Raw genomic sequence first — 144,179 nt, 5'->3', positions numbered from 1 at the left:
AGTCGATTTCCCTGATCTAAATCCAAACTGATGACGTGGAATCTTATCTTCAACATACAATAGCAGTAGTTTTTTAATAAGATTTTCAAACATTTTCCCGATAACAGGAAGCAACGTTATAGGACGATAACCAGAAGGCGTTTGTAGGTTCGAGTCTTTTTTTGGGATACATACTGTCCCAGTTTACCATTCATTAGGAAAGTATTAATTTTGGAAACAAAAATTGAATATGTCTTTTACATGTGCATGAATGTTAGGATGTAATTGTCTAAAAATTGTTCGTGTCAGCTTATCATAGCCGACCGAAGTATTTTTTTTCTCGTTTAACAATTCCCAGTATTCATCTTCGTCGACATTCAATCTGTAACTAGAAATTTGCGCAGTGTTGTCAAACGCTGTAAACCAGTCTTCAATCTGATCGTGATGGTCGTTATCGAATAAGTGATTTGCAGATTTTTTAAAACATTCTTCTTGCCTTTTCGAAATCAGTGTTACAGTTGTAACCATCAGATGGATCTATAAGATAAACAGGCTGGATGTATTTTGATAGTTTTTTGACTTCATTCCAGAAAGATTTTTCCTTACTTTGGTTGATATTATTACAAGCTTCAATAAATCTGGAAGATCTGAATTGCCATACTAACTTGTGAATACTTTTACTAAGCTCATTAATTCTCTTCTTGGTGTCAACATCTTCTTTTCTTCTGAAATCTCGATAGAGAGGTAGGGAGTGGAAAGGAGTAATAGGACATTTCCTTTTTGGGGAGTGATATACTAGTGATTTCGTTAGGTGTTTGATAAACGATGATATGTTCTCTGGGTTAAAGGCAGGATTGTTATGGATGTAATTTGTCATCTCATTGTTTAGGTTTAGGTAGTGAAATGTCAACTATTGGGGAGCATGATGGGGTGTTTAGTTGAAAATCTATGCTGAGGTGGTCTGAACCAAGATATGTTATTAATTCTAGAGCATGGATGAGAGGATATATGCTTGGTGAGCCTATTACTAAGTCAGACGTGGTGTTGGTATTGGTCTGCATGATAAATGTAGATGGTGTAGCTATTTTCTTGTATCCAGTCTGATTGAGGAAGTTTGTTAGATCTTTGTTTTTCGACTTATTTATATTAAAATCTCCGATTATTATGGCATTATCGTATAGTGGAGCTTTTATAAATATAGTATCATCTATTCCATTCTGTGGGTGAATATATACCAGGAAAATGTGTAGTTTTTCTGTGTAATGAAAAGTGTGTGCATTCGTTTAATCTGTTATTTATTCTTGGGCTATTTTCATGTTTGACTGCTAGAGATGGGTGAATTAGCGCTACAGAGCTTCCTCTTATATTAACGTTGCCGATTTCAGATATTTTTTCCACTACAGACCAGTTTTAAAATTTGATATGTTCTTTGGATTTTGTTTCTACAAATAAAGCACACTGTATAGGATGAGTATTCAAATAGTTACCTATTAAATAAGCTTTTCAATGGTAGCTATTGATGTTGGAGTATAGGAATCTGATATTATCCATCGGCGGTTGTGGTATTGTTGCTTGTTTTCCATTGATTGGTTCCGTGGGTGAAAATGCGTTAGGGTTCTCCAAATCAAGCATAATAATGTACAAGTAGCTTCCCAAGAATGAAAGAATTGTATCGACATTGTATGCTTCTATAAATCTTCGTCTTAATTGGTTGATCAGCTATATAGGTTTCCACTATATGATCATCAATAGTAAGTGGTTAGTGTATTCTGGATTTATTTCTTACCGCGGGATCGATGTCTGAGCTTTTTTATTTGAGCTTTTGATTTTTATGTTTGGAATTCCAGCCATTGGGGCTTTTGGCCTATTTTTACATTTAAGAGACCACGCACTGTGACCCTCCTGACCGCAGGAGTTACATTTCTCTGGCAATGTCGGTGTGCATAATGTGGTGTTATGCATGCCTTCTCATTTGCTGCATTTTATTGGTTGTTTACAATTGCCTGTAGTATGTAGAAAAGAGTTACATTTAGAGCATGCAACTGGGATTGGAGCAGGACCCAAACTTTCAACAACTGGAAAGTGCTTGTTTTTATAGAACAATCCTTTTTTCAATATTCTTTGATATGACGATTCACATCCGGTAATTATTCTCATTTTATAGGTTAGACTCCGAGTTATTTTGAGTATAATTCTCTTGCAGAATCTATGATTAATTTGTAATGAAAATTAGCAGTTTGCTTATTTCACTGTCTGTAATTTCGCGGTCAACAGTAGTAATTACTGCTGAATAGGATGCCGCTGGTAGTTTTTTTCGATGTTATTTGAATTTGATTCTTTAAAGCTTGAAATAATTGTTTGTTCTTGTAGTTTTGATAAATTTAATTTTAGTTGATTTTTAACGCATTCTGACTTTATCAGAAATCCAGTTTTTGCTTTTATTATTTCATCTCTGGGGTTAAAGTTGTTTATCTCCCAATACTCATATAACTTAATTCTCGACAGTTCGTTATCTGTGGTGACGTAAAAGACAGCATTGTGGTTCGCGATCCGTTTATTAAACGCAGTTATTCGAGTTATTTTGGTTGACTTCGTTTGTTGATTTTGATGTAAATCATTTGTTGTTGTTGGTATTTTAAATTGTGAGAGATTTACAACATATTTGATTAGATCATACAGATTTGTGAGAAATTGAGTGACTTTTTAGGTCTTCCTCTTGGTCTTTTATATATACAGAATAAAATATACAAGTTACTATCATTGCCAAAAAAATGTAATCGTTAATAAAATAATTTCGATAACGTGATTTAACCATCAAATTCAGGAAAGAGAGATTTTGTTACAGATTAACAGTTCGAAAAAAAAGACATGAAATAAAAAGCTAACGGAAAGCTCTCGAGATAATATCAAAAGTATAAACCACGAAAACACAATCGATACCGATTTCCCGGCTATTCGAACTACACTCGACGGATATTGGCATTACTCCAAATCAGTTTTCAGATCAAATCCGACATTTCCCTTCGAGGTCTCGCTAATGAGAACTGTCAGGTAGCTGTTTGAACGACATCTGGAAACGAGCTTTTCAATGACATAGTCCGAAAAGAAAATCTTCACCGCATCATACTTTTTACGAAAATAAATAACATCACCAAAAAAAAAATAAATGGAATTTTCTAATAATCACGTTTTGTGCTAACGAGAAAAAAAGGAAAAAGTTTTTGTTTATGTCTTCGTTTAAAAAAGACATCCCTCTTGCCACTAATTAAATACGAAAGCTCCTCGGGCTTCATTACTTCTACTACAGAAAGCGGGCTTCCTCTTCGTATTGTTCACAGTGTTCTCTTTCTATTCGTGGAATTTTTCGCGCTCATTTGGAGGTTTTTGTGCCGGTAATGCGGACCTGGGTTGAAAGAAGAAGTCGAAATTCGTTTTGTTTAAATGCGCGGTGGTGTGTGTGAAAAATGACCATAGATTACTTTAAAAACTAAGACTTAAGAATCATTTATCTTTCTTCAATTTAATTATCCTAAATGTTTTACCTACCTTTCCTTCGCGTATATTGAAGATGTACTTGGAAGAGAATTAGTTAATAATTTCAACACCGTCAGCATCTTAATCGGGGTCAAATTGACTCTAGTAGGGAGTCCGTTAATTGATAGCGACTCCCTAACGGAGTCAGGTTGACTCCCTTTGAGGGATATCACCGTTGGACGTCGTCGTCTTTGTCGTCAATTCCGGACACTTAACCCACTTCTCTCCAACCTACAACGACCGACCGATATCGTAGTAGAAGAAACGACGTTTCCCTTCTTAGTATATACGACAGGATTCGCTTACCGCAGCAATAAAAGGATATATCGAACCGAACCGTTACGCTATACGACCGAGAAGGTAACACCAACTCCATTGGGAGAGAAGAGATACCCATAGACATTAAGCCAAAGATAAATTGTCCGTGTTACAGAATATCGGCCTTTGAAATGAGAATATATTCAGTTAAAAATCGACTTTAAAGGTAACTTTATCCATAGCTTTAAAACTTTATAGAAACATAAATACTGTTTTGCTAAAATTATATAGTAAAAAATCGATGTATCGGACTAAAGGGCTCGTTGGACCGTTCGTGACGTCACGTATAAGTAAGCAAGTGTTATTTCATACTTTGAATTAGCAAATGCTTAATTTATTCTATTCGTGTTTTGTAATGTTGTTAGTTTAAGACGTAAAGTTTATAAAATAAGGTTTTGATCGAGTTTCGCCCAACCCGAATTTTTCTAGTTCTAAGTCTAGTGTTAGTTCTAGTTTTAGTTCAATAAAAATATACAACAATCTAGTACTGAATCACAATTAAAACTAGAACTAACACTAGACCTAGAACTAGAAACATTCGGATTTAGCCGCACGTCTTTCAAGACGGCTAATCCCGAATGATTCTAGTTCTCGGTCTACTGTTAGTTCTAGTGATAGTGCCAGTGTAAAACTAGAACTAACACTAGACCTAGAACTAGAAACATTCGGATTTAGCCGCACGTCTTTCAAGACGGCTAAACCCGAATGATTCTAGTTCTCGGTCTACTGTTAGTTCTAGTGATAGTGCCAGTGTAAAACTAGAACTAACACTAGACCTAGAACTAGAAACATTCGGATTTAGCCGCACGTCTCTCAAGACGGCTAAACCCGAATGCTTCTAGTTGTCGGTCTAGTGTTAGTTCTAGTGATAGTGCTAGTGTAAAACCAGAACTAACACTAGTATTAGAACTAACATTAAACTTAGAACTAGAAACATTCGGATTTAGCTGTCTCAAAAGACGTACAGTTAAACCCCAATGCTTCTTAGTTCTAAGTCTAGTGTTAGTTCTAGTTTTTATTCAATAAAAATATACAACAATCTAGCGCTGAATAACAATTATATCCCAAGTTCGTTAAATCGAGGTTTTACAGTACTTATTATTATTTTTACTTTTAGTACTTTTAAAAAATTAAATTTGTTTGATGTAATAATTTGTTTTATATCTACAAAAGAATTTTAATAAAGCATTCTCTCTTTATAAATTTTTTCTTCTTGTCTGAATAAAAATGCTTAGGGTGAGTTTTTAATAAGGTTTATGTTTGTCATACACACGTTTATAATGGAGGCCAAAAAAAATGTAAAAATGTTAACGTAAACGATATTCTGTCGAGTAAACGAGGAGCTTTCGTCCATTATCGTTTGCCTTAATTTCGGTTTTATTACTCTGTGCAATCGGAACGAAAAGAACAAAGAGTGTAAGAGAAGAACAACGAAAATCCGTCCGAAGGGAGTATTTTGTTTATTATTATTTCGTCCCGGACATAATGAAAACGGTGACCGTTTCAGTTTTAACGAAGGATTTCTCGTGTTTCCCGCAGATTTTAATTACTTAAAATAACAACCTGGTTGATAACGTCAGAGTCACCGTAAAAGTGCGGAAAGTATTTCAATTATGAAATACTCGGTGAAAACGCAGTGTTTTTTTAATTATTTATTCTTTTCAATTTTATGTTGAGAATGACTTAAGAAAGTTTTTATTTGTATTTTTTGTTTCCTCCCGTAAAGATTTTATAGGGACATCTTTTCTTTTAAAAGGCTATTCTAAACTTAGAACGTTTACATCTTACACAGTAAAATTTCCTTGAATTTAATACAACCGTATGGGAAATTTCGATACCCGTATGGGAAACACATACGAAAATGTCGTAAAAATCCAACATTTCAGAAGAGGCGTAAAAGAATATCGACACAACACCGATGCATAATATAAAAATAAGGAACGTATCTATAAAAATGCTTTGTCTTGTAACGCTCTGTACGACTTTTATGTTAGAGTTAAATCGTAAAATATATATCACTTTTAATAAATGTAATGAAAAGATAGCATAAAAATAAGTTTGATGTTTAAAAAAATTATAGATTTCTTTTTAATAATAATTGTTTATAATAAGGGTTTTCACCAATATTTAAAATTATCTAATCGATGGATTAGATCCGAATACTAATTATGAGTCTAAAGACATTCTATTATCAAAGAAAAAGTTATTCAACTGCAACATCTCACACAAAACTACAATTTATATAGAGTGAATCTTTTAGGAATTACAGACACTCAAACTATGTCTTGCACAGATAACATCATTACTAAGTGGAACAGTGAACTATACTATGGAAAAACAATTATCCTACATTTATCGGATCATTACGCTCAATTATTAGAGCTACAATAAAATAAATAACTTTTATCTACGACTGCTTGGATAAGTCATCATTACCACACTCATTTGAGTTACGTAATGAAGTTCATTACCGCACTGGTTTTATTACGTAACGCATTTTTAGCCCAATCAAAACAGACTGAAGAAAAAAGAAAAAGTGTTACCTATTTAAAGAGAATCAATACTAATAAACATTAATTGTTATGTTTTTACATTTCGAAACACTTATTCCAGATGAGTAAACATGTTATTGAAACTGACATTAATTCAAAATTGGCAACAATCATTTCAAAATATTTTAAAGAAATTGTATTTTAAGTAATTTTTAGCAGTCGTAGATAAAATGTTGTATATCACACGTGGGCTAGAGCATAATTACAGTACTCGTGTGATTACACGACTCGGTCTACTACCTCGTCGTGCAATTCTCCAAACTTGTAATATAAATAACTATTAAATAATTGCATTATGAAAATTAAATTTTACATGTCTTTATGTAACGTCACTTTTTTATAACTAGTGATGTAATGAATTCCATTACCTAACCACAAATTGACATCTGTCACTAATAGAATAAGTCAAGTTTTGAACAAATATTAGAACCAGATAAAATTTTTTACTTAATATGTTATGAAACGGCTAATTTTGCTTAATTCACGTAATTTGCAAAACTTATCTACGTAAATAACTATTACATTTTTACCTCTTTCTTCTTCTTAACCCACCGTCTCCCTTTCAAAACCGGCGATCTAACTGGCTATAATGATGCATGATATCCTCTGAATATTTCAATAGATGTCCGTCTGAACCACTGGCGTAGATCTTTGAGTCCCAAGTTGTGTCGGCTTCCACCTGACCTTTTTCCTTCGATTTTTCCTTCAATAAGAAGATTGAAACTTCCCTTCTTTAACGGTTATCCGTAGCACCATGTGTTTCCCCATCTGTTTGTACCTCGTTATTTGTTCTATCCATGATATTCGTAGAATACGAGTATATAGGTCAATGAATCGCCTTTCTAGCGATTGATTGAATTTTCATAGATCACAAATTGCAAAGAGTGTCTTTATAGAGATAAACATCTTTCTGGCGTACTCAATTCGTGACAGGATTTCTTAATTCGCAAGTTTGTCTTTTTTGGTGACTTGGAAAACACGACCATCTTAGTCTTGGCAGTATTCATATGTAAGCTGTATTGTGTACTGTGCATGGTGATGAGATTTGCCATGTTTTGGAGATGTGAAATACTGGTAACCAACACGGCAGTGTCAGCGGCAAAACGTAGATTGTTTTTGGGGCCCCATTGATCTTAATTCCTCCCTCAGCATTCACTAGTACTTCCTGGAATATCACTTCCGAGTAGATATTAAAAAAGAGAAGAGACAGAACGGTCTACGCCTCTCCGGGTATCTATTTCATCAAATGTTGGGCTTCTGCAGTTTGAGTTTAATACAACTTTAAGATGACATGCAGGTCGCCCTCATCAATGCTGAAGGTTGTGAGAATTTCTGCAATCTTCCCATGTGAGATGCAGTCGAGGTTACAACACGCAATGAAGATTTGCTCTTCCCAGCCCATGATTATATAAGATAACTAACCATTCACAACAATGAATTCTATTTTTTGTAAGTCAATTAGGTTATATCCATCATTTTCTAAAATGGTGTTTATAATGAAAGGTCCTTTGTATGATCATCTTCCTAAATTATCCCGTAGTTGCCACTTCTCGTCTAATCAAAACCAATTCTACTTCTTGGTACTTTCTGCATTTTTGATCCTTCATGTTTTTTATAGCTTGTTCTTAAAATTCATTTTATTTTTCCATGTCTGATATGTAATGATCTTCTTCAAGAGCTACAATTACACGATTTTTGTAAAATATCCCTACGCTGAAAACCAAATAGTGATTCATCAGGTGTCTTCTGAGTATTTGAGTTCTTTATGGTGTTTAATCCGAATTCAATTCCTTGTAGCTTTTTGTCCCATGTTCGTTCATTTAATGATTTCATCATTGCAGTTTTTGTTGCTGTCATTATTTGGTTAAATTTTTCAACAATTTTTGATTTTTGAAATTCTCAAAATCACGTGCCATATAAGTCTTGTCGGGCTACAGAAGGTTCCAAGTAATTTCTTTCATAATTTTTATAATCGGTTTACTTTTTGTATTTTTCACTGTTCAGATAATAACGTATTTTATAAAATAGTTTACACAAAAAGCACGTAAGCATTTCTTCTTTTTACTTATTAGGAATGGTCCTAAGTAATCTACTTTACCGGTAGCAAAAAATAACGAGTCACTATTTGATGTTATCCAAGTCAATCTCTTTTTTTCTCTCCAACTTTGTAGTATATGTCCACTTAACGTAGGATTTTACGCAGCTTGTTACGCGTTTTTTCATCCTCAATAACCAAAAATATCGTTTAAAGCTCCAAAGTCCTTTTTAAAGGGTAATGTCCCAGCGTTGTGTTTTTATTTTGTTTACCCTCGTGGGTTCGTTAAAATCTCTGACGATGTATCCCACTATGTTATCATTGAATTTTCCTTTCCTTTATGATTTTAGACATTTCACTAAAATATGCCGCATTTCATTATAAAATTTTTTTGTAGTATCGTAAATTATTCGCATTTCTGCCAAAGACTTATCTATTATCTTCAACATCTTAGTGTTAATCTCAATAAAGTACTGTATCATTAGAAACACATCCTCAAACTCGGAGTATTACTAATTTCCAACTGTATTGATCGATGTAACATGATAACACGTAATCCATCGTTAAAGGATCACATACAGTTACTAGATAAATATGTCGTCATAATAAACCACGATTTGCAAGGGTCGTACTTCGTGACCCAAGTAATTGCGATATGGTGCAATAATTTCTAAGTCACGTTTCTACATGTCTGTGATTATCTAACGTACGTGCAAACTAATACTAATAAATCGGTGGTTATATACAATATCATGAAGCTGTAAAATAAAATTATGAATTGATTATAAAATTTATATTTTTAATTTAATTTCAGTATAATATCAAGAAAAAAGAAGAAGTTGTAGACCCATTACAAGAAGAACCTAATCCTCTAATGCGTAAGAAGAAAACGCCGGAAGAGTTGGCGCGAGAAGCTGAAGCTGAGGAAGAAGACGAATTTACAAGTGAGTGCTTAGGGCGTATAACAAAAGTTAAAAAGCGTTGCAATATCCTGTAGTTTGTGAGTTCCATGTTCTTAAAAGTTATTAAAATCACATGAACGCCGAACCAATAACAGCCCAAAAACATCTTTTAATAAAGTATACTCTCAAAACAATCTTAAAAAAAAGAAACACAAAAAGTAAAGGATTTGAATGAACCTTAAAAGACTCAAAAAAAAAATTAATAATATCTCGTTCATGAATGTTTGTTGTTAATAGATTTTTTATAACGTGTGGAATCTTTGAATTTTCTCTGTTTACACTGTTTTTACACTTTGTTATTGTTAAAAAGCTTAAAAGAAAACAGTAATCATTACAACGATGGTTAAAAATTAAAATATAACGGGACCAAAATTGAAATGAAAAGATATTTGACTTTCTCCCTATAAAAAAAAAAACAAAAATACGGGGTGTTCTTTAAATAAATTGATACTTAACGAATAATTATTCTAAACAACAAACAATAAAAAGATAATTGTTTATAAGCAATAAACTGTATGTTACATATCTTAAAATATTGAAATAAAAGACTTAAAAATACTAATGGTTGTGTAAATGCATAATAAATTCAAATTAAAAATAATGTTGACTTTTTTTCAAAGGAAACACACGTTATAAAAATAGAATAAAAAGTTTGAAAACCCCGAAAATTTCAAATCAATAAACTCTAAATGTATCTTTAAATGTTTCCCCTTTTCAAATAGAAATGAAATAAATGTTACGATTCAATCATTTTGATGTAGTTGTTGTAAAAAAATAATAAGTAATAATTAAATAATTAAGTCGTTTTTACCCCAATTTACAACGATGTATAATGTAATACCCTATTTTATTAAACGTTTTTTGACTGTTATCTATTGTATAGCACTAATTATTATAAAACAATTACGATTTTAAGAAAATACGTAGCTGATGTTATTATATTGCTTAAGTAGAATTAGTTTATTAGATTTCCCGTAGTTTTTATGACGAAAAAAACGCTTTTAAAAAGAGAGAGATAAAACACGGTTTACATAAAAATTTTACATTTTTTTATTCATATTTTTTTGTTGTACGTGTCTTGTTTTTCACGTTATGGCACAATTTAATGAATATATCACATCACTCGTACAAAGCTAAACATAAAAAAAATAATATTCTGGAAAATATTGCGTATTCATTTGGAAATTCTAAAACTGTTATTAGAAAGGTCAATAATATATATATTTTTTTTGTTTTATAATTGTCGGTTTAGGAATTAACAACAATAGCGATAATAATTTATTAATAAGAAGAAATAGGAAACGTGTTGCCAAAAATTCCTGTCGCATGTCGGTTTTAAATGTAACTCTATAAATTCTATTATACTTTCTACTATATTCTAACTGTTATATATTTTACTTTTTGCTATATACATATTTAATGGATGTTTTTTCTCTCAATGTGTCTCCTATTATTGTTATTTTAGTTTCTTTGGTGAACGTGTTGTACTTGTACATGTCTTTAATTGTGTCAAACAGAAAAACTACACGACAACATTATCTTCCTTATTTTTAATTAATTTTTTTTTTTAATGGTATTTTATGAGATTTTTATTTTCTTATTTTTTTTATTTTAATTAATTTAAATACATTTATTATTTTCTTCTAATTTGTTTTATTTATTAAAAAATATATATTTAAACAAATATAATAAAAAGAAATTCTAAACTGTGACAATACTAAATAATTTCTTTTAAATAAGATTAAATACAGGATATTTTATATTTACAGTCTTGTGATTTTAATTATTAATGTTTTTTTTTATTTTTTTCATGTAATCCATTTTACACCACTTGTTCAAAGTTATCGGCGTGTTGTTGAACGTAATGATTAATAATTTACTACGCCTTGAACTTTCCATCGCCGCAACTACCTTAACACGGTTATCATCTAAATCAATGATTTCGTTAGTATAGTCTTCAAGACGCCCCAAAAATAGTAATCAAAGGTTACTATATATAGGTTATATCTATACTATCTATAGGTTAAGGTCTGGTATCCGAGGATGTCATAGAACAAGACCACGTCGATACATCAAAGGAACTTCTCCAATAGTTCTATAAACTGTTTTTGCAAAAAACAAGATAAACATTTCCAGTTAATCGATTTGGCAACACAAAGAGACCAATAACCTGAAATTGATCATGCAGCAAGAAGTTTTAGGTTGATATGATATTTCGATCGCAAGAAACATTGGCTTTATCGGATAAAATCATACATTTCTCACTGTGATTAATGCCAACATCTGAGGCGAAACAATGTGATGATCAGTTTCGGGTTGATATGATATTGAATGTAGAGCCTCGACTGCAAGCGAACTTAACTTTATCTGATTAAATCATACATATTCTAGTTGTCTATATTTTCTAGTTGATATGATATTAACTAGAGCGTCACACAAGCAACCTCGGCTTAATCGGTCAAAATCATACATTTCCCTGTTTGATTACAGCCGAGGCGCAGCAATGTGAGAATCAGTTTCAGATTGATTGAATTATCAGTTTTGGGTTGATATGATATGAACTATAGAGTCTCGCCCATCAGCAATCTTAGCATAATCAGATAGAATCACATATTTCCTAGCAGCAATGTGATGATCATTTTCAGGTTGATATGATAGTAACTGTAATGCCTCGCCCGCAAGCAACTTCGTCTTAAACGGACAGAATCATACATTTTGCAGTTTGATTACAGCCGAGGCGCAACAATGTGAAGATCACAGTTTTAGATTGATTGAATTATCAATTTCGGATTTGTTGAATCATTACTTTCGGGTTAATATGATACTGAGTGTAGAGCCTCGAACGCAAGCGACCTTAGCTTTATCTGATAAAATCATACATATTTCATTGTAATTAAAGCTGAAGTGCAGCAATTGATGGCCACTTTCTGATTGATCTGATATTAACTGTAGAGCATCGCCCGCAAGCAACTTCGGCTTAATCAGTCAACATCATACATTTTCCAGTTTGATTACAGCCGAGGCGCAGCAATGTGAGGATCATGGTTTCAGATTGATTTAATAATCAGTTTTGGATTGATTGAATGATCAGCTTCGGGTTGATATGATATGAACTGTAGAGCCTCGCCCGCAAGCAACCTCGACTTAATCGGAGAGACTCACATATTTCCTAGCAGCAATATGATGATCATCTTCAGGTTGATATGATATTAACTGTAAGAACTCGACTGCAAGAAACTTCGTCTTAATTTTACAGAATCATTAAAGCCAAGGCCGCTTGCGCTCGAGTTACAGCAGATTGATGATCATTTCCGGGTTGATATGATATTAACTGTAGAGTCTCTCCTGCAAGCGATATCGGCTTAATTGGAAAAAATCATACATTTCTCAATTTGATTAAAGCCAAGGCCAGATCATCACAACAAAGTGATGATCATTTTCAGGTTGATATGATATTAATTCGTTCCTTAAATACAAAAAGGCCACATTAAAAAAAATCTCAAAATCGTTTAATTGCAAAAATGTGATCCAAATGTCATGTTTCAAATTTTGTTATGCCTTTTTGTATAAAATGTAAATTTTGATTTATGGCCTTTTTGTATTTAATGAGCGAATTGTAGAGCCTCGCTCGCAAGCGACCTCGGTTTAATTGGATAAAATTATACATCTATAAAATTAAATATATGTATAAATTTAAATATAAATTAAAATCTATAATTATACATCTATCCCAGTTTGATTAAACCCAAGGCCAGACTATCATAGCAATATGATGATCATTTTCGGGTTGATATGATATTAACTGTAGAGCATACAAATTCTTAATTGGATGAAATCATGCATTCCCCAATTTGATTAAAGCCAAGGCGCAGCAATGTGACATTCAAATGGTCACCATTATTCAATGGTCAGTTTCGGGTTGATATTTTATTAAGTTAGAACCTCGATTGCAAGTGACCTCGGACAAAATCACATATTTCCTATTGTAATTAAAGTCGAGGTCAATTGCGGCCGAGGCGCAGCAATGTGTTGATCAGTTTCTGATTGATACTTTGTTAACTGTAGAGCCTCGGCCTCAAGCGATCTCGTCTTAATCGGATAAAATCATACATTTCCCGCTTTAATTAAAGCCATCAATACAATGATTCATCACTCGCCAATACAATGAAAGAAAAGTTTGAAATTTCAGTTTTTGTTGGAAGTATTGTCATAATTGTAAACGAAAGAGATGATTTTTGTAAAGCCTGTACTTTTGTGCCAAACAATTCGATTTTAGACATCTACTTGGTGAGATATTTGTCAAGTACTACTAGAAAAATCTTTTCAGGGGGCTGAGAAGGGAGATGAGAGGGGGTGATTTTACAACAGTTGTGGGGTAAATACATGGAGCAAAGGGTTGGGATAACCTCAGAAAGTAAGTCAAAATATTATTCAAGACTGGCAGAAGGGAAAAGGGGGTAGTAAATTATGCCGTGGATGTGTTAGGGAGGGTGAGAAGGGAGATTACAAGGTTTGGAAGGCTGTACATTAGGTTGGCGTCATTGAAAACACTAGAAAAATCTTGTTTGGCAAAAATTAAGATTTCTTCTTCTGCATTCAAAATTCGTTGGTGTCTGGCAGGTCCGCCATACTGATCTTGAAGTGTTTGCAGTACACCAGTTTTTTTCAATTTTGTGGAATAGTTGTTGGCGTGTTAGGAAACGGCTCAGCGTTCAATCGAGTTGAAGCAGCTATATGGGGAAGTACTCTAGCTTCTCCATAAATTGTTGGGGGCGATGAATTATTTTTCCTTACCTTCTTCCTCCTATGGCGTTGCAATCTGCTGTCGAACCCTCCTTCATCTTCAGCCTCCATATCTCCTTATCTCTCGCCTCTCTCTTCCTATTTCTGCAACTCAGCACTTCTCGTACGTCCACATCGACTGTCTTATCCCATCTTCTCCATGGTATTCCCTTCGGTCTTACTCCTTGCATTTTCTTATCTATTAACATTTAGACAGAGAATAACTATTATCTTTGATAATGGCATTGTTCTGTGTTATAGGTAGCTTTCTTTCCCATTTTGGCAACATGCCCAGCCCATTGCAGCCTCTGAATTCTTATGACACTGAATAGCTCTGCTTCATTGATAACTTATACTTACCTTACTTTTACTTATAAGGATTTATTACAGAAATTTATGTCAAACCAATAGTGCAGTGAAAAGCAATGTGATGACCTACCTGGTGAGACATATGCTTTTGCTTTCGTTAGATTAACATGGACACTGGATGGTATTGGTTTTATCTTTTTTTTTTACAAAAAGTAATTTAGTAGTAACTTTTTTTGCGTTCAACAACACGATGATAATTTTCAACAATTAGTGTAAAGTGAATTCCATTAAAAAAATAGAGAACGTTTTCACGTTAAGCACCCCTAAAAAATAGAATCACCAGACTGTAATCACCCTGTATAAGAAATTTTTTTCTTGTGTATTTCGCTTTTCAGAATTGAAGAACACGATAGAGACACAAGTAAACGAACTGAAGACGCAAATAGAAAGTAAATGTGTGATGCAATGAACGAAAAAACCGCGGATTTAAAGACACACCAAGACACGCCAACACCACCACCTTAATTTAAACACAAAAAAAATACCAACCCTTTAAGAAAAAATAACTCATAATAAACACACGCGAAAAAAAAAATAATAAAAATTATATATCGCTCAGAGAGAACAAAAAAAAGAATTATAGGGAAATAATTAATTAATAAAAAATCGCTTCGTAAAAAAAACGAAAATAATAAAATAATTAAAAATACTAAATAGCGAAAAATGTGTTTGTTAGCGATTAAAACCTGTGATCGGACTTAGCTGTACGTATGTGTGTTTTCGTATTAAGTAAAAACCCTTTTATCATAATCAACCCTCATCCCCATCCAAAAAGATCCAAATGTCTGTAATAAAAATAAGTTATTTGTTCGTTATTATGGTTAAATTGTGAATTTAGTCGTGGTGCAGAGAAAACTGCCAAATTAAAGAAATGGTTAACGTTTAATGAAATAAAAGGATTTTCAACCTCCGGAAAGAAAAGAATTAAAATTAAAAATAATTGTACATTTTACAAAAGAGACTGCGATGAAACAACCATTAAAAAAAATTAATAAAAAAAAATATTATGATGACATGTCTCACCGTTATCATAATAATTTTGAGAGAGAAATAGCAATTTTCGAAATGAAAAAAAAATCTTAGAATAAATAAAATACAAAAACGACGAAAATTTGTGTACTTAGATAGATTTAAAACAAAAAGTGTGTAGAGTAGTTTTAAAACGAAAAAAAAATTAATTAAAACGATTAATTTCTTATTAATTTATTTATTTTGAATTATTTAGAATTTTTGTTGTCCTTTTTAAATGAAAATCAAACACTAATTGCCCGTTTTGTTTTAAAAATAGGGAAGTTTGTGTTCGGTTTTTCATCCAAATTCCCGTAAATAACATAAATAGTGTTAAACGTCTTTAATTTTTATTTTTGTGTTTCTGTGTTGGGCCAACATTTAATGTTAAAAACATTAAATTATTGGTTATGTGCAAAAAGTTGTGTTGATTCTAATATTTTAAATAATCCAAATTAAATGTTTCTTTAAAAAAAAAGAAATCAGTTTAAAATTCTTCAAAAATTTTTTAAAACGTGCCTTAATGAGCCTTTTATAGTTTAAACGCTAAAAAGATACAAAAGTGATCATCGAAACAAAAACGTAATATTTAATAAACGTTTATTTTGGTTTTAATTTTCTTTTAATTTAAGGCTTTAATAAAAACAATTTAAGAAAAAATTAACGAAATATTAGAATCAACAGCTTTGTTGATGTGCTAAAAATAAACGAAAACAACAAATTTATAATACTCTAAATAAAACTAAAAGAAATTTTTATGGATCTAGTATAACATAGCATAAATTTTAAAATTTTCGTTTTTCTTTTTGAACGAAAATTTTAAAAAACTTAATCCACCCATCTTAAAATCAAAAAAACAAACTTAAAAAATTCGCTTTTGTTTTTCGGTGTTGCATGTCACATGTATATTCTTGTTATTCTTAAAAAACGTAATAGTTGTTATCTCTCTGTCTCTTATTGTCTATTTAACTGTGTCATGTAATTGTATTTAGATGACATAATCGACTACAACAACAAATTCAAATTTAAACGACAAAATATTAAAAAAAAAATTAATAATACACGCATGTCTTTTAAATTTTCTATTTCACACACTTATCTAAAAAAAATTAAACCAATTTTTAATTGGTTTTTCTTAAAAAAAAGCTTTATCTATGCACCGCATTTATTATTAATTTAATTGCACCAATTTTTTTTTTTTTTAATATTATTTTATCTTAAAATTTTCACGAGAATTCACTTTAATGATTATTAAAAAAGCAACATAATGTAACCAAGATTATAAATACAATGTTGCGTAAAAATGTTATTAGGTGATTAGGTGGGATTTTTGTGAATTATCACATATTTAATCTTTAAAATCGTTTTAATCAATAATTAACATCAATAACTAGTAATTATTTTACATAAAGAATGATAAGAAAAGGTGATCTATAATGAAAGTTACAACCCCTCTAACTAAGCCATTATCAAGCAATTATTCAACTGTAATACACGAAATAACTAAAAATTAAAAATGATATTAAATATCAATTCTTTCTCACATTTCTCTTTGGCTTCATTAAGTATCTTTTTATTTTCTGAAGTTATTTGTACCAAAAAGAAAGTGTAAAGAAGTCGGAAGAAAGCCAAAAAGAAGCCAAATTAATAAGATCTTGACTTTCAGCATCTTTAAAATGTAATGCTATAAAGAATGTAAAAGAACGCTAAAGAAGGCAAAATAAATTCCAAATTTTGTGCTATCTTATTGACTTCTTGGTTATTTAGTTATAAAAATATTTGTCAGAAATAAAGGAATAAGCCATGCTTTACTTCCTTCTGACTTCTTTTTGACATGCCACTCATTATTGTCAACTTTATTTGGCAGAATTTGTTTCTCAGATGGAGAGGTAATGTGCTTTTGGATGAATAACAAATATACAAAGAAATCAAAGTAGCTTCGTCGTTTTGTGCTATCTCCTTGGCTACTTTATTATTTAACTTTGGTTTCTTGTTATTACTTAAAGTATCTATACCATAAAGAAGTCAGAATTGTTATGAAAGGCCACTTATATTATATAAGCCAATCACATTCCAGTGTGGCTGTTTCTGCCATTTCATTTAGCTTCTCCTTGGTATCTTTGTCGTGTTTTAAACCAAATAGAAACGTTTTGGTTTATATCAAAAAGAAGAAAGAACGAAGCCAGAATGAAACCAAATTGACAAGTGTCTTTTTGAAACCTCTTTGGTATCTTTTTCCTTTTTTGTGGCATCAAGAACGTAACCCCAAAGGAAACAAAGTGGAGTCGGAGTTTTATGCTACCTTATTGGCTTTTTTGCAATTTCGCTTGGGTTTCTTGTTCTACTTCAATCCGGCTGTTTCTGCCACTTCATTGACATCCTTCTGGCTCCCTCTTTGGTATGCCAAACATTGTTGCCAATTTTCTGTGGCTTATTTATCTTCTTGTTAATATGCTTTAAGAGTTTGAATTCAAATAGGAATAAGGATTGAGCAACAAATTTAGACAAAAAAAGACAACAAAATGAATTCCATTCCTTTGGTTTTTGGTTGATTATATAATCTGTTTATTCCAGAAAGAAGCCCGATATAATGCATTAACCTAAGCTCTGACTCTTTCTGCTATCTCATTGACTTCCTATAAGCTTCTTTTTAAGGACGCCAACGATATTTTTGTCGATATAATTGTGCCACCTTCTTAAAAAATTAAACTAAGAAAGAGATCTTTCTGACAAACAACAAATTTACAAAAAAAACGTACATAAGTGAGGCAACAATGAATTTGAAGTTATGTACGTGCTTCTTATTTCAATGTGATTTTCACTTTGGTCACATCAAATATTTATGCTAAAAAGAAGCTACAAATAATGCAATACATTATTCAAAAAATTGCTTCCTCTTGTTTTTTTCTGGAATATTAAACATCGTTATCAATTTTCTTTGACTTATTTTATTTTATTGATATTCTTTTAAGAATTTGAATTCAGATAGAAAGGTAAAAAATATTCAAATGAACAATAAATATTCAAAAAACTCAGACAAAAAAGGGAAAATGAATTCAAAGTTTTATACTATCTTCTTGGATTCTTTGTATTTTCGCTTTGGGTTTGTTGTTTATTGATTAAAATATTTATGCCAAAAGGATGCCTGAAATAATACAATATATCAACTTCATTCTGACTTTTTCTGTCATCCTATTGGCTTCATTTAGGAATGGTTTTGCCTTCTTTCTGCTTTCTTTAAAATATTAATCCAAAAATGACGCTAAAAATTGTTTATCTTATTTTATTAATTGTTAGCTCAGTAAGAGTTGATAAAAAAGCCAAAAAATTTTGCAAAAATGTATTCGAAATTTTGTGTTTTCGCCTTGGCTTCTTTGTAAATCTGTTTTAGTTACTTAATTACTTAAAATATGTGTGCTATAAAAAGGCCAGAATTATTTCTACTTTATTGCATAAGTTCATTCTCCAATCTGACTTTTACTGCTTATTTAATTGACTTCATCCTAACTTCTCTTCTGCATGCCTAACATTGTTGTCGATTTTTTGAAACTGGTTTTATCGCGTTACAAAATCTTAGGCGAAGATCACAAAATGAATTAACTGTTTTATACTTCTACTCTTATACTCTTCTTGATCTTTTTATAACTCAAACTTCATTTGGCATACTCTTATCTTTCTTCTGTTTACTATTTTAGCATTCTTCCTTCGTCTTTTTGACTTGTTTAAAAGTTTTATCCACAAAATGGGCAAATGTTGTTGTGCTTCTGATTGAAGGAAGAATTTAAAGAACGATTCTAAATAAGATTAATCATTATCATTCATCATTAACAAAAGTGTATGAGAAGTTAATATAAAGATAGCAAAAGAAATCAGAAACTATTTTATTGTTTATTCTTACTGTAACAAAATGGTATCAAAATTCATCATTTTTAATTCATTATGGATTTAATATACAGGGTGAGTCAGAAAGATGAAAAATCTATACCTATATCTATACCTAATGCCAATATTGCTGTTTTGGATGTTTCATTTCTTGATTAATTTTTCTTATGAAAAATTGTAATTTGATACTTATGGTGTGATAGGTCATAGAGGGTACTAGTTACGCCTTACTATTTTATAAGAACTATCAATATTGTTTTTATAAGTCGAAATATAATCAACAAAAGTTATAAATCTGAAAAAATCTGTAAAATAATAAGACGTAATAAGGACCACTATGACCATTCGCAAACAAAATTTTGAATTTCTTGTTTTAGTATCAAATTTGAAACATAACAGACAGTGACTGACTAGTATCAAACAGTGATAGGTTGTTCTGAATGTTAATTACTATTTTCCTTTCCTGGAAGATTTTTCGCGATAGATGTTTTGATTGATAACATTTCAACATCGGCGATGATTTTGCTGTCAAAAATGATTGTTGTTGTGGAGAAAGAAAATGAGATGTGGTTAAAGCTCTTCAATCCGAATCTAGTAAATTAAGTTGGAAACCATAACTGATGCGATTAAGAAATGTTTAATGTTGATAACAATTTCTGATTGTGCTTCAGAAGTTGAAACAGAGATATCAACAAAGAGAGACAGAGTTCAAGAGGAGCGAGTAAATCAATTTTGAACATGAAAGTGGTATAATACGATAGAAGAAAAAATGTCAACTGATGATGTCACTACTCATAAACTAACGATCTGGCAACATCGTGGTGTTGAAATTTATCATGAACTAAATGAATCTTCTTAAATTTGAAAAGATTGAAGCAACATTTCTAATATACAGTGTGTTAATTAATTATCGTACCCGTCATCATTGCAAGTATGCAACTAACTTTGCAATTTGCGTGTAACAATACCAATACTGTGATATTGGTTGCATACTTGCAATGATGACGGGTACGATAATTAATTAACACACTGTATATTATCAACAATAATAAAGCATGTTAATTAACAATAAAAGATATTTTTAACTTTTATCAATATTATTGATTCTAAGTTAATTTTTGTTGTTTTACTATTTAATTTATCTCAATATTAACTCAATTTATTAAACTTTTAGGCGATTCTACATTAATTTAGTTTTGATTTAGCTTGATTTAACATATTTTTTGGTTTATAACCTAATTTTATCATTCATACACTTGAGATACTCATCTCAAACTTACTAAATAAATGTTTAGGGGTTGTAACCTTATGAGGAATTGTTTTAGAAAACTTTTCTTATCTTGATTATACAAACGATTTTAATGAATGATTAAAATTAATTTGTTTTAATCGAAGCTTCGTTTAAATCTTTTTTTCTGCACCCATTTCCTATCTAACTTCTAAACTACTTATTAAAAATACAATACCATCACGATTCTCTCTGTAGCTTAAATAGATACATCCTAAATAAAAAATTAAGAAGAAAAAAGCACACACACTCACTTAAAAATATTATCTATGTCTATTAATGTTTGCATCTGTGGATTTAGCAGGTTGTATTAGTCTGTACTAAATAGGTATGTATGTAAAGCAAAAAAAACAACCAAAAAACATATAAGTGTCGTTGCTCTATGTATTCTATTTAAAACTCTTTCTACTTCTATTTCTATCTTATCTATTCGCAGTTTATGTGGTGTTCTATGTATTTTTATCTTTTTTTCTGTTATTATTAATACTATAATAGGGTTGCGCAATTAAATCGCATGATTTTATCATCGTTTGACTAACTACAAGGTTCTTAAAATCATGCAATTTAATTATAACCCATCTTTAATTACTTAAATCTGTGATGATTAACAAAATTAATGCAGTTTTGTAAATTTTCACAGAAAATTTTTGGCAAAACGCTAAATTAATTTTTTTGGTGGAATTTGGGTGAATTTATTCGGATTCTTTATACGATCTAAAAAAACTTACAAAGTAAACGCAAAATAATGCAAATCAATGCAATTCTCTCGTAAAATTCTTAAAGTAACTCGTAGGGTAAAAAGTAAACGAAAGTTTCTTTGAAGGTACTGTGCTTTGTACTCGTTAAAAAAGCAATGTTTCCTTCTCACTATTTAAATCGAAAAAGAATCGTAGGAGTTTACAATAATAAAACTTAAACAACTGTGTATTAGACTATTATTAAACATTTAAAGAAAACATAGAGTGTGATAAAAAAGTTATACGTAAATAATTTCTTTCGAGATTGATATAAAATGAAAAAAGAAATAATTTACGTATAACGAGTAGTAAGTAAAAAAATTATAAACAAATTCAATGTTCGTAAATATATTCGTGTATTGTTATTATATACGTTTACGTTTTACGTTTGTTATTCTCTTTTTAATTAAAAAGAAATATCGTTTCGTGGAGTTTTCATTTTAGAAAGAAAACTAATTTAATTTAAAAAAAATTAATTTTCTTTCTAAAACGTTAAATTGATCCCAACACCAGATCATTTACGCCGAATAAAATATAAATAAAATAAAATTCCTTGAGACAACGACACATATAGTAAATTTTAAGGATTTAAAATGTGAAAATTAAAAAAAAAATAAAATCTATTTAGTCTGCAGCAAAAATACACGGGAATATCGAAAAAAAAACTTCTCCATTTCGATTTTCTCTACTTTAAGCTTCCGCTTCTTAAACGAGATATAACAAATATCTTAAATAAATAAACTGCTTTCACCACCCGGGAAGAAAAAAAAGTAATTGATGCAGTTTAAAAATAACACTAAATAAAAGAAAATTAAACCAAAAAAAAAAGTACATTGTATTGTAGATATTGTTGTTGATTCAAAAAAAACCGTACTATATACATAAGTATAATTAGTTTTTAGTTCTGTAGTTGCCATATTATTATTTGTATTTACATACTTAAAAAAATAATAATCATAATATTGATTGAATTGATATTTTAATATTATTATTATTATCATAAAAAAAGGAAAAAAATAAAACGTTTTCATGGTGCAGTGATGAAAACACGTTGTAGTTGCCATGAAATACCTCTAGTTAGATAAGGCTGTTCACGTTGTTATATATAAATTAAAAATAATGATGAAGAAGAAGAAGAAAAAATGCAAAAAAAAAAGATCTTAATATTAAGCGGTAATCGAAAAAAAAAAAATAAAAAAATCCCTCACCATTTTCCCCCTCGAAACGCGATCGTGTAAGTTAGGCCTGAGATTGTTATTTAGTGGTGTGACGCCCGTTATTATGATATTATAAAATCACCGTCGATGATGGACATTAATAAAAATTACAGTTTCAATACAAATTGTTTTAGTCTTTGAATTTCCTTCTTTTAATAAAAAATATAGAATTAAAAGGTAAGTTTTTTTGATTTAAAAGTATTCTTTTTAAATATTTAAGTGAAACAAAAAAATGATATGAAGATGAAAAATGCAAGATGAAAAGAGGTGGAAAATCCTTTGCAAATCCTTGCAAACTTTATCGAGGCGAACGTTAGTCCAACACAGTGTTTAAATATTCACGAGTGTGCCGCGGGTTTTCTCCGGACCAATTTATTTTGCCTCGCAAATTGAGGGGTTCTCAGATCCCCCTTTCGTCTATATAAAGGATTTGTACGCCGGAAATGGCATAATCCCATTGTTTGCCCAAACTTTTGGTTCATTCATCCAGCCGCAGCCCAATGTTTGTTGTATAAACAAGAACTAATTATTTTACCAAAAAATAACAACAAAATTAATATAAATGTATTTTATAGAATTAGAACTTATACTACTTATACTTAGTAAGTAGTATTTTAAATGAAATCATATACAGTGTGTTTGATTTTAGCTATCACAGGAGATATCTTGATTATTGTTGGAGATACGACAAAATTTTAAAGAAAGTTGCTCCACACTTAATATTCTATCATCCGTCATATTCAAAAAAACAATTGATCATCATATGTGTTAGATACAGATAATACGTTCAAAATTTTAAATGGATCAGAACTTTATTAAATGATGTTATATGTGAGCTCTCAAAAGGGAAGTATCAGAACTGTCCCTCACCAATTTTGTTGAAATTTGGTACAGCGATAGTATGGCCAAAAATAAGGTTTACGTACTTTTTTATACGTGCTAATAAAGCCCCTGGGGCGAGTTATGAGGGTTGGAAATCGGGGCGAAATATATATATTCGCTTATAGGCTGAAAACGAAAATAGCTATCGAAATGTGGTAAAGGTAAACTGATATTTATTTTCAAAGAGCTTTCCATTGATATATCACACATATATCTGAGGGCTTCAGGGGGTAAACTACCCCTAGTTTTTTGGAATATTTTAAAAACCACCCTGTCGATTTTGGCGATAATATGTGTCCTTATAGTACGTTTAAAAATATTAATGACGTGTTTTTTCTTATTTGCCTCTGACCATCCCTTGCAAAATTACGGGGTATGATAGATAACCCCTTTCCTTAAAAATAATGTGATAAACTGTAACACTTTTGAACAATATTTTGAAGAAAACCATAAATTAGTTGTAAATTAAGATTTACGCAGTAAAATAAACCCTATACGACATTAAGGGGTTGGGTTTTTGCGAAAATTGTTTGTCGATTTTGGTGCAATTTCCCACGATGATTTGTTTATACGTTAGGTAGTACTATTGTAAGAACTTACAAGGGTTAGAAGTTTGGGGTAGAAAATATATTTTCGCTAATAACTTCCATACTCCTACGGAAAAAGCTTTTTTATCCTTATTCCATTTAAATAACACAATTATTAATAATGATTTAAAAAGTAACTGATAAAAGAATGGTTGATTATCACAAATTGTATTCTACATTATTAATTTAATTTCTTTATTTTTACTTTTTTTATTCAATATATTGCTGGCAATAATGAAAATCATGGAAAAAATGTTTTAAACACAACGATTGTTTACACCATGCACAAGTTATAACAGCTATATCTCCACAGATATCGCACGTAGGTTTTTCATTGGAAAAGCAAACCTCCACGGGATTTTCAAACTGTTCTGGTCTCTCTTCTATATATCCAGATGCAAACCTGGCGTATTTAAAAACATTAATAAATCGTCGGGAAGACAACTGATTATGCGTTAAGGATTGCAATTTTAAAATATTATCTCGCTGATACAAATTGACATCGTACTGGTAGAGAATAACGTGATCAGAAAATCTTCTAATGAAATTTTTCCATATTTTAAAACCAAATACATCCAGGGGTTGAATTTGACCTATTGTCCCTGCAGGTATAAACATATATTTAAACTTAACATCCGATGGAGTTACTTCACTAATAATTTCAGGGCAGTGGCCACTCCAAGAATACAGTAATAGTAATGATTTGGGTCCGGTGTTTAGGAAATAGACATTTTGTAGCCAATTCTTCATATGAGCTGAAGTCAGTTTACCAGACTTTGATGCCAAAACGAATATGTTATCTGCTTTGAACATTGTATTTATTACCCTCGGTCCAAACGTACCAGAGGATCCTTTTAAAACAATGAAAAGAGGAGAAAGTAGCTTTCCATTTGCAGATACTACATTCAGATTTAACACAACTGATAGAAACAATGATTATCAACAATACATTAAATAAAAATAAATTTAAAAAAAACTAAACTAACAATGTAGAATACAATTTGTGATACTTAACCATTTTTTTTTCAGTTGCTTTTTAACTATTATTAATAAATATTTATATAATTATCCTAACTTTTGTGTTATTTAAATAGAATAAGGATTAAAAAGCTTTTTCCGTGGGAGGATGAATGTTATTAGCGAAAATATATTTTCTACCCCAAACTTGTAACCCTTGTAAGTTCTTACAAACCTAACGTATAAAAAAATCATCGTGGTAAATTGCACCAAAATCGACAAACAATTTTCGCAAAGAAAAATAATTTTTGGGGTGGTTAGGGTAGTTAACCCCAGCCACCCCTTAATGTCGTATAGGGTTTATTTTACTGCGTAAATCTTAATTTACATCTAATTAATGGTTTTCTTCAAAATATTGTTCAAAAGTGTAACAGTTTATCATATTATTCTTAAGGAAAGGGGTTATCTATCATACCCCGTAACTTTGCAGGGGATGGTCAGAGGTAAACGAGAAAAAACACGTCATTAATATTTTTAAACGTACTATAAGGATACATAATATCGCCAAAATCGACAGGGTAGTTTTTAAAATATTCCAAAAAACTAGGGGTAGTTTACCCCCTGACACCCTCAGATATATGTGTGATATATCAATGGAAAGCTCTTTGAAAATGAATATCAGTTTACATTTACCACATTTCGATAGTTATTTTCGTTTTCAGCCTATAAGCGAATATATATATATATTTCGCCCCGATTTCCAACCCTTATAACTCGCCCCAGGGGCTTTATTAGCACGTATACAAAAATACGTAAACCTTATTTTTGGCCATACTTTCGCTGTACCAAATTCCAACAAAATCGGTGAGGGACAGTTCTGATACTTTCCTTGTCAGTTGAACAGTATCCAATGAGTAACTTGCTACGTATTTTCATATATTAAATAACACGAAATGAATGATGAAAAGTGGATATGCTAAGACTGTGCATCAGATGTAACGACATTATTAATCAAGCAACGTATCCGTAAGGACACATCCATATCCTTGTACTTTTACAAGGTTTGAAAGTAATTTACAAAAGAATAGCTCTTTTAATAATCATAATATGAACTGGAAATGGAGGTGCTGGAAAGGATGAAAATATTTTAGTATTGCCGTACTTTTGAGCACACGCACGAAATTCAATACGTCAAACACTAGTTGATTTAGAAATAGTTAATTGGCTGAATAAGAATCCAAAATTTATTAAATTTAATCAACATTTCAAATGAAAAGTTTAATGCAAAGTGGATGACCCCATTAACTGGCCAGGAAGATCGCCAAATTTATCCATTTTAGTTTTCTTGTGTGGGGTTTTCTCAAACAACAAGTTTATGTTACGTGTACACAACTAAAATCAAACGCACTGTATAGCTACTAAAGCTTCGTATTTTTTTTTGTTTACTAAAAGATCAATTAGGTACTTAATAACTAAATCAAATCTTAAAAAGAATTTCTTTGTTTAATTGAACTCTTTTATTGTTTATGATAAGTGCAATCTGTCAAAAGTATTTGAGGACGAAAATTGTCTGGTTTTTATAAGTGAAAAACAAATATAAGAAGGTGAGTAAGAACTTCAAATATAATCAAAATGCATTCTTTAAATCATGCATTGCTTTGAAATAAAACATATTTCAAGCATACATGTTCTATTTTCATATTAATGTGTTTTTAATTTGTTTTTGACCTCCGCTTTTTCAGAAATGAATATATTTCACATTTATGGTCCTTCCAAGTATGTAAATTGTATACATGGTGATAGGTTCTGGAGTGATGATGATCTTGTTTCTGATACCAACTCTGAATATGAACCTTACAATAGAGCAGGAGGTTAAAAGAAAACATATTATCAAACTCGACTCTTATAGCACTGACTATGAGAGTGCAAAAAACTTGCACTGTATTCGCTTCAGCTGTATTAAAAAGCAAAGGATAAAACATTTCTTATTATAAAATTTTAACAATAAAGGGTATAATCATTGTCATTGACAAGCAACCTTAATGACGTTAGGATCAGCGTATTGTGAGGAACTGTACGTTCGATTGAAATGGTTATTGAGATATTTAGCATAATCGAAATAAGTAATGGCGTTGAATACAGGAATGGGCAACCCATATAGCAATGCCTTGGCTGCAAAAAACCTCGGCTTAATTATGATGAAAAAGTAAGATTTAACGCCACAATAGATATTAAGACCTAACCATCAATCACTGAGCCTCGGCCGTAAGCATACTCGCCTTAATTAGTCAAAGAATCTACAAGTTTCCATGATATGTATTTGTATGCCAACATATGTGGGCTTATAAAAAATGTAAATCGACATGTTTAGAGTCATGGCGATATCTCGAACTGTTTTCAAATTAGACAAGATGGGGTTACTTTTGACGCAGACTACATATTATTACTTTAACTACTCAAAAAAATAAAGACGCGACATCCAGTCTATATAGAACAAACACCAGCACCCAGCGTTAAATCCACACAGGCGTTTTCGACCTAATGGCATCCTACTAAACCACAATTTTCAGCGATTCTTTACGGAATGCTGTAAAAGTAAAATATGTCCCTCATTAAGAACACATAAAACTACTATCTGTTCAAAATTGAATTTTTAAAACTAAATGTTTTTGAAATAAATTAGACAAAGATCCTAAAATATCGGGTACTTTTATCACTTAACTCGCGATAAAAGGAACACCGTGGAGACAAAAATTTTCAAATTTGCATAAAACATAAATGAAAACCGTAGTTTTGATTCGGAACAGGATGATACATATGCGAGAAATAGGACACGAGTAAAGAAATAACACCAAAAGGAGAAATATACAGCTACGACTAGCTTGTTGTAAGGTTATTTAGCGAAAAGAATCAAAAAATTATCGCAGAACTTCAAGAACATAAAGTAAATAAAACATTCGCATCAACTCAATATTACGGAAACTATTTGAGACTGTATTCCGGTTAAGTATGCACGAGCATCATACAACATGGGCATGTTGGTCAGTCAAAGATCGCACATAGCGTAGCTGACATATAATTATAGGAGCGACTAAATAATTTCAACTAAAATTAAAATGGAGAAGGATACGCTTCATATAATATCAGTATATGTACCAGACATAGGAAGCACACAAATTTTATAAGCAGCTGCAAAATGTTGTAAAATTGATGAAACTGTAAAGTATATTAAGTGAACTATGATTACACTATGAGTCTTCCTGGTGAATACTGAGGTTGGTAAAAAAATCATAAATTATCCCATAATTTACTTTTGCATTTTTTTTTCAATTTTAACCCTTGTCATAATGTCATGCCACTGTAAGTTCCACTTATTTACAAAATAATTAGCAAACTTTTCCCTAACTGATACAGCTGACAAGGCAGCTAGAGGCATATTTTATTAAGGACGCGTTGTATTTGCCATTATCCCGAAAGCTTCATCATCAACAAATACATGTGACAGCAAAGTTTCATCTCTGTTGGACATAGGTTTCCGTTTTGGAATTTGCCGTGATTTTTCTACCAATTTTTTGTAAAGAATTGAATTCTGAAAAATTGAAGAATAACTGGTTGAAGTTGTCATACTTTTCAAAGACTTTTGTCACATCTTTCTTGTCATCTCTGGTGTATATGTACCCTTTCATTTATGCTAGATTACTACACAAACTAGCTCGACAAGGTTTAACCTTAACTAATAACGAACTTCAAAATAATTTCCAGCTACTTTTCTTGCTCACTTTGCCTATAAGGATTTTTTTCTTTTAAGGCTTTACTATTATCGAGATACAGCCGCTCCGTACCCTTATAGGGACACACAGTATACTATACAAACTAAGGAAAGTTGTGCTACCACCTGTATAATTAAAGTACCAGAAAGGTCAAAATAAAAAGCATCGTCAATTTTTTTCTATTAATTAGTCAGTTCATAACAGGAACGTGTAGCATTATATATAGTACATACGTTTGATAAAATTATTCACAGGTATTCAAATCCAGGACACAGTTTAACATCTTAAGATAAGACTTGCGATGTTATTGAAAAGGAAATGCGAAACTACCCGCTGGTCGTCAGCACTTGAGTTAATTGGAAAATTACTTTTGGTACTTCGTTAACGTCACAGACCGAAAAGGATGTAATCTACATAAGTCACGTTAAATAAACCACACGCCGAACAACCGAACTGAACCGTTGAATTCGAGAATACCTATTCGAATGCAATCTGGCGTAACGAACTGCCAAGTACGGAGAATGTGAAAGACCGTGTGTGACCGTGGTTAAATCAAACCTTTGAATTGTTTGTGTTTAGTTATTATACCATACGCTAAAACGATTAATAGTCTTCGTCAAAACGAATTTGTGATTGAAATTGGACGTTCTAACCATTTTACTGTATGTACTAACTTTATTGTTTGAATTAGAATTTGTTATTTTTTGAACCAACATGTTTTAAAAAATAACATCATATCATATATTGATAGATGTAACAATTACACCACTAAGTACAATATTAACAAAAACGATAGATATACAATGTTAGCCATAACCAAATTATACATCAACTTGGATGTTGACATGCATTTGTAATCTTCGCTTTCAAATGTTTTAATAATATCTTGTTAAAACATGCTATAGTCAATTATATTACGGATTCCAATTCACGAATTCTCAAAAATTTCATCCAGATATCCTTTAGCTATTCAAACATTAAGGGCGAGTATGTATTCCAGCTGTAGCAACATAACTAGTTGGCAAATCGAGATATCTCTTTGCAGTGAGAGTTCTTATGCCCTTTGCGAGGATCATGAGTGTTCGAGATGTACACACTCAAGTAAGAAAATTCCAAGACTTGTTCGATGGGGATATTGTTGACCACCAACTTACGTCGTGCAACCACAATGCAATTAGTTTTTAAAGAGACATACCCATATTCACAGCGTTGTTTGCTTGACAGAACTTGTATAGTTGTCTTTGCAAGTCATCCTCTAAGTTAGCGCTTATTGCAGTGTATAGATACTAAGGTAAATGTTTATACAGCAATAATACAAGGAGATTACCAGATTTCAATACTTTGGTAGGCGAGAAGCTACAGCAAATGAGCTTCCGATTTACTGAGTACATCGACAAGTTACAAAGGATTAAACCTTGGAAACACAAATTGAACGAAATGAACAAATATCAGTGAAATTAAAAGTGATTGTGATAAGGACGTTGCTATAAACAGTGAACATGATAGTCATTCGAAGATAGAAGGTGATAATTGTTGCATTTATTAGATGGAGAAAATATTCCAACACCACAAGAGATTAGCTTTCACTATTTTTATGGAAAATAATAGTGTCAGATAGTCCAGTAAATCGTCTAATGTTGGTATAGAGCGACCGCGTCAATGCAACAGTGGGTTGGGTTCAAATTATGTTGCTATTCAAATTCTGATATAGAAGTTATCTCGGATGTTTTCATTTTTAATCAGGATAAAAACAGGATAAAGAAAAGGTTCTGTCAATCCGTTTATAATACATTCCAATAGGTGCTGACGCAGACATAAACAAAATGCCACTTGGTTTAAAATGCGTTTTTTATGAAGTACGGAATAATAATAATGTGTTACACAAACGCCAGAAATAGTTACACAATCAGTATCCTTGGCCTCCCTACTCCAGTTTCTGTACCAAAGCATATCCCTGGCGCTCCTGTCCATCTTCTCCTGCCAGTTTTGTCTCGCCGTTCCCCTAGGTCTCGTTCCTTGCATTTTTCTTGTATCTTTCCCTCCTTTATCTTGACCACTTATATGTCCTGCCCATTGCTATCTCCGCATCTTGATGTACTCTGAGAACAGTTATTCTCATATATTGGAGCTACAATCCTTCTCTGGATCTTCCTCTCGAAGACTTCTATGCTGATTGTCAGTTTTTAAGTTAGTGACCAGATCTCACACTCATATATCATTATAGACCTTATAATTGTTTTGGAGATCCGGAACTTTATGTTACTATGTGCAACCTTAGATTTGTTTGTATTACAAAGTAAGGTTTGTTGGCCAGCAGTATTCTTCTTCGTGTTTCCCCAGCCTGGTAGCTGCATTCCAAAATATTCAAGTTGCGAAACCACCTCTATGTCATCCTGCCTGACTTATCTGCATCATTATTAACGTTTTCTCTACATTTGTTGTCAGCCATGCTTTACCACGTCCTTCATTTGTCTATAGGTTTCTTTTGCAATCCTTCTTGTTCGGCTTAATTCTTAATATCGTCGATATTGGGTACCAGCTGTTTATCAATAGATTCGATCTTCCTATTTTCGTTTGTTATATTGAATGTTCCAGTGCCATATTAAACAGCATATCCCCTTGCTTTAGTCCGTGGGTAAAATGGTAACTTTTTGTTAGCTGTATTTAATTCTATTCCATTTTCCCTGCAGCGATCGTGTCCCACTGCCTTCGTCTCGTAATCTTCCCTCAGATTCCCCAGTACAATTGGTTCCTTCAATTTCTCTAGATTGAGTTCTCCCGCTTCATGTGGCTTTGTGTATATTCTGATGTTTTTCCGGCGGCCAGTATATGTTAATAATTGTTATGCAACTATGAACACCACTCCTAATCTCTTCGGGCCTGTCTGCTTGCCATTGTATAACATAGTATAAATATTAGTATCTCTTATTTTTTTACCCAGCCATCCAGTTTCCTGTACGTGGTTTCTGTCTCCCACTGAAATTGTTTGTAGCGGTCCTTCAGAAGGTTGCTCAGAGTAACGGCGTTCCCCAGCACAAAGATAAGTGTCAGAATTGAGTAACATACAACTTATATTCGCAACTTCACTACTTCATTTGTGAAGTAGTTCATCAGTGAAGTTAAAGACATTTAATATTGGAAACGTGGTAGAAACTGGACACGTCTCCTCTGAGACATTGAAGAACTGCTTGTAAATCATACACTGCAACGACAACCCAGTCTAAATTGTTTCCTTTATCTTTTTCTTTACGTGAGAAATCTTTTTCTATTAGATGTGTGTCATATTCTTATAGCTCATACGATCCGCACGTTTCATACTGATCTTTCCTTGAACAAAAAAAAGATATTTTAAACTCGTTGTTGAAAATTCTGCTATACATTAAATAATTTGCATATGATTTATTATTTTCTTTGCAGATCGCTACATAGTCTCTATGGAGTTGGGCCACTGTTTTTCCTCTTTCGATGTATTCTAGGCTGGAATCCTTCCTACAATAATGGCGCGGTATGGAATTTATATGGCTTCGAATACTATTTTTCACATCGTCGTCAATTTAGTAATGATTATTATGTTTTCCTCGCTGATCTGAGGTTATCATTTCCTTAATAGTAAATGTCTGCTTCTTAAATACAGTTGTGATTGGCCTGTCTGTTATCGGTAATGTGGATTTGAAAAGAAATTTGCAGGGTTATTTAAAAATGCATGGTTATTTCTGTTCGATTACTCTGTACTCGTTTATATTGATATTTGGGATTAATCTCTTCAACACTTTTCAAAATAAAATCATGTTGCCTTTGTAAATCACCCAAGTTCCAAAAGTCTGAAAAACGGTCTTCCTCTGTGATTTTGGTACTCACTGCAGTCTGCATGTTGAACTGCACGGCGGTCCTAAACTTTTAGCTTTAAAAATTGTTTTACGTTTGGAACTGGATGTATACTCCAAGCCAGAATTCCTACCATCGTTTCGCAACGTTTTTTTCCATTTCTCGAGATTTGCCTTTCTGTTTATTTTCTAAATTGACTTCTGCTGTTTCATTTGGTAAAACAAGCTGTTCTGCCAAGGATTAATCTGCAGACAGGCCCTCCTTAAACTACTTGAAGATGACCTAGAACTGTAATTTGGGTCTGCGTCCGAATCATCAAATTGTGAATAGTTGTCAGCAACAGATGAAGTACCAGTTTCAGAACTGGTAACTATTGGGGCGTCTGGAATCGCTAAACAAATCTCAACGTTACTTATAGCTAGATTTGTATTCTCATCGTTGCCCACATTGCTGTTCATTACATAATTTTCATTACTTATTGTCAATAGTTGAGTATTCGTTTCATTTTGAATAACATTATTTTTATCGTTTATTTGCTTTGAGAGTCTCAGCAATAGTTTAGTCCGTTCGTTAAACGGTGCTACTTGCCAATTTTCCATTGTTCCTATTTTGAAAAGTTGATTTTTTAACATTTTTCTCAAGAAACGTGAAAGAATTAAAAATTTTACGACTTAAAATGAAACTCTATTTCTTAAGTATCAACAAAAGTGATACAATTCCAGAAAAATACACTTTAGATCTGCTTTATTATGTATATTGAGTATAAATATTCAAGAATAAAGAAAGAACATCATATTCGTTAAAAATGAGAATTTATACTTTTTCAATTAATATTTTATTTCATAACAAAAATTTTAATTTCAATTACATTCAATTTTAATGTAATTTTCTATTTTTATAAATAAAGTTCTATTTTTTAGCGGATGTAAAACAAATATTTCATATTATATTCAAGAAAGTAAACACGACAATATTGACAAAAATTATTTTATTAATAAAAATTTATTTTAAATCAATAATTATAACATTACAAGTAATTAATCATCCATATACTTTAAAAATAACCTCATTTTTTCTTTAACGTTCCCTAAAAACTCAAAAATCTTATCAAACATCTTATCAAATCCTTTCAAATTTGTTGAAAACATCTTTTTCACCCCATTTTCCGTATTGTTAACATTAAAACTAACCAATTTCGAGGGATAATTCTCGGTGGTCGTGACATTTCGATTATTATCAGTATCATTATTCATATTAACATGTTTTAATGAAATTTCAGATGAACCTTCAGTATTTTTTAAAGAAATCTCGTCTTTCGTGGGTAAAACTAAAGTAAAATCAGATTCTTTAGAAATTTTTGGTATTAAATATTCAGTGTCTTTAACAATAGCATTCATTGGATTGATGGAGTCGATAGAATTTATCTCATTAGATTTTCCATTAAAATTATCATCATATTTTGAATACATATATTTTTTATATTTATCTTTTGAAATGAATCGTTTATTTCTGTGCACTTTTAAGTATTCAATCGCATCTCGAAATGTTGGGACATAATTTTTTCTTAAATTATCTTCCAATTTTATGTTTGGAACATATTCATTTTCAAAATATTGTGTACCCCTTGGTTTTCTATTTCTTAACTCATTTTTAATTTTTGATATTAATTCTTTCGTTTCATCATCAATCTCATCTTTTTTCTTCAAGTCATTTTCGTTCTGATTTAATTTATGTTGAGCTAATCTACTTTTTAAAAATTTTACGTTGTTTAATTTATCACTATTTAATTTTATATTGTTTAATTTATCATTATTCAACTTTATATTATTTAATTTGTCATTATTTAGCTTTATATTATTGAATCGAACAGGATTTAAATTTAATTTTTTAATTTTTTTAATTCCTTTTGTTGTTTCTAAAGAATTATCATCATCTTTATTATTAGATCGTTGAACCATGTCAACAGCTTCTTTTAAACGATTAATTCTTTGAGATAAATCGGTTTGTTCCTTCTTCGACGTTTTCAATTTTAATTTATTTTTCATTATGTTTTCCCTCATATGACGAATGTTTGAGTTCATTAATTGTCTATAATGTGCGATATCACTTTCGGTGAATTGTTTTTGTTGTCGTTTTTTGCGAATTTTTGAATTATCTTCATCGTATTGTGTGTAATCTTCGTTGTTATCCAAGAAATCTAAATTTTCTTCGTTGGCGATTCGGTCATCTAAAACTTTATTAAAATAATTTTCAAGGTTTTTTATTGTGTTTTTAATCGATCCTTCTTCGTTATTATTTATGACGAATTCTTTACCAACTAAAGAATTTAAAATGTTTTTATTTGGATCGGTTAAATCCGTATTTTGATGTTTATCGATTACTTTAACTTCTTCGCCGAATTCATCGTAAAAATCTGGGTAATCATTTTGAAATGAATCATCCAAATTTAAATCATTTTCTTCAAAAACACTTTTCAGTGAATCTTGATTTGTTTCATTATTTTCCTCGGTTTCCGGACTAGAAATATTTCTAGTACTTTTTAAATTAAAAAGTTTACTGAAATCGATAACCCTTGGTTTTAAAAGATCATTTAAAGTTTGTTGAAATTTATTTAAACTTTTATTATTATCTTGTGCATCATCTTCATCATTTTCATTACTTTGAACACTTTCATTTTCGTTTTCTTCATAATCAGTTTCGATTTTTTTAGGTTTCAAAAACGATTTTAACCGTAATTTTTCTAATTTTGTTCGCAAATTTTCTCCTTTCGGAGTTTTTTGTTCTAAAAGCTTCATATTAATGTCTCTTCCAATCCTATTTCGATATTTATTTAAAATCGGTTTATTCTTTTTAAAATTAATAAATTTTCTATTTTTTCTAAATCTACTAATATCCCTTTTATGAAAATTTCTCTCGCGATTTTCCTTCATTTTCTTCGTAATTTTTAAAATAACCTCTTCAATTTCTCGACTTGAAACATCCTGAAAATTATCCTTAATAAACAATTTTTTATTTATATTATTTCCATAAAATTTTTCGTCAATTTCTAATTCATTTTTCAACTGGTTATACAAATCGATTAATTTGGTTGATTTTAAATCATTATTTCTAGAATTAATTTGAGTTTTTGGAACAAATTGGTTTACAGAATTTTCTTCTTCTTCGATTTCTTCCATTATTAAATTGGTTTCATCCTCATCGTCGATACAAATTGGAATTCTCGCATCCGGAAGTACGAAAAACCCTATCGATTTTGGTGGAGTTGTCAATGTTAAAGACTTTGTTAAACGAGCTCGTCGAATTTTTGGGATTAAAACTTGATTTTGACGAAGAAGATCCATCGATAAAGGTTTATTATTTAAATAAGCGAATCTAAAATAATTAATTAATGATTTAAATTAATTTATAGTTAAATACTTACGTTGAATTTTCATTATCCGATGTTAAAATGTAACTTTGCACCTCGATGTGTTTTAAATTAACCACGTTTAACGGTAATTTTAGTGATATTAAGTGTTCTTCGGTTTTATTGTTAATAATAGAAATTGTTATTGCACCTCTTCTTGAAAAACTATTTTGATTTTTTGTACAATGTGCTGAAATAAAAATTTGATCCCATTTTTCTAATCGTTCGAAACCGGTTGATGGTTTTATTTCTAATACATTTCGGCCCATTAATTTTTTATGGAGATAAATATACCAATAATTCTGAAAATATGCTATAATTAATTACATTATTTATGCTATATTTATAATAACATAGCAGTGTTTGTAGATTCACGTTGGAGATAGATGTTTTTTATTAATTCTTAAAAATGAATCACAAGTTATTGCATAAATTGCTGCTTTTCAATGTGGTGTTTAACCCTTTGTGTCCCAAGAAGTTAAAAATGTTGAAACTTTGTGACAGAATTAAAACGCTATCAAAATACTCACTAAAGGAATCTTTGAAATCAATTTTAGCAAAATATGTAATCCCCTCATTTTAGAAGAGACCGTCAAGCATTAAAATATATTTTAGTGATATTGCAGTATACAAAAACTTTTATTGCTAATATAAAAATAATACATTTTTTATTACGTTAGAAAATAAGTAACACTAGTGTCAAAAAAGATGCTAATTTAAAAATTCCTGAAAGCCGTATTTACTGAAATTAAGGAATGAGACCTATTCTAAATTAAAGCTCAAAGCTTTCTCTTTAAAATGATGTATAATAATTGTTGGGTTGGATTGGAAAAATATTAAGAAAAAAAAAAGTTGAAATAAAACTTATATTTTCGTATAATCTAAAAGTGTTAAAAAATATGCTAATTTAAAAATTCCTGGAAGCCGTATTTATTGAAATTAAGGAATGAGACTTATTTTAAATTAAAGCTCAAAGCTTTATCTTTAAAATGATGTATAATAATTGTTGGGTTGGATTGGAAAAATATTGAGAAAAAAAATGTTGAAACAAAACTTACATTTTGGTATAACCTAAAAGTGTCAAAAAAGATGCTAATTTAAAAATTCCTGGAAGCCGTATTTATTGAAATTAAGGAATGGAACTTATTTTAAATTAAAGCTCAAAGCTTTATCTTTAAAATGATGTATAATAATTGTTGGGTTGGATTGGAAAAATATTAAGAAAAAAAAAGTTGAAATAAAACTTACATTTCCGTATAACCTAAAAGTGTTAAAAAATATGCTAATTTAAAAATTCCTGGAAGCCGTGTTTATTGAAATTAAGGAATGAAACTTATTCTAAATTAAAGCTCAAAGCTTTCTCTTTAAAATGATGTATAATAATTACTGGCTTGGATTGGAAAAATATTGATAAAAAAAATGTTGAAATAAAACTTACATTTCTGTATAACCTAAAAGTGTTAAAAAATATGCTAATTTAAAAATTCCTGGAAGCCATGTTTATTGAAATTAAGGAATGAAACTTATTCTAAATTAAATCTCAAAGCTTTCTCTTTAAGATGATGTATAATAATTGTTGGGTTAGATTGGAAAAATATTGAGAAAAAAAAAGTTGAAATAAAACTTACATTTTCGTATAACCTAAAAGTGTCAAAAAAGATGCTAATTTAAAAATTCCTGAAAGCCGTATTTATTGAAATTAAGGAATGGGACTTATTTTAAATTAAAGCTCAAAGCTTTATCTTTAAAATGATGTATAATAATTATTGGGTTGGATTGGAAAAATATTGAGAAAAAAAAAGTTGAAATAAAACTTATGTTTTCGTATAATCTAAAAGTGTTTATAAATATGCTAATTTAAAAATTCCTGGAAGCCGTATTTATTGAAATTAAGGAATGAAACTTATTCTAAATTAAAGCTCAAAGCTTTCTCTTTAAGATGATGTATAATAATTGTTGAGTTAGATTGGAAAAATATTGAGAAAAAAAATGTTGAAACAAAACTTACATTTTGGTATAACCTAAAAGTGTCAAAAAAGATGCTAATTTAAAAATTCCTGAAAGCCGTATTTATTGAAATTAAGGAATGGAACTTATTTTAAATTAAAGCTCAAAGCTTTATCTTTAAAATGATGTATAATAATTGTTGGGTTGGATTGGAAAAATATTATGAAAAAAAAAGTTGAAATAAAACTTACATTTCCGTATAACCTAAAAGTGTTAAAAAATATGCTAATTTAAAAATTCCTGGAAGCCGTGTTTATTGAAATTAAGGAATGAAACTTATTCTAAATTAAAGCTCAAAGCTTTCTCTTTAAAATTATGTATAATAATTACTGGGTTGGATTGGAAAAATATTGAGAAAAAAAAAGTTGAAATAAAACTTACATTTCCGTATAACCTAAAAGTGTTAAAAAATATGCTAATTTAAAAATTCCTGGAAGCCGTGTTTATTGAAATTAAGGAATGAAACTTATTCTAAATTAAAGCTCAAAGCTTTCTCTTTAAAATGATGTATAATAATTACTGGCTTGGATTGGAAAAATATTGATAAAAAAAATGTTGAAATAAAACTTACATTTCTGTATAACCTAAAAGTGTTAAAAAATATGCTAATTTAAAAATTCCTGGAAGCCATGTTTATTGAAATTAAGGAATGAAACTTATTCTAAATTAAAGCTCAAAGCTTTCTCTTTAAGATGATGTATAATAATTGTTGGGTTAGATTGGAAAAATATTGAGAAAAAAAAAGTTGAAATAAAACTTACATTTTCGTATAACCTAAAAGTGTCAAAAAAGATGCTAATTTAAAAATTCCTGAAAGCCGTATTTATTGAAATTAAGGAATGGGACTTATTTTAAATTAAAGCTCAAAGCTTTATCTTTAAAATGATGTATAATAATTATTGGGTTGGATTGGAAAAATATTGAGAAAAAAAAGTTGAAATAAAACTTATGTTTTCGTATAATCTAAAAGTGTTTATAAATATGCTAATTTAAAAATTCCTGGAAGCCGTATTTATTGAAATTAAGGAATGAAACTTATTCTAAATTAAAGCTCAAAGCTTTCTCTTTAAGATGATGTATAATAATTGTTGAGTTAGATTGGAAAAATATTGAGAAAAAAAATGTTGAAACAAAACTTACATTTTCGTATAACCTAAAAGTGTCAAAAAAGATGCTAATTTAAAAATTCCTGAAAGCCGTATTTATTGAAATTAAGGAATGAGACTTATTTTAAATTAAAGCTCAAAGCTTTCTCTTTAAGATGATATATAATAATTGTTGGGTAAAATTGGAAAAATATTGAGAAAAAAAATGTTGAAACTTAACTTACATTTTCGTATAAAATAAGAGTGTCAAAAAAGATGCAAATTTAAAAATTCCTGAAAGCCGTATTTATTGAAATTAAGGAATGAGACTTATTTTAAATTAAAGCTCAAAGCTTTCTCTTTAAGATACTATATAATAATTGTTGAGTTAGATTGGAAAAATATTGAGAAAAAAAATGTTGAAACAAAACTTACATTTTCGTATAACCTAAAATTGTCAAAAAAGATGCTAATTTAAAAATTCTTGAAAGCCGTGTTTATTGAAATTAAGGAATGAAACTTATTCTAAATTAAAGCTCAAAGCTTAAAATGATCTAATAATAATCGTTGAGTTGGATTAGAAAAATATTAAGAAAAAAAAAGTTGAAATAAAACTTACATTTTCGTATAACCTAAAAGTGTCAAAAAAGATGCTAATTTAAAAATTCTTGGAAGCCGTATTTATTGAAATTAAGGGATGAGACTTATTTTAAATTAAAGCTCAAAGCTTTATCTTTAAAATGATGTATAATAATTGTTGGGTTCGATTGGAAAAATATTGAGAAAAAAAATGATGAAACAAAACTTACATTATCGTATAACCTAAAAGTGTCAAAAAAGATGCTAATTCAAAAATTCCTGGAAGCCGTGTTTGTTGAAATTAAGGAATAAGACTTATTTTAAATTAAAGCTCAAAGCTTTATCTTTAAAATGATGTATAACATTTATTGGGTTAGATGGGAAAAATATTGAGAAAAAAAATGTTGAAATAAAACTCATATTTTCGTATAATCTAAGCGTCAAAAAATATGCTAATTTAAAAATTCCTGAAAGCCGTATTTATTGAAATTAAGGAATCAGACTTATTTTAAATTAAAGCTCAAAGCTTTCTCTTTAAAATGATGTATAATAATTTTTGGGTTCGATTGGAAAAATATTGAGAAAAAAAATGTTGAAACAAAACTTATATTTTCGTATAATCTAAAAGTGTCAAAGAAGATGCTAATTTAAAAATTTCTGGAAGCCGTGTTTATTGAAATTAAGGAATGAAACTTATTTTAAATTAAAGCTCAAAGCTTTCTGTTTAAAATGATCTATAGTAATCGTTGGGTTGAATTGGAAAAATAGTAAGAAAAAAAAAGTTGAAATAAAACTTACATTTTCGTATAATCTAAAAGTATCAAAAAGATGCTAATTTAAAAATTCCTGAAAGCCGTATTTATTGAAATTAAGGAATGAGACTTATTTTAAATTAAAGCTCAAAGCTTTCTCTTTAAAATGATGTATAATAATTACTGGCTTGGATTGGAAAAATATTGATAAAAAAAATGTTGAAATAAAACTTACATTTCTGTATAACCTAAAAGTGTTAAAAAATATGCTAATTTAAAAATTCCTGGAAGCCATGTTTATTGAAATTAAGGAATGAAACTTATTCTAAACTAAAGCTCAAAGCTTTCTCTTTAAGATGATGTATAATAATTGTTGGGTTAGATTGGAGAAATATTGAGAAAAAAAAAGTTGAAATAAAACTTACATTTTCGTATAACCTAAAAGTGTCAAAAAAGATGCTAATTTAAAAATTCCTGAAAGCCGTATTTATTGAAATTAAGGAATGGGACTTATTTTAAATTAAAGCTCAAAGCTTTATCTTTAAAATGATGTATAATAATTGTTGGGTTCGATTGGAAAAATATTGAGAAAAAAAATGTTGAAACAAAACTTACATTATCGTATAACCTAAAAGTGTCAAAAAAGATGCTAATTCAAAAATTCCTGGAAGCCGTGTTTATTGAAATTAAGGAATAAGACTTATTTTAAATTAAAGCTCAAAGCTTTATCTTTAAAATGATGTATAACAATTATTGGGTTAGATGGGAAAAATATTGAGAAAAAAAATGTTGAAATAAAACTCATATTTTCGTATAATCTAAGCGTCAAAAAATATGCTAATTTAAAAATTCCTGAAAGCTGTATTTATTGAAATTAAGGAATCAGACTTATTTTAAATTAAAGCTCAAAGCTTTATCTTTAAAATGATGTATAATAATTGTTGGGTTAGATTGGAAAAATATTGAGAAAACAAATGTTGAAACAAAACTTACATTTTCTTATAACTTAAAAGTGTCAAAAAAGATACTAATTTAAAAATTCCTGAAAGCCGTATTCATTGAAATTAAGGAATCAAACTTATTCTAAATTAAAGCTCAAAGCTTTATCTTTAAAATGATGTATAATAATTGTTGGGTTGGATTGGAAAAATATTGAGAAAAAAAATGTGGAAATAAAACTTACATTTCCGTATAACCAAAAAGTATTAAAAAATATGCTAATTTAAAAATTCCTGAAAGCCGTATTTATTGAAATTAAGGAATGAGACTTATTTTAAATTAAAGCTCAAAGCTTTCTCTTTAAAATGATGTATAATAATTGTTGGGTTAGATTGGAAAAGTGTTGAAAAAAAAATGTTGAAACATAAATTACATTTTCGTATAACCTAAAGGTGTAAAAAAAATAGTAAAAAATAGTAATTTTGTAACTTTTCATTCACTAAAACATTCAGAAATTCGAGAAAAACCTGACAGATGTTTAATATTTCAATTTATGCTTTTGAGAGTTTAAAGAAACTGATTCAACCCAATTTAGCCATACATATAATTTTTTCAAGGTCTTTCACACAACTGACAGTAAAACTCATTTCATTTAATTGGTTAATGTTCTTCACTAACTTCTTGTTAATGTTTTTAGTCGTGCCTGAAAAAGACAGCCAAGCTGTCGAAACATATGTAGCACTGATTGCAAAAATAAATTCGGGTTTAGCCTTGCGCCACAAAACGTGACGTCACATCGAAACTTTAATGTAATTTTTCGGTATGTTCTACACTTTCCCGCACTTTTTTTTTATTTTTAACGTGTTTTTTGGAAAGATCGTCGATTTTTAAGCCACATAATGATTCTTGAAGTAGCCTTTTCTTATACATTTTCGCAAGGTGCTACCCACTTTCACCTTTCTCGAGTCTATTCAAAATCTCCACTTTACCTTCAATCTTCCTTGAAGACGAATGCAACCTCAGTTATGAAAAAAACTGAAAAATACCAACAAAGTACCGGGGCTATTATTCTCCCACTATTGTTTATCGTTAGAGGGTTTTCAGGTTTACGTCAGGCGTTTTTTGACGGTTAAAATTCATTGAAAATCTCAAATATCTTAATAAGAAAAAAAACAACTTTCGTTTTAGCCGTTATCTCTTAAGTGCTATAAGGTAGGGAAATTCTTAAAGAAGAAGATGAACAGATTCCATGAAAACGTAGAAAATAAGAATAAAATATAAAAAAAACAGTGAATCTTTGCCTTCAAGAAGAGTTAATTCAAAAAAAAATTAAAACTAAAGAAATACGATTTTTCTAATCTGACATTTTGACGTAAAAAGTAAACTTTGAATGTTTTTAAAGTAAAATTAGCTGTGGTATTAATCGTCTCTAATTTATTAATGAATCAGCGTTATGTTACTATACAAGTAAACATAATTATACGAGTAAACAATTAAAGACTAATGCTGGAAAACATAACACACAACTCTTCATATATTATAATAAATTTAACTCACCGTTGTATCTCTGATTAATTCATAAAGTCTTGGTGGTCTAAAAACAACTTCATACCCCAAAATAGCTGCAGTTGATATTTGTTTAGCCAAATTTAATGTGGACGAAAAAGTTATTGGGTTTTCCGATTTCGGTAAACTCGTCCAAATTGGAATTGAAGCCTTCGATGGAGACGTCAAAAGTTTATCTACTTCAGATTTAACCGGAAGGATTTGTCCATTTTCCCAAAAAACTGCGCTTACAATTTGATTCAATTCGTCGATTTTATTACGAATATCAAAACTTGATTCGGAATATAAATTGAGGTCATTCGAAATGATTTTCCAATCGTTTTTGTTTAACGAGAATTCGTCTAAAGTTGATTTTAATTTTTTTAAGTTTTCTTTGTAAACTTCGAAAGTTATATTTGATGACTCTAAAAAAATAGTAACAAAGAATGAATTAATAATGAGTTAATAACAATTACCATATCCTAATTGAAAAGAACAGTTTGCATTAATCTCCGAGAGAACGTCCAAAAAGGGATGGAGATTTTTAAAATTAAATTGTTCATCGATTAAATTATTATCGTTTAAAGCAAAAATGATAGATAAATTTGTTTTAATAAACCATTCGTTTAAGTAATCGATAAAACTTGGGGTGTAAACCAAATTTGATTCGTTTGATAAATTCGGTTGGTAATCTTCTTCGTTTTCGGAAAATTCTAAGTATTTAGTTGAAAATCCTGCTATTCTTACATAAGAAGGACTCAAAAACTTTCCTAATTCATGGGCTGTTTCACTAAAAATCGAGAAAAATCAAAAAATTAATCAATATCTATTATAATTAATTTGTACCTTATATTTAAATCTGTAAATAAAACTGTTGGGTCAACAACGAAGCTTATAAATTTATCACTAACATAATTTACAGATTTTTTCCCATTTAAAACACAAAAACTTTCTTCCCCACTTGTTAATTTAACAAAATTAACAAAAACCCAAAAATATAAAACTTCAAACTTCATTTTGTTCATATAAAAAGACGAAGAATGAAATTGTAATAAAGTAGCAAAAAGTTTTTAAAGTGAAAATGAAACGTTCGGAAATTTATTCGCTGATTCTGTAACAAAATATTAATTGTTGCAGTCGTGTAAAACAACGTTGGACGTTCTCGATTATAACGGGCGGGGTCAAATATTTGTACATTACAGTAATTAGTGCTAAATAAGCACCTAGTTGTTTCATATACACGGTCAGTTTCTGTATTTGCATACAGAATTATTCATAATTTTAAAATTGTAATTAGCAATCATATTCGGTACTTGTTTGAACAGTCGATTACAAATGTCACGATTAATTTCTAAAATTATTTGTTTTGCAAAATGAGTGACGTATTTATTTAAATCATATATATTTAATAATAAGCATTGTTATTATTATTGTTATAATGATGTTATAAATATTTAAAATTTTGTAATATATATTTATGTCAGCGCCATCTCGTAATTACTAGTTAAATGAAAGTTTAATCACAAAAAGTATACAGTTGTTCACAAAATTGAGTATACAGAGGAATAATATGTACAATTTTTCGCTAAAAAAATCGTTTACCGAATATAAGTTTTTATTTAATAAAGATCTCTGAAGGATTTTTTTGAAACAGATAGTCGGTTTTATTTTTAATTCATTTGGAATGCGGTTATACACCTTAATACAAAAGTGAATAGCGTTTTTTTGTATTTTACTATATTGTGTTTTCGGTGCCACTAGGTAAGACCGCTCAACGCCCCGCGTTAAATGCCAATGTTTTTGCTCTTATTTGGAGAAGAAATTAATAGCAATTTTTTACAAATATAGCAGTTTCTAAATTTAATAAAGATGTTAATGTTAAGATGTAATGTTCACAAACTAGTTTACACGAATCTCTGGGTTTCAGTCCAAATATTGACCCGAGACACTTCTTTTGAGCTATGAACACGCGATCAACGTCCGCCGAGTAGGCCCAGAAAATTATAACGTATGTTTTTTTTGTAAGTTTAGTTGTAAGTGCTTATTTGAAAACCATTTCTGACATTTGTTTTTCAGTTTTTGTAGTTAATACTGCAGTGGAGTCATCAGCAAAAAGGATTAGTAGATCTTTTATCACTTCTGGAAGATCTTTAGGATAAAGAGGAAAGGTCCAACATGGATCCTTGTGGGACATCTCGCAGAATCTTTGTCATGTCTGAAGTAACTTCAGCACCAGTTTGATCATACCAGACTACCCGCTATTTTCTTTCTGATAAGTAAGATCGTAACCACTCCAGCGGAAGTCCTCGTATCCCCATAGCTTCCAACTTCTTCAATAAGATGTCATGATGGACACTGTCATATGTTCTAGCCAAGTCCATCATTATACAACTGATAAGATCGTTGTTATCAATTCCAGTTTGAATTCGTTCCATCCATTGGTATCAATTATTGCCTGCATTCGCCATGACATGGAGTCTACTAACTTTTTGGTATAGTTTGGTTAGATTCTATCCCTAGTCTTACAAATTTCATTTTTCAATTCGCTTTTGTTTCGGCACTTGCTATTCTTTAACTGAAACTTAACTTCTCCCCATAAATGTTGAATAGGATACATATCCGGAAACTGTGATGGTGTTTTAGTTGTTCATTCCTTCACAAGGTATGAAGTATGTTTAGGATCATTATCTTGATAGAACCAGAACACAGTCGGAAGATTGAGTTTTTGAGAACTTCTTTGACATAAATTACGTTTTAAAACATACGAATAACAAAATTTTATCCTATTTCCCTCAATAAACTCCACGCTGGCTGCCATTGATCTCTACAGCATTATTGAACCCATAGTTCAATAATAGAGATCTCCATAGTGAATTTTGGAACACTTATTTTTGGATTTATATTAACTTTATGTATAATATTACGTCCATTTTATTCTGTCAGCACTTTCTTTCTGCCTTTGCCAGTGGAGTTTTTCAATGTTCCTTCAAATCTCCGTGAAATGAGATCTTCCAATAATTTTACCAATATTTCTAAAGGATTTACCTACAGAATATTAGCTTCACCACAGGTTTTCTTATTTCTAACGTTGTTTCACATCGTAATGTGGCCATTGTCAAGCAATAATTTTCGAAATTATGAAAATTAACTGACTCAGATATGCCGCAGAAACATCAAAATACATTTCAAAGCTTACTTTAACGGAACAGTTAGACATAGGGGTGGTTCAGTAATGCTTTGGGGGTCAATGGCAGCCAGCGGGGCTGCCATTCTTATAAATCGGCCTTACTATAGTATTGCTGTATTGCAAGAGCAGTTTATGACGCTGCTCAAAGGTTCTGCAATTTCATCAACAAATGATACGAAATTCATGCCATAAAATTGAGTATACAGTTAAGCAATAGTGATTCAGTTTAGGTTGGTATTATGTTTTAATACATTGGCGTCAATTATCGTCTGCATTTGTCGTGGCTTGGAATCCACTAACTTTTTGCTTTAGTTTGGCGAAATTTTTTTGATTTTTTGATTTTAAACTATCCAAATAACCAAATTTTGTCATATTTCCCTCAATAAACTCCAGGTTGGCTGCCATTGATCCCCACAGCAATACTGAACCTCCCCATGTTTAACTGTTCTCACCAAATTCTTGTTTTTGAGCTCACAATTTTCTTTCCTCCAAACTATTTGAATTCTGTCTGAACCCCAAAGATTAATTTTAGTCTCATCAGTAAACATTACACTTTCCCAAAAGCTTTAAGACTTATTTAAATGAGCTTTCGCAAACTCCGCTTTCTTCTATTTATTGTATTCATTCTTTCGGAATTTTTGAAATCAGATTGTTATTAAAACTCTCAAATTGGTTGAATATTCACTCGAAGAATAAACCAACGTCCATTTTATGTATGGTAAGGTCGATGGAAATGCTTGGGAAGCTCGGAGGTAGTATGCAGAAAAAAATCTATTGGGTTCAAGTCCGGCGAACGAGGAGGCCAACCTACGAATTCGGATCGAGTCCTCCTCGATCTATCCACTTTTCTGGAAAAGTTTCATCCAAATATTGAAAAACTTGAATGCTGAAATGAGGAGGGGCTCCATCATGCGGTATATACATTCTTCTCCGTGTTTGGTATGACACATCCTCTAGTAACTCAAACAGGGTTTTTATTTATGACACCATTCCGAGTAAACCCAGTTTCATCCTTAAATAAAATCCTATCCGGAAAGTTTCGGTCTTCCCCCATTGTTCCACAATCCACAAACATTGACTCATCTTTTGATGGTGATATGATTGCAGTAGCTGTTCCCGCAGCTAATGGTACTTTTCGGTACGTTTTGGCTAGCACCAGACAACCTTCTGGTGCTAGCCAAAGGATTTTCGTCTACTGCATCTAATATCCTATCTTCAATATCTGCGGTTCTGGTGGAGCGTAATCTTCCACAATTCACCCGATTAGGTTTAAAAGTTATTATCTCAGTCTTTTATAAACTGACGAGAAAGTTTGTTCACAAGGAAGTTGTATGTTTGGATACGCTTCTACATACAACCTCCGAGCTTCCCGAGCAATTCCATACATAAAATGGATATTGGTATACTCTTCGAATGAATATTCAACCATTTTGAGAGTTTTAATAGCAATTTGAATTCAGAAATAGGTTACAAGTGTAAAAATTGTAACGTGAAAGAATATTACTGATATTTAGAAAAAAGATTTAGTATTTTTACTTTGCAGTAAATCGGTTAATGTAAGTTTTCTTAGAAACGACTAGTTTTAGACAATTTTTTAAATAGTACCTTTTTTATGTATTTTTTTCCGCAGAATTAATTGATGCAATTAAAATGGCAGTAAAATAAAGATAAAAACATATGGTAGATTAAATGCGCCCTCTACATATTATGTTGGATCCCATAAATTATTTTTTTTTCTCTTGATTATCATATTTATCACGTAAAAATATTCCTGTACACCAAATTTCGGCACTTTTTGAGTGCCATCTTTAAAGGGCTAGAGCATTAGCCCTTTAGGAGAGGAAGCATTTTCGGACCGGACTCTATAAATGTATAGACGCAATTTCCGGACACCTGTATATCTTCCATTCCACTGCATACTCAATTTTATGAGCATGTAGCTTAATTGTATTTAATTAATACAATTTAAACTGAAACATTTAAACAAACTATAATATTGATTCTTAAATAAACTAAAGAAAATCTAGAATAAATATAGATTGGATTCATATCTTATCAGAAAAGACGTCAAAAATATTATCCGTATTTCATTTCTTGTCTTATGTCACACCAGAATTTAGCGTAACGATATTAAATAAATATTAAAACAGAAAAAAAATATTAATAATAAATGTAGTTATTGTTATTTATTATGTTATTGCAAATTTTAAAATGATCAGCGACATCTCTTATTGATTAATTAAAATTGAAATATTTAAAAATTATTGTTATAAAAAACTATAACATTTTTAAATAAACTAAATACCATCTTAAACAAAGATTATTTTAATCTTTATTTGTAACAATTCGACCAATTTCAATAAATAATTTCTAATCTTATCATTAAACACGTCAAAAATTTTATCGTAGTTCTATTTCTCGGCTAACTTCACGTCGTAAGGTAATAAGATAAATAAAGACACTAAAATAGAGAATGTCAAAAATCTAAGAAAGAAAAAAGATACTATAACAACACGTTAAAAACCCCCCAGAAGAAACTTCATCATAATTACACTACAAAGTGAATCATAATACATAAACAACTTAAAATTACCCAACAACGAAATTGTCAAATTATGTTGCTAATAAAAAACGATTATTTGATTAATTCAACAACGAGAATATTAATCATCTGAATAGATCAAGTCTTGAAGAGTGAATAAAATTTTTGTGATGATCATGGAAGTTAAAGTGGATTCTAAGATATGTGGTGTATGCGGTGATAAAGCTTTAGGTTATAATTTTAATGCGATTACTTGTGAAAGTTGTAAAGCGTTTTTTAGAAGGAATGCTTTGGCTAATAAAGATTTGAGGTGCCCATTTAATCAACAATGTGAAATTAATACAGTAACCAGAAGATTTTGTCAACGATGTCGATTAGAAAAATGTTTTACAATTGGAATGAGAAAAGATTATATAATGTCCGAGCAAGAAAAAGTGTTAAAGCGTCAAAAAATCCAAGAAAACAAAGCAAAAAAGCGATCAAATCCTTCAAATGGGTTTAAACAGGGGTTTAAAAAGATTAAACGGGAAGGATCTACTGATGATGATTCACAAGAATATGATACAACATCCGATTATGGTGATATTTATAGCCCCAATGATACAAATAATTTAATTTCAATCGATAAAATTGATTCAAATACGGATAATATTTCTAATAATACATCGATTATTGATGAATCTATGATAAGGCACATGTTAAACCCAACCCCAAATAGTAGTTTAAGTCCTGATGAGTCTTTAAGCCCTGTTAATAACAATGAAACTAATTGTAACAATAACTCAAAAAATGTACAAAAAGATGATGGTCGAACACCTAAAGATATTTTAGAAGATGTACAAAATATTCCTATAGAAGCTAATTCTATTGAATCAATACTTTGTGAAGCTATTAAACTAGAATATGAAGCTTATTCTTCTATAGCACAGTATCAAGGAAATTCTAGGGAGCTTAATGATGCTGAAAGAGCCAAGCTAAACGAACTTATTGTTGCTAATAAAGCTTTATTAACGCCTGTTGATGATGATATCTCTACTTTAATTGCTGAAGAATGTAGATTTAAAGTAAGTTTATAAATAAAATTGATGTTTTATGGAGTGTATTGAAGGATGTGTGATGATTGGTCTTCATTGTCATGTTATTTGTAACAACTAAATTAGAGAGAGAAATTTGAATGCACAATTATGTCATTGTAAAGTCATACAGTGTGTTAATTAATTATTATACCCGACAAAGTATGCAACCCATATCACAGATTGGTATTGCAACGCGACGAAAGTTCCTAAAAACGATTCATTAACTTTAAAAGCCGTTTAAAATATATTTAGATATATTTTAATAATTAAAAAAATATTTTAAATATAAAAAAGGTCCTTTTATTTAAAATAATTTTTAGTGCACCCATAGATTGAAATTAATGTTGAAAGTAGTGGTTGTTTTGATTTGTTTATTGACTTACCGCTTAAAGCAACCGCTAGAAACAACGATAGTTCTAAAAAGTTTCGAAAAATATAAAGACGGCAAAAAACGATTAAAGAACAAAGAAAATACAGAAACTAACAAAGCGCACGACAATCACAACAATAACATTCAATCAGCTGTCAACATCTGGTTACTAATTTAAAATTATCCAAACTACCACTACATATTGAGATATGCAGCCAATATTACACAGATCACGTGGGTTACGATAATTAATTAACACAGTGTATATCCATGTATAGGTGTTTTTAAATTGATGCAAAAAATTTCAAGGGATGATTTTTCAGCAAAAATTAAGGGGGTCTTTCATATAATTTTTTGTTCAAAATGCCTTCCCCACCGAATTACAGCCCTCTAAAGTGTATGGGGGAATTTAGAAGAATGAAATTTGGCAGATAACTATTAGTATAATAAAATGACACTTTTTGACGATTTTTGTAATACTAAAATGTTTTTACAAGGTAAAAAAATCCACCCCTATAATACTTTGCATCAAAACTTTTTAATGCGTCTACATTTTTCTATTTAAAATATAGATTTTAGGGATTCAATACGCAACTTTATGTCTGTTCACATTTTCCCCTAAAATCGTTAGTTTGTCCATAACAAAATAATACTCAGATCTATTTGGCATAAATTTAGATTGATTATTTAATTTAAAATATCAAGTAAGCTGGGGTCATAATGACAAATATCATTGTTGTGATTTTGTCCGTGTTATTTTTCTATCTCTTGCGAACTAAAAACAATTATTAAGGCAACTCTACAGTAAGCAATTTTTCTTGCACGAAGTTATTGCGGCAATATCTAGCGCGATTGGCAACTTTTAACTACAATATTTCAGTTGGAATCAACGGTGCCAACACATATTTTTTGAAAGATTGAGGCACATGTACACAAACAAACCAACAAAACACGTTATGTCGTTATATTTTACAGTTGGAAACATAAAAGGTAACTAAAAAACGCACCATACTTTCAGCGCAAGTGCAAGAAATATATGTCCAAACCTATCATCTGCTAGTGCAAGAATACCAAAAAGAATGCGTCATTTGCGCATGCGTGAAAGATGAATTACTGCAATATTTCTTGTCGGCAATGACACTTGCTAACTGTAAAGTTAAGTAAATTCAATGGCAAACTATACAAATTTCGAAATGGCAGACATGCATTTTGTATATAGTCGTGCTAATGGAAATGGGTTAGAAGCTCGAAGGCTTTACGCTGAGTTATATCTAGAACGTATCACCATCACAGTCTATTTGCGCGTATACATCAACGTCTTCGAGAAGATGGACATTTTTCAAGAAGAACTGCCGATTGCGGACGTTCACGAGAAGTACAAACTGTAGCACTAGAGGAAGAAGTTCTTGATTTAATTGAGAACTCTACCGGAAGTAGTACAAGAAAAATAGCTCAAGAATTAAACGTAAGCTATTCCAGCGTACTTAGGATTTTAAAAAAACAACTGTTGTATCCTCATGCGCTCTTATCGCGGGGTTTTTTACCTCGTTTAATTTTTTGCCAATGGATTCTTCAAACACTGCAGTTTTTATGTCGTATATTGTTTACTGATGAGGCGTATTTCTCAAAAGAATCCATAACAATCACATATGGAATGGCGAAAATCCACATATAATTATTGAATCCAAGTTGAAACCCCAATTTTCATTAAATGTGTGGCTTGGTGTCATTAACAGTGATTGAATTGGACCATATTTTCTTCTAATGAGATTACATGGATACGCATACTGTCATTTCCTCGAAGAGGAGTTGCCCCAGCTTTTCGATGATGTTTCGATACAAATCAGGCGAGAATTATGACTCATGCATGATGGCATGCCAGCACATTTTAGTATTAAGGCTTGTCGCTACTCAGACGAAGCTTATACAAATCGTTGGATAGGCTGCGGTGGTCCTCAAAATTGGCCAGCCAGATCTCCAGAATTAAATTGTTTAGGGGCGGCATTTTCAACATTTATTATGACTTATTATTGATATTTTGTTATCGTTATTTGTTTTTGTAGTTTTGTTAATTGTTATTAGTGCAACAATTATTATTGTGATACTTCTTAATTTACATATTTTTTCAATTAAATAGTAAATACCATTCTTTCAATAAGACCTCATTCAGTTATCCAAAATGTTTTCAGTCTATTCGTATAAAACTCTAGAAATTTTAATAATTAGTCTGAATTTATGCCATATTATTTTTTTTTGTGATCAAACTAACAATTTTATGAGGAAATGTCAAAAGACAATAAAGTTGGAAATTGAAATCAATTTAGAAACAGCCTGTATAAATCCACATATTCTATCTGACTGTATTCTATCCATACAGTCTGTATAATAATACTGCTTCCGAAGAATTTCAGCGACATTCACCGTAAATTAATCGTATTTAGATATTATTTAGAAAATTTTAGCTGTTAATTTTTAACATACACAAAGTTACTCCATAAAGTAATAAAAAAAAGACACAACCTCTCCCTCACCTCCAACTATGCCTCATTCTGGACCCCATTTTCTCCAGGTACCTTTCCCTTCTTCAATCCCCCCAGTACTGCATCCACCTCCTCCTCTGTTATCTCATCTCCCCGTTGTTCTCGATATATAATATAATAGTGTTAAACGTCGCCAGATCTATTTTATGATATCTTTTGTTATCTAACTTTTCTGTTTTTCTTTTTTCCAACTTCTTTCATGTTGCTTTACTTGGACGAAGACTATTTAGTGAAATTTTTCGAATCTTTTTGGTACTTTTTACAATTTTCAAACACGAACACAGCGAAGCAACTGGTTGCTAAAATCGAATTAGTTTTTTTGATGAAATTCTTAGACATCTACTAAGAGTGTCTAACATCAATGCATTATATTCTTATAGGTCTTTCAAAACAGTCGGGCTTCTTTGAATCGCACAGTTAATGCACAAATTGAGTGCAGAAGTGTATTCAACCTTCAAAGTCCACTATGAGAAAATTATTGTCAACTAACCTCGACTTTAATCTGATGGAATTGATTTGGCAGAAAATTGACCAATTCAAACTTATTTGAATAACTGGTGTTTCAAAAAATACATGTGCTATTACAACTTATGCTATTGCTAACTTTTCTTATGCGGTATTTTTTATTATCATAAAACATTTTAAGTGAGAGAGACAATTTTCATAATCTGCAAGATTCTGTGAACTGATGAGTAATGTGACATGATTAAAGTTTGACTGAAGAAATATATCTCTGTGGAACGAATATAAATAATTTATATAAACCTCTCAGTATCCCTCCGAGTGATAATTAACTTTACATTGAGAGATAAGGGTACAAGGTAGGACTTGACTTTTCGTATTTTTAATTCATGTGGAGCCATTTCGTTTAAAGAAGTCATTGTTTATACCCTGATCGATCCCACCCCGTAACCTTTGTATCTAAATTTAGAAATGTATTTATACACTGGGATAGTGGCAAATACAAATAAATTTCGCATACAATTTTGTGATGACCTTCGATTGTAATTATGCGAAACTAAGTTTTTTTTGCGACTTCAATATTAGCCATCTTAAAGTGATTCTAATATAACCCCGCACAACTATCACCGTCACTACAATGTGTTAGATAATAGTCAAGAAAAATGATTGTTGTGGGCTGTTTCGGTGTAAACCAATAGCTTCAAATGTGTTTTCACATCTATTGAGATTATTACGTTCCACAAATCACCGAAATTGCTTTTTAACCATGTGGTGATAACGCTGGAAATGTAAAAAGTTCTCCAGAATTAAATATACTATACAACTTGTTATTTAAAAATGGAGATAATCTCCAGTATTTACCATATTTTCAAAGAAAATCATATTTGATGGTTATTAATATACAACCTTTGAAGACGACCTCTTCTACCTTGTTCAATATACACTTGCAAAACTGCAACTGGCTTTGAAAAATAGGCACATTTAATTGAGCGTCTAGGAGTAATCCAGGTTATCCAATAACTTGTTAGACTTGTTGATCTTGACTTGTGGTGTCGGATATACCTTCAATAATGATGTCTCTGCCAAAAAATTCTGAAAAAAAGAATGCCAATGATATTTGGGTTGTGCAGCATGAACTTTATCAATGCAAAAACCTAAATAAAAGTTATTTAACATATTCAATTCAAATTCATTATAATATACTATATATATATTTTATCATTAAAATTAATTCACCCAAATCTAAAATAATACATTAATGTTTAATATAACCTTAATTTTGTGATTTAGGGTCGTCCAGATGCAATATTGGCGAATCCCGCATTAGTAGATATAATAAATTTAACAGCAGTAGCAATTCGTCGATTAATAAAAATGGCAAAGAAAATAAATGCCTTTAAAAATATGTGCCAAGAAGATCAAGTGGCTTTATTAAAAGCCGGATGTACTGAAATGTTAATGTTGAGGAGTTTGATGATTTACGACGATACAAAACAAACTTGGAGGGTAAAAAAACTAAAAATAAGAAACTTAATCATGAAGTTTTAATTGGGATGTTTCATATTGCTAGATACCTCACCGAAAGGAATATTTAAGTAGTTTGAAAGCGGATGTTTTAAAAGAGGTTAAGGGGAATTTTTTTAAAGAACACGAAAGGTTCATACAAACTTTCGATCCGAAGTGGAGATCGGACGAGAATATCGTTCTTATTTTGTGCGCTATTGCGTTGTTTACTCCAGATAGGCCAGGTGTAATTCATCAGGATGTGATAAAATTGGAACAGGTAAGAATAAAAATGTAATTGTAAAAACAAGTGGTAATTTAATAAATAAAAATTTGTAGATATAAAAAATTATCTTTTATCGTTAATATGAACAGGTGTATTTCAAGGATGTTCAATGTATTTTAGATTGAACCGAATATGTTACTGATAAATACATTTTCTAATTTATACACTAATATGATTTTTATTTGATTACAGAATTCCTATTATTACCTTTTAAGAAGATATCTAGAAAGTACATTTCCGGGTTGTGAAGCAAAATCGACGTTTTTGAAACTAATACAAAAAATATCTGAACTTCATAAATTAAATGAAGAGGTTGTTAGTTGTTATTTAAATGTAAATCCTTCTGAAGTTGAACCGTTGCTCATTGAAATATTTGATTTAAAACATTAAAAATGAAGGCAAAAATTAAATTCGATTAAAACCTATGCCAATTTCTTGTTGTTAATTTTAATTACGGTGCAATTTTATTAATTCTTGGCCAATTTTAAGATAATTTTTTATGTAAATACATTTTAGTTCTTCCTATTTACTATTATGAATATTAAAAAAGTATTTTTCGTAAATAAATATGTATATTTTATGTTTCAAATTGCGAAGTTTGACTTTTACCACTTTTTCCCGAGATCGATCCTAATCGCTTTTTCCCGCCATGAACATCTTTTCTCCCCAAAATGGGACTCGATCCGCTACTTATATTCCGTATCAAATTCTTTAAACTTTTCGCTTGATTTTCAACCGCATTGTTTTCTTGTGCTATTGTATAAAAATCATCGTAAATATCGTGGGATGGTGGAGCAACTTGACACGGAGCGACAGCTTCGGGGCCTTTATCAATTAAAAGAGCTAAAGTTTTTTTTAATGAATCGTTTTTAGCTTCTAATTTATTTATTTTATTTGCGTCTTCTTCGAAACTCATTAAAGTCGGTGTTGGCATATACTGAAAAATAAGTATTAATATTTTAATTTATAAAAAATTAAGGTATAATTCAAGAATCACTATGTCGATTAAAAATCGACGGCACAAATCTCATGTAAGCCGTTACAAATAAAAAAAAAATGTAAAACTTTCGTGACGTCATCGACCGTGCTAACCATATACAGTAGATTCCGCTTAATCGGACCACATCTGTTCGAACGCAGTTTGGTCCGAATAAACGGGTGGCCCCTTTATACATACTATACGTAAAATGTTGGATTTACATGAAATTATAAATAGCTAAATAAAAACAAATTGATAAGTAATTAGTATTACCACTTGAATACTCTTATAATAATAACTTTATTTATTAAAATATAAACGAAGGTAACATTCTTTTGCACAATAACAAAATACGTAGAAATAAGAAACAAAATTAATAAAACAAGAAACATTATTGCAGTCTACTAAAATGTTACTGGTCTAATTTTCTATATTCGTCTAGAATTGTTTGACGAATAGATTTTGAAACATTTTTCTAAATAAAGTAATACGACTTGCCTGACAGCCATCTTACAGTAAATACCGCCGCAATTTACTGACACAATATTTTGCCTCTTTATGAGTGACTGGATGGAGTTCCATATCATCTGTCTCCTTGTCTGTTTCTTCAACGACTGCTAAAACTGACTTATCTGCGAATTCTCTAATAATCTCGTCTTCATAATTACCGATTGACACATTTCAGCGTATCGTCAATATTAGTAAACTCTTCAAAGTTTTCAATTTTATGTAAATTTCCAAGATCGTCACTGTTAGAAATTTTATCACATTCTCGAGTGTCATCGTTATTGTCAGAATACAATTTAAATCCGCAATCGCCAAAGCAGTTACGTATTGTATCGCTCATGACTTTATTCCAATTGTCAGCTATAAAGTGAATACCCTGGAAAATATTTACTTTGCACTTACTTCTGTTGCGGTTGAGGACAACGATATGTTTTCCTCTATCTTGTCGGTTATGTAGTTTGTTAATTTTTTACGGTACAATATTGTAAGATTCTTAATAACTCCCATATCCAAAGGCGCGTTATTGCCGTCGTATTAGGTGATAAGAACTGAATTCTTGTGTTGTAGATTATTCACTGGAGGGTGTGCTGCGCAATTATCGACCATTAAAATTATTTTTCTTGATGTTTTCGTCAATTCTTTATCCCAAGTTTCTAGGTAACACTAAAAAATGTTCGCTATCATCCATGCTTTTCGGTTGGATTCATATTGCACAGGTAACGAATCCATCCTTAATCCTTTAAAGCAACGCGGCTTTGCTGCCGTTATAGATGTTATCCGGTTCATATAATCTTAAGATGCTTGGTAAATCTTCTTTCCATTTTTTGCCGCTTCTGGTAGCCTTTTAGCAAAATTGTCTGCTTTTTGTCTGACACTTTGACTAGTAATCGTTACGAACCATCGGTTAAGCACCATCGTCTAGTCAGGATTTTTGCCTCCACGCTTTCGTTTTCGCGAGGAATTTTTAATTGTATTTTCCCATTCATCAGTAATCTTATTTCTTTCCTTCATCAATCGTAAAAGAGTTGTTTTTGGCACTTCAGTTATCTGAGCCAACTGTCGTTGGCTGATATTAGGCGGTTGATTTTTAATTTTATTTAATATTTGTATTTTTAGTGCTAATGTAAGGTCTCGGCGTATGCATTGTTTTTCTGAAGTTGACAAAAACGAAGACCTCCAATGCTTAGTCCTATTGTCTTCCATCCACGCAAATTATATACCTTCTACGTCCCGGTTAGATCTCTCCACACTCCCTTGACTTTGCGAGTGTCTAGGTTTGCCATGGACTATTGCTAGCTCGGGTCACACTTCCCTTAACTCTTCAACTAGCCAATTAGCAAACTCTCATCCGTTGTCCGACTGCAACACACTGGGAGTTCCCAAAATACAAAAAACATCCAATAATGTATGAGCCACTTCCTCTGATGTCTTCGATTTCAATGGACGTAAAATTATAAGCTTAGTTAGATGATCCTGGTAGTTAAAAATATATCGGAAATCACCATCACGACAAGTCTGCATATCTATGAGATCGACCTGACCTCGGGAATTCACTTCTTTAAATAACAGGGGTTTAACTGTTAATCCTTTTTTAGGTTGGTTCCTTTTTTCGTAGCATACTTGACAGAGCTCTAAATAGCAAATTATTGTTTCTCGTATTACGTTCGCATATTTATTGCCTAACGCTTTTATCATTCTATCTCTTCCACCGTGCCCACATTCACGATGATCGTTGTGAATTACGTCAAAAAGATCGTCATTTGTAACAAAATATTTTACGTCAGTAATTTGATCAAAAACCGGAAGTATTAACTTTTTTTTATCACCTAAACGTAGCACATCGTAACGTTTAAGGCTTTCAATTAGAAATGAATTTGATGACTTGTTCATCAATTTTTCCATAAATTTAGATCTCAATTCTGTTTCGGCGTTTTGGTTTTTAAAAGGCACACAATCGGTTGCATTTATAGTACTTCTCATTTTGAAACTTTTAGCTCGAAGTACACTCAACCCCAGTAAGGCAATGACTAATCGTCGATAAGTTGAAACTTTCCTTGTCGTGCGCATCACTACCAAGGAAAGCACGTGAAACCCAAGTTTGCCTGACCCACTTTAAGCAAAGTCCGAAGTTAATTTACACTTGTCGGACTTTTCCAGAGCATCATTTGGCAAACCCCGAAATTAAAAGTTATTCCGAACTTGGTCAAAAATGCTCGGGCAATGTGCGAATTCTTAGTCAATCTGAGGTGTGCCGGCGTCACGGAGATTGCCGGTAACAAATGTAAACGGGTGGTCCGTTTATTCAGTGGTCCAATATAGCGGCATCTACTGTATTTTCGCAGCAGATTTGGTTAAAACGCATATTTTCGGGTGAAATACGGTTGTTTCTTAGGTTTTCGACGCACAACGACTAAAATGTCGTTGTTTACCATCTATAAACTAAAGATAACCTAAAATCTATACCTGATGTAATAATAATAATAATAAGTTTATGCGATGAATGGGGATCGATATGAGTAACGTATCAGACTGTGCTCTAGTAGGCAGAGCGCGAGACGATATGAAATGAAAGTTCGTGTACAAGTATCCTGGGGTCCGAGAAGAAAGTATCTTATACAGCGTTGTCAGTATACGGAATGATCTGCGCTTTTCGACAGTCAACATTTGAAGGTGATTACGATATTGCGTAACATGGTCGTACTTACCCAGGTCAAAAATAAAGCGTAGACAGTTGTTCTGCAATCTTTCTAATTTGTTACGGAGGGTAATTGCCAGGTCGGGATACACAGCATCAGCATAATCTATGTGGGGCAGTATTAATGAGTAACAGAGATTACGACGGACAGCAAGGGGAAGAAAACAACCAAGTTTACGCAAAGAATGAAAACAAAAATAGACCTTCCTACAAACAGACTGAATCTGATACCGCCAAGACAGCGCTGAGTCCATTGTCACCCCCAAGTTTTTGACCGTATTGGTGAAATGTATAACATTGTCACCGAGTATCAGTTGCGTATTATTGGAAGAGTAAAATTTTGCAAGTAAAGGTTTTGAGCCGAATGCTATAGCTTGCGTCTTGGCAATATTTAAACTCAGGCCAAAACATTTAGACCAGTGAAGTATCCTGGACAGATCATCATTGAGCCGCGCCATGGATACCGGGAGCTCATTCACAGTTGTTGATGTATAGATTTGAAGATCATCCGCATATAAATGATAGTTGCATGAAATGAATTTGGTAACACTGTTTATAAAAATTTAAAAGAGTAATGGACCCAATACACTTCCCTGAGGCACACCACTATGACTTTGAAACACAGAAGAAGAAGATGAAGTGTCACGCACACAAAAGGAACGTTGAGAAAGGTATGATCTAAACCAAGTAACGCACTCAGGGGCAAAGCCCATAGCAGACAGAGACGACACCAGTAAGCTATGATCCACAGCATCAAATGCTTTGCTGAAGTCCAGCAAAACTAACAAGGTTATTCGTCGATCGTCACAGCTACGCTTAATATCATCAGTAACGTTGATGAGTGCCGATGTGGTACTGTGGCCCGGTCGGAAACCAGATTGATAGTCTGTAAGTAGTTTATGCTCATCAAGGTAATTCTGCACTTGATTGTACACCAAGCGTTCAAGTGCTTTAGATAATACGGAAAGTATCGATATTGGCCGAAAATCACTCAGTCGAGTAGGGCACTTAATCTTAGGAATGGGAACAACGCAGGCCTGTTTCCAAATTGTAGGAAAGGTCGAAGACTCTATGGAGAAATTAAAGATATGAAGCAATGGTGGAGTAATTACGTCCAAGATGGGAAGGAGTTGCCTAACACTAACATCGTCAGCACCGACACTTGTAGAGCGCGTTTTTGCAAGAGCGTCCCGAACCTGAGACTCCTCAAACATGGTGAAAGAAAACCGAGAATTGACGAGAGCAGAACCACTGATAGTGAGCAATGTTAACTTCTTGATTGACTCGTCGAGAGTAGTGGGCGAATTAGCAAAATAAGCACCTAAAGAATTACAATCGAAGCTATGGCAGGAAGGAGTTTTAATTACGCCAAGAGAACGCATGGTCTTCCAAAACGTTTTCGGTGTTGTATAAAATAACTTCTGATAAATGTAAGTTTTTTTGACATTTCGGCAGCGGTGGTTACAGAGGTTCCGTAGAACGCGGTAGTTTTCTCTATTAATATTGGCATTTCGGCGAAGAAGGACCTTAGCCACGTTGCGCTTACGCATAAGATCTCTGATCTCGTTATTGAGCCACGGAGCAGGCGAACGCCTCGTTTTTCGCAATTTTAAAGGTGCATGACGATCGTATAAGTTTTTCATTTCTGTATTAAAAAAATCGACTTTTGCGTCAATATCTGACATGTAGTATAAAGGCAACCAATCGATCGCAGATGCATCAGACACCAAGGTTTCGTAGTTGATTTGGGCGTAGTCACGAGTAGATATGGTGCGACTTGGGTACAGTTGACGTCCGACCTGAAGCGCGCAGTAAATAAGGTCGTGATTAGAAAATTGCGGAGCTGGTAATTGACCATAAGAAAGTATCCTATCTGGGCAAGATGTCACAATAAGGTCCAAAAGGGAATCCGACGCTGGAAGGTGATGAGTAGATTGAGTAGGCAGAATCGAGAGATTTAGGAAGGAGGTAATAAAGTGAAGTCTTTCACAACGCAAGTCGTACCTCAAAAGGCATGTGTTGAAATCACCCATAAAGACGATACTATCGTAGTTATTGGTCTGTCTCTCGAGTACATCCTCGAACTGATCGAAGTAATTTATATTTGGTGGACAGTAAAACGTGCCCAAAAGAATGCGACTACCACTGATCTTAATTTCAATTAGCAAGTATCAGCACCTTGCAGTGAGCCATCGGATCGTGCATTAATATTAGTATTTAAGTGATCACGAATATATAAAGCCACACCCCCACCGCGAGAGTCCACTCGATCGTTTGTTATAAGATGATAATTTGGAAAGGAGAAGAAAGCTGAGGGAAGATGTCCTACGCCCCTCCTTAAACGTTACATTCGGATCCACCTAATTTATTTCAGAATTTTGTGTAGAAATTCCACTATGAGTTAGGTTAATTAAGATTTAAACCAGTGCGAATTTCTCTAGTGTCGGGTTGGGAATGGAGCAATGGGTTGTAAATTCTGAGTTGGGTAGAAAGTTCTAGGTCTAACTTTAGTTCTAGTGACAGTGGTAGGTAGCGTTAGTTAGCATTAGATCACTGTGTTGCATTTTTTTATTGTAGTAAAACTAGAACTAGAAACATTCGGGATTAGCCGTCTTGAGAGAGACGTGGAGCTAAATTCGAACGTTTCTAGTTCTAGGGCTAGTATTAGTTCTAGTATTAACATGGAGTCTACTGACACACAGTCTATCTAACGACAGGTAGTCAGTAGTTACGCATCAAAAGCCTAAGAAAAACAAATGCATGGTTAACATTGCTTGTGCAGAAATGGCTGAACATATACTGTATAATTGCATCGCGAGAGGCCGTCTAAGACACAAAATTTTCAGTAAAGCTGTTTTGACACCTACCAACATAAAGATACAAGACCTTGGGGCAATACTAAGGGGCATTAAAGACCTACATTTGCCCTTAACTTTTGGAGGGCTAAAGTTACAATAGATCTTACAGGCCGCGGTAACGAGACATTCCTCGTGACGTCACAAAACGTGACGTCACATCGAAACTTTAATGTGATTTTTCGGTATGTTCTACACTTTTCCGCACTTTCTTTTTATTTTTAACGTGTTTTTTGGGTCATTTCACATTGATTAAAAAAAAAACGTCGATTTTTAAGCCACATGATGATTCTTGAATTTTCCCAAAAAAAATTAATTTGAGTACTTGAAAAACGGAAGCTAAAAAGTTATGTAAAGACACCAATAAAATATCTTGCCAATGTTTAGTAAAATAAAGTGAAAATGTTGGATTTTCCTCAGGATTTTTTATATATGGCAACACAAACCATTCTTTCCATTCTTCTCGACTTTGTAATTCACTAGTCATCTTGCTAAAGAACTCTGTAACCTTTTCTGGTTTATTATTAACAATGGTATTTACTAAATACATTTTAAGAACAGCGTTTTCCAGTTTCTTAACACCTAAAAATATTAAAAAATTATTTTGATTATCTTAAAACAATAAAAAAATTAACCTGGGATGAAATTGCTCTCCAATTTTGAGAACATGTGATTATCTAAATGCGCCCACAAATCCCTCAGCGAATTCAAATCATAATTATTAATTAAATGAACAATATGATCTGTTATTTTATCCACACGGAACCCCTTTTCTTTATCAGCCTTTAAATCATTATCAAAAGCTTTAACAGTCGCCGTAAAACCTCTATAGAGTAGATATTCCTTAATTAATTCATCCATATATTGTACATGAGCCATTCTTTTTCGAAAAATTCCTTTATAATCGAATTTGTTTTGATGTAACCTAAAAAATAATTTACTTTAATCTGACAGTAAAACGTCAAAAATCAATACTGCCATCTATTGGTCTTATAATAAAAAATTAAATGGTTATCATTTTATGCAATTTATAAAAAGATTAAAATAAAAAGGTAAAATAAAATTAAGATAAAGACATACCTAAATTATTTTTATTAAAAACTAAAAGTTAAAGAAAGTCTTTAAACAATAAATTATAATACTGCAAAAAAAATCAAACTGGTTGCCTAACTCTCAAAATGTTGCAATTTAAATTTTGAAAATGTTTAAAATAATTCGCTGTTTTCATTAAAATATATAAATAAAATACAATATTTTAATTAAATAACCACTATAATTTATGATCGAATAATACATGAATTAATTTAAAACATAAATGCTTGCCACAGTAATCTACTTATAACTATCAAAAAAATAATTAATACGTGATTCCGTTCATTTTCGTTCGGCATTTAAGTAAAAAAATCAGTTCTTCTGTCTACATGATCTCACTCACTCGTTTATATAAAGGAAAATTGGATCGACACTTATACATCTTTTAATAATACACTTTGGATGTCGTGCGTTTTTTTAAAAAAAGCAAACCATTTTATTATTTCATATATTACAAGAAAATCCGAACTTTTAAAATAAACATTTTGTACTCTTTTTTTCTTTTTTTTAATACAACTATAACAAGTTCATTAAAATCTTTTACACCTTAATCGTTTTTCCTTTTTGTTTAAATTAAAATAAATCGTAAAATTAGACACCCAAAGTCATGTCAACATACTTTACGCTACCATCATCAAGCGTCAAATATATTCTGTATGAAGGGTTCAAAAATTATAAAGAAGGGAAAAAGGAATAGAGAGTGAGAGAAAGAGAGACTTTCTAATACTAAGTCGTCATTAAATATTTTTTTCGCCTGTGAGAAGATAATACACACTGAAACGCTACTTATTTTTTTTTAATAGCGATTTTTTAGCATGCAATTGGATTTTTTTTCATTTTTCTTATAATCATCTTCAAATTAAAAGATCACACATAGATATTTTTCATTACGATGAAAAAATAATATAATAATCAATAACACAAACTAATAAAAAATCATCTTTGTCTATTGTGTTTGTTTCTTCATAAAGGATTGCACTATTCAACTCCCCACTTATTTTCAATTAACTTTTCAATGCCCCGTATAATATGGTGCTGCTGGTGGTGGTGCAGACCCTGCATGAGGGGCAACATACCCATATTCATACCCCGGACCCGGTGGAGGCGGTGGCGGACCTCCAGGTGGTGGAGCTCCCACATACATACCTTGAGGTGGTGGCGGAGGATACTGTTGTGGTGGATATGGCGGATAACCAGCATAAACCGGCGGAGGTGGTCCTTGAGGATGTGGTGGGGGAGGTTGATATTCATAAGGACCTTGTGGATAACCCTGGGGAGGTGGGGGATAACCTTGAGGTGGGTACATCGCGTAATTGTACTGCGGTTGTTGGTAACCCATCATTTCATATGGCTGGGGTGGATATCCAGGATAACCTTGAGGTGGTGGAGGGTATGGGACATGACCTCCATGGGCATAACCGTAATAATTATAGCCATAATCAGGAGTTGGAATGTCGGATTTCGAGGTTGTTTCACCAGTTGATGTCGATGTCGGTTCATTTTCCGGGTATGTAACATCGTCTACGGGGATTACTTCCGGTTCAGAGGATGATGATATGCTTTGTGTCGATTGGTTCGTTGCGGAATGTGAAGGTTCTGGATGTTTATCGTCTTCCGTGTATGTACTTGTTATCGTATCTAAAGACTCCTAAAAAATAATACACAAATAATATAATTATTAAGCAATTTTTTGTATTTATGTATTAATATGGAAGATCACTTTTACAGCAAGCGTATAAAGTGATATAAAATGCGATTGTATATGAACCAGGTAAGGTTACATATTTAATGGAGAACTTTAGATTGAAATCGCGGCATCTGTAAGATGTTTGATTCGCTGGTGATGGCCCATAACCGATTTTCATATTCTCAAATAAGTTTCAGTATGGCGTTATATTTCAGTAAAAAATTTGACACCCAAAATAAAAAAATTTTGATTCTCTGCTTAAAGAAGCAGACTTATAAAAGTTGAAAACTGAAACTCCTGAAATGCGCTGGAGATCATCTCACCGTGAAATGTGCGAGAGATGACAACAAAATGTTACAATTCTTGGAAAAAGCATCCTGCCAGCTATAAAGGCTACGAAGAAGAAGTCGAAATAAGAAAAATCAAAATAATTTTCCCTGCCCAGAGCGTCAAAATACAATAAGATCCAGGAGATCACAACAGAAATGCGCAGAAGGTCACAAGTTCTCAATCCTATGCGTACATAGCAAAAATAAAACCAACTTCTAAGTCGAAAACGGTACCACGAGAACTATGCGAAGGAAAGGGTAGTCAAAATATAAGATATTTATCAAACACTACGGTTGATCTTAGAAAAGCCAAACAAACAAGAAAAGTTAATGAAGACAATATTATTATTAGACTTGATAAGATAGACTCCGCAAATAGAAAAGGTCTAAGCAAGAAAACATATGGTCAATAGACTTTGTGTCATGACTTGGAATGCCAATGGGGTTGCTATAACATACACTACATGCTATTAATAAACCATAAAATTTATGTATGTCTCAGAGAAACGGGAGGAAGTGCGGTACAAGTTAAAAGAGCATTTCACATTACGAAGACAAAAAAGATAGAAAAAGACGAATATCTGGTTTCATTGGCCAAAGTTAAAACTAATAATGACCCAACAGTAATAGAGTTCAAATTATTTCAAAGTTACTCCACAACCTGGATGTAATTGACTTTTTCATCTCAAGAAACTTATTGTCTAGTTTTATCAATGGATACGTTCAGCAGGTGTCAACAGTTGAATTAAATCACTCAGCTAGTTGTATGAGCTTTAATACAGCGGAACGAAATCGGCTGAACAAGCAATTAAGAATTAGCGGTTCTGCATAACCTAAAACTATGCCCAACAATAATATTTTTGAAAATATTGTGCTATTACAAGAGATAGTGGATGATGCGTTTCTGCATTAACAATATTCATTTTTATACAGTTTGGTCAGTTTCAAAATTAAAGGCGAGAAACAAAAAATGTTAATCCTAACTTAATCCTTACTTAGCGTATCGTTCAGCCGCGACTGCTAATATAGCAAGTTGACAGTTGACACCGGCTGAACGTGCCCAATGTCACAGGGGAGTTTGAGCGAGATTCTTACCATTATAAATAGAACAACAAGAATATATAACATTAACAATTTATTCATGTCGAACAGGCTTAGGAGCAGAAATCATTCAAGGAGGCAAACCAATGGCAACGATATATGCAGATAGAAAAGTAGTTGTTAGCAATAGTTTTAGCATGTGAATAGTTTAAGTTTAGGCAGTATTTTCTAAGTAGAGTAAGTTCTAAGAAGTTTCTAAGTGAATAAGATCAGTAATGCTGAAATTACAACCATGAAATATACACCAGATTATATTGTAGATACTTTATCTAGAGACTTAAACAAAAATATCAACAACGTTCAATTAATTATTACCAAAAATATTACTTAAAGGAAATAAGGAACAAATAAACACACATAAACACAAGAATACATAGAGTACAATCTAATGACTAGAGAATATGTATATTTTAAGAAAAAATTGAAAATAAATTAATAAATACAGATCAAGATAGCAAAGATGATATCAAACCCTTTAAGGACCTTTAGGCCAAACCCGTATCTACACGCAATATTGGAGTGAAAGCATACGATTGCGTTCACATACTTTTATAGGTACACAGTTTCTCTCTCAGCATTGCCAGCCCAAATTCAGGATGTAAGATCAATGTGTCGCAAGGAGATCCTTTAGAAATTTTAGAACAAATTAATCACAAATACTTTTTTTGACATTACACTTGAAATGAGCTAATACAAGGCTTATCTACATCATCATGGTCAGGTTTATAGCTCTTTGTGAATCTTAGCCTTCCTTAACAGTTTCTTCCAAACTTGTCCATCACGCGCCTGTCGTCTACCATCCCTGGCCAACGTTCTTAGGTCCTCCTCCATATCACAGAATAACCAGAAGTGAAACTGGCGCCAAATCTGACGCCATATTTTTGCGAGGAAGCATGGTATTGCTGCTATTGGTGGTAAATGAAGTTGTCTCCACAGAATAAGCAGAAAGGACACTGACGTCGATTCGTTTGATGTTGGCGACATCTCGTTTTATGACCTTGATTTAAAATCCGCCATCTTATCGTGAGGATCCATATGCGCGATGAACCCGCAATGAATGAGAGAGACAACTTAATTTACCACCAATAGCAGCAATACCTTGCTTATTCGCAACAATATGGCGTCAGATTTGGCCGAATACCCCCAGTATTACTTCTGGTTATTGTGTTGTCTCTCTCATTCATTGTGCGTTTATCGCGTCTGTGATTCCTCGCGATAAGATGGCGGATTTTAAAGCGAGGTCATATAGAAATAAGCACTTTCCTCTCGAATCTGCTTTGTGCCTCTTGGCCTTTCTGCTTTAAGATGCAGGTCGCTAGGTCGAGAGCAACTTACTGGTATGCACCCATTATATTTTAAACTCTATGGATGATTCCTTTCAGGTTGACTCCATTTATACTGATTTTAGTAAGGTTTTCGATCGAGTCGATCATGCTCTGCTTCTTTCAAAACTTCGTGTGTTTGATATTGACGAACATCTTGTGCATTGGTTTGTCTCCTATACACGGGGAAGTATTCTAAAGGTGAATATCAATGGTCATTTTTCCGACAGCATGATTGTTGCCTCCTGTGTACCACAAGGGAGTCACTTATGAGTTCTTCTATTTAATATTTATATCAATGATATTTTTTCAATAATTAAACACTCTCATTGCTTGATGTATGCTGATGATTTAAAACTTTTACACGAGTTTCTTCACCTTTGGATTGTTCGAGGCTACAGCGCGACATTGATGGGCTACGTATTTATTCCAACTCAAATTTCTTGACACTGAACCCTGAAAAATGTAATGTTATTTCTTTTACAAGGAAGGCAGGCACGATCAGATACTATTAATGCCTAGGTGATGATACCATACCTAGAGTGACTCAGATCAGGGGTTTAGACGTCACATTTGATGTCAAACTAAGGTTTGAGGGCCACGTTGATGGAGCTGTTGCTAAGGCTTGGCGCATGCTTGGCTTCGTTATAAGAGTCACGCAAAATTTTACAAATATTTATGCTATAAGAACATTGTATTTTGCGTATGTGCATAGCGTTTTAAGCTTCTGCAGCTCCGTTTGGAATCCCCTATCTATATCAAACATATATATCCAGAAATGAAAGGATTCAAAAAAAATTCCTATGTATTTATGTTTTAAAAGCAACATCGCTTATATTGATTAAGTATCTGCCTGTGCCTCCTTCAACTTCTTATCGCTCCGTCAGCGTCGTTTATGTGGTGATGCTTTAACATTCCATAAAATCATTAATGGTAGTATTGATTCTCCTAGCCTTCTTGAGGTCGTTAATTTTCGTGTTCCTCCCCGGTGTCTTCGGCTCGATTATTTATTTTACACGCCTACTTCACTTACGAATATCTTTCAGAACTCTTCCATATTGATATTATTAGCGCAGGGGTTGATGTCTTTTGCGACTCGCTCCGCGCGTTTAAACGTTTGATAATTGCGGCGTGTAAAGCTGATTATAATAATTAGTTTATGTAAGTAAATTCTATATATTTTGATAGATATATTTTATTCTGTTGTTATCTTTCATCGCCTTGGGTTCGTCTTGGTTCCGTGCTCAACTGTATACATTAAATAAATAAACAAATAAATAAGATTCATTTTTCCGACCAATAAGTACTGGTAGTGTTAAGATCTTGTATAGGACTAATTTGTTTTTTTTTCTTGGTAGTTTGAAGATTTAGATGTGAAGATGTTTTTTAAGCCTGTGGAAACATTTGTTGGCATGGATTATCCACTTCTTTACTTCCTCGCTAACCGAATTTTTATTATTCATCAGGGATCCCAAGTATACAAAACCATCTTCTCCAATTTCGTTTTCAACCTTGTAAAATCTTCCTTCACCTCGTTTTTTGTTCTCTCTATAATATGTATGTCGTCGGCGAATCAAGATCCACGTTGACTACCTTTCCTAGGGTAATGTTACAAGGAGTGGGCAGACATAACAGCCTATCTCCTTGTAGTAGACCGTCGTGGCTTGCAAATATTCGTGATAGATCTCCTTGTGTTATCATTGCTACTAGATGAAGAGATATATTATTGAACTGCGATATGTTTTTTGTTTTAATACATGTTTTCTAATCATATACTATTGCTGATTCAGTTAGTACCACAGGACCAGAACCGAACGAACACGCATCGTCGTCGGTGCCGGTCCTTGAGGTACCGAATCAAGCTCGGTCCTGAAACGGTTAAGCTTCAGATTATATTACTTATTTTTTTTAAGAAGAAGGTTGTAGTGTATAGGTTAGACAGCAAAATGCATAGATAATAAGTTGTGATTATGTTGATGTCTCAATACAACATAAGATATTAACCATCATGAACATGCCTATGAAAAGTTTATGTATTTATCGCCTATTAAAACTTTTAAATGATCACCATTACAATCTACATAAATTTTTCTTTACAAAATTTTAAAAAAATCTTACCTGAAACGTTTGTTTATTTTTAGCCATAATAGTACTAGCACATTGATCCAATCTTTCCAAAGCAGTACTAGCCTCCCTTTTTGATTTACCTCTGACATTTTTCGGTTTAATAGCAGTAGTAACAATAGGTGAAATAGTATCTTCATCAGTACTCATTTCTCGTCGTTCTAACGAACTATTCCTCGAGTTATGAGCGCTCTTCTTATTATCAAGGTTAAGTATATTATCTTTAGAAAAATTAAAGTGTCTTTTCTCATTGCCATGAAGAGTTCGCTCTTCGTCACTACTACTTGGATGCGATTCCGTTTCACTTTTTGCCTGCGTACTAGTCCTGGTTATTTCTTGACCAATGTTATATGGTTTAGTTTTTGCCGTTTGAACGCGTTTAGTAACCGTTTGCATTTTTGAAACTAAATTGGGGACGTTTTGTTTTATACTTTTTACACTTAATTTAGTTAAGTTGGGCGCGAAAGGCTTTACGATACGTTTTTGAGGTAATACTGAGATTGCGGTGTTATTTTTTATCATCGCTTTTGCTTTCGCTTGGTCTTCATCAACTTTTCCACGAACCTAAAAATGTTATAGTTTTAAAATTTGAAATAATGTATTAATTTTATTAATTTACTTTAATTGCTGTTTTAATGGCGACAATTTTTCCACTTTCGAGTTGCATATAAACCCCTTTAGGTGATTTCAAAACTAAAACTTTTTGTCCAGCTTTAAGAACAATGTTTCCTTTGTCGGGTTGATTTGTTGGAATAACAACGTCTAAAGGTAATGTCATTTCTTGTGCTGTCATCCCTTGCCTTTGCCAGTGCTCAGCTGGAATCCATCTAGTTGGACGCTCTCCACCTTGTTGCATTGGCCTAACAGAAGCAACAGGTCGATGTCCTCGCGAGACTCCGCCAACGTTATAAGAGGGTTGTCTAGCCGCTTGTTTTTCTCTTTCATATCCTTTTTTCGCCAACCTTTTTTCTTGTTGGGAAAGTTGCTTATCTTTACGATCAACCAATAAAGATTCATGTTGAAACGGTTCTTTGTTCAATCTTTTCCCGTGTTGAACGAGAACTTTTTGTAAAACAACATCAATATAATTATCTTTACAATGTGACCAATCCTTTTCTTCGCCTTCTTCTGTTTTATCGTCCCAACAAAGTGTGCTAACATCTTTAATAGTTAAATGAGCGTCTGGATTGCATTCGTCAACAACGCGATCGGACATTCCTAAATAAAATTGAATTTTTAGATTCTTTGTGTAATGATGGGGATTGAAGCAAGTTATATTACCTTGCTTGTTGATCTGGCGGTCGTAAATTTTCTTTTCAAGACAATTATCGACCACCAGACGATACACAAAACACGGTTTCCTTTGTCCATAACGATAGACTCTACAAACCGCTTGCGTATCATGGCAAGGATTCCAAGATGCGTCCAAGACAACGACGCGATTAGCACCAATTAAATTTATACCTAAAGAACCAGCTCTGGTTGATACTAAAAATAGATAAATTTTTGGATTCGAATTGAATTCATTGATTAGTTTTTCTCGTTCCAATGCACTTGTTGAACCATCCAAACCTTCAAAATAAAGAACAATTTTGTTTATCAATAATTCTAACCAAGTCTTTTAGGTAATAGTATTGGTTATAACAGTACAAATCTACCCTAAAATCTAACCCAGTATTCCCCATTTTCATCTAATATCCTGAAAAATTATATTTTTCGCCACAATCCTTCGTCTCACGCCTTACCAACATCGTCTTACCCAATACAGAACCTTATATCCAACACTACTCCACAGACTTTCATTCAAAAATACTTACGATAATAATTAACATTTTTGGCCCAATTTAATGTATCTCCTGGAACAACATTCATCTGTAAAAACTGTTCAATCAAGTCTAAAGTAATTAAAGATTGACTAAAAACCAATAATCGATCACCGAGTGCAATACTTTCTTTGATAATACAAAAAAGTATTTCTAATTTAGCGGAATTTTCAATAATACCAGGAACATAATCTTTTAACAATTCGATAGCCCAATCGTATGGAATACCAGTATCTTCTTTAGTCGCCGTTTTAATTGCAGGTGTAGCTTCGACAATTTTAATATCATCGTCACTGGGTTCTTGTTTGATGTCGATCCCCTTTTCCGATTTAACTTCCTCTTTGATTTCATCGTTTTCCGTTTTCGGCTCCAATTTAATATCGCTTAAAATATTAATCTTTTTATTCATGTCGTACGCCGAATTTCCGCTTAATTTTATATCACTTATTATGTTTATTTTTGGTTTAATATCACCGGGTTCACTTTTAACAGGACTCGGACAAATGTTTGAAGACGGCGACTTTTCTTCCTTTTTCCATTGTTGATTTGGATAATTTTGATTAAACGGCGGCTTAAAGTTATAGCTTTCATTTGGTTTGTTATAATTTTCGTTCGGTTTATATTCTTGATTCCAATAAGGTTGTTGTTGATTTTGATAGTTATCAAAGTTACCAGGTGGTTGAAATTGTTGGTTTTGATTGGGATAATTTGATGGGGGCTGACCTACTTCTTGTTTATATGGCGATTGAGGAACTTCTTGTTTATAATTTTGAGGAAATGTATTATCTTTACCACCAGAATTGTTTCCTCCATTTGGATAATTAGGATACTGATTCTGTTGATAATTTTGATATGGCGGTTGTTGATTTTGGTAAGGTTGTGATGAATACTCGGGATTTTGTTGTGGGTTTTGGTAAGAATTCGTAGAATTTGGTTGAAAACCTTTTGGTGGGCTCTCACTTGTATAATTTTGCGTCGAATTTCCGTGATATTGATTTTCATTATATTGGTTAGTTGTATATTCTCCTTGACCACTACCACTTTGATAAGTATTTGGAGGTGGATGTTGATAACCAGGAGTGTTATTTTGTTGATAGGGTTGATTTTGTGGTGCTTCTCTATTTGGATAAGGTGATTGTTGATCTTGGGGCAATGGATAAGTTGGATTCTCTTGATTCGGTCTAGAAGAATTATAATGGGGTGGTACATTTGGCGGATATGTTTGTGCTGGTTGAGGAGGATAGTTTTGAATACTTTGGGGTGCATTTGAAGTTGGAGGAATATTTGGAGGCGGCTGATTTAAATTTTGAGGTGGTACAATTTGAGTTGGATGATTTACATTTTGAGGAGGCACAGAGCTCTGCACTTGATAATTCGCGTTTTGAGGATAACCAGATACATTATTATGTCCAGGCGGAGCTTGAATTTGGTGGCCATTATTCGGTGGCATTCCATATCCAGGGTTTGTAGTAACTTCTGGTACACTTTGAGGTTGATTTTGGGGGTGCCCACCAACATTTTGAGTCTGATCTCTAATATTTTGAGGTGGCTCCCTTGCATTTTGAGGTGTTTGATGTCCATGATGTTGGTGACTTTGTGGTTGATTACTTTGAGGAGGCGGGTAATTTCCGAAATGTTGAGAATTTGGAACGTTCTGAACATTTTGGATTGCTTGCTGATGTCCTACATTTAGAGGATGCACTCCAGGGGCAGGATTTTGTCCAACACCTTGAGGGTATCCATCAACACTTGAAGGATGATACGGGGTGGTTGGTTGATTATGTTGAGGCGGGTACCCAGGATTTGTTCCAGTTTGATGATGATCAGGATTATCTGAATGATGTTGAGGATATGGAGTTGAAGGATTGTGTGGTTGAGGATGTGGTAACGGTGGAGGAGGATGAGAGTTAGGTTGAGAATGTCCTGAATTTTGAGGATGTCCACTTTGTAAAGTATGTGGGTGTACACCAGCTTGAGAATGCACTGCATTTTGTGGATGTGTCCCACTTTGGGGATGCGCAATATTTTGAGAATGATTCCCTCCTTGAGGATGTCCAGTACTTTGAGAATGATTTCCTCCTTGAGAATGCCCACCATGTGGATGATTCATATTTTGTGAATGCGGATTAAGTCCCTCATAAGAAGAATTATGTTGGTGATGTCCATGTGGTGGAGTACCATGACTTTGAGGGGGAATATTATGAGTTTGTGATGGAACATTATGACCTTGAGGATTAATATTATGACCATTAGAAGGAACATTGAGATTTTGCGACGGTAAATTATGATTTGGCGGAGGTAAATTATGATTTTGTGGTGGTAAATTATGATTTTGCGGTGGTAAATTATGATTTTGTGGTGGTAAATTATGATTTTGTGGTGGTAAATTATGATTTTGCGGTGGTAAATTGTGATTTTGCGGTGGTAAGTTATTATTATTGGATGTTGCATATCCAGAATGTGGTTGTAAGGGCTGTTGTGACTCGTTATTTGGTGGACCAGGCTGCGAAGGTTTTCTTCCAACTGGATATCTACATGGTTCGTATAGAGTAGGATATTCTTGGGGGTTTTGATTATCATAAAAAGTAGCATGTTGATTTTGAAATCCCCCAGTATTTTGTTGGTGATTAAACTCATTTTCGGGGTTTCTAAATCCCTTTTGTTCATTTGGTGGATAAGAACTTTGAGTTGGAGTAAAATTTCCTTGTTGGTTCGCTGGGTAATTCTCTTGATGTTCAGGAAAAGAATTCTTTGGTGGTTGATTGTAATTTTGGGAATTTTGATTATATTGAGGTGTTGTTGGTTGTTGATTAAAGTTTGGAGGGTAATCATTTCCCTTATTAAAATTCGGTTTTTGATCAAAGTTATGGTTTGGACCCCCAGCAAACGGTTCAGTAGAATAATTTTGATTACCAGTGTTTGGTTGATAAGGATATATATTCGAGTCGCTTTGAGGTGTACCACTCGCTGGATATTGTGAAGATGGTGTACTTTGATTAGAATATGGATAACTCGGACTTTCACCCATGTTTTGACTTTGCGATTGATAACCTGAAGAGAAACTTTGATTTGAACCGTACCCAGAGCTGTTTGAGTACTCAAATTCCATTTTCACTGGATAATTTTGGTAGTTATTTTGTTCGGTTGGAGTTTGTGGCGTGGGTTGGGTTTGCGAAATATTGTTGTTAATATTGTTGTTATTGTTTTGGTTTTTTCCAGACGATTTTTTATTTTTGCCTCCAATATCAGAAGAATTATAAGGCGTAACCGACGCGGCTGGTTTTGCATTTTTCCCTTTTCCTGTACTTTTTTTTGATCCCTTTTTCGGTTTTGCTGTTGTCTCATTTGTTGTGGTCGAAGCTACTTCCTCTAAGTCAATATCCACCGTTTCTCCTCCAGCTTGTTTTTTTAAAAAGTAATACAACACATCTGGATGGTTCCAAATTTTACAACAAACCGCGAATGCTTTTAATGGATTTGGAACGGTTTGCGTTCGCACAACTTCGTTCATAAATGTTTCGTACAAAGTTCTTTGGAATGGTGTCATTCTAACCAACAAAACATACTCTTCTTTTTGTGGTAAAGCGGTTTGTAAAACGGTGTGAGATCGCCTTTGTACAAAACCAAGAAGTAACGAATGCAACACATGCGCCCGATATCGCATTAATTTTATATCAGCCTCTGTAGAATCTATACATTGTCCATTTTGAATGGGTCTCTCAAACATATTACAAAATTCCGTCTTTGTACCTAAATAGTTTGGTCGAACAAAATCAACCATACACCAATATTCCATTAAATTATTTTGTAGTGGATAACCAGTTAGAACCACTCTTCTTTTTGTACGCATTTGTTTTAAAGCTTGAGAGATGGAAGCGTGCGAATTTTTTATTCGATGACCTTCGTCGCAAATCACCAAATCAGGTCCTGGTTTTACTAAAGCTTCATGAACCTCATCAAATAATAATTTACTTTTATCATCGTCTACGGGTTCAATAACTGGAACTTTCTTTCGACTTTTTGGATGTTTTCTTAACGACAACAATCGATATTGTTCATAACCAATTAATAAAACACCTCCGCCGGCCTTCCATTCATGAATAACTTTAGCGCGTGCTGCCAAAGTTTTATGACTGTCATTCAAAACGTGCAAATTAAAATTTCTAGGCCGAACTTCTCCGTGAGCATTTAACGGACTGTTTGGAACAGCTTCCTCAGTTGGTAACCACATATTATATTCCGCCATCCAATTTTGTAACGTGTTAATCGGCATTATACATAAAATTGTTCTCGATTGTGTGTGTCGAAGAAATATATCGGAAAAACACACAATCTGTAACGTTTTCCCTAATCCCATCGAATGCGCTAAAATACACCCGAATCCCGTTGAACTTTCAAATCTATTTACACTTTCAATTACATTATCGAACAAAAATCGTACTCCGCCGATTTGATGAGGTTTTATAATTCTAGCGATTTGTGGCGCTACATACACGTCTTGTTCATCTTCAGCGTGACCAACATTCACAACAACACGACCTTGCTCGTCTGGTTGATTAAATTCGTCGTTTGTATGCAAACCAGAATTACTAGGATCTTCATCTGTGTCATCATTTGGGTCATTTTCTGATTCAGAAACAACTATACAATCGTCGTCTGATGAAATATCGATTGTCGTTACAGGATCTTTTGCTGAAAAATAAAATAGTTCCTAAATATTTATAATAATTAATTTTAGATTAAACGCCATAAATTACTTTGTTGTTAATAAAACAATTTTGATTAGTTGGCGTTTATTCTAAACTCGTTGAAAAAAAATCTTTTTAATTAAAGTATTTACGTTTTGGTTTTTGTAAAGATACCCTTGTACTCATCGCATCTTCACTATCACTGTCACTATCACTAAACCTTTGTTCAAGTTGCGGTGGACGTTTCATAACGGGCGCTATACTAACTGATGGCGTTAAATTTCCGGATGGTTTTTTAATTGCTATCAAATTTTTCGGACTTTTATGTGGTGGAACGGCGCTTTTCGGTACTTTAACCAACTCAAACGGTTTCTTGATTACTTTCGTCATCGTTTGGCCATTGGGCAACTTAACCAGCACCGTACTTCCGATGCGAGCTCCGGAAGTTCCTGCTTTCGGGACGTTTCCCTGCAACAACGATATGACGCGTTCTTGTTGAATTTGCCGCTGATAATCACGCAGGATCCGTTGTTGTTCTTGGACGCGTCGTAAACGTTCCATTTCTTGTCGTTGCGCGGCCAAAGTGGATTCGTCGAGTTTAGTTTCATCCATTACTTCGCGAATGTTTCTTCGTAAGTTTCCAGCGAGTTTATTACGGTCGTTTAAATCATCTTCTGTAACTTTAAAAATAAAAGTACAATAATTAATTTGAAGATTTGACAAATTATATTAATAGTAATGTTTCTGCAGCTGTGTGACCTTGACTAACAATATTAATCAGCATACTGGTGTGAAGTTATCCATAAATCCCAGCAATAAACTTAAAACATTAATAATTCCGTAACTAATACGATTTGGGTAACCAAATTTCACACAGAGGTCACTCTTACCCTCAAGAACAGCTTACCACCCCCATTTGGTAAAAAAAATTTGTTTCAACCCCCACCCCCGAAAAAGGGATGTTTTCGCCCTGATGGGCACCTTCGAATTAAACCAAATTCTACCACATAATAGAACACAGTTCTAAGTATTTTTACCAATTTTCAAAACACCGTAAGCCCTAACGGTTTTCGAGAAAAAAAATCATTCTTATAAACCGCGGATGGGACTTTAGGGGTGAATTTGACCCCGTTGGGCACCTCCAAAATTGATGAAATTTTAGGATGATTTAGAGGATGCCTTTAGCGATTTAAATCGACCATCCAAACACCGTAAGGTATAACGGTTTCCGAGAAAAAAAAATTGTTATTAGACACTATAGGTATACAGCGCGGCGCGGACTTTGGGGGTGAATTTGACCCCGTTGGGCACCTCCAAAATTGATGAAATTTTAGGATGATTTAGAGGATGCCTTTAGCGATTGAAATCAACCATTCAAACACCGTAATGTATTACGGTTTCCGAGAAAAAAAATCTGTTATTAGACACTATAGGTATACAGCGCGGCGCGGACTTTGGGGGTGAATTTGACCCCGTTGGGCACCTCCAAAATTGACGAAATTTTAGGATGATTTAGAGGATGCCTTTAGCGATTGAAATCAACCATCCAAACACCGTAATGTATTACGGTTTCCGAGAAAAAAAATGTGTTATTAGACACTATAGGTATACAGCGCGGCGCGGACTTTGGGGGTGAATTTGACCCCGTTGGGCACCTCCAAAATTGACGAAATTTTAGGATGATTTAGAGGATGCCTTTAGCGATTGAAATCATCCATCCAAACACGGTAATGTATTACGGTTTCCGAGAAAAAAAATGTGTTATTAGACACTATAGGTATACAGCGCGGCGCGGACTTTGGGGGTGAATTTGACCCCGTTGGGCACCTCCAAAATTGATGAAATTTTAGGATGATTTAGAGGATGCCTTTAGCGATTGAAATCAACCATCCAAACACCGTAATGTATTACGGTTTCCGAGAAAAAAAATCTGTTATTAGACACTATAGGTATACAGCGCGGCGCGGACTTTGGGGGTGAATTTGACCCCGTTGGGCACCTCCAAAATTGACGAAATTTTAGGATGATTTAGAGGATGCCTTTAGCGATTTAAATCGACCATCCAAACACCGTAAGGTATAACGGTTTCCGAGAAAAGAAAATTGTTATTAGACACTATAGGTATACAGCGCGGCGCGGTCTTTGGGGGTGAATTTGACCCCGTTGGGCACCTCCAAAATTGATGAAATTTTAGGATGATTTAGAGGATGCCTTTAGCGATTGAAATCAACCATCCAAACACCGTAATGTATTACGGTTTCCGAGAAAAAAAATCTGTTATTAGACACTATAGGTATACAGCGCGGCGCGGACTTTGGGGGTGAATTTGACCCCGTTGGGCACCTCCAAAATTGACGAAATTTTAGGATGATTTAGAGGATGCCTTTAGCGATTGAAATCAACCATCCAAACACCGTAATGTATTACGGTTTCCGAGAAAAAAAATCTGTTATTAGACACTATAGGTATACAGCGCGGCGCGGACTTTGGGGGTGAATTTGACCCCGTTGGGCACCTCCAAAATTGACGAAATTTTAGGATGATTTAGAGGATGCCTTTAGCGATTTAAATCGACCATCCAAACACCGTAAGGTATAACGGTTTCCGAGAAAAGAAAATTGTTATTAGACACTATAGGTATACAGCGCGGCGCGGACTTTGGGGGTGAATTTGACCCCGTTGGGCACCTCCAAAATTGACGAAATTTTAGGATGATTTAGAGGATGCCTTTAGCGATTTAAATCGACCATCCAAACACCGTAAGGTATAACGGTTTCCGAGAAAAGAAAATTGTTATTAGACACTATAGGTATACAGCGCGGCGCGGTCTTTGGGGGTGAATTTGACCCCGTTGGGCACCTCCAAAATTGATGAAATTTTAGGATGATTTAGAGGATGCCTTTAGCGATTGAAATCAACCATCCAAACACCGTAATGTATTACGGTTTCCGAGAAAAAAAATCTGTTATTAGACACTATAGGTATACAGCGCGGCGCGGACTTTGGGGGTGAATTTGACCCCGTTGGGCACCTCCAAAATTGATGAAATTTTAGGATGATTTAGAGGATGCCTTTAGCGATTGAAATCAACCATCCAAACACCGTAATGTATTACGGTTTCCGAGAAAAAAAATCTGTTATTAGACACTATAGGTATACAGCGCGGCGCGGACTTTGGGGGTGAATTTGACCCCGTTGGGCACCTCCAAAATTGACGAAATTTTAGGATGATTTAGAGGATGCCTTTAGCGATTTAAATCGACCATCCAAACACCGTAAGGTATAACGGTTTCCGAGAAAAAAAAATTGTTATTAGACACTATAGGTATACAGCGCGGCGCGGACTTTGGGGGTGAATTTGACCCCGTTGGGCACCTCCAAAATTGATGAAATTATAGGATGATTTAGAGGATGCCTTTAGCGATTGAAATCAACCACCCAAACACCGTAATGTATTACGGTTTCCGAGAAAAAAAATCTGTTATTAGACACTATAGGTATACAGCGCGGCGCGGACTTTGGGGGTGAATTTGACCCCGTTGGGCACCTCCAAAATTGACGAAATTTTAGGATGATTTAGAGGATGCCTTTAGCGATTGAAATCAACCATCCAAACACCGTAATGTATTACGGTTTCCGAGAAAAAAAATCTGTTATTAGACACTATAGGTATACAGCGCGGCGCGGACTTTGGGGGTGAATTTGACCCCGTTGGGCACCTCCAAAATTGACGAAATTTTAGGATGATTTAGAGGATGCCTTTAGCGATTGAAATCAACCATCCAAACACCGTAATGTATTACGGTTTCCGAGAAAAAAAATCTGTTATTAGACACTATAGGTATACAGCGCGGCGCGGACTTTGGGGGTGAATTTGACCCCGTTGGGCACCTCCAAAATTGACGAAATTTTAGGATGATTTAGAGGATGCCTTTAGCGATTGAAATCAACCATCCAAACACCGTAATGTATTACGGTTTCCGAGAAAAAAAATGTGTTATTAGACACTATAGGTATACAGCGCGGCGCGGACTTTGGGGGTGAATTTGACCCCGTTGGGCACCTCCAAAATTGATGAAATTTTAGGATGATTTAGAGGATGCCTTTAGCGATTGAAATCAACCATCCAAACACCGTAATGTATTACGGTTTCCGAGAAAAAAAATCTGTTATTAGACACTATAGGTATACAGCGCGGCGCGGACTTTGGGGGTGAATTTGACCCCGTTGGGCACCTCCAAAATTGATGAAATTTTAGGATGATTTAGAGGATGCCTTTAGCGATTGAAATCAACCATCCAAACACCGTAATGTATTACGGTTTCCGAGAAAAAAAATCTGTTATTAGACACTATAGGTATACAGCGCGGCGCGGACTTTGGGGGTGAATTTGACCCCGTTGGGCACCTCCAAAATTGACGAAATTTTAGGATGATTTAGAGGATGCCTTTAGCGATTTAAATCGACCATCCAAACACCGTAAGGTATAACGGTTTCCGAGAAAAAAAATTTGTTATTAGACTATAGGTATACAGCGCGGCGTCGACTTTGGGGGTGAATTTGACCCCGTTGGGCACCTCCAAAATTGACGAAATTTTAGGATGATTTAGAGGATGCCTTTAGCGATTTAAAACGACCATCCAAACACCGTAAGGTATAACGGTTTCCGAGAAAAAAAATTTGTTATTAGACACTATCGGTATACAGCGCGGCGCGGACTTTGGGGGTGAATTTGACCCCGTTGGGCACCTCCAAAATTGATGAAATTTTAGGATGATTTAGAGGATGCCTTTAGCGATTTAAATCGACCGTCAAGACACCGTAACCCTTAACGGCTTCAGAGAAAAAAATTTGTTATTAAATTGTACACGTATGTAGACCAGATAGCAGGTGCCTTTAGCGATTTTAATAGATTATGAAAACTGCGAAACTCTTAATATTTCATGGAAAAAATAAATTTTGTTAAGAAAGGCATTTTGTAGTTTTATGTGCTTTTAGTCGTTACTGACAAAGGGTAAGAACTCCGCCACGTGCAGTTACAAAAGGCGCAGGTATTAAGGAAAAAATATGTCCATATTTTTTGCATTATAAGTGCATTCCGGGAAAATAGTTGCCGACTTATTCGGCGTTGTTTTAGAGCGCCTTTGTTTTTTTTTAGATTTTGCCAGAAGGGTGAGGAGTAAACTTATAAATGTGCTTAAACTATTCTATTGGGGACGGAGATCACTAGTTGATATATTTTGCTGTAGTTCGCGCTTTATGGATATTTTATCGGTTCTTTTTAGAATCAATCTGCTTCGATATTTTCGTTAATATTTTTGTGTATATAATATATTGTGTATAAATAAGTTATTATATTTATATATAATATAAATTATAAATTACAAATATAGTTATATTTAATTAAATATATAATATATATATATTAATATTTGGCGAGGTAACGACGTCTTCATTTAGAAGCGCGAAGTTAATAAAGAAATAGTGATATTCAGAAACTTATTTTTGATGTTAATAAATGTACAGGGAATTCCTTTTTAACTTCTTTTCAGTAAAAAGGTCACTTAAGCAGGTACGTGGCTTACGAGTTAGTGCATTGTAAGTACACTTACACCGGCTTTGACCAATCATAGCCATCGATATTACTGTAACACAGGTAAGAACTTAATAATATATAAAGGTTCCTCAGCTATTGCAGAGATCAGTTGTTCTGCTTATCTCTTGTTAAAACCAGTGACCAGCGAAGATGCCGACGAAATTACTGTTTTTGGGCGATAGTAATTTTTGCCGAATGCTACGTACTATACAAAGTAAGTATTTGTTTTAACAGATATGAAGTTAATTCCTACTAATGGTATATATTTTTAGGACGACAATCAAAACGGACAAGCAACGGAAAATATTTCCTCGACTTAGCAGTAGGCGGTCAAACAATACTAAAACTTTTGCGGCGCGCAAAGTGTATTCCAAAAACATGTTCCCCTTGGTTTTGTGGAGATATTGTTGAACGACATATCGTTATAATGATAGGAACTAACGATATACTCCACAAAACATCACCATCCCAACTAAAGTCCCAATATTCTCACCTCTTCCGCTTCCTTCTTTCCTTAAATCCTAAAGGAATACAAATTTGCACAATTCCTCCCTGCAAAAACTTCGAGTCTGTGAACGTAAGATATTATAATTTCTATGTCATGCTATAAATAAATACTCTCTATGCCTTTATAGGAAATCAATCATTACATTCGACGGTTTTGTGCTGAAAAGCAAATCAATTGTACCGACATTGAAGCAATTGTTAACAGAAACATGATGGAAGGGTAACACAACGTGAAAATTTTTCTTTTCTTATGTGTTTAATACAAATTTCTACACAGGGATGGCATTCACTTAAATGAACAAGGATTGGAAGCGGTTTGGAACGCGGTAGCAACTAATTATAATAATATTCTCAATCCATTACACAATTTAATTATAAGTAAAACAGACCATTAATATAATAAATTTCATTCTTTATCAAAAGTTTTTTTTTCTATCAAAAATCCACTCTCCAAATCATCCTAAAATTTCAGACAATCTCGGAAACCGTAATACATTACGGTGATTGGATGGTTGATTTCAATCGCTAAAGGCATCCTCTAAATCATCCTAAAATTTCGTCAATTTTGGAGGTGCCCAACGGGGTCAAATTCACCCCCAAAGTCCGCGCCGCGCTGTATACCTATAGTGTCTAATAACACATTTTTTTTCTCGGAAACCGTAATACATTACGGTGTTTGGATGGTTGATTTCAATCGCTAAAGGCATCCTCTAAATCATCCTAAAATTTCGTCAATTTTGGAGGTGCCCAACGGGGTCAAATTCACCCCCAAAGTCCGCGCCGCGCTGTATACCTATAGTGTCTAATAACACATTTTTTTTCTCCGAAACCGTAATACATTACGGTGTTTGGATGGTTGATTTCAATCGCTAAAGGCATCCTCTAAATCATCCTAAAATTTCGTCAATTTTGGAGGTGCCCAACGGGGTCAAATTCACCCCCAAAGTCCGCGCCGCGCTGTATACCTATAGTGTCTAATAACACATTTTTTTTCTCCGAAACCGTAATACATTACGGTGTTTGGATGGTTGATTTCAATCGCTAAAGGCATCCTCTAAATCATCCTAAAATTTCGTCAATTTTGGAGGTGCCCAACGGGGTCAAATTCACCCCCAAAGTCCGCGCCGCGCTGTATACCTATAGTGTCTAATAACAGATTTTTTTTCTCGGAAACCGTAATACATTACGGTGTTTGGATGGTTGATTTCAATCGCTAAAGGCATCCTCTAAATCATCCTAAAATTTCGTCAATTTTGGAGGTGCCCAACGGGGTCAAATTCACCCCCAAAGTCCGCGCCGCGCTGTATACCTATAGTGTCTAATAACACATTTTTTTTCTCGGAAACCGTAATACATTACGGTGTTTGGATGGTTGATTTCAATCGCTAAAGGCATCCTCTAAATCATCCTAAAATTTCGTCAATTTTGGAGGTGCCCAACGGGGTCAAATTCACCCCTAAAGTCCCATCCGCGGTTTATAATACTGATTTTTTTTCTCGAAAACCGTTAGGGCTTACGGTGTTTTGAAAATTGATAAAAATACTTAGAAGTGTGTTCTATTATGTGGTAGAATTTCGTTTAATTCGAAGGTGCCCATCAGGGCGAAAACATCCCTTTTTCGGGGGTGAGGGTTGAAAAATTTTTTTTTTACCAAATGGGGGTGGTTAGCTGTTCTTGAGGGTAAGAGTGACCTGTGTGTGAAATTTAGTTACCCAAATCGTATTGGTTACGGAATTATTAATGTTTTAAGTTTATTGCTGGGATTTATGGATAACTTCACACCAGTTAATCAGCATAACGTTAAGTTTGATCAAACTTGATCAGAAAAACTGGATCAGCCATTTCCAACTAATATCAATAAGATAATTTCTTACCTCAGTCTATGGAACTAAAACTGAAAACAAATTTTATGAATATTGAGTTTTAACCATAGAAACATGCTTGATAACGTAACTCAAGACCAGCCTACCACAAGAGTTGGTACTCGCACTGCTCCTCTTAAATCTATATATCGCAGACATGCCAGATACAAGATCAAAAAGCACAGCTACACCGAAGTCTGGGCTTTTGCAGTAAGATATAGATCGTTGGAATAATTAGAGAAGATCCTGACAGCCGATTTAGAGAATTTGGGAAAGTAGTTCCAGAAAAAGGCGTAAAAGCTACTAAGCAATCTGCGTTCTTTAATCCATAATATAGCCATATAGGCCTATAGGCCCTATACTATAATCTACATAATCTTTCATACTAAAGTCAACCTCAAATTCTAATGGTACAAACGCTGCTTTAACAAATGAGCCTCTGATAAAACTGGTAGAACTTTCTACCCTAGGATCAGAGATTACTCCGGGTGTATAGAACTGTATCCAGTCCTATGTTTTGTGGGTAGATCATGCGATGGAAGAATACACGTGATTTTAAAAACCAATACATTTTTACCATCTAAGTGCAATTTTGTGCAACATTTACGACCAGGCGAAGATATCCGTAGGCTTCAATTCTTAACGGAATTTTCAGTTTTGGCTGAAAGAGACAACATTCTGAATAACATTCTATGGAGCGACGAAAGTCGTTTCCATAATAATGCAATAGTATGCAAACAAAATAATGGATATTGGTCTCAGGACAATCCTAGGTGGACTGCACAAACAAAGAATCAAACGATTTATAGGGTCAATGTTTGGTGTGGGATAATCAATGAAACTTTGGTAGGACCTTATTTATACCACGATACGTTAACAAGTCACCGTTACTTGGAGTTTCTGCAGAACAATCTTTCTGCACTTGTGAATGTATTTTGCGCTGCTCTTATCATTTATCGCAGCTCCAACATAAACGTACCTTAAGGTAGTCGATAGGCAAAAAAAGCCGCATACCGAAAGGCATTATGCATAACGACGGTATCGGTAAGTATCGGTAGCACTTGGAACATCGTCGGAAGAAAGCTAAAGCTTCGACGCTGCAAGATCGGTCGTCTCCACTTCCTCAACGATACAATGAAGCTGAAAAGATTGGTAAATTTTCGCCAAATGATTCTTCTTCTTGAGAGACGGACGACTAAGGTCCACTTTTATCATCCTCCTGATAAACTATCTAAGGGATAATTGCCATGGTTACAGCGGTTTTAAGCGCTCTCATTGGCTAAGAGCGCCAATTTATCTATAGGATAAATTTATCAAGAGGTGGTAAAAGTGGGCCTAAATCAGAATGTTTCTAGTTCTAGGTCTAGTGTTAGTTTTGGTTTTAGTTCTTATACAGTGCTAAGTTGCTACTAGAAAGTTTCGGGTTTAGTCGTGCGCCTTCAGACGCGTGTACTGGAGGGATAAGTATACTGGTTTGTTATATTCTATTGCTTTTCCCCCTAATTAGTTAACTACGAAGACCGCGTTTTTTCAAAACCCCTGTTCTTCCTCGCTTATTGTTATGTGCTTCAGAATGTGGTGTTATAACAGCTTCATTCTGGGTTTTTACCATATAGATTAATATATGTATTCTACAAAAGGAATACTTTTAGAAAAATCCAGCTCTTAGAATAACAGCGATTAAAACCTCTGGAGCTATGACAATGCTCTCCTATCAGGAAATTGGTAAAAGTGAATGTAAATGATAGCTGATCGATTGGAATATAGCATGACAACCAAGTCAAGGTCACATAACTGTGGGAGTTAATTTCTTAATTCTTAACTTCATTTTCAACATCCATTAATTAAGTTGTAAGGTTTCTTGAATGACTACGAAAATTTTTTTTAATTGAATTTCTATATGGATTAATACAGCAAAAACTAATTAAAATCATAAAGGTACAATTTCGTGACAGGCGGCGGACTACAAACCACAACCGCAAACCGCAGGCTACTCTTTGGTACATATACAGGATCTGTCACGACGAGCTGAATCTACATGTATATGGAAAACTACTGGCACTATTTTTCTGAAAATTTGCATATAACATTTATTTTAAATGGAAGGTACTAATTTGTATTGAATTTTTGCACCATTTTTGAATTATTTCTGTTTTTCCGAAAATTTTGGCAGATGCAATCCTTCACAATAAAAATAATTTTTAGAAATTACACTCGAGTCCGGCCAAATATTCTCAGTGTTTGCACAGAGAGGACTCATAGCTTACATAACCCTTGAAAAGTTTTTTAAAAAGTAATTAAAATTGGGGTTGCCATTTAAAAAAATGAGGTTTTAGACTTTTTGAGATAGGGAAATTCGGCGCAAATTTCTGACCAGCCTGTATACTTTTTTAAAAAACTTTTCAAGGCTGTTGTAAGCTATGGGTCCTCTCTGTGAACACCCTGAGAACATTTACTTGCCGTACTCGAATGTTATTTTGAAAAATTATTTTTATTGTGAAGAGTTGCATCTGCCAAAATTTTCGAAAAAGCAGAAATAATTCAAAAATATTGTACTCTAGACATATGATGATTTATATCAAATTATATTAAAATTTAGCGGGGATCTCGAAAATTCAATAAATATTGGTACATTCCATTTAAAATAACGAAGTTGGGGTCCATTTCCGGTATAACCGGAAGTTGGAGAAAACTGAAAATATTTTAGCTAAAACGAGCACCTCGAATAAACGCTATATGCAAATTTTCTGAAAAATAGTGCCCGTAGTTTACCACATACATATACAGTGTGTCCCCGGATTGTGTCCCCGTAAGGTATAATTGACGATAAATTTTTGAATTTTAATTCCATCTTTTGCAATTAAAGTCTGGATGTCATAAAACGAAATGTAACCAAGTTTTACGTCAAATGTCCTCAAAGTACCAAAGTTAACGCAAGAAGTTTGTTAACCGTTGCAGGTAAAGTGGTCTGTCTGAGCAATGTACAACAAAAGTTGATTAAGATAAAATGTTTGTTATGTTAAGTTATAGCGATATACCGAATTTTATTAATTTAGGATATAAAAGCAAACTGCAGATTTTTAAATCATAAGATTAACAAAACATTTTCGATCTAAACTAAATTAACATAAAAGCTTATTCAATGATACCACCACCAACACTAACACATAATTCAGCCCTTTTCCGACATTGTTTATAACTTTTTCTAATATGGTCCAAAGGAATGTCTCTAATAACGGTTTCAATTTTTTGTTTTAAACGGTCTAAACTGTTATTAAAATTTTCAGTGTACACTTTTTGTTTTACATAACCCCAAAAATAAAAATCCATAATAGATAAATCCGGACTTCTTGGCGGCCATGGTTGCGGGCCATATCTACCAAGCCATTTTTTTTCCAAATAACGTATTTAACAAATTTCTAATTAAAATGGTCGAATGTGGGCCGCAACCATCTTGTTAAAAATATAATTTATTGCGTTTTTCTAAATCCACGCCGTGAAAATAATTAAATAAACAATTTTCTAGTATTTCCAAATATCGGTGTTGATTCAAATTACCTTTTATCCTTGTTGTATCCTTCTGGGAATACTGGCGTTTACAAGCTATGCGATAATGTGGATTAGTCTTTGACCAGAATCGACAATTTTGTGATGTAACCACTCCATTAGTGGTGAACGATGCTTCGTCCGAAAATATTATGTTTTTTAAAAAAGTTATGTCTCAAAATTTTGTACCCAAGCCACAAACAATAATCTAAACGTTTTGCTTCATCACCTAAATCCATAGTGTGGTTAAATTTTGGTTTATAATACGACACCTTACCGTAATCCATTGCGTTCGTTACTGCAACAATCGACCCAGCATTATGTTCATCTAAAAACTTTTTTTCCTTCCTTTTATTTTCCACATTACCCGTTTCCGAAATTTTTTTAACAACTCTCTTTATTGTTTTTTTATCTACTAAAAATCCAAATTTTTCCTCAAATTGCCTTAAGACTGCATTGTAACTAATGTTCCCCAATCCATAGCACTGCGCTATAAATATTTTATGTTGTGACGTAAAACTCAGATCTTTTGTTTTTTTGTAAAACGGAATATTAGAAAAAAGTTTTCAAGACAGCTCATTTTTTCTTTTATATGCTAAATTAATAAAATTCGGCATATCGCTATGATTTAACATAACAAACATTTTATCTTAATCAACTTTTGTTGTACATTGCTCAGAAAGACCACTTTACCTGCAACGGTTAACAAACTTCTTGCGTTAACTTTGGTACTCTGAGGATATTTGACGTAAAACTTGGTTATATTTCGTTTTATGACATCCAGACTTTAATTGCAAAAGATGGAATTTGAATTCAAAAATGTATCGTCAATTATACCTTACGGGGACACAATCCGGGGACACACTGTAGACTCAGCTCGTCGTGACAAACCCTTTACAGGGTGGTTCAGATTTTAATTGGGAAACTTTACTAGGACGTAAACTTCATTTTTTTTCTATAATACCTGTCAAATTGTTGTAAAGTTGGCAAAATTAACAGGGAGTTTTGTTTTATCATGTTTTGAAATAGATATGTCCTAGAAAAGGTGTTTTGTTCTATTTAATTACTTTTTAGCACGTTTTTACAATAAATATGTACTTCGTTAAAATCGTATTTATCTAAAAATTTATTAGTATTTTAACCTCAATTATTCAGTTACTGAAAATGTTACTAAAAATCAGGAAAATAACATAAATTTTATAAGGATCCTAGATAATACCAACAGAAACCCTAAAAAATTTACATTGACAAGTATTATAGAAAAAAAACGAACTATAGTACTTGCCAAAATAACACACATAAACATAGAGTCGCAACTCTTTTGTTTTTGAGTTATGAATGATCAAAGTTGAGCCAAAAATTTACATTTTATTTTATATTTCAGCTATAAGTAAACCATACAATTTGAAAATTTGTATGTATTTACTACTGGTTATCACCTTATTTCCAAGCATACCTTAAGCTTCAATAGCGCCTTCTAAGGTGATGAAATTCACAATCTTTTTGAATTTTTTATAAGAACCTTTTAGCAGCGTGGAATATTAACATAAAAAAGTATGAAATGTAAAGCTCATTCTTTTATGACACTTATTAGTGTCTCTTGAGTTTCATTTTTGATGAATCCTCATAATTGTAAATAATTTTTTGATTATACCAAAGTGGCGCTTGTCATGGAATTGTACTTTTAAATAAAAGTGAATTAACTCACCACTTTTTTTAGCAGGTGTAACACTAACTTCATTAACAGATGTTTCCTCACTTTTCTTAGGTTTGTCGCCTTTTTTAACAGTTTCAAAACTAATCTCCCCCATTTCTTTTAATTTCTCCTTAATATCATACTCGTAGTCATCAACTTCACATTTAATTTCGCTTGGATTTTTAATCTCTTCACTTTCCTCATTGGGATAGGGTTCGTCGACCAACTTATCTAAGAAATCAGTGCTTGTTTCCAATTCTGAACTAATCTCGGCAGGTTCTCTAATATGAGATTTAATTCCAATATCCTCATCTGATTCAATTTCGCTCTCGGAATCGTAATCACTCAATTCTGGATCGCTGTAGCTAAGATTACTAGATTCATCTCCGGTTTTCTTAAATTCAAATTTGGTACGTTTGTTGGAAGGGCCTGCTAGGTTATCAAAGTTTCTTTTTATTCCTTGACTGTCCTCGAGGTTTATATCCGAATGGATTTCATCTTTACTTTCGTCATCCACAAGATCACCACCACTTTGGAGTCCCACCTTGGAGTCTTTCGTTTTATCCAAACGTTGAATTGTAACATCTCCGAGCCGTTGAAACACAGGATCCATTCTCCAAGAGACAACAAAAAAAGTCGAGACGGCACAACGTTTATTCACGTTAAAGTTACATTATTTTTAAATTTGCCGCTACCCGAACCGGCTATGTAAACAATACCGAGAATGATTACATACAGTTTATTTACATTAGAATCGGTTTGGGTGAATTTTTTTCAAAACGAAGTACCTAAAAGTTTTAAAACCATCGGAATTTGTTAGGTTAGAACAGTTGCGAAACGTACGGAAACAAAACACAAACGAAGTTGATCTTCTAGAAACGCCACTTTGTGTTGTCAAACTAAACCGAACACAAACGAAATTTCACTCGCGGATATTCTTTCTTGAAATGTGTATTAGACGGAAATGATTAAAGCACGCGTAAACACACACGGTGAAGTTTTTTTTTGACTTGAAGGGATTGATGTTGTGTTGATTATTTGGGACTCACGAAGTACGGCATTGTGTTCGGTCAATGAGGGAATTATATTCGTTTACCAATCATTTTCGACAGTAGAGGCGCTGACATCGCGTTCGGTCCTCGCCGCAAGAAAATTTAACACAACTAGATAGAATAACATATCTATAAGGGGACCTACTCATACTCCCGTTCAAACGTTACATTACACAAAAGCGTATTGTCCTTATCTTTTTTCACTTTTATCATTTATCACTTATTCACACAATTTTAAATGCAAATTTGAATTTGGCCAGAAAATTAAAGAAATTCTCATCAAAGCATGCGTGTCTTATTGATCGTTAATTTTAATGGGTTAATTACCCCAGGATTTGTTTATTACTACTTTATTACCTCGAAATATTACACCACGTTTTAATTAACTCTTTTATTAATCTTATCACTTTTTAAGTCATTAAAAACTATTCATTATTGCGTTTTCTTTTTTGATAAAGCAAAATTTTAAATTTCGCGGGTTTAGTTACCAACCTAAAAATTTATTTTTCACCAAATAAATTATAGGTTATGTTTTCTTTTAGGTTAAGGCGGTAAATAATAAGCGAAATGGAAGAATTCGAAGAAAATAACGAAGAAATAAGAGTTTTAGAAGAAAACGTTCCATTAGAAAATGAATTTACCGAGGAAACGCAAAAATCTTCGAAAAATAAGGAATCTCACGCAAATCAAGAACGAAAATTATTAAGGTTACCTTTGTGGAAAGTAAAAAGGATTATGAAAATCGATCCCGATGTTCAAGTTGTTAATAAAGAGGCTGCTTTTTTAGTCACAAAAGCTACAGTTTGAGTTTTGTTATAATCATATCTGTCAAGTCATTATCTTTCTGTTTTTAGGAGTTATTTATTCAATATTTAACTAAAAGCGTTCATAAACATATGGATAGCAAACGAAAAACTATTATGAAAAAAGATTTTGATGCTGCTGTTAATGATGAACCTAATTTATGTTTTTTAGATGGTACAATGGCTCATTTATAATTAATTTTTGTTTCAGTTAAATTGTAGAAAAGTAATAATAAAATGTACATACACAACCTTAATAAAACTACAGTAAAACCTTGATATAACTTAGTCCATTATAGACAAAAGTCTGTTATATGAAAAAATTTTAATTTAGACTGAAGATGCACAACTAAACCCAAAACTTTCAATCTAACACTAAATAACAACTAAAACAAGAATTAACATTTGAATCAGAAACATTCTGGTTTTGCAGTGCGTCTTTTAAGATGGCTAAACTTGAATATTTCCAGGTTTAGGTTAGTTGTTATTGTAGTTTAATGAAAAATATACAACAATTTTGCCTCAGTATACAAGCTGATTCAAAAAACTGCTGACAGACTTCTAGAGTAGGTCATACATAAAAAATTAAGCTGTTTTGACAGCATGTGTTAACATCTATAACAATTTAGACTATAATTTAAAACAGTTAACATCAAAAATACTAAAGAAAAAACTCAAAGACTATCTAATAGAAAAAGCTTTCTACGTCTTTTTTAAAGGAAAAGTGACTTGTTAACATTAGAGAAATTCCTAATACTAAAACTTTTGTAATTATTATTTTTGTTGACGTTCCAAACCATTTTTGGTATTGTATGTGAATGAATAAAGATGATTATGATTACTTCATATGATATATTTATCATATACAAAGTACTGTTAACATAGACCATCACTTAACTGGTGGTCCCAGTCCTCTAAAGGTCCTCTAAAATTAAACAACATCTGCAATAAAACCCCTTTTTTAAAAATATTTTCTACGCCACTACTAATTTTGTCAAACAGGCACTATTTTCGTGTAAATGGATCAATTATCTATCAATGAGTCTCTTACAAAACTTTGATTAAAGCAACAGTTTTAAAGAAAAACACGTTTGTAGAAAATTTGTTAATCCAATTCATTTTAGTTTCTCATAGGCTTGTGCTATTCAAAATAAAATTAAACATACGCTGTCATTAATGTCAATATAAGTGTGCAAGTGAGTTAAATAAGCTAGCTTATAGACTTCTTTTTGTCACTTTTACGGTTGTTGTGCAATTACTTCTGCTATTTCGCTATTTTCGATAACAGTATAAATTACGAATACGCCTTTCAAGAGATGACAGATTGCATCTATGTTATGGGGTTGTGAATTTCGTTTCACGTGATGCAGTTAGGCGGTACAGGGAAATGTTTGCTGCACGAAGAATATCAAATCGGCAAATGTTTGATAATATCGATAGAAGATTAAGAGAAACAGGTAAATTAAAACCAACCAAAATTAATTCTGGACGACGGCGTTATGCTAGAACTCCGGAATCTGAGAGAAATAGAAAATGATATGTTAATGACCCAACAAATTTCTGAAAATTTAAACATATTGTTGCAAGTATGCAACACAATACGCAATTTGCATATTGCAATACCAATACTGTGATATTGGTTGCATACTTGCTATGATGACGTCGGGTACGATAATTAATTAACACACTGTATACTGATGTATTAAATAGATAATATTAATAGTATGATTTAAAAATCCATTATATTAAGGTTTTACTGTAAATATAATTAAATTTTTAATAATAAAACAAATAAAATATGAAGCTTTTACTTTTTTATTTAGCATTATTACACTTATTAATTAAAATAAAAACGTACAGTCACAAATCAGAATCACTTAAACTTCTTCCTATTGTTTCTGCGTCGACCATTCGCACCTCCATCAACATTCTGCCCGTAAAACTTATTCAAAAGATTCTCCAAATTATTCGGATCTTCAGCGCCGGCTGTTGAATGTCGCCCGGTTGGTGAATGTCGTTTACAAGAAGAGCCTGGTTGTGATTTTCCAAGTGCAATTCTATATTGGACGTTATGCGAATCGGGTTTTAGTTGCTTCAAACTGTTTTTTTGGCAACTCGCCCAATCCGTTATATCATACACTCCTCCGTCCATGCACGCGTAATAATTCCATAACAACCCGAAACAAGTTGCTTCCGCCCATATATCGCCTTCGCGAGCTGCGTGGAATATCTTACACATGTTGCAATTTCGTGCGGCGTATGTTGGTCTTTCTATTTTTGTTCTTTTATGCCCTGAACCACAGTAACTACAACGTATCGTTTTTGCTGCCGCTTCGACTTTTTGTTGAAACTGTGCTAAAAGTTCTGTCAACTCTGTCCATGCTTGTTCTACTTGAGCTGATTCAGCAACACCTAACAAAGAAAATTAAATTAAAAAAAATAATTATATCATGATAACAAAAATATGTTTTACCCCTATCGTAGGCTGCTCTCCTTTCTGGTTCATTAATCATATCGAATGCATGTACTAATATTTTAAAAGCTTCTTCAGCTCCTGGTTGTTTGTTTTTATCCGGATGTACCAACACAGCCTGCTTTTTATAGTAACGTTTGATATCGTCATCCGTACATGCCGGAGTTACGCCTAAAATACTATAAGGATCTTTACCCTTACACGCTAAAAGGCGTTTCATTGCTTCCTCGCCGGTTTGGGGCATATTGATGTTGTACTGAAGTCCAGCTCGTACGAACGGCTTTTTCTCTTCTTTTTCTTTCGGTTTATTGAATTTTTCATAGATCCACATAAATAACCGTACACGACGCACTATGTAAATGCAGGATTCTTTGAATGATGCCCAATTTATTATAGTCCATGTCCACATAAATGTCATACTGAAAAACAGAAAAAAAATTAAACGTTTAAGAAATCTAAGAAAATTTTGATTAGAAAATAAAAACTTTATTCATAAAGTATTTTGAATTTAATTTTTCATCAATAAACAGTCAATGTTTTTGGAAACGTGGTCATTTTAATGTTTTTTGTGTTAATCAAATTTACCATTACAGATGGTTATGTTACAGAAAGCGCAACAAGTTGAAGTGGAGAAAACCAAATGTTTCAGTTTGCAAGCTTTTGAATGACTGGAATAATGTAAACGATATCATCTAGTCCAGCACTGGATTGGATTGACTCGCTGGATTACTAAGTGGACAGAAAGAATGTGAACGATACGATCCAGTCTAGTACTGGATTAGTGTCAAACGATAATAATAATAACTTTATTTAAACAAAGTTTTATGGTGCAGTATTGACGTCAAAAGAAAGGAAAATAATTAATAATGTTCACATAAAGGAAATGCAAATTACAAATAATAAAAATATAACAATTTCCGATGATTCATCTCTCGCTCATCCATTCAAAATATTCTTGCACAGTATAGTATTCATTCTCCATGAGGAAATTCTTGACAGAGATTTTAAACTGTTTTACGTCCATGCTTCTTGTCTCCCATGGTAGTGCGTTATATAATTTGACGGCTATATAATCGTATGTGTTTTGTGATTTGACCACTCGGTGATATGGAGTCACAATATTTTCTTTGTATCAGGTGTTGTGTTCGTGATTATTTGCGTTTTTTAGCATCAAATCTTTATTATTGTGAGTATACTCCAGACAGGAGCATATAAAACAGCACGGCAAGGTAAGTATTTTTAATTTTTTAAATTGGGTTCTACAACTCTCTTTTTGGTCTTTTCTTTTCAGCCTTTTTTTGCATAACGAAAATGGCTTCCATCTCTTTAAATGCACCCCACGTAATGATCCCATACGTCGCGATAGCATGGAAATACGCGAAGTATACGCTTCGCCATGTCTCGGCTGGAAGGTTTGAACGTATTGTTTTAAGGCAATACAGAGCACTAGACACCCTTTCAGGTTTAAGGACCATTTAAGAGTTTCTGAAATAGTAACTCCAAGGAATTTTATGGATTATTTGTCACTCCATCGCATCGTCTTGTGTGAAAGGTAAGTATCTTTGTTATTTCTTTATTCATCTTTAATTTATTTATGTAGAACCAATGGTCAGCTTTTTCTATATTTTGTTTTGTTTTTTCTTCGAGCTCCTTGATGACACCACTTCTCGCAATAAAAGATGTGTCATCTGCATAAAGACAAATTCGTTCTGCTGGAACACTACCTGGTAAGTCATTGATATACATAGATAAGGAAAAGTAATGGATCCAAAATCGAACTCCACTTCTCACTACTCTCCAGGTGGATTGTTTGCCCCTCCAGAAGACCGATTGTTTTCTAGTCTCCAGATATGATACCAAAAACCCCAGTGCAGTGTTCTTTATTCCATATTTTTCTAATTTGGCTGTCAGTATCGAATGCTCCACTGAATCGAAGGCTTTACTTAAGTCACAAATGACGATTTGGGTGAACTGTTCTTGATTGAAACCATGGATTACCGCTCCCAGTACACTTAATAGAGCAGCTATAACAGATTTTTGTTTTTAATAACCATGTTGACAATTTGTAAACAATTTGTTATTGTTGATGTAGTCTACCAAGTTTTCGTTTAGCACTGTTTCGAATATTTTTGATAAGGTAGGCAATATAAATATTGGTCTGTAATTACTACATACACTTTTATCTCCCTTCTGATGTACTGGCGTTAAAAAACTCCTTCTAGTAGATATTTGTTTATAACAAAACATAGCTGTTTGCTTATGATTTGTTCTAATTATTTTATTAGTGCTGATGACAGTTCATATATGTCCTTAATATTTTTTGCCTTTAGACCTTTTATTATATTCCCAATCTGCCATTCGTCCACTTCACCCAGAGATATCATTCTTGAAGTTGGCAAATCTATCAAGCTGATAGGATATATGTAGTTGACTGTAGAGTGTCCTGGTGTAGTCCCAACCTGAGAGAAGAAAAGGTTTAAATCTTCAACATTCAACTCTGGGTACTCTATTGACGTTTTTCTAGACTTTCCCGTTTCTTGTTTGACTAATTTCCAAGCCGTCGAAATTTTATTATGGGATCGACTTATATACTATTTCGATTTTTTTGGATAAGGTAGGCAATATAAATATTGGTCTATAATTACTACATACACTTTTATCTCCCTTCTTATGTACTGGTGTTATCTTTGTACTTTAGCTCCTTTGGAAAAACTCCTTCTAGTAGACATTTGTTTATAACAAAACATAGGTGTTTGCTTATGATTTGTTCTAATTATTTTATTAGTGTTGATGACAGTTCATATATGTCCTTGATATTTTTTGCCTTTAGGCCTTTTATTATATTCCCAATCTGCCGTTCGTCCACTTCATCCAGAGATACCATTCGTGAACTTGGCAAATCTATCAAGCTGATAGGATCTATGTAGTCGACTGTAGAGTGTCCTGGTGTAGTCTCAACCTGAGAGAAGAAAAGGTTTAAATCTTCAACATTCAACTCTGGATACTGTATTGACGTTTTCCTAGACTTTCCCGTTTCTTGTTTGACTAATTTCCAAGCCGTCGAAATTTTATTATCGGATCGATTTATATACTATTTCGATTTTTTTGGATAAGGTAGGCAATATAAATATTGGTCTATAATTACTACATATACTTTTATCTCCCTTCTTATGTACTGGTGTTATCTTTGTACTTTAGCTCCTTTGGAAAAACTCCTTCTAGTAGACATTTGTTTATAACAAAACATAGGTGTTTGCTTATGATTTGTTCTAATTATTTTATTAGTGTTGATGACAGTTCATATATGTCCTTGATATTTTTTGCCTTTAGGCCTTTTATTATATTCCCAATCTGCCGTTCGTCCACTTCATCCAGAGATACCATTCGTGAACTTGGCAAATCTATCAAGCTGATAGGATCTATGTAGTCGACTGTAGAGTGTCCTGGTGTAGTCTCAACCTGAGAGAAGAAAAGGTTTAAATCTTCAACATTCAACTCTGGGTACTCTATTGACGTTTTTCTAGACTTTCCCGTTTCTTGTTTGACTAATTTCTAAGCCGTCGAAATTTTATTATCGGATCGACTTATATACTATTTCGAATATTTTTGATAAGGTAGGCAATATAAATATTGGTCTGTAATTACTACATACACTTTTATCTCCCTTCTTATGTACTGGTGTTATCTTTGTACTTTAGCTCCTTTGGAAAAACTTCTTCTAATAGACATTTGTTTATAACAAAACATAGGTGTTTGCTTATGATTTGTTTTAATTATTTTATTAGTGCCGATGACAGTTCATATATGTCCTTGATATTTTTTGCCTTTAGGCCTTTTATTATATTCCCAATCTGCCGTTCGTCCACTTCACCCAGAGATACCATTCTTGAAGTTGGCAAATCTATCAAGCTGATAAGATCTATATAGTCGACTGTAGAGTGTCCTGGTGTAGTCTCAACCTGAGAGAAGAAAAGGTTTAAATCTTCAACATTCAACTCTGGGTACTCTATTGACGTTTTTCTAGACTTTCCCGTTTCTTGTTTGACTAATTTCCAAGCCGTCGAAATTTTATTATCGGATCGACTTATATACTATTTCGATTTTTTTGGATAAGGTAGGCAATATAAATATTGGTCTATAATTACTACATACACTTTTATCTCCCTTCTTATGTACTGATGTTATCTTTGTACTTTAGCTCCTTTGGAAAAACTCCTTCTAGTAGACATTTGTTTATAACAAAACATAGGTGTTTGCTTATGATTTGTTCTAATTATTTTATTAGTGTTGATGACAGTTCATATATGTCCTTGATATTTTTTGCCTTTAGGCCTTTTATTATATTCCCAATCTGCCGTTCGTCCACTTCATCCAGAGATACCATTCGTGAACTTGGCAAATCTATCAAGCTGATAGGATCTATGTAGTCGACTGTAGAGTGTCCTGGTGTAGTCTCAACCTGAGAGAAGAAAAGGTTTAAATCTTCAACATTCAACTCTGGGTACTCTATTGACGTTTTTCTAGACTTTCCCGTTTCTTGTTTGACTAATTTCTAAGCCGTCGAAATTTTATTATCGGATCGACTTATATACTATTTCGATTTTTTTTGATAAGGTAGGCAATATAAATATTGGTCTATAATTACTACATACACTTTTATCTCCCTTCTTATGTACTGGTGTTATCTTTGTACTTTAGCTCCTTTGGAAAAACTCCTTCTGATAGACATTTGTTTATAACGAAACATAGGTGTTTGCTTATGATTTGTTCTAATTATTTTATTAGTGCTGATGACAGTTCATATATGTCCTTAATATTTTTTGCCTTTAGACCTTTTATTATATTCCCAATCTGCTGTTCGTCCACTTCACCCAGAGATATCATTCTTGAAGTTGGCAAATCTATCAAGCTGATAGGATCTATGTAGTTGACTGTAGAGTGTCCTGGTGTAGTCCCAACCTGAGAGAAGAAAAGGTTGAAATCTTCAACATTCAACTCTGGGTACTCTATTGACGTTTTTCTAGACTTTCCCGTTTCTTGTTTGACTAATTTCCAAGCCGTCGAAATTTTATTATCGGATCACTTATATACTATTTCGATTTTTTTTTGATAAGGTAGGCAATATAAATATTGGTCTGTAATTACTACATACACTTTTATCTCCCTTCTTATGTACTGGTGTTATCTTTGTACTTTAGCTCCTTTGGAAAAACTCCTTCTAGTAGACATTTATTTATAACAAAACATAGGCGTTTGCTTATGATTTGTTCTAATTATTTTATTAATGCCGATGACAGTTCATATATGTCCTTGATATTTTTTGCCTTTAGGCCTTTTATTATATTCCCAATCTGCCGTTCGTCCACTTCACCCAGAGATACCATTCTTGAAGTTGGCAAATCTATGAAGCTGATAGGATCTATGTAGTCGACTGTAGAGTATCCTGGTGTAGTCTCAACCTAAGAGAAGAAAAGGTTTAAATCTTCAACATTCAACTCTGGGTACTCTATTGACGTTTTTCTAGACTTTCCCGTTTCTTGTTTGACTAATTTCCAAGCAGTCGAAATTTTATTATCGGATCGACTTATATACTATTTCGATTTTTTTGGATAAGGTAGGCAATATAAATATTGGTCTATAATTACTACATACACTTTTATCTCCCTTCTTATGTACTGATGTTATCTTTGTACTTTAGCTCCTTTGGAAAAACTTCTTCTAATAGACATTTGTTTATAACAAAACATAGGTGTTTGCTTATGATTTGTTCTAATTATTTTATTAGTGCCGATGACAGTTCATATATGTCCTTGATATTTTTTGCCTTTAGGCCTTTTATTATATTCCCAATCTGCCGTTCGTCCACTTCATCCAGAGATACCATTCTTGAAGTTGGCAAATCTATCAAGCTGATAGGATCTATGTAGTCGACTGTAGAGTGTCCTGGTATAGTCTCAACCTGAGAGAAGAAAAGGTTTAAATCTCTATTGACGTTTTTCTAGACTTTCCCGTTTCTTGTTTGATTAATTTCCAAGCAGTCGAAATTTTATTATCGGATCGACTTTTCTCAATCTTCGTTTGATTTAATTTCTTTGCGTATTCTGCTTTTAATGTCTTGTATATTTCCTTCAAGTGGCTTTTCTTTGTTACTCTAATTACTGTATACAAGGCGTCTAATTTATTGTTGGCCATTTAAGATTTTTACCCCCAGTTGTTTTTTTAGCTTTCACCTCAGGGAAAGCACTCTGAAAGCTTTTCATTATGGCTGAGTGGAATATTGTAAAACAGTTTTTGGCGTCATTTGTTTTTAAATACATAAGCGCCCAATTTAGGTTTTTCAATAAAGTTTTAAATATTTCAATGTTTCTAGGATTTATTTTTCTAGGTTTGATCAATATTCCAATTGATTTATTTAATGAGGCGGTTCTCTTCAGATGGCAAACATTCTTCATCTGTATTTGACAACTATGAAATATATGCTTCTATCTCAGTATCAACATGTTCTAGGTTTGAAACATCCATAGGATTTGGTATTGGTAAAGTTTCCGAATGAGGAACTGGACCAGTAGTAGGAACTGGACCCTCTTATTTTTTTCTGGAAAACTCGAAGGTCTTTATACAGTAAAAGTGGCAGTCTGGTGAATGGTCCTTTTGTTCTCACCAAATCATAGGTCGCGCAAATGACACAGCAACGCTCTTACTTTGTAACAAGCTCTTCAAAGTAACACCACATCGTGCACAGCAATTGTAAGGAGTCCACAACTTGTCTTGATACTTTTAATTTAAAATAGAGATTCTTTTTCTCTTAAAGGTGAAATATTTCGCCTATACTGTTGAACGATGAATTCTCCACATACTCGTACATAACAAAAACTGTTGGGATTGTTTACACACATACGGAACATTGTAAATACAAAATACGGTTAACTAGTGTTACTATCATAAATTCACTCGATTTGAGTAGCCCAATTAGATTAAAAATATCTTGATATTTTGCCAATTTTTGAAAATATTTTCAGAATTAGAATAAAAAAGTATATGACATACACGAATCCGAGTATAAGAAAAAAACTTGTTGACCAGTGTCATTAATAAAAGTTGAGATTATATTTTATTTCTTTATTCTGCAAAATTTTATTAAATTGCTACCTTTAGTAGTTCAACATTTCTGCCAAGTTACAAAAATTCGTATTCTGCAAATTAGAATTCAACATTTTAGTAATATCTAATGAGTATTTACCTCACCTCCAAAAACTATTCTGCAAAGATCTTGAAATAACCATCAATAATATTAAAGAGCACGTTACACAAATTGTTGAACTTTTATTAGATATAATCATCTAGCGAAGGCTAAATAAATACAACTTATGAAAAAGTGTTACACATTACATTTAAAAATAAAATTAAATATTATTATTTACAATATGCTGTCTAACGATGAAATGCCCGAGATAATAATAATGACAAAGCAATTTTAAATTTATAATGTGAATTAACATTTTCTATTGTGGTAGGCTACAGATACTCCTTCGCTTAATTAAGAAAAATAAGATAAAAGGGGTAAAAAATAGTTAAACAGAAATATTTTTAAAAGATTTTTGTTAAACATAAAAAATTTGTTTTAATGATTCATATTAATAAAAAATTCTTAAAATAACCTAAACGAATTATTAATCTTGACGGCAAGTTTAATAAAAATAAAATGTGATTCACGCAATTAAGTATTATGTAAAAGTAATTCTAAAAGCATGATGAAACTCTGAGATAGGTCGTGGATTAGCGATAGTTTGGCATAAAGGAATAAGAAGTTCGCGGTGAGCTTAAGTATCGGATTAGGAAATGTCAAGAGAGCCAACATTTATGAGTGATAGTTTAATTACTAAATTGATGTATCTCTTGATAGAATTAAATTCCAATTTAAATTAAAGGATATTACATAAACGTGTGTGGGATTTGTTGCATAATCAGAAATTAAATTAAATGATAACTGATTAATGAGTTTAAGCTTGGCAAAGATCATGCACGATTAAAGAATGCGTATAAAGAACGATAAACATTTCCCCTTTAATCTTACTTTTTGTATACTTGAGATAGAAAAATGCTTTGGTCAAGAACATTGAAAAATGGTTACAATATACAGATGTAAAAATGTTATTACTCCTTTATGTCTATTAATTTTATTTGATAGGTCTTCATTAATTTATTTTGGCTATTCACCCGAATTATGTTCTTGTTGAAGAATTTTGTATTAAAAATTTGTACACAATAATTGTATCATATCGAGTTATCGTTATGGACGTTTTGCCGAATAATTTGTTAATTATTAATAGTTGAGAAAGTTGAGTGTAAGCCACTTAATTAATTTACAAAATATTTAGTTTTATGATTCACTTGTAAAAATTATAAAAACATCGATTGATTTATTTATTTAAAACTTATCTCTAAAAAATGTTTAGAAAAAGTAACGTATCATGTTTTTGTAACTGACAACTATGATAATATTTCCTTGTTAATATAACCACTGTTTGTGTTAGAGATAAGACATTTTAAAGAAATTCACCATATTTTATTTTATTAAAATCAACAAAAAAATAAAATCAAAACTCAATTTTTTTAGTAAGAAAGTATTTTCCTCTCTTAATCAATTACATTTTTAAACATGGAAATAAATCGGTTGACGCCAAACTAATACAATGGGAGAATTAGAAATAAAATTCTGAACATATTCTCACCATAATTAATCTAAAGAATGTTTACGACTCATTGTTACATTGACGTCAGCTATGCATAGTTAAAAATGGTATTTTATCGTTTTAATTTTAGTTTTCTTGATTTTTGAAAATTTTGCGTTATTAATCATGACTAAAAATTTTTAATTTAAAGTTAATGAATAAGCTTTTAAATAAAATAGTATACAGATACACTTAACAAAACAGGACACACTTATAAAATTTGTATTTATTATTCTAAATGTTCCAAAAATATTGAAAAGTAACATTGTAAAGTTAATCGTTTTTGAGATTTTTGTTCCCTTTCATTGCAATTCATTTTTTTTCATTACCTTGTTTGTTTCTGTAAACTTTTGGTTGACATGTTACCAAAAGTATAAATAGACATTTGTGGATATTAGCTGATTAGTACTCATCAATCCTATCAAACATTATCCTAGTGACGAAATTGAAACGTCTCATTTTAGGAACGTTCTGTGATAATAATATTATTGATTTTTATGTAAAGGTGTTCTATTATATCGTTTTATTTTTTGAATGATGCTTTGTATGTACTATAAGCTTCTACATCAAACAATTTGCAGGATGTTGTGCTACTTGCACCAGATTTCAGTAATCAAAGAATTTAAAGCGATGAGGAAGAAATTGTTGATGAAAATTTCCAGATAGCGGGTTTACCACAAGAAGTAGCTGGTGAAGTACAATTACATGAAACTGATACCAGTGAGGAAGCATCCTGTGAAACAGAACCGTTGACAAAAAGACAATTATAGTGGTGAAAAATGAAGATGTAGAAGAATTGAGCACCTTGGATCATCAGAATATAAAATTTTTATGTTGGACAAAAAGTTTCATTATCTCCCACTCACATGATATAGAAAAATAGCAGTAGCCAAGCGCAACCATACCAACCAATTGTTTGCTTCCAATTTTCCAAGTGTCAAAATTCGATTTCTTCAACATATCGACAAATAAGAAAGTAACAATGACAGTTACTGAAACTGAAAGAATCGAAATTCTAATGATGATTGGTTTCGGAGATAGAGTTCGAACACACAACGTTGTTGAAAGAAAGTCATCCAAATGGCATGCCAATATCACAATCAGCTATAAGCCGAATTGACAATAAATTTCGTGAGCTTGGACATGTACGACATAAACCTAAGGCCGGACGTCGATCGTCCTTAAATGAAGATCAGCAAGCAATTGGATGCTCTGCTAAAAGTACAGGAACATCCATATTCAACCCTTATGAATGTTGCTACTAATTTGAATTCATCCAAAAATATAGTATCAAAATTATTCAAAAGAGAAAAATATCGCCTCTATAAAATGCACTTGGTGCAGGAACTACCCAACGAAAATCCTGCGTTCATTAAGAACACTCTCTTTTCTGATGAAGCAACGTTTGCTTACATGGTACTGTCAATAAGCAAAACTGCCGTTATTGGGCAATTGAAAATCCCCATTGGAAGATCGAAGCGAAAACCCAATATCCCCAAAAGATAAACGTGTGGGCTGGAATAGTTGATAATCAAATTATTTATCCTAATGCAGAAAATCCCTATTTACCGCATGCAAGAATTTGGTTCCAGCAAGATGGTCCTCAACCAAATATTTAGTAATCGGTGGATAGGGAGACGCGGACATGTTGAATGGCAGGCAAGATCTCCGGACTTAACCTTTATAGATTATTTCCGTTGGGGCTATTTAAAAGCTGAAGTTTGTTTCAATAGACTTGATAACCTTGAGGATCCAAACTTTCAATCTAAAATATTTTCATGGTAGGTGCCTCTTCCGGTCTACCGAAAGTAGGCCATAACTTCGTTATTTTAAATGGAATGCTCTAGTTTTTATTATACCTTTTAATTGTATGTAAAAAAATATGTTGACTTTTATAAAAGTTATTGGTACCTAGCGGTCTTTCGTTTTCGAGTTATTTTGATTTTAAGTTTTTTTTGACAAATTTCGCCATGCTCTTTAAAACCCCATTTCCAGCCAACGTTCATTCAAAAAAGCTCTAAATTGGCACGATTACTCTTCAGATGCTGTCAAATCGAAAGTCATTTATTGTATCAGAGTATCTTATACAGGGTGGTCAAAAATTGTATTACCGTTTCTCCATATTCAACCGCAAGGAAGTCAAAAATTTTAAATGGAATATTATTAGCCTTCTCGAAAGAGAATTTAATTTTCTATAATTTATCTATAAACATTTCTATATCTATTTATTGCAGTTTCTCTCATATTGAGAAATTTATCAAAACATGTGGAAAATGCATGAAATCATTTGTATTTTTATTAGAAGGCCATGAAATTTTGATAGTTTTTCGTTTAATTTATTTTTATTATTTGTACTATTAACTACTATTGATAATCTTTTAGTTTACTAGCTTTTACTTACCAAAAATAACAAACAGAAAATCAAATACCTAAATGAAACAATTAAAACAAAAAATTAGATTTGGATAAAAATATGAATTTATAATATAAATTTGTCATTAAATTGAAAATGGAAATGCAATAAAATACGATAAAATGTTTATTTCGTTGTCTTGTATGTCGTTCTTTCGTCGTCCTGTATAAGATACTCCGATACAACAAATGACAATCTTTATGACAGCATCTGAAGAGTAATCATGCCAATGTAGATCTTTTTTGAATGAACGTTGGTTGAAATTTACCAAAAAAAGCTTTAACCATAATAACTTGAAAACGAAAAACGTTAGGTACTAATAACTTTTATCGAAGTCAACATATTTTTTTACGTACAATTAAACGGTGTAATAAAAACTATAGCATTCCATTTAAAATAACGAAGTTATGGTCTACTTCCGGTAGACCGGAAGTGGCGGCCATCTTGAATGAATTGAGAAGTTCCGAATGAGCAACCCATGCTACCAAGATTTCAAATCTCTACGAATAGAGGAACTTGAAAAAGTTCTAACGAACCAGTTACGTGAGAGATCCTGTATACGTATTAACACTTCTTTAATTGCTTTCTAATAATCAATTATTATGCCATAGTTACCTACTAAAACTGCCAATGTTTCCAAAATGGGAACATGCTATTTTGAAAATCTTCTTTTAGTGGATAATTATAATTACTTAGTGTCAGATTTTTATTATAAAAACCAAGGCAGATTAACCAAAGGGCGCTTAATTCAGTGGTGCACTCATTTTTCTTACAAAAAAATCTCTAAAAAAATTTCCTAAATTTTTAAATTTACCTTTAATTTTTTACTTAATCTTATGAAACGCGTTTTTATGCTATTTTTTGTAATTCGCATTTTTTCCTTCTTTTTTAAACAAAAATAAAATAAATTTTGACAATGTAGGGAAATAGGTATCTAGCAGTTGGTAACACTGTAACACTTGAAAAAACACAAAATGTATTCACCAGAAAAAAATGTTTCTTGTACACCTTCCAAAATAAGAGAAATTGCTCAGAGTTCAATGTCCTCATCATTGTGGACCTTGTATAAGAACGTGTTAAACATCCATAGACAAAAATTGTCACATTGACAACAAGAAAAATTAATGACCCAATGTCACCAACTTGAACTGGTTTCACAAAATGTAAGGACTCTCATTATAGCATCCGTTTGAGTACTGTAACAGCTTTCATTACCGTCGCGAATTACAAAAAGCTTTTACACTCTGCAATTCAAAAAAAGTTAAAATGCGACAATAAATATAAATTTGATCAATATTGACTACAAAATCCATTTTACCAGTAGTTTTAAGAATTTAAATTTGATTTAAAATCAATGATTAAACATTTTTGTACTGGTTTTATTATTAAAAATATTATATATTACATGTTTCGACCTTATAGGATCATCTTCAGACGTTTTTTTACTTTACATTGTAACGTCGTATTAATTTAAATGTGTTAATTTTATAATTTTTAACTTAAGATTTGTATTACTTTTATACATATATTACATTAACAATTTGTGTTTTGATGTCCCAAATTTCACGATATGTGGGAGGTTTTTGAACGCCAACTTTTTCTAATTAAATGCTTCTGAAGATGAAGCGGATATATTTTTAATAATAAAACCAGTACAAAAGTACAAAATTTTTAATCATTGATTTTAAATCAAATTTAAAAATTAATAAATATAAATTTTATCAACTTTTAAATAGGTCACACTGTGTATAAATAGAAACATTTCATTTTAAAGTAAAGTTTTCATAATAAATTATAAAAAATTGACTTACCTATCACGCCAAATTTGCCAACTTAAGCTACAAATATCAGCAACGAGATGAAACAGCCACAAAATAAAACTAACACAAAATTTCCACCAATTTTTCAAATAAATAGCCAATTTTTGCCTGTATACATCTAAAAATAAAAAAAAAATTATATTTTTTTCCTCATAAATAACGACTTATTAAATTATTACCAAAAGGAACTTGATTTTCTTTCTTCCTCCCCCTAAATCCTTTTCGATTTCCATTATTATTAAAATTTTGATAATCTGAGTTTAAAGAATTTCCTCCTTTTTGTTTTGAAGCACTTTTTTGATTATTTTTTTTCACAGTAGTACGATTATTAGAGAAATAAGATTCATTTTTAGTTTGTAATCCGGAATCTGTATCAACAGTTTCAATTAAAGATTTATTATTGACGTTATTTGTGGTGGATTGTTTTTTATGATTATTAATATTTTTTTGTATTGGTTTATTTGTAGCATTTTCCTCGGTTTTCTTTTCTTTCACTTCTTGGGCAATTGTAAATGGTTCAGAAACATCATCCAAAGAAACCCATTTTCTATTCAACTGATTCGATTTATTTTCTTTACTTTTATCATAGGATTTAGTATGATTCTTATCATTTGTGACTTCCTTTATTTCATTTGTGGTGTTACTTCGATTTAAACCATTAATTTTTTGAGATTTTTCATTTTTAACACATTTTTTTGTGTCTTTTTTTATCTTTATATCTTTATGATCGATTTTACCTGGTTTAACATTTCCATTTGTAGGAACTGATTTTAATAAAACATCTGAATAAGTTGGTCTCATTGGTTTTACTTCAGCAACCATTCGTGGTTTTCTTGTATCTCTATTCGCAAATTGAAAGTGCAGATCTTCATTATTGGGTCTTTCATGGTTTAAATTTAAATCATCAGGACTTAAATGACTTTTATGCTCGAATATATTTAAATTTGGCGAGGGTACATTACCAAAAGGAGAATAAGTTCCAGATGATGTTGGAGTCCAATTTCCAAGTACATTTTCTAAAATAGCTGTGTTGCTTCCTTGAGGACGACTTGGAATTTGAGTAGATGGAGGGTAAATACAATTTCGATTTAAAAAACCATTCTCAGGGTTGTTTGAATAAAGATTGACTCCAGGATATTTATAATCTTGGGGATAAATTCCAGTTAAATCATTCAGATCCGTATTTGGGATGTTTTGGTGCATATGCATCGGAAATATATCAGCCTGATCATGAAATACTTGATTTGTATGACAAAAATTATAGCCAGATGGATTGTTGATACGGGACATGTTGATTTGGTGACCTTCGGTGGAGTTGAATTGGGGTAAATAATTGGTCCAAACTTCGGAATTTTGCTGAGGTTGAAAACCCATCGGTCTAAATTGGTCATTTTGGTTGCGAATCTCCGAAAACATGTAATCAGGATACTGTATACGCTCACTTGATCGGTTCCGCTCTGAGTCTTCCATCGCACGCTGTAAGCAGCTGTCGCATAACGTCAGTTAAACCGTGTTAGTAAACGATAATTTTGGCACGCATACACTTCTATTTCAAGGTTAATACTAGTAAAGGAAATTTTTAGTATTCAGGTTTTATCTTGATTATTATTTATTGTTGTAGATTCTGTCAAAATGCACTACCAAGTATAAATACGAACGCTAGGAACGCCACCAACAACATTTAATGGTAACTACGAAAAGTAGTGGGAGTAAAAGTATTCTTTTATTAAGTTTTGCTATTTATACAAAGAGGGCGACACTGATATTGATTTTTGACGTATATTTTAAGGTTAGAAAATTAAATAAGTCGTTTATATTTTATTTATTATTACCAATAATTAAAAACTGTATACAAATAGAAAAACAGAGGCCGAAAGTTATTGTACGAAAATTGCAAACATTACTTACACATATCGTCTTATTACAAGACGGTACAACATTGTTTTAATAACATTAATTGTTACAAAAATTTCAGAAAAGATAAACAATAACATATAAAGTATTTATAAGGCATAAAACAAGTAAGTTATTTTTAAAATCTCTTTTTAATCTGATTCATAAATTTATTTTAGATATATTGACACATACAATTCAACTAGCGACATCTATTAGCAGATATAAGGATGGTACAAGAAATAATTAATTAACTATAACATAATTAAAATTTATTTCTTCACGTCCTTAAATTACAACTTAATTACAATCTGCCATCATCGGCTTAAGCATCTGAAGTATCATTGTTATCATATATCTTAGTGTTATCTTGCACAAAGAACTGACTTGGAAATCACACATCACTAGCAAAACCAAAAAAGAACAACAATGGTACTCACCCACTGTCGAAGGGCAATTGGGAATACTTGGAGATTAAATCCGAGAGTTACAATGTGGATCTACACAACTGTGATTAAACCAATAGTAGCTCTCAGAGCCATAGTTTGGTGCTCAGCACTGAAACATGCCTATAAGGCAAAATTTCTGCATCAATTACAACGAGTGGCCTTCCTGTTAATCACGGGCGCCATCATATCGACACCCACGAACTCCAAAAATGTTGGCAGAAACGTTGTAATCCACACAGGTAGCAGACAGGCTATGCTGGCTGTTAGTAGGCATCGAACTACATCATCGTTAATGAAGTCATGTCGGCAATTCCTTGAGGAGGCCAATATTTATAACAACGTCACGATAAAGTGGCGAAAAGGCACCCTTTTAATACAGACTGGAAGAGATCTACTCAGTTCCTGGGAAAATCAAAAAGTGAGTTGAGGCTCCTCACCCACTTCCTGACCAGACACTGCAGGTTACGTAAGCACATGTTCAACACGAAGCTGGCGAATACATCTCTCTGTAGAGGGTGTGAAATGGAAGACGAGACGGTAAGTATTTCGGATATAAAGAATATACCCTTCTGTTCTATAGTAACGTTCATTAACACCTTGGGCTGGTTTTTTGACAATTGAATGAATTATAAATTGTGGAGATGTACAAATATCATCATTGTTAACTCTCTTCATTAACACGGTCTTCATCTTTCTCTTCTTTTTCAGAAGGATTTTCTTCTACATATTACGCGTCTTTTAAATTTGAAATTTGCGAAGACTTCCTCAGTGGACCATCTGTGTATTTCTTTATATCTATGCAACACGTTTTCCTGATCTGCTCTAGAAACACTATTGGAAGTAAGCAACTCTAAATTATGGTTGGTCCATGATTAAAAATTTTGTGAAGGGCGAAGGGTAGCCTCTGGTACTAAATTGAATGTAAATCAATGTTGTTATCATTTCTGTAACTAGATTTCGCAGGATCTATTTTTTAATTTCAATTTCTGAAATAATATAACATTACAGTTTAGCTATTATATTTTCATGATGATTACAACCTCATTTTGACCGAAGCGGTTTAGAATACCACATCATTCCTGTGTTTGCGATGTTATTTGCGACATATTTGCCACGAACTCTCATCTAAGATCGTCGTCTTCTTCCTTTATGCATTCAACGTTGTCCTCTGTTTTGGAAGAACTGGCATCAGCATCATTTGAAAGTAGTTCGTCTTCAACATGTAGATATTCAGCAGCATTTGAAAACGCGAAGTCTTCATATAGATACAAACCATCGACTTTTCTTTATGCAAGAGGATTTTTTGGCATCTTTGGAATTTGATATCTTCGAGTCTGAAGTATAGCTAATTGTCGGAATGTTATTAGGAAACATACCTTTCTGTTTAATGTATAAGGGTTTTCATTAAATATTAAATACTTTCCTTTATAATAGCAAATTTCTCGGAACGATTTCCAAACAATCGTTTTTGCACAAATTTTTAAAATTATTTAAAGAAAATCATTAAACTTTACAAGCTATAAAAAGTATAACTATTCAAAAAAAAATTTAAGTGTGAGATTGTATGTTGAGATAGTAGACAACTCTGTATTATATACTTTATCATCTATCATTATAAGCATGGTGTGTTTAATTTCCAGTATCTTGTTATTAATGGAGATTACCGTAGGCAATAAGTTGCGTAATTTGGTGTTCATGTGGTGCTTTCCGTGATTGATATTTTTTTATAATTTAGGGAAGAAACAGTAGTCCTATTGGATATCTGGGACATGATGAGCGAAGGTTTTGTCCAATTATCGCCTTAAGATCATATTATTGTCTTAAGATACACTGGATGGTCACAAAAGATGTAAGGAAAGTATTAGATCAAAACGATTTTCGGTTAGACATCTGTGTTTTGTATTCAACATGACTCGATCCCTCATTTAGACACCCAAAACTACCTCACTTTTTTTCTAATGCAGTATTTTAATTACCTCACTTTAAGCATTTTTTTCAAGACATTTTTTTCTTTTTACTTTGTTCACAAGTGCACATGCTGAAAATATTTTTGAATTTCTTTCTTCATGATGTTATGTTGCTCTGTCTTGGATGTAATTGTATGTGCGCTATTTTGAACCCTTCTTCCAATTCAAATAACCATGTCGCAGAACATAATTTTTCAGCTCTACATTTCTTGAAACTAATGAGTTGTATGAACCCAAAAGGGTTGTATAGACGCAATGGTTGAAGGCATTTGCCTTGAGTTTGGCCATTGAGTTTAGTTTAGTTATTAGTTACTTGGGATTCATCTGGATATGGGTCAATTGGATTGGTTTATGTTATCATGATTTCTCTCAGTAATATTTATTTAGGTCTATACCTAAAACATATTAATCTAATATAATATGGACAATACGTTAACAAAAATGGAAACAACGAACCTAAGAATGTTTTTGAATTTTAGTTTCACTGCTATAAATATAATACTTCAGTAGTTATACCAGAAAAATCAGTAATTACTGTAAGGTAATCAAATATCATTGAGAACAGTTTCTTACTTTAAAACATTTTTTGTTATTTAGTTATTTATTCCGTAGACAAATGTTAACAATTTTGAAGAAACGAAGAAGTGTATTATAGATAAATACGTGCCTTCCGTGTAAGGCGGAACATTCTGTGCCTAAACACTATTCTCGTACCATATTCTTCTTCTGATAAATATATTGATGGTGAAGATACCGACTTTACAGCAAGTGGCAACGAAAAACTTAATGGAGAAGAAGTGACCCACAGAGGTGGCATAGAAATTAGAGTGAAAAGAAAATGAGTAGATAGTAAAAGAGAAAATAAGACCTCTAAAAGAGGTAATACCAAAAAGTATCATATATAGTGAAGAGTTTTTATGAAAACCTTTTAAAACAGAAGTTTCCGTGGTGTTTTTGAAGGTAATGATAAACGTTGAAAAAGATTTTCTGAGAACAAATCAACGGACATTGATTGTGTAATAGTTATAAGTATGAAATACTGCAAAAAATTTCACTATTTAGAAGAAGATTGTAGGAATCGCCAAAAAATGCAAAAGGATGCAACAAAAGCAAAGGAAATTGACTTAGAATTACAGTTAAATTTGCAAATACTATCTTCTGATGTGTCATCTATAAACAACACCAGAAAAGTAAGCACGTATAATTTAATGATTTCCGAAACTCCACAACTGCACGAAACAGGCTTTTTTGTTGTTCTCCCTGATATACCTGAAGGTCAGAACAGGAACCAGAAGCATTGTCTACAAGTATTATTTAGACTTTTTGGCATGCGTTTCTTCTTTATTCACAGTTAGGTGAGTAACTACTTCAGCAATTCTAACATTAATAGCCTGACATTAATAATTTTGCCAAAACGAGCAAATTTGTTTAAATTCGATGTATCTACAGTGTGTTAATTAATTATCGTACCTGACGTCATCATTGCAAGAATACAACCAATATCACAGTATTGGTATTGCAATACTCGATTTGCGATATTGGTTGCATACTTCATTCATATAACTTACAGTAAGTCAATAACGTTTATGCCATAAAGAAGCAAATCATTTTAAACACAAATTCAAAAACAGAAAGCAATGAATATGTAATAAAAACAAATAATAATATCAAAATATAAGGTATGCAATTCAAAATCACAAAATTAACTAATACATATTCAAAAACATTTTCATACATTTTCAAATAGTATGCGGAAAGAACTATTTTGACGTTCATCAACTTAAAGAACTTGATGAAGACATGTTTGATTATGACATAAAAACGTAAAAATTATTAATCAAAAAGTTTATTTCTTAAAATCACTTAAATAATAAACTCAATTAAAATGATAACGAATACAATTAATCTTTTTGGTAGTAAGAGTAGAACAATATTGAGTACATCCCTCCCTTAACTACTAACATACAGCAAAATACACCCTAATCTAACCACCGAGCGTTCCGACCGCGTACAAATTGTAGCGGTCAGTTAGTTATTCCTTATCTACGAGAACATTTATTGCTCGGTACCCAGAGCGAAATGCCAACCGCGACCGCGTCCATTCCTCAAAAGCTCATATTTCCGTACCGAGCAGCAGCAGCAGCAGCAGCAACAGCAACAGTCCTACCAAGTACCGCAAGAGATTAAGCCCCTCGTTGGTGGTGGTGGTGGCGGCGGCGGCTATACCGCAATAAATCCGCATGAATGTGTATCATTGTGGCATCGTATAACTATGCAAATTTCTATTTACGGCCGGCGTAATTAATTTAATCTGTTAATTTATCACCGTATTAATTCGTATGGCATAATTTCCGCGCGTTTTGAGTGCCGTCGAGTAGGTTTCAGGTTAGTTCAGGTTAGTGGTTTGTTGGCGGGTGGTCCCAAGTAAATGAGCGCGGACCACTTTGTAATTACACGTAATAAAATCCTGTTGGGAGACACATGACTCTGTGCTCTTTAAACTGGCTCTTTTTAGAGAGCAACGCCGGCGACATCAACGACGACTACGGGGCGGCTTCTTTTGATGATGATTTGCCTTTGCCTTGTGTCTACACGCTTCGTTAGGAACAAATGTTGCCTAAAGAATAGTATTCAACTTCTAATTAACTTAAATAACGTTACGTTATTTTATCATTAATATATTCACATTATATTCAGAGTGTCCGTTATAGCCAAAAGTGCGTTATATGAATAATATTAATGCACATAAATACTATGTCAGCTATCCACACCGTTGCGTTCAGTGTACGTGGCTTTATATTTATATCAAGGACGGTAGAATCTGAGAGGACTGCTACATTTCTGGAATAATAGGTGCAGAGCTCGAAGGCCCGTTCGTGACGTCAACGCTGAACAACAATTAAAACTAGAATTAACACTAGAGCTAGAAATAGAAAGTTTCGGGTTTAGCCGTGCTTCTTCAGGCATAATATCGTGTATAAATAAGACCATCTGCAACTTTTTTTTTATTATAATTTTCTATCAGCACTTTCTTTCTGTTAAAGAAACCCTTAACCTGGAGGCTGGTTCTCGGTTTAGTTTATATTTTATTTTTTTGTCGTCTCTTACTCCGTTCATGACCATCTTGATAAAAAGGCGGTTGCGCCGTGCGCGCCACCACGCCACGCCGCGGCCGTTCCTCGAGCTAATGATATATAACGAGATTTATTATGTTCCGATTGTAATCGGCTGTTTAGAACACGGGCGCGGGCGCAATAAAACGCGAAATAAAAGGACGAGGTTGTGTGGAGGAGAAGAAGAAGAAGGGACGAAAGCGGGTGAGGGGTGCGCTCCGGGCATCATGAAGAAAAGGAGGAGAAAGAGGCGGCGGGAGCAATTAAAAATTCGATACCGGGCGGTCACGACGGCGATCCACTTTTTTTTATTTATGAAATGTGTGTTGGTATCATGGTTTTAATGGGGTTATAAAAGGTGATTGAAACAAAAAGTGTTAAGTAATATTTTCCAATAAAAAAAGAATTTAAAAAAGTATTTTTAAAAATTAATCAGGATCTATTTTGTACATAAATTAGAGTGTGTAACGAGCTTCCATTGAAGATTATTCAAAGCGATCAGTCAAAATGACAGCTCGCTTATGTCGCTCCACCCTTGACGTGTGTCTCTTGTTCTTTTTTTAACGTGGCAATTCATAACACTACGATCTAGGGACTTCCCCTTAATCAACCCACACATCAAAAAAGAAAGTGACATAAAAATTTAACTAAAACTGGTGCGAAAATAATCACCACACTACAAATCGATACAAAAAATTAGTTTTGATTTTAAACATGACAATGTTTATTATGTAAATGAAGTAATATAGGGTAACAATCATTATAGGAGAGTACATTGTGACGTTGAATAGAGGGCGAGCCGATAATCTAAAATCAAATGGCAATTAATCAAAGTCTCTCTCTCTTCTACGCGAAATTAGCATAAAGCGGTGTCGATCGCATACAAATTTCAATGATATTTATTGACTCTTCTTCGTGTCGGTTTTAAAACGAAGTTAAATCGTCGTCCTCATCGTCCTTCGATGGTTTTAATAATGCCTCACGACGAGGTTCCCATCCTTTTACCTTGTTCACTTGATTTAGTAGCTAACGGGAAAATCATGTGCTATCGAGTGACGATGAATTTCTTTTGATTACTTAATCCTTTGTTGAAATGTGTTTATTCACAATAAAGAATCTCCTAGGTTTTTAAACTTGAAAAAATGTGCAAAATAGCTCTTAATAGAAAATTAATTCAATAAGCTAACCAGTTCAATAACAGCTCTCCTTTTATTTTGTGCACTAAAAAAACAACAAGAAAGAACTATGCAAAATGAGCCCAAACTTAACCAGTTTAGATGTTATGACAACCAAGATATCCTTTTTATAAAATTGACATGGTCGTTAATAAAACACTATCAAAATAGAACATCTATACTTTTAAAGTTAGGCATTTGTCATATGTCAAATACCTTTAGTAGTACTTTTACTTCAAAGTTATCACATTTATGGCAAGTATCAAAAAGTGGAGTATAGAGTGCGTATTATTGTTACAAAAAAGTGAATACATTTCGTTTATGCTCAAGTCTGGTACTGACTTTGGTCAGTACACTGGTTTCTGACTTTTATATTAAATGTCTTAACTTCAACGATTTTTTTTCTGTCGATGTTTTGTTTGCTGATGATGCAAGATCTCTTCTATTAGCCGAAAGAACAATAGTATTTCCTTTTTGCTTAAGAACACTGTCAAATCCTCCAGCTAATACTTGAAGCATTTCTTGGAAAAAGCTTTTACATGTATTGATTTCACTTTCGTCTTCATCAATCAAGTGATAAACTTTTATCATAGAAAATAAATAAGATGACAGCAAATTATGTTTGCCCAATCCATAACATTCTTCTAATATCTTTTTGTAATTAGCTCTACTTTTTCAGCAGTTATTTTTTTCCTGTTTCAAAAGTGTACTCTTCTCCCCGAACTCGATTAGTGTTTAGTAAACTCTTTTTCCATCTTTTTTTCTTGTCTAATTCTCTTTTTGTCTTTTCTAAATTGTTCTAATTCTGTCAAAACCATTGTATTTTCCTATATTTGTTGCTATATTGCTTCATTTCATTATCTCTTCTGTTTTTGTCTTTAGTGTTGTCGCTGCCATCAAATTCATCATTTTATCGTTAGGTTTGGACACAAACTTATCTAAAAGCAAAATATTTTATAAACTACACCAAAAACAAACAAGCCACTGCATAAGAAAGTCAGAATATGAAATATTAACAGAACTTACGTTTCATTATCTTCTCTACGTCGTTTACCTGTTCATTAATTTTTACATTGCTGACTGTTCAAAAATAAGACCTATCTTCAAATCTCCCTATAAATTATAACAATCTGATGGTTATGTCATAATCTATCCCAATCGCTGTGTCATCATATCAGTATACAAAAATGATTTAACTCTCCATATATGTCATATAAGTCCATATTTGCATTTATGATTTATGATGATTCTGCGAATTTGGTCACATAACAAATTGTCATCAATAGAACCTCTTGTTTCATCTTTCCAATGATTTCTACGCTACAAAAAGAGTTGAACAAAAACATAATGATCCTGAGTAAGAAGTGTTGAAAAGTCTCAGTGTGAGATTGTATTAAGTTTCAACCATATTTCAACCTTTCTGTAACTAAATTTTAAGGAATGTTGATAAAATGGGAGAGAGCAATAAACAAAGCTAAAGCTAAGTCGGAGATTAGCATAAAATTCTTTATCTTTTCAGCAAAAGCGTGTAGTCACTGATATTGCTGATGCAAGAAAATTTTATACATGATGAGTGAGAGAACTACCAAATAGAATACTTCAATTGATAGGTGATCTTTAAGACCATAAAATTTTAGGCAACCCTATTATCTTGAAATATATTCATTATCAAATAATTCTTTACATAGTTTCCAATATATCATATATTATCGAGTTATTCAGCAACATCCAAACTTTGTTACTGCGAGAGGTTGTGGAAACATGTTATTAGGTTCTTATTACCTTAAACATACCAACAGAACATATCAAAAGACAAAGTTTATTAAGTTAGTTCCATTGTTACTTTGTGCTTTTTCCATAGGTAGATATGGGACTAACAATATTCTGTAAAAAATTAGGTGTTACAATAAATAATTTCCTTGGTATTATCTAACATTCATCTACCCACCTGGACTGTTATGTACCACACGTGTTCAATTTTATAGCTCCCATCATCCATTGTTGTCATAGATTCTTTTCCTTTCAAAAGCCAAGAAATCGATCGTGGGCACATACAGCTATGACAAGTATCACTGACACGGACACAGTTCGATACTTGCAGGAAATTCTAAAAGCACCTCTTTTCTGCATGCTTCTGCTTTTGATTATCAACGTAGACATTGCATCTGTAAAGCATTATTATTATTCGTGTAGCTCTAGACCTACAAAAATGTCTTGGATGAGTTTTCTACCTTTACAATAATTTCTAGTATTTCGCATCAGATATCTAGAAGTACTAAAATTTTGTTTCAGTATGTACTCCTAGTAAATTCTACCTGTGCGCCGGGTTGATAACATTTTTTTGTCAAGAGTAACTAGTATCATGATAAAGAGCCAAGTTTATAATGTGAATAATGGTTTATGTATGACCTTCATTGTCGGAATATGATGGTGTTGTTAAGGTTGGAGTTGATTTTGATTTTTTTTTGAGGGTTTTTAAATGATTTTCAAAGCGCAATGGTTGATATTGGTTTATTTTATTGCTCGATGCAAAATCGAAAAATTGTATTTTATTTTTGTTTGAAAACATGTGGCGTGACGTCGAACTCGGAGAAAACCAGTTTGTGCGTGGACGATTGGTGCATTTTTTTGAAAAGAGGAGTTGAACGAAAGGTTTTGGGAAAGATGTTCGTTTAGAGTAAAAAGTTATTACTTACCTTAGAAAAAGGGAATTTATTGAGCGATTATTCTATCCCAGTGTAGTGTGGTGTGTTTTTGAGTATTTTTGGTAAACATCATCACCATTCGCTTATGCGGAAGTTATAACCTTTCGAAAAAAATCTGTGGAAACCGACCAACAACTAAGGTTTGTACACCATCTTGGCGTGAATTATCGATTTATCTGGAAACAAAAATTAATTTAAATATCTAGGTTTCAACTTATACTAGTTTTCAAGATAGTACTAGTTTCGAATTTATAAAACTACTATTCTACTAATGTTCGAGTACTCACCGTACTTAATTAATCAGGAGCAGATTAATTGGAGATCATCATAAGTGTTAACGTCATCGCTAGCGTGGTATCCTGGTGAACCTTGGTGGAGATCTTTTACAAAAAAAAAGAAGATAAACCAGATAAGTGAATTTAACTATTTTAAATTACGAATAAACTTACCTGTGTCGAGTAAACTAAGATTGAATTCTTTATTTCGGTATTATCGTGATTGTACTTACCTTATTTGTCTATTGAATTCAACATCTGAGTTGAATAGCTTAATGATTTTTTTTTCTTCGAAGTAGTATCATTTATTTGATTGGGAGTATTAATTGATTTTGATTTCAATAATTCTAGCTAGTAAATATTTTCTTTATTTTGTTCGAGATATTTTTGTTATTGATTTAAAAGGTATTTTGCATTGTTTGGGGAGTTTGAAATTTCTCTCAAAAATTTCTGGCGCTCAACATTTAATAAATTTAATTCGTGTTATATTTTTTTATTACATCACTGTTTTATTTACTCACACTCGTCATCACTGAATTAGCCGTAAGCACCCGCAATAGGGTTATATATATATACATACAGTGAGACCCGTTTGAAAGCGGAACACCCTCGTAAAATTTGTATTTATTATCCGATTTCGATAATTTTTTTTTAATTGTAGAGCATAAAAAACTATATCTTGGGACAAAGAGTGATATTTTTCTTTAAAAAAACAAGGCCTACTATTTCACTTTTTAGGTGCTAAAAATGAAGAAATCATATTAGGAAATTTTTTACAAAAAATCTGAGTACACCACTGCATTAAGCGCCTTTTGAAATGGGCATATACCAAATCTCATCAAAAATGGTTACAAATCAACACCGTTACAGATAATTGAAAAATACAATATTTTATGAATTTATTTGATCAGATGGAGTAAACCATGACAAAAAAGGAAATAAAATACAGAGAATAATACAAAACTATTTAACAATATTTAACAGAAATTCAAAAAATTTAAGAAATAAACAACATTCAAGATATTAATAGAAAATAAAAACTAGTTAAATGTCTGTTGCTTCCACCAATCCACCGTTAAGTTCGATACATTTATTGTACCTTCTTCGTGCATTCATTCTTACATTCCTCAGTTGCTCTGGGGTAATGTCTGCACATGCCTGAACTATTCTAGCACGCAGTTCATCTAGCGACTGTGTCCTTGACCTGTAAACTTTCTGTTTAAGGATTCTCCAAAGAAAAAAGTCGAGTGGTGTCAAATCAGGAGATCTTGGCGGCCAGTCAATAAAATGACTATTTCTTCCTATCCATCGATTTTCAAAATTTTCATTTAACCAACGCTTTACCACTACTGCGTTATGCACGGGAGACCCATCTAATTGAAATTTTATATTCGCACATACCAGAGGTGGTAAATTGTTTACCGCATCCGAAAACTCATTTCTTAAGAAATACAAAAATTTGGTTGAATTTAAATTGCCCTCAAAGAGAAATGGACCAATAATTCTGTTGTCAAGTATTCCGCACCACACATTTATTTTATGCGAATACTGTCGCCTTGCGTTGGTGATCCACTCTGGATTTTCTGTGCACCAATACCTTGAATTTTGCGATGATACCACGCCATTTGTTGTAAACGTGGCCTCATCGGTAAACAAAATTTCCCTTAAAAAGGTTTCTGTTTTCCAAGTATTCACCTTGAGCCCATAAACAGAATTCTAGTCTTCTCTCTTCGTCTCTTGGTTCAAGAGTGTGTAGAAATTTTGGTTTATAGGGTTTAATTTTATTTTTTGTAAGGCACCTTCTAATACATTCTCTTGGAATATTTAAATCTATGGCAGTCGTTCTCAAACTCGAATGAGGGTTATTATGAAAATATTCCACTATTTGATTATTAGTTCTAATTTCCCGGCGTGGATTTTGAACTTTTAGAATTTGTTTTGATACATTGCCTCTATCGTTGAATACCTTATTTACCCGGTGAACGGTGCTAGCACTAACCGGAGGCATATCTGGATGCCTGTTATTAAATTCTATAACCGCTTTTCTTTTCGAAAGAATATTATCGCCAACAAGGCGTACAATTTCAACTTTGTGTCTAACACTTAGTCGTTCCATAATTACACCACTAAATTGCACACTTTTTATAAAATTTTTATAAGCACAAAACTGACAGAACTAATGCTTTAAATCACTTTCATAGAATTCAATTCTTTTTTTTTTATTTCCATGGTTTACTAGATAACTATTTTTTTATTTCCATGGTTACAAATGTAAATAGTTTTTGTATTATTGGCTGTATTTTATTTCCTTTTTTGTCATGGTATCCATCTGATCAAATAAATTCATAAAATATTGTATTTTTCAATTATCTGTAACGGTGTTAATTTGTAACAATTTTTGATGAAATTTGGTATATGCCCATTTCAAAAGATTTTTTATAAAAAATTTCCTAATATGATTTCTTCATTTTTAGCACCTAAAAAATGAAATAGTAGGCCTTGGTTTTTTTAAGAAAAATATCACTCTGTCCTAAGGTACAGTTTTTTATGCTCTACAATTAAAAAAAAATTATCGAAATCGGATAATAAATACAAATTTTACGAGGGTGTTCCGCTTTCAAACGGGTCACACTGTATATATTTTTTTTTGTGTCAGTGTGTCACTTTTGCACAGAGTGCCTTGAAGAATTTCTCTGCTATATCCAACAATCATAATAGCTTATTATTGCTAATGTAGTTACTTCAAGGTAGTTTATAACAAATCGCTGATCAGGTTTGCCATCGTGTCAGAAGCAAAGTCTACGGGAGCATTTTTTTAAAACGTTCATACTGGTTGGCACCACTTCCACTTTCTTAACAATCTTTGTCGCCGAGTATTCAAATTTGCAGCATTTTATAGCCTTGTACATATCCTGACATGTTCCACAAAGCGAAAGTTTGGCCTATTCTTCAGATTAAAGTTTTTCTGACTTCATATTCTCTCTATCTTATACTTAACAACTTTCGTGATCTTTCGAGATTTACACCAGAACACTTTCTTATCGGAGATTCACTTGGTGGTCTCAAGATTTCTAACACCACACACATGGTTTAAAAGATGTGGTGTAAGGAATATTGATGCATCTTGTAAATCAGAAGTAAGAATAGAAAATAAGCAATCAAGAAGTATGGCACAGAGGGACAAGAAAACCACCATTCGTGATTAGGTCGAATTGCTGAAATGCAGCCAGAACGAAAAGGTTATTTGGATTATGTGTAGATAACTATATAATTTGACAGATTGACTTATAAAGAAAAAATATAAACCGCATAAAACTTTAATAGATATATTTTTTATTGAATTTATAATGGAATTATGGTTCTATTGAGTATAAGTAAAAGTTAATAAACGTCGTTTTGTTAAGGTTCACACGGACCCGGGGAGTTTTACAAAAGGGGTAGGCGCGCATAAATCCACCCCGGAATGCCCGGCGAAGCGAGAAAGCACGCGTCTGCTGCGCCCCCGTTTAGGATTTAGGTACATTAGCGCCGTTGGCGCCCCCTCTTTGTGGTTACTGGTGTGAAAGTGAGCCGACGGCTATGCAGTTTTAACCGTCCACCTCCCCCGAACACCCTTTGTCGTGGGGGTTAAAAGGGCGCGCAAAAAGTTAACTAAACCGATACCCGGCATATGCTACATGATAATTCTAATATACTTACCACCCTCACGAACCGTTTTCAAACGGTAACCCCTACTTTTCGTTTCGGGTTTAAATTCAATTATCAAGGATTAAGTAATTTGGGATACTACAAAAAGATTGAAGGACGAAAATAGTAATAAAAAAAAAGTTTTTTTATTGCCACTCGTATTTTATAATTTTTTTATAGACAGTTTCGAACTATAAATTTTTAAATTCATAAATCAATATCAATACAGTGTATTAAAAGTTAAAAGCTTCTTTTCTTGAACAATATAAAAACGCTTTAAAAGTTATATAAAAGAAATGGAAGGATGAAAAAGAGGTTGAGAAAAAGTGAAAGGTGTTCCAGATATAATAAATGAGAAGAATTATGAAATAAAGACGTTTTTATGGCCTCGCTATGGGACATATTCTTCGGTGGTTTTATCTCGATGGCGAAAAGAAGGAGAAGAACGAAGAAGCCGGGCATAAATGACACGTCACTTTGGACAATAGACTGGGTTTTTGGTGCCTCATTTTTTTTTCTTATATAGTATTTTAAAGTTCATGGTGGGAAAAAAACATCTTCATCAATAATAATAAGCAAAAATAAATTTTTTTCTAATCCAACTTAATATTTAAATATATATTTAAATTGACTTCAAGGAAAGCAGATTTTAATCGAATACTTATAATAAGATAATGTTACACAATCTTTCGAGAAGACCAAACTACCAAATCCATAAATATACCTGGCGTGAGCACTAAAAGGTTTAGATTTATGCGTGCTACCGAGACACAGAGGGTGTCACCATGGGGGTGCATTCAGAAGGAGGACCATCATCAACCACTTTCTCACATAAGAACACAATCTTCATTCTGAATAAAAAGTCCGTTTTGAATTTCAAATTAACCGTGATAAATTTTTAAAGTTTATTTGTGATGAATGTTTTCGGTTATTTAGATTCTAAAATTATCAATTTGAGTAGTTTTTATAAACCAAGGACGGTAGTTCTAGTTTTAATTGTTATTCATCGCCAAATTGTTGTATATTTTTATTGAATTAAAAGTTAAGACCTAGAACAAGAAACATTCGGGTTTAACCTCACGTCTCTTAAGACTGGTAAACCCGAATGTTTCTAGTTCTACGTCTAGTGTTAGTTCTAATTTTAATTCCAGCACTAAAACTATCACTAGACCTTAAACTAGAAACATTCGGGTTTAGCCGTCTTGAGAGACGTGTGGCTAAACTCGAATGTTTCTAATTCTAGGTCTAGTGTTAATTCTAGTTTTATACTAACACTATTACTAGAACTAACACTATACCTAGAACTAGAATCATTCGGGTTTAGCCGTCTTAAGAGACGTGAGGCTACACCCAAATGTTTCTAGTTCTAGGTCTAGTGTTAGTTGTGCTAGATTGTTGTGTATTTTTATTGAACTAAAAGTAGTACTAACTAATAAAGGACACAACGGTGTGGATAGGTTTTCGAATTTCTGTGCATTAAAATTCTTTTCTTTCCTATATTAATCCGATATATCGAATTTTTGCTGCCTTCAAAAAATTGTTATGATGCAAATTTATGTTAACCAATAGGAAAATGTTATATATCGAGTGGATAATACTAACGTGTTCTAGATGATCTCGAAGCATACCTGCGAGTCTTTAAATCGTGTTCCCGAGCAGTAAAGATTGCACGTCCGATCCGGTTCATATAACAAATACCTGCGGAACGGTCGTGCCATACCGTTTAGTCGCATCATTTCGTTCATCTCTCGCCAAAGTCAACCGCAACTCTGTTGTAGTCTGCGCTGCTCCCATGGGAGTTGTAAATTTTCGTCGACTTCGTGACATTCTTGTCGCACTTGGTCAGCAAATGCGCGTTCCTCCACTGCTTGTTTATCTTTTTAAGACCCATGCTGTTACAAAACTCTCGAAACCATCAAAACGGCACGAGGTTTTGACTTTTTGAGATAATATTCATTGTGCTCATTATTATTACACTTGCACTTTTTTCTTTTTTTCCTTTCCGAAAGCAAAATTTGAAAATATGAAACCAAAATAAATAAATAAACAATAAAAAAGGTTATCTTCAAGTGTTTCTGGTTTGGTTTTAACTTTGAATAATATAATCTCCAGGGAGTTGATGTTTTTAAAATGTTATCGCATTTGGTTAAGACGAACAACCTATTCCATAAATATCTTCTTTTACCTTTCCTAGAATTCGAAAAAGAGACAAAAAGAAACAAAAATACCATAACGCGTCCACCACCGCAATATATTTTCGAGAAATTGCGTCTCCAAAACAACACAAATGACACACAGTCCATCCGTTACGGGGTTTTATTGCCCGGTCGAGCAGAAAGGTCCCAAAAAACCATTTCTCCACTGATTTACGGAAGTGCCGTTCGAGATTTATAGCAATTAGCGTTTTACCTGGTTTTCTACAAACTCACCTACCCCCGCAGTGACAAAAAAAAAGCATTTTTAAAACGACCTTCAGTATGTCAACCATATCCTAATTTATCCACTACAAAATTAAAACGTTGATTATAAATAAAAATTAAAGATGTTAATTATACAAGGTTGTAGGTATATTTTATTATAATTTCACTGTACTGTTCGTAGTAAATTTTCCTTTTGTGCTTTTACCTTAATTCTAACTCAAAACTCAGGAATCAAGGAAAAGTGACCTTTTAAGTACTTATGCAAATGCACTACAAAAGTATTTGAAGTCCTGCACTTTAAATAGAGTGCGTTGGTGTTATTCTAGATCTATAAAGATTCAGTATGTATGGATCCTATAATCATATCTGAACAATGCAGGTTTGTGTAAGCAATTCCAGACTACTTTTCGGGTGCTAAATTATAACCTGCGATTTTAACCTAATTTTTACATCTTAACTGTATGCATATAGATACAGTTTAATTTATCATTTCGTTGTAGAGTCTTACCAGGGAGATTCATGCTCTCTATTGACAATTTAAAGTTTAGCCAGAAAAATTCCAGAATGTTTCTTGCAGTTTAGAGTTTAAAAGTGAATTACAGAATAATGCAAAAAGCATTAAGAGAGTCGTATGTGTTAGCCAAAATATAATACATACTTTACAAAAAAGTTACAAATCATTGAAGGACTTATACTTTCAACAAGTTGGTTACAACATTTTAAAGAAAAGCAAGGAATTGGAAAATTAAAAAAATAAAAGTTTGAGCTAGACTCTATGGGCGTGCAAAACCCACTGGTATATATCACTGTTTTGTAACATCCACTAAATGTTATCGCCTTGATTCAATCCATTCCTCAGAGTATAATTGACACAATGAAGAGGTTATACTGAAAATATTAAAAGATGGATCTGACCACATAAGACAATAATTCTCCTTTATAGTTTTGATAAGCAATTACGCTCCGATATAGAAGTTACTAGAATTAAAAAATCTCTTAACAAAACTTGATTTGATGCAGTGACGATGACTCAAGAAAGCACTGCTGCAACAAACAACAAGTGCTGAAAGTCTCTTTAATTTTAAGTAACAGCAAAATGACACCGACTATATAGCCATTTTAAAAATTCGTGCTTTAACCCCAAGCCTGTCTTGTACATCACATATGATGTACATAACTTATGTTTTATACACTTGTATATCACATGTGATATATTAATATGGATGGGCGGAAAAAAAACGAGCAAAAACAACTTTAGACTTAAAAATATAAATTGTTCTTTTTTCTGCATATTTTCATGGTTTTAGAGTAAACGTTTTATTGTAAAGAAGGTTGTTTTGCATCAATTTATTTATTTTCTTCATTAAACATTTCTTTGCTCTTTTCTTTGAAGATAAATGAAAATCTCGCGTTTTAATAATTTTAAACGCGTGCTTGTAGTACACTGTATACCTACTTTCTTTGAGCAAGAATGCCCATAACGTCACTACTATTAATTTCTGTAGGTATTTCATCAGAGTGATATGATCTTTCAGAAAAAGTTGACCCACATTGAATGATGTTAACAAATTTAGTAAACTACAAGGAAAGTTGTTGAACTTTCGTAAAGGGAACTAAGTTATATTTTATTTTAGATGAATACTTTTAATAACATTCTTAACCTAGATACTTCTAAAATTGTCAACTTTAAAATGTAAGTTTAAAAATATATAGGCTTATACTTATTCATAAACCTATTTTAAGTAACTTTTACTAATACAGCTTTTCGATGCAATATTTTCATAAAAAGTTAGAAAGTGCACATACACAAAAATATCTTCCAAATTGTAAATGGTATCGATGTTTTTCAGGACCTTCACTTTCGGATCTTGATATCACTTAAACCAATGAACGAAACATCGTTATTTCGCCATTTTCGTCTATATTTTATACCTCCAATAATTTCACACTACGTAAAATGTACCAATGAATCAAATAGCTTATTGAGGATGTCAAATAATGGATGCAATTTAAGCGAATTTGTTGTTAAGTTGGTATTGTCATTGCATGGATAATATAAACGAACATATTTCTAAGATCATCACAGTATTTCCAATTAATTGCACGCCTAGGGAAAATATTTTATTCGATATTGTAACACATATCATACCTCATGTGCATATATCAGCCCGATGATTATGTTGCGATATATATAAATTACTGTACTCTGTTACAATATCACTAACATCTTTGTTTATAAAAAGCAAAAAGAGATCCAAAGGCGCCAAACACTTTTATGTTCCACTAACAATGGCTTCTCAGTTTTAATAGTTTCAAAGTAACAAATTTTTTTTCTGTTTTTGTAAATTCTTCAGTAAACTAGACACAGGAGTTCTTGTGTTTTATTTGATCCATTAGATACCAATGTTTCTTCGTTTGAATCATCAAAAATCGAACCTAACATAACTTACATCCTCAAAATTTTCTTTTCATGAATCTTCGTTCATATTATAGTCTGTTTGTTATTCCATCATGAACTTGCTAAATATCATATGTTCTGTATTTTCTGTACCTGGTTCTGTTCATGTCCTACTTCTTGAAGCAAATCTTTTTAACTCACAAATACTACATTTCCGTTTACATCGCCTTGGGCAACTCCATCCTTCTTTCCTTTGGATCATTGACGACAACCAGTTCACTTTACTAATAGAATCTATCATAGTTTATAACGATATAAGCATATTATGTTGCCATCAGTATTCAAGATAACCACTTTTTTTGACTCATTGTGATGATGCCGGTGGCATGGTAAACTTGCACCTTCAACATTATTAGCATAATATGAGTACTACATTACATTACCAAAGAAAATGATGTGATCAGAATTTATTGCAATCATTTTCAGAAGATTATGAAGTATCTTAAATCAGAAAGGTTAAAATGAATATACTTTTTGATTTCATGAAATCTGTTCCGTGACATAGTTTTTGCAACAACATACATCCCAAGATCCTCATCAAGACTATAATATGACGTTTACTGTGTCTATGATACCCATTAAGAGTAAAATAGTTACAAAATCGTTCAAATCGCTTTTTGATACTTAGGTGTTAAGTGCATTTTTTTGTGTGCATATAAATCAAGTAAAGACAACTAGGTACATAATTTACCATGATTTATACAGAAGTAATTAATACGCACAAGCGATGTATATTTGCTTGTGTTAATGTTGATACCTGAACATCGCCTAAGTAATCATATTGATGTAAGCATCGCTTTACCATCTTTGAAGGTAACTCATATTAGTTGGCAAAGGCTTTCGAGATGATTTGAATGTTTTGGAAGAGGAAAAACATTTTTGTTTGCTATCTTTTGCTAGGACAAAGGGTCAAGAAATAAAATCATCATTATTTGTTAAATTAACGGTAGATTTAGGAACAGGTTTCTGGTGGACAGCAATATTTGCCTTGCCAGTTCACAATGCTATATTAAAGCATGGTTATACAGCACATTTAATTATGTTATGATTACCTATAAATATGTTTCTTGAATGTAATATATCAAGTTTGAAACAAACTCGATACCGTGAAATTGAATACCTGGAAGAAAATAATCAGTTGCTTCAATTACTATAATTGACAATTAATGATTTGTGTTATGTTAGTATAGCTCCGTATCAGATAAATAATACAATTTCTCATTACGCTGAACACGAGACAGAAGGAATTTTTCTACTACAGAAATTCCAACCTAATCGAAAATATTACGACCTTATAGTTGAGAATATAGCGAAATTATATTTTAATTCACACAATATAAAGAAATAATAATTAGCCATTCTAAAATGTCATTTCCATCCATTCGATCTGTATACTAAAAAAAAAAATAAAATAAAAAATGTACCCGTTTGTGGGATTAAAATCTTGCGAACCCTTAACTAGCCCAACTACAGCAACAACAACGAACAGCGCGACACATACACACGAGAACTTTTCTGTTTTATTAACTCATTGGGTTAACCTTTAAGAAGTTAATGCGTCCGAATCACGAATGCGGTTGGGGATCACGAACCGCCCCCCAAACCTAACCAACCCAACCCAACCCGACCCGACAAATGCCAACAAGAAAAAATAAAGGAGAAAAAGAGTGCGGTCCTTCACGCACACGTGCGATAATTCAGGACCTCGAGGTTCGATATACAAAAAGGTATTTCACGCGAGGAAAGTATAACAATTCTTATCGTACTTGATTAATTGGACGGTTATCGTCGAAGGGCGTTTTAAAAAGTTTTAAGAATTTTGTTTCAACAATTTTTAAATTACAATCTTATTCGCTATGAATAAACATGACTTTATTTTGTATTCATTACAAAAACAAATATAAACCCAATTAAAATAATGAGATATTCGTATAATATATCAAATATTTAATGATAATATTAAACTGTACCCGTATCGAAAGCGCAATTGATATAAAAAGAACTAAAATGTTAGAAAGAATAGAGAGTGTGTAAGTACACTTATACATTGCAGATGTCTCCAGTCTCATAGGTGATCCTTTTTGACCACTAGTATAACTTCTGCACGTTTCCATTCCAAAGGAAAGACATGATCAACCAAACAATTTAATGAATAGTCATGTATAGCAAAATGTCAGGAGAGATATTTTATTCATCTCAACGGAAAGTCCATCCATACTAATCGCTGAAAATGTAACAGATGCTATTACATCAGAGTAATAGGTATCCTAAAAGCTCTCTCACAATACCAAGAAGGCTCAAATTTTTCCAAACTTGGCAGAAACATTTAACTACTAAAAGGTAGATAGATTATAATTCAGTCAACATTCATTCATACATAGCTCATATGGTAATGGTATATCTGAGAGTTTTTTCTAACAATTTTATCAGTCAAGTGCATGCTTTACGATTTTATTTACTTCTTTACCGTTCATTTCAGTGTAATTATTGTTCAGGATCATGATAAAATAATGATGTTATAGAAGCATTAATTGAAAATTGATTAATTTGAAAACAAAAGCATATTACAAAAATAAGTGTGTTATTGCGTAGATTTATTATTAAACTTATTTTAATTTACTAAATGATCAAAGCAACATCATGCGTACTATCTCACTGAATCGTCATTTCCATACAACGAATATCTCATTAGTTAGATTTAAGTTCCTGTTGGATTTAGTAAGCAGTTTGGTGATTATGGGTTCGACATTGGAAGTTTATCCCATTACAACGGCCGCACAATGCAAATCCTGTCCGACCATAATCTGGCGAAGCTCCCCGCGAAAGCTCCGGTGCCAAAAGCAGGGCGAGGCGTCAAAGTTCTCACGCGTATCAAAGATCCGATCCTGATTAATGACTTTTGGGGGCCGGAGGGTGTCCGGTGCTTCGATGCCCTCGGTGCAGGGGTGAATAGAGAGCTTTTGAATAGAACTAACTTGTCTCTGAATACATACACACTCACATTAACGTTGCACTACCTAAACTCTGTCTAATCACTCTGATGCGTTTTAACCACATGAAAGTGTTAATTAATGCGTTATGAAGATTATAAATTATAAAATAACATTTCTTTTGAAAAATAAAAAATAAAATAGCAAACAAAATCTATTGTAAGATGTGAAAAGAAACCCTAAACGACGCCTCCAAGCACTTAATCTTACCCGAACACAATCGCACTCTGACTTCTGCGGTGACGATTGTGAATAGAACTTTCGGTCGAGTGGCATTGTGTTTGAAGTACACAAAAAAGGGAATTTTTCCTAGGCTTTTTCTACGTTGTTTTCACACGTTGTCAAACATTCGATTATAATGCTCTCACCCCCGCGGGTTTTCGTAATCTTACTATTGCATTGTATCCCAACGTTTTTACTCTATAAATCAAACCCTCATTTAAAAAAAAATTCGATGATAACCATTAATAATAATACTTGTTATAGATGAAATTAAACGTCACAAACGTGATGTAATTGTTATAGATCCTTTGAAATGCGTGTTAATTCAGGCATAAGCGAAATCTAGTGGATTTCGGCCGGGCCGATTTTAATGGGTTCGTAAATGGTACGTTGAAATAATAAATTGACGCTGGAAATGGCGGAAATCGGACGGGTCGTTTGTGCTAGTAACGGAAGTCACTGTCCGTCATAGAATTACACGTTTTCAACGCGTTCGTTTCATAAAGTATGATGTGTTCAATTTTATGTTCAAATTAAAAAAGTATGAATAAAAATACAGTAAAATTCTCCTAACTCGAGAACCAATTGCATCATAGGCTCAGATCTTTGATTATATATAATATGGATTGAGCTAACTGAATATATCTACTAACAAAAATGTTGCTCAAGGTGAATAGACGCAGATGGAAAGCGATAATGTGAAAGTGTAACAAAGATAGATATATTTTATGTCAGTACGCTTCTATATCTATCTCACTTCTATCAGTACACCCATTATATGGCAGTACGCTTCTATGTCTATCTCGGTTCGATCACCTTGCGCAAGCTATCTCTCTCGTTGGCTCAATCCATATTATATATAATCAAAGGCTCAGATATATGCGGAACAACTAAAACTAGAACTAATATTATGGACCATCTAGATAAAAGAATGACTTTAGCAGAATTAGAAACGTTAACGAATTTTATATTATAAGAACTATTCGTGAAAATAAAGACAAAATTTGAAAAATTGTTGATATTTCAGTTCGTGAATCTTCAAACCTTATCAGATATTCTAGAAAAGAACACACAACTTCTCTTCTTCAGTCTTTAGACCAAGGTATTGTAGTTACATTTAAGCCATATTATACAGAAGAACTTTCAAAAAGTTACTAGATAATTTGGACTTGATACCAACCTAACTTTACCACAATCCTGGAAAAATTACAACATTGGATGGTTGCTGGAGCAAAATTTGGCCAAATGTTATCACATCAGAGAAGGTTGATGAGAATTTGCAAAATATTATCCAGACTACAATAGCTTTAGTGACAGATATTGAAAAGCTACTAGAGTTAGATGATTCTGAACTGAAAAAAGAAGAGTTGGCAGATTTAGTAACTGATGATAATTATGAATACAGTGATAGCGATAAAAAGAACGGAAACACTTTTTTAGCTATAACACTTTTCAAAACAGTTAATAAATGTTTAGAAATGGAAGAAAGACACAGATATGTTGATAGAAAAGGATCCTATAACACAACGAAGTGTAAAGGCACAACATGACATCCGTAATGCTTTAGCACCATACAAACTTTTGCAACAGAGATTCTAAAATGAAACAAAACAACGCAAAATCATAGATTTTTTTATCTTAGAAGTTAAACTTCAAATCAGTTCAAAATTTTTGAAATCTCTATATTTTCAGACAATGCAGCTTGGAACCAAATATAACAAGCTATTTTCCCAGCAACAAACTTTTACCCGTAATTTCCTATCTAGTACCTTAGCTAATATCTTCCTTATTATTAGAGATAGCGAAGAATTAAACACACCATTTGACAGATTGATTGATTCTCTATCTAAAACTGTTTGTGCAAGCGCGTTATGTGATCGCCGCGTGGTATACACCATTAGAAAGAGTAGAAAATTTTCGATGAGATAGATATGGTTCTAGAATTTTCTCCTGGTCATATAAGAAAGTAGACCCGAACAAGGTTTAAAAGGCTAAAACGTGTGAATTTAGTAGTTTTTGGCCAAAAACATATAATCTACATATACAGGGTGTTTCGATGACTCGGGGAACAAATTTAACCACATACACTAGAATGAAAATGACGACGATTCATGTAAAAAAGAATTAGTAAAAGTCTTCAAATTTCAAAGATACAGGCCATCAAACTTAGGAAATATTAACACATTTTTCCAAATATTTTAAACACTATTTACAGTAGAACGCTGAAATTTGGTACAGTATAATTCAATGTAATGTAAAATCGTTAGCCAATTTATGATTTGGATCGGTCCGCGGGAACAATGCTATACAGGCTGTCCCTAAAGTTTGTTTGCTCAGAACTTTTTTATTCTATCATAACCCTACATTTATTTTTGCAGTGTCTAATAGTAAATTTAGGTTTGTAACTTTTATTATTCTTAGATAATATTGATAAAAATCACCGTTTTCGTGTTAAATGCAAAAATGTTGGGATCCGATTTCAATAATAGCACTCAAAAAAAAGAAATCTAAGTTTTTGAACATTTCCTTTAGTATTTTTTATTACTTGTCTTGTTATTTTATGTACTTTTTTTATTATTCCTGTTAGTGTTGTCGTTTTTTTTGTTTATTTTTTGTTGATTTTTAATTTATTGTTTTTGGATTCTTTTATTAAACCAACTAAAACAAATTAAAAATGTGATTTAGCTAAATCTACACTTAGACATGTTGCATACATAATAGTTATGACAGCTCAATTCGATTTTCACTTGTCATTGCCAATTCAGATTATTTATTTATTTTTTTTTTTTTAGTGTTATTGAATTCGGAGCCTAACATTTTTGCATTTAATACGAAAACGGTGGTTTTTATCAATATTCTCTAAGAGTGATAAAAGTTTCTAAACTAAATTTACTATTAGACTATTTAAATGTAGGGTTATGATGGAATAAAAAAGTTCTGAGCAAACAAACTTTAGGAACAGCCTGTATAGCATTGTTCCCGTGTACTGATCCAACTCAAAAATTGCCTAATGATTTTACGTGATATTAGTTTACACTGCACCAAATTTCAACGCTTTACCATAAATAGTGTTTAAAATATTTAGAAAAATGTGTTAAAATTTCCTAACTTTGATGGCCTATATCTTTGCAATTTGCATTTTTTTTACATTAATCGTCATCATTTTCACTCTAGTACATGTGGTTACATTTGTTCCCCGTGTCACTGAAACACCCTGTATACAGGGTGTTTCAGGTTTTTGTAGCAGGACTTTGACAGTCGATAGATCTTTTAAAAGTTACACAAAAACATAGGTCGACAAACGCTTTGGTTTGGAGATACAAGTGTTCAAATTAAATTTTTAAATTGATTTTTATTTAATATTACACGTGTATTTCAAACGATTCTGACATGAGAAAGCGCTCTGTAACGTATTCTTTACGGATTAAAATAACAATAACTTTTCTGACAGTATACTTTTTGACTTTTTGAATAAAAATTCTTATTCTGTATAAATTGGTTTTTCTTTAACGATAAAAATTATGTTTTTAAGATTTATTTCTTAAATTCTTTGTTACAACTTGCCCATTAGGCTTTTAACTTTGTCAATTTTTGAAATTTAAACTTTAGGGATTGTTCAATTGTTCTTATATTCTATACTTTTTCTCGTGTATCCTTTGAGATGTTAATTAAATTCTACTCTCCGGTTACTATCTCGTAATTTGACGGTAATTGTTATCATCTTATTGTCTATTTAATTTTATCACTAACAAATAATTTGTGCACATTTCAGTCGTGCCAGAAGAAGGGAGAGGTTACTCCCGAAACTAGTCGCACTGATTTAAATATTTTATAATAAATATATTATCATCGTTTTTTCAATTTTTTCTTTTGCAGGAAAATGGTTGTCTAGCCAATTTCTTACCACCCTACCATGATAAGCTGCACAATCATCTAGTTGAAACCAGGCCTTTCTTCTTAAAGCTAAATCAATGTCATCAATGTCACGCCGCAGCGGTTCGTTGTGGTGGCAAAAAGTATGGCCCGAAAAGATGATTATTATAAACATCTACCCAGACGTTGACACTAAACTCATGTTGGATGTTTCGTGGCCGAATTGCATATTGATACCAAAACATGTAAATTGTGAAAGTTTACAATCCCACGTCTTGTGAAACACGATTCATCCACATTCAATCGTTCTACATTACGTTATTTAAAAAATCTCGATTGTTGGCTGATGCTTTAGCAACCCACCGACAAAACGTTACACGCCGTTCTTCATCACCTGGTTGCAATCCTTGCAAGGGTTGTAAATGATAAGCATGTCTATGATCATGTTTTAAAAGGAGACAACCCCAGAAAAAACCTCCATATACCAAATTTGAATAGAATCGGTTGAAATACACGTGTAATATTAAATAAAAATCAATTAAAAAATTTAACTTATCTTCAACACCCTGTATCTTCAAAACAAAGCGTTTGTCGACTTATGTTTATATGAAGTTTATGTACTAATTTTAAAAGAAGTATCGACTGTTAAAGTCCTGCTAACAAAACCTGAAACATTCTGTATATACATATCTACATATACAGTGTGTCCCCGGATTGTGTCCCCGGATTGTGTCCCCGTAAGGTATAATTGACGATAAATTTTGGAATTCAAATTCCATCTTTTGCAATTAAAGTCTGGATGTCATAAAACGAAATATAACCAAGTTTTACGTCAAATGTCCTCAAAGTACCAAAGTTAACGCAAAAAGTTTGTTAACTGTTGCAGGTAAAGTGGCCTTTCTGAGCAATGTACAACAAAAGTTGATTAAGATAAAATGTTTGTTATGTTAAATTATATTGATATGCCGAATTTTATTAATGTAGGATATAAAAGCAAAATGCAGATTTTTAAATCATAAGATTAACAAAACATTTTCGATCTAAACTAAGTTCTAAATCTAAACTAAAGTTGATTAAGATAAAATGTTTGTTATGTTAAATTATATTGATATGCCGAATTTTATTAATGTAGGATATAAAAGCAAAATGCAGATTTTTAAATCATAAGATTAACAAAACATTTTCGATCTAAACTAAATTAACATAAAAGCTTATTCAATGATACCACCAACACTAATACATAATTCAGCCCTTTTCCGACAGTGTTTATAACTTTTTCTAATATGGTCCAACGGAATTTCTCCAATAACAGTTTCAATTTTTTTTTTTAAACGGTCTAAATTGTTATTAAAATTTTCAGTGTACACTTTTTGTTTTACATAACCTCAAAAATAAAAATCCATAATAAATAAATCCGGACTTCTTAGCGACTATGGTTGCAGATCATATCTACCAATCCATTTTTTTCAAAATAACGTATTTAAATAATTTCTAATTAAAATGATCGAATGTGGGCCGCAATGTTTTTATGTTTTTTAAAAAAGCTCTGTCTTTCAAAATTTTGTACCCAAGCCACAAACTCTCTTAATTGTTTTTTTATCTACTAAAAATCCAAATTTTTCCTCAAATTGCCTTAAAACTGCATTGTAACTAATGTTCCCCAATCCATAGCACTGATATATATATAGTTTATGTTGTAATGTAAACATGATCAATTAATATTTGACAATAAGCTAAAGCTAAGCTATCAAATGATAATTGTTAGTTCACTCAGGTCATTTGTTTTTATTGTATAACGGAATATTAGAAAAAAAATTTCAAGAAAAAACTCATTTTTTCTTTTATATGCTAAATTAATAAAATTCGGAATAACGCTATAATTTAACATAACAAACATTTTATTTTAATCTGCAACGGTTAACAAACTTCTTGCGTTAACTTTGGTACTTTGAGGATATTTGACGTAAAATTTGGTTATATTTCGTTTTATGACATCCAGACTTTAAATGCAAAAGATGGAATTTGAATTCAAAAATTTATCGTCAATTATACCTTACGGCGACACAATCCGGGGACACACTGTATATATCTACATAAACTATTTCTTAAACTTCTAAGTTTAATTATCATCAAATTCAATTATAATATTTATATGTATAATCTTCTAACAAAACACATATATCTGAAAATCGATTTCCTCAACATCTATCTTACAAAAGCGGTAAATCACGAAACTATGGCAAATAATTAAAGAGAGACTTGGGTTTGATGGGGGGGAGAGGGTTTGGTATAGTGGGCCGGATGGTGGATCGAAAAGGGAAAGAAGGGACGGTTCGAAGCTGGAGGCGCAGACGGGAAATGACGAAGCAGTTTCATCTCCGGCTTATTTCCGGTCCCGGCCGCTCTAATGCGCGCCGACGCCGCCGTCGGGACGCTGTGTTTCCCGGTCCCCCGCGACGCTTCTTCTAATTTTAATGCCACCAGATCTACCCTACCACCCTCTCCGGAAAACGAGAAAAACGGGGTAGTGAAAATGGGTGGGTGGCTAGAAAGAGACGAGCGGGTTCGAGCCGCAAATGTAACTGAGACTTGGGGAAAAGAGGGTTTCTCGAGGGGAGTACAGAGCCACCCGTATCGGCGATATTCTGCAACGCGACGAAATGCAGAAAGGTGCTGCCCTCTTTAACATCCGAGTCGACGAGAGAGGTTGCTTCTACAAGTTCTCGCAAAGGAATGGCTTTTGATAAGAAATAGTACCCTCTCGTTTTTATGTATGAGTTGTAAGAGTTCTAAGGTAGATTTTGATGTAAAAATTCTTATGAAATATATCTCCTATATGCAAATATTAACTTATCTCTTTCTACTTATTAGTTCAAAATTGTTTTATGAAACAAACACGTTCATAAAATATTATTTCCCTTTTAACAGAAAAAAAAACGATTCCATTTTTTAACTGTCCACATTTTGTAGTTTTCGATAGGAAATTGATCGGGACGATTTAACGTTCGGCATATACACGTATGTGTAGGTAAAATAAAATCATTCCGGGGGTTCGGCAATAATCGCATAAAACGCACGAATAAAGTGGGACAAAAACACGTACTCACACACAAAACAGCACCAAACCCACGGGTCGGCTCAGGCACAAAGAGGACTTGCCGTACAGGCGCGATACGCAATTTTAATTCCGTTCTGTTTTGTAAACGAACATTGACTATACGAAAAATGAAATATAACACCCATTGCTGTTGTTCACCTTCGTGATAACAAAACTGTTTTTTTTAAATAGAAGTTTGATTTAATTCATTAATATACGATCTTTTACTGGGTAACAAAAAGAAAAACTAGCCCAACAAAATAACGTGTGCTTTAAAACATACAGAGGGTTCTTTCTTGGGGGCACTCCCATTTCTAAGAATCCAGAGCACGACGACGACAAGATGTTTGAAACGGGCTGCTCGTTATCTCGAAAGGAACTCGAAGGACCATCGCCATGCCAACGCCTTCTTCACAAAACCGCTAACCACGTCGCCAATTGGTTAACCTCTTCCTCTCTTTCTCTCCACTTCTCTTACACCTTACCGACTGCCATAATAGTCCAACAAATAACATGCAAATTAACCCAAAGAAAGAAAAAAGATTTTTAACTTAACATGTTACTCTACATTTTTACTTTACTTTTTTATTTTTTTTTTGTTTTATTCAGTACGCGTTGTACCAGTTAAGATTTTGTTTTTGAAATCTAAAAAAAAAATAAAATAAAACCCTCTCGGTAGATTACATCGATTGGTTGGCGCGATTGCATTGTTGTAGTAGGAAGTGGCCCCACTGCGGGGGCTAATAGCCGGTTTACCCCCCGCAGGGAGCGTCCCAGCGCCCCTAGGGACCGCGTCGGTATATACCGAAGTAGTCGTCGTCGGCAGGAAGGGGATCACTTGCACTTTATTCGGGCAATTTAGCCCCGGCCGGGCCACTTGTTTACACATACGATTTAATCCCATCTGATACGGCCCAGAGGATCCCATTAAAGCGGGACTTTATTCCCGGTCCTACGATTGCTCTCGGGGTTGCCCTTCGTTTCCTGCTTAATGAGATCCTAACAGGAGGCAACCTAAGATTGTTGATTTTTAACATTATCTTTTTTTTGTAACCTACGAAAGTCTATTTGCTTATATACCGGCTTACTTTAGATCTTATTTTTTATCAAGTATAATGATAAAGGGAATGATTTTGAATTGTATTGTTATTTTATTTAGGAGAAAATTGTCAATACAGGGTTTCCCAAAACTCCCGGGACGGAGCTATAAGTTTTGAACGAGTGAAGAAAAATATTTGAAAATTTAGGGATCACCAAAGAGTCATAAAAACTACATTCTTAGATAGTTTAGAACTTCCGTGCAATGTGGAGTTTTTTTAGGGGATGACCAACCCTACATTTTTAAATAGGGGTTGCTATTATCGAGTTTTCGTTTACTTTAAAGGTAATGGAAAAAGAAACACAACCCCATAAACCAAAACCCTATATCTTAATTCTTTCAAGAATTATGAGGGGTTGATTACCAAATGGGAAAATAAAGTGTTTTCATGTTTTTTTGCACGTTTATTACCTTCTTCGGTCTCGCAATGACGCAAACGCTCATAAACCATCAGGAGCATATCCCTAGTGATATTGGTGGTTTCTTCAAATATGAGATTTTCCAAATCATTTATTGATTTTGGTTTTGTTGCATAAACTCTACTTTTCAGAAACCCCCAACAGAAAAAATCCGACAGATCAGGAGATCGTGGTTCTGTTCTACCAATTCAAGGGTTTGGAAACGTGCGGCTTAAAAAGTCTCGGACTGCGCGACTAAAATGTGGAGGAGCACCATCTTGTTGGAACCACTTATTGTCAATACCATTAGGGCATACGGCACGTACACATGGAACCATTTGATTTTCTAACAATTGCAGATATCTGTATCCGTTCAAATTTTCATTAATAAAAAATGGACCAATTACATTCTCTCCCATAATACCAGCCCATACATTAATTTTCTGTGATCTCTGAGTATGATCTTTTCTTATTAAACATGGATTTTCGTCACTCCAATCATTAGGGAACCACCACTATCACTAGGGATATGTTCCTGATGGTTCAAAATTCCATTTATGAGCGTTTGGGTCATTGCGAGACCGAAGAAGGTCGACAATTTGAAAATTTTTATAAAAATTGTAATAAACGTGCAAAAAAACCTGAAAACATTTTATTTTCCCATTTGGTAGTCAACCCTTCATAATTCTTGAAAAAATTAAGATATCTGGTTTTGGTTTATTGGGTTGTGTTTTAGGCCGTTTTAATGTCTAATTCGTTGTGTAGTTGCTTATTTATGATAAACTATTCAGCGTCCACAGCTATTCTAAGTATCTTATTTTGTAGTGCACACAACAAGCGTACATCACCATTGAGCGAATTAACGAGGTGTAAATTAGAATAGTGCATTCAAGTTTAAGAGAAGTTACCTTTATTTAGCTTCAAGCTGATATGATATTTCCAAGTGAGTCTTGTAACCAAATGAATTCCCAGATATTTTACTGCTTCTTTGTTAATTGTTGATGTTTTCTTATACGTCTTAATGTTAAAATTATCGCTGCACATTTTTGTTCGTTAATGTCTAAATTGCATAGGTTGAGCCATTTTTTTATCTTGGTCGAAATAGTTCGTAATTTACTCATTAATAAGCCTCACACCACACTGTGCAGAGACGAGAAGGGTCAAGAATTAGTGATATAAAAGAAATTAAAAATACTTGGAAGGAATGTTTAAAGAACTGCTGAGTATGGGAAAAAGTTGAATATGAGAATAGCAATAAATGAAACTCATAATGCAATAACAACATTAAAAAATGGGAAAGCACTAGACATTGATATTATTCCCACAGAACTGTTCAAACAAACAGACAAAGAAATTCATAATGTAGATGTGTACAATGTATTTATAGACTTCAAAAAGGCATACGACTCTCTCAATGGAAAACAACTTCTTAATGTCCTTACAGAAATTGACAGGTAGTAAGAAAGCCACGATTACAAGCACAGAAGATGGCTAAAGAAGATGGGCTAACTCCAACACTACTTAACCTTACTCTCTTCTATTCTATTCTAGACTCTAGAGTACATAACAAGTAAAATGGAAATAGGAAGATGCGAGCTAGTAACCAATAAAACAATTTAATTAGCAACGTATGCAGATTATATCAACATTATGACCAAAACAATGAAAGATGCAAAGGTAATATATAAAACAATTAAAGAAGCTGCTGAAGTAGTAGGATTAATAATTATTAAGAAAGAATTTAAAGTTATGCTTCAAGTTAAGCAGAAGCAAAACTATGACTAATAAGATTACGAAGGAAGAAATCGGGCCATGGCAGAAAAGATAGAGTGATTCAAAGGAAAGGTATGTTAGCTAAGAAAGCATGTTTTACACTTGCAAAAAAATATTCATGTCGAGAACTATACAGAGCAACATTAAAATGCAAGGAGTGATATCGGAAGGTGTTGAAGAATTTTTTATATCTCATTATTGACCCTCTCTATTCTTTGAACTTCTTTAGGCCGAACCCCATGATTTACAATTTTTGCATCTAAAGTCAATTTTAGAATTTTCGCTCTTTTTGTCCTCATTCTCAATTTTAGAAAGATACAACGTTGGCTTTCATTTTCATCAAGCCTTATCTCGATTTATTAATTTTGGAACATTTTTGGAAATCAATCTTGTTATTTATTATTTATCTAACGTTCTTGAATCGTAGAGGGTTTTTCAAACAGATTTTCTTTTTGTGTTATACACTGTGTTAATTAATTATCGTACCCGACGTCATCATTGCAAGTATGCAACCAATATCGCAAATCTCGTACTGCAATACCAATACTGTGATATTGGTTGCATACTTGCAATGATGACGTCTGGTACTATAATTAATTAAGTAAAATGTAGCCCAACTATCATTACAATACAGTATTCAATGAAATGGTTCATATCGACAATATCTTGATCCATATTTTGATAGTGTTAAATAGCATTTAATCGAGATTAAAACAATTTATGTCTGAGGCAATATAAATAGTGATTGGATCAACCATGGTTGACTAAGTAATTTGATTATGGACTGTGTATGACTAAATTTTCTCCAAACTTTTAATAATAATTAACAAGTTTTCTTGGTATGTTAACGTTAGGGAATGCGTCCGTTCCCTAATTACGATGCATGCCGGGATAACGGGATATTTATTATGGAATCCGGGAATGAATCGCCGGCCCGTCAGTATCAATTAAAACGCTCAGATACGCGTTTGAGTAATGAGCCGGTTATCGCGGAGGGGCGATCGCCGCGCGCTATTTAGAGTTCTGGCGGGAGATAGAGACGCGTGCACGCGAACGCCGCCCCCGCCTACGCCCCGCGGACGCCCCGCGACGCCCTCTCATTAACAACTCAAATGATCCCGGCTAAATTTGTCATAAACGGTACGCGCGCATCTCTCCAATCTGAACCGAATCTCGGTCGCCATCCATCAGGCGCCTTCTTTTTTCTTCCAGTACTCCACATCTCCCGACGCGAACGAACGTAATTTAGATGCAGATATGAAACGTTACTGTACAGTACCACCTCAAATTGGGGTTATCTTTACTTGGATTTATTAGCAGAAAATTAAAACCAGAACGAACATCTTGTGAGATTATCATTTTGATGGAGTAAAAATGTTTTTTTTTAATTGAATAAAAGAATGAACTATTTAAACTAAAACTAGAACTAACACTATCATTAGAACTAACACTTGACCTAGAACTAGAAACTTTCGGGTTAAGCCGTGCGTCTTTTGAAAAAATGTTTGACGTTTTCGATGCCATGTTTCTTCAGAAACAAGTTCGAAGTGATGAAATTGGTTAAAATTTGACAATAAATACATGAAATAGTTATTTACGTAACCAGTTATGAAAAGACAAAATTTTATCTAATTCCACTGAAAAAGCAATTTTTGTTTAAAACTTGACTTAGAAGAGAGCGGGGCACATTCGGACACTTTTGGTCAGCTGCCTCTATTTCATCAAACATGAAAGATAGCTACTACCTTCTAGTAATGCAAAAAAGTATGCTCTATTAGACATGTTACAAAACGTTAAGAGTTTAAAAATAGGCCATATTTTTCCACTCAGTAATATTTATAAAAAAAGTGCACTTTGTCCGCATTCGGACAGCATCAAAAAAGAAACGGGCTACAATTAATTTAAACTCTTTATTAAATGACGTAATACATATCTAAGGTAATTAGAAACTTAATTATTGCATTTACTCTTGTAGTGCTTGACTCGATAGGTTGTGGTAGTTTCAAAATGACATCAGACCTAGGGACCACTGACACGTCCAAGGTATTCGAGAAAACAAAACCTGTATTGCCTTTTTTTTCTCAAAAAGCTGAACCACTTATTTATCAGATCGATCATCAACAGCTAGGACTTTGCCAAAGTAATATTTGATGCTTTTTTTGTAGGAAACTTAATCAAAATGTAACTATCGATCTCAATTATTGTTTCAAACTCTAGTAAGCCTGGCACATCAGTTTCTTCATCTTCTAGGTCCATGTTGTCTAGATGTGATGAATCAGAAGAATATTTGCCTTTTTTTGTTTTTGGAACCTCGATATCTGAATCAGATGAAGATGTCTCATCTTGAATTTTCTTTTGCCATTTCTTTTCTTTACTTACCTTCTTTTTTTCTGATTTCATACTTTTTGTTGAAAAGACTTGTCTTGTAGCATTTTTCTTAGCTTGTTTCATCATTCTATCATGTCTTCAATTCGTTCCTTTTCCGGTGTGTCGGTGTAAATTTTGGAGCTTCCTTGCATGGATTTACGTACAATCTTTCTTTCTTTGAATACGTTTACAAGCAACTCTTCAACAATACTTGTCACCATCTTGATAATGTTAGTAGTAGCTTGGATTCCAGAAGGACCTGGCAAGTCACTGATTGCATCTTGTTTTGCTACGGAAATATCTAAATCTTAAATTGTCACAGGTGTGCTGAAAGGCCTGTCAGTGACCATTGCTGGAAGGTAATCATTTTCAGAGAAAACTTGAGAATTTAGCGGCCAAATTCCTGTTTTAGTAAACGCTTTCACGATGTTTATAGGGGTAAATGATAACAAGTATGGTTTACGTGAAAGTTGAGGAATGTGATTTATTTTAATCGTTGTCCCAGAATTGGAGCTCAAAAAGTCGTTGAATGATGCTTTACAACTTGATTTAAATGGCCCATAGATCTCGACATCTAGGGGCTGCATTTGGTGGGTGCAGTGCGGCGGAAATGAAAGTAGTTTAATACCGTTTTCTCTACAATATAAAATAGCTGCAAGGATAATGTGCGTCTCGTGGTTATCAACTATGAGTAATATTGGATTTTCGGCACTGCAGTTCTTATGCTTCTTGATATCTTCCAACACCTTTACAAAAATTTCAGCAGTCATCTACCCAATCTTTGATCCAAAACACACGAAGCCTGGTGCTGAACCGTACAGATATTCATCTTTTATTCCTACCCTGGGAAAGATGTAAATAGGAGGCAAGGAAACTCCAGAAGCCGCTATAATTCCGCAGAATGTTACTAATGTACCACGCTCCCCAGAAACAACTTGCTCCTTTCCGCTTTGTGCAACTACTTTAGAGGCCTGTAGAACAGTTGTTATTCCTGTTTCGTCACAGTTCAGAATCCTGTCTGACGTGATGTTATATTCCTCCATTAGTTTCCTATAATTGTCAAAAAACTGTTTCACATTACTTGGATTAACCCAAAATGCATATTGGAAGTCTGAATTAAATATTGTTTTAGTTCATTTTCTTCTCGAGCACTAAACACACTTCTTGCTGCATATTTAGACGTATTTTTATCATTATCGCTATCATTTCCAGAATCTCCATTTTGTCTTTTCAAGCGATCCTGGAGTGTCAACTTTCGAATATTGTGATAACAGATAATTAATAACTAATTAGTGTCTAATTGTCAACTAAGTTGTTTTTGTCAAATCCGGGTCGAGAAGGTTTCGTTGAGTTCACTCGCATCTTCTCCACCCTGATTTAATAAAAACAACTTACTTACAATTAGACTTAGAATTTCGTCACTTCGAACTTGTTTCTGAAAAAGGTTACAACGTGGCATCCGAAACGTCAAAAATGTTTTCAAAAGACGCAGCTTAACCTGAAAGCTTCTAGTTCTAATTCTAGTGTTAGTTCTAGTGATAGTGCTAGTGTTA

General features: G+C 32.8%; 8 protein-coding genes and 1 long non-coding RNA gene across 18 annotated transcripts in view; 4 read left to right on the top strand and 5 right to left on the bottom strand.

The window, feature by feature from the left end:
* LOC111415183 (synaptic transmission protein complexin) overlaps positions 1-15,020 on the top strand; it is a 308,454-nt gene extending 293,434 nt beyond the window's left edge. For all 8 annotated transcript variants that reach the window (XM_071194454.1, XM_071194450.1, XM_071194451.1 and 5 more), the window contains 2 exons: positions 9,233-9,362; positions 14,867-15,020. In XM_071194454.1, coding sequence (XP_071050555.1) covers positions 9,233-9,362; positions 14,867-14,940 — 204 coding nt within the window. In that variant the 3' untranslated portion in view covers positions 14,941-15,020. The remainder of the gene's footprint in view (positions 1-9,232; positions 9,363-14,866) is intronic.
* Positions 15,021-33,721: 18,701 nt separating this feature from the next.
* LOC111415187 (putative leucine-rich repeat-containing protein DDB_G0290503) lies at positions 33,722-44,812 on the bottom strand. Its single transcript, XM_071194684.1, has 5 exons — positions 43,844-44,812; positions 43,474-43,787; positions 43,010-43,422; positions 36,106-36,392; positions 33,722-36,056 (listed from the first exon to the last, which is right to left on the bottom strand). Exons 1-5 carry the CDS (start codon positions 44,020-44,022, stop codon positions 33,722-33,724), a joined length of 3,528 nt encoding a protein of 1,175 aa, XP_071050785.1. The 5' UTR covers positions 44,023-44,812.
* Positions 44,813-48,618: 3,806 nt separating this feature from the next.
* Positions 48,619-55,552, top strand: LOC111415169 (Nuclear hormone receptor HR96). Of its 2 annotated transcripts, none has more exons than XM_071194449.1 (4): positions 48,619-49,790; positions 54,465-54,680; positions 54,745-54,957; positions 55,017-55,552. In XM_071194449.1, exons 1-4 carry the CDS (start codon positions 48,897-48,899, stop codon positions 55,020-55,022), a joined length of 1,329 nt encoding a protein of 442 aa, XP_071050550.1. In that variant the 5' UTR covers positions 48,619-48,896; the 3' UTR covers positions 55,023-55,552. The 2 variants fall into 2 exon arrangements, with proteins under 2 accessions (XP_071050550.1, XP_022902482.2); XM_023046714.2 differs by having other exon boundaries at positions 48,620-49,790; positions 55,156-55,552.
* On the bottom strand, positions 54,976-62,963 carry LOC111415170 (WD repeat-containing protein 91). Its single transcript, XM_023046715.2, has 3 exons — positions 62,635-62,963; positions 62,325-62,581; positions 54,976-55,900 (listed from the first exon to the last, which is right to left on the bottom strand). Exons 1-3 carry the CDS (start codon positions 62,876-62,878, stop codon positions 55,541-55,543), a joined length of 861 nt encoding a protein of 286 aa, XP_022902483.2. The 5' UTR covers positions 62,879-62,963; the 3' UTR covers positions 54,976-55,540.
* An 818-nt stretch (positions 62,964-63,781) lies between these two features.
* LOC111415174 (uncharacterized) lies at positions 63,782-90,467 on the bottom strand. Of its 2 annotated transcripts, none has more exons than XM_023046721.2 (7): positions 89,385-90,467; positions 76,318-76,845; positions 71,472-76,169; positions 70,936-71,226; positions 70,274-70,872; positions 69,649-70,218; positions 63,782-64,739 (listed from the first exon to the last, which is right to left on the bottom strand). In XM_023046721.2, exons 1-7 carry the CDS (start codon positions 89,983-89,985, stop codon positions 64,104-64,106), a joined length of 7,923 nt encoding a protein of 2,640 aa, XP_022902489.2. In that variant the 5' UTR covers positions 89,986-90,467; the 3' UTR covers positions 63,782-64,103. The 2 variants fall into 2 exon arrangements, with proteins under 2 accessions (XP_022902489.2, XP_022902490.2); XM_023046722.2 differs by having other exon boundaries at positions 76,318-76,839.
* LOC139429048 (uncharacterized) lies at positions 80,917-82,690 on the top strand. The gene is made up of 4 exons (XM_071194448.1): positions 80,917-81,975; positions 82,034-82,338; positions 82,397-82,488; positions 82,546-82,690. Exons 1-4 carry the CDS (start codon positions 81,912-81,914, stop codon positions 82,661-82,663), a joined length of 579 nt encoding a protein of 192 aa, XP_071050549.1. The 5' UTR covers positions 80,917-81,911; the 3' UTR covers positions 82,664-82,690.
* Positions 90,468-90,939: 472 nt separating the features above from the next.
* LOC111415175 (DNA polymerase epsilon subunit 4) lies at positions 90,940-91,504 on the top strand. The gene is made up of 2 exons (XM_023046723.2): positions 90,940-91,225; positions 91,279-91,504. The coding sequence occupies exons 1-2, from the start codon at positions 90,992-90,994 to the stop codon at positions 91,420-91,422; spliced, it is 378 nt and encodes a 125-aa protein (XP_022902491.1). The 5' UTR covers positions 90,940-90,991; the 3' UTR covers positions 91,423-91,504.
* Positions 91,505-93,024: 1,520 nt separating this feature from the next.
* LOC111415178 (dnaJ homolog dnj-5) lies at positions 93,025-108,323 on the bottom strand. The gene is made up of 4 exons (XM_023046725.2): positions 106,845-108,323; positions 106,657-106,783; positions 93,701-94,119; positions 93,025-93,639 (listed from the first exon to the last, which is right to left on the bottom strand). The coding sequence occupies exons 1-4, from the start codon at positions 108,133-108,135 to the stop codon at positions 93,101-93,103; spliced, it is 2,376 nt and encodes a 791-aa protein (XP_022902493.2). The 5' UTR covers positions 108,136-108,323; the 3' UTR covers positions 93,025-93,100.
* Positions 108,324-117,958: 9,635 nt separating this feature from the next.
* On the bottom strand, positions 117,959-118,460 carry LOC139429196 (uncharacterized). The gene is made up of 2 exons (XR_011639865.1): positions 118,255-118,460; positions 117,959-118,143 (listed from the first exon to the last, which is right to left on the bottom strand). It is a non-coding gene; the product is annotated as an uncharacterized lncRNA (long non-coding RNA).
* Between the last annotated feature and the right edge of the window lie 25,719 nt (positions 118,461-144,179).

The sequence above is a fragment of the Onthophagus taurus genome, chromosome 2 (assembly GCF_036711975.1).
Source record: "Onthophagus taurus isolate NC chromosome 2, IU_Otau_3.0, whole genome shotgun sequence".
Classification (NCBI taxonomy): Eukaryota; Metazoa; Arthropoda; class Insecta; order Coleoptera; family Scarabaeidae; genus Onthophagus; species Onthophagus taurus.
Note: the sequence above shows the minus strand (reverse complement) of the source record. Positions and strands in the feature narration are given on the sequence as shown.

What these genes read in the sequence shown, in the direction of transcription:
- LOC111415187 (XM_071194684.1), bottom strand. Translation starts at nt 44,022, where the DNA reads ATGAACAAAATGAAGTTTGAAGTTTTATATTTTTGGGTTTTTGTTAAT. An exon ending in TTTACAGATTTAAATATAAG is followed by an intron (nt 43,788 to 43,843) that starts GTACAAATTAAT and finishes CTCGATTTTTAG; the next exon opens with TGAAACAGCCCATGAATTAG. An exon ending in AATTAATCAGAGATACAACG is followed by an intron (nt 36,393 to 43,009) that starts GTGAGTTAAATT and finishes GCATATTTTCAG; the next exon opens with AATTATTGGTATATTTATCT.
- LOC111415169 (XM_023046714.2), top strand. Translation starts at nt 48,897, where the DNA reads ATGATCATGGAAGTTAAAGTGGATTCTAAGATATGTGGTGTATGCGGT. An exon ending in CTGAAGAATGTAGATTTAAA is followed by an intron (nt 49,791 to 54,464) that starts GTAAGTTTATAA and finishes TTTGTGATTTAG; the next exon opens with GGTCGTCCAGATGCAATATT. An exon ending in ATGTGATAAAATTGGAACAG is followed by an intron (nt 54,958 to 55,155) that starts GTAAGAATAAAA and finishes ATTTGATTACAG; the next exon opens with AATTCCTATTATTACCTTTT.
- LOC111415170 (XM_023046715.2), bottom strand. Translation starts at nt 62,878, where the DNA reads ATGGCTCATGTACAATATATGGATGAATTAATTAAGGAATATCTACTC. An exon ending in GGAGAGCAATTTCATCCCAG is followed by an intron (nt 62,582 to 62,634) that starts GTTAATTTTTTT and finishes TAATATTTTTAG; the next exon opens with GTGTTAAGAAACTGGAAAAC. An exon ending in TTTTAGCTTCCGTTTTTCAA is followed by an intron (nt 55,901 to 62,324) that starts GTACTCAAATTA and finishes CTTATTTTTCAG; the next exon opens with TATATGCCAACACCGACTTT.
- LOC139429048 (XM_071194448.1), top strand. Translation starts at nt 81,912, where the DNA reads ATGCCGACGAAATTACTGTTTTTGGGCGATAGTAATTTTTGCCGAATG. An exon ending in AATGCTACGTACTATACAAA is followed by an intron (nt 81,976 to 82,033) that starts GTAAGTATTTGT and finishes ATATATTTTTAG; the next exon opens with GACGACAATCAAAACGGACA. An exon ending in AACAGAAACATGATGGAAGG is followed by an intron (nt 82,489 to 82,545) that starts GTAACACAACGT and finishes ATTTCTACACAG; the next exon opens with GGATGGCATTCACTTAAATG.
- LOC111415174 (XM_023046721.2), bottom strand. Translation starts at nt 89,985, where the DNA reads ATGGATCCTGTGTTTCAACGGCTCGGAGATGTTACAATTCAACGTTTG. An exon ending in ATCTTTACAAAAACCAAAAC is followed by an intron (nt 76,170 to 76,317) that starts GTAAATACTTTA and finishes TTTATTTTTCAG; the next exon opens with CAAAAGATCCTGTAACGACA. An exon ending in AAAATAAACAAACGTTTCAG is followed by an intron (nt 64,740 to 69,648) that starts GTAAGATTTTTT and finishes ATTATTTTTTAG; the next exon opens with GAGTCTTTAGATACGATAAC.
- LOC111415175 (XM_023046723.2), top strand. Translation starts at nt 90,992, where the DNA reads ATGGAAGAATTCGAAGAAAATAACGAAGAAATAAGAGTTTTAGAAGAA. An exon ending in TTTTAGTCACAAAAGCTACA is followed by an intron (nt 91,226 to 91,278) that starts GTTTGAGTTTTG and finishes TTCTGTTTTTAG; the next exon opens with GAGTTATTTATTCAATATTT.
- LOC111415178 (XM_023046725.2), bottom strand. Translation starts at nt 108,135, where the DNA reads ATGGAAGACTCAGAGCGGAACCGATCAAGTGAGCGTATACAGTATCCT. An exon ending in AGAAAATCAAGTTCCTTTTG is followed by an intron (nt 106,784 to 106,844) that starts GTAATAATTTAA and finishes TTTTATTTTTAG; the next exon opens with ATGTATACAGGCAAAAATTG. An exon ending in GAGAGCAGCCTACGATAGGG is followed by an intron (nt 93,640 to 93,700) that starts GTAAAACATATT and finishes TTTCTTTGTTAG; the next exon opens with GTGTTGCTGAATCAGCTCAA.